We start from the raw sequence: 135,194 nt of genomic DNA on the forward strand, positions 1-135,194 counted from the left end.
TGAGTTATCTATGGATGATTCATTTATCTTGCTGTCAGCTAGTCTGTCCAATGAATTAGAAACAATCACAGCTCCATGACATCTAATTTTACTTTCCTTCTCTTTTTTCTTCATTTTAGAAGAAAGCAAGGTCTTAATCAGCAATGATGCATATAAAAATGTTTTAAATATATTTGAAGGCTTTCATTTGAGGTTTATCAGTTCAGGTTTTTTAAATTTTCTAGCCATTTTGAAGATATATGGTTCTCTACAAGGAGCTGTAATGCTCTATTGGACATCAGAGTTATAACCTAGTTATTATTTTTTTAATGGTTATTTCTGTCTCTAGCTGCAGTTTCTCCATATGTAATGATGTTTGTATTTGAGCACCACAGATTACTTCTGCTAGATAAGGATTCACTCCATACACCCGCTTTCCCCTTCATGGAGTGTGGTTTGCATGGTTCTTCCTCCACTCAGGAACTTTGAGCCCTTTCAGCTCTTGGGATCTTTAACCTGGAGTCAACCTCTGTCATACCCATTTCTGATTATTTTTAAGGTAGTGGTGCTAATGAGAGTTTCCTAAGCACAGTTCCTGAAGACAGATGGAAAGCAGGATTTGAATCTGTATTCCATAACACTTCCAACAGCAGAGAAAGACCTAAATAGCTTCTTTCATCACCAGCCATACTGGGGACAGGGGTGTGACTCCTTGTTCACGAGTATGCTTCTGTTGTGAGAACCCTTACATATTCCAGGACTACCTCTGAGAAGCAGGATTTACAAGTTTGGATCTGCAGTTTCTATATGAAGATAATCGGTTGAAGCAAGACATGTTGCTGAACTTGAGTGTGAAAGGATCTGCTCCTCACAAGCTCATACTTCACCAGGAGGTGACCCACACAGAGCAACACTCTAATTTGATGAGTACATGCTAAATGAGAAGGTTCAGATATCCCCATGAACTTTATTACTTTTACCTCCTACTACAACTTTTTGCACTGATCAAACCAATTACATATTTGCCCTCATGTAGCTGAGACCCTGGACAAGTGTCGTTTACTTTGTTCAGTTTCACATTTATCCATGTGGATTAAGTCCTACCAAATCTTACATTTGCCATCTGGAAAAAAAAAAGCCATAGAACATATTGGTTTACTGTAGCTCCAGTTTTTGGTGAACACTCTTGCTGCCACCAAGGTTGTTGCGCCCTTGCACATACCATTGTCATTTTTGCCAGCGGGGCTGATAAGCTGCAGGGTACCTGACAGCAAAGTGGTCTGATGGATCCAACTCAGAATTTTAAAGTGGAGAGGAGCAGTGGACAGACAACAATGCTGAGTCCTGCTCACTATATGTAAAGGGTGCTGAGCTTTGCAAGAGGTGTAAAACTTATTAGTGAGGCGCTCAAAAGCTCCTGTTCTTTTTCCTGTGCGCAGCTATTTTTCCCCATGTCAAATTCATGCAGAGTTCTCTGCCACTGCTTTTCATTCAGGTCACCAACACAAACATTTCACCCACCATTGGGCAAAGAACACAAACAGTACGATAATCCAGTTGAAGGAAATCAGGGGGGAAAATCAGCAGATTGTCTCAAATCTGCAAATGCTTTAAAATTAATAAAGCACCAAGTGTCAACTAAATGCCTTGTGGTTACTAACAGCTCAGAAATTGAAGACCAAGAGCCAGGAAATTATCAAGATTTACAGTTATGTTTTACACAGGCGCTAAACCTCAAAATAATTAGCATTGACTATATAGGCTAATTGATCTAAAGCAGATGTTGGCAACTAAAAGCTAGATCCTGTAATCCTGGGTGCCAAAGGTTTATCCAAAAGTCCTATTTATGGCACACCATTGTATAGTTATGTTTTTTATTTTTTTTACTTCAGCAATAATTGAAAGATGTGGTTTAGAACCATAACTAACAAAACCATATTTGCATAACTATTCTGGGTTTATCTCAATGTACATATAAGCCTGCCTGTTCAGAGGATTTCATATATAGAAGTTTCATAACTGTTGCTAACGTTGGCAAATGGCCTCTTAAAGGCAAATATAAAATTTAACTGCAAGTACCTCATAATTAGTCACATTGTAACTGACACTGTAATATGCTCTGAGAGCATGTTTGTGGAGTTATGGGATGCACTCACAGAACAAGCTCTAAAAGGGATTCAATGAGGGGAGAACAGGCCCAGCTCTGGGAAGTCATTTGCTCACTTGCTTCAGTCTGTATCTATATCCTTACATATATTCTTAGAGGATCATTTCCAAAATTTGGGCCGAATGAGTTAAAGAAAGAATTTCAGTGGCCTCGGCGGCTTTTGAAAATTAAGACAGCTTTTAAAAGCAGCTACAGCTCAATTAAATGGATTATTTCTTCAAGGTGTGAGTACACTGTCATTTAAATGTGGCTTGGAAATAGTACCTGCAAAACCGCCATCTGACACCTCTCACAGTATTAACGTGGTTAAGCCTTCACAAAACTTGGAAGAAAAAGATGGAAGCTAATTCCTACCATTAAAAATATAGAAATGCATAGAAAATTGTATTCCTTTGCAAAGTTTCATGAAGCAAAAAACAGGCTTCATTGTAACAGTGGGACAAAAAGTTCTATTGACAACCACTTATAAATATCCTTTTAAAAGTAATTCAGATTTCAAAGAGCTCATTAGCACTTATACGTAAATCCCAGCCCCTTCTGCCTGTCTATCTGTCCAACAAATCGGGAGTGCATCTGACAGGGAAATACTGACTGAAATAATTTGTTTGTGTTGAAATTCCTGGAGCCTGAAATACAGGTCCTGAACTGCTGTCAAAGCTGATCTCCACAATTTGTTCTACTTCAGCATAAATGAAAATACACAGAGGGACATATCCAGTTGCCTCCAGTGTCTTTGCTGTGCGATTCTTTTTAACAGCCCAATTAAAAACTTAGGCTGAGTTTCTCAAAGTTTCCTAGAAAAATCTCACAGACAAAATGAAACCCTGTCTTTTTACACCTCAGACATCCTGATGTCACAACTGGATAACAAAACCTTCATGTAGACAGGAGTCATGCCCTCCTTTCATCTGAATTTTTTTTGGTCTCCTCAGCCCAGGAGCCTCCCAGCTCTACCCCATCTCTGTGCCCCTGGGAAGATGTGGTGGAGTTTGTTCACTGGGAGCCTAGTATTGCTCCCTGGGGAGGCAGCAGAGCTTGGACCTTGCCACCTGATGTCCACGATGGACTGCTGCCATGCTCCAGTTGGCTGTCCAAACAAAGACTGGGAATTTACTGAGGGTGCCCATTTACCAGCATGTCATGTCAGGAAAAGTATGTGTCTTTCCTCTTAATCTCTGAATCTGACCCACCATATTCACCTAGATATTTTTATATTTGCATGATAATGAGCAGTTCTGCACAAAAAAAAACCAAGCCAAGAAAAAAATCTATGTAGAAAACTGAGAAAGGATGAGAATAACTTCTAGGTGTGAAGGCTACGGTATGAAGAATATGGCTTTTCTCCTGCAAGGCTGCATCACAGAAACAACTAAGAAACACAGGAGGCAGGGGGAAATAACAAGGATTTTCATAGAATCAAAGAATTGTAGGGGTTGGAAGGGACCTTGAGAGATCATCGGGTCCAACCCCCCTGCCAAAGCAGCTCCCTAGGACATATCACTCAGATAGGCATCCAGATGGGTCTTGAATATCTCCAGTGAAGGAGACTCCACCACCTCCCTGGGCAGCCTGTCCCAGGGCTATTTTGGTAGCTTTGAGAAATAGTTAAATGACCTCAGCACAGGTTACACATACCTACGAATTTAGTATTTTTTTCTATCCAAAAGGAGGAAACTGGTCTTCTTTTTTTTTCAGTGCATTCACTATTTTTGGTATTAAACTGTGATCCCAAACCTTTGCCAGTTGTATGCCCTAGAAAAATCAGCTCCTGAACAGCTCTGCTTGCTTAGGATTTTTTTTTTACAATGTTAATTACTTCAGAAGTGGGTTTTTTTTAACATTTGAAAAAATCAATTGAAGGTGAAACTATCAGGATTGCACTTTCACGTGAATCATTTGACTTTGCTAAATCAGCAGAGCAGCTGAAGAAGCTCTTTCGTAAGATCAACAAGGCAGCTGCGGGTTATCGTTTCTTCATGCGATTCAGATAAGATCATTTGTTGTTCTGAAATCACTCGGAGCCCAAGGGCTGATAAAACTCTTCCAAAATCTGTGCTCAAAACAAAGCCAGTGGTATTCTGTAACGCAGTCATCTACACCACACAGCAAGTAGTCCCAAATATCTCTTGGGAAATCCTTTTAAAAACAGAGTTTCCCACAAGCATATTGCTGGCTGAGTATATGGAGTCTGACTGGGCTTTCAGTTTAACTGGAAATAATTCCCCATCTTAATTCTCATTTTAGAGTCATTCTAACTTTGCAACAGATCATCTGCTCAGAGAAAATGCACAGAAAATACACAACGCTTGTCTTCTTCCCCTATGTAAACTGTGAGTTGCTCAGAGAAGATCTTTACTTTCTACCTGCTTTATAATAAAATGGGCCCCACCAGCATTTAGAGTCTTAAAGCAATATAAGGGTCTTCATGAGTAGAAATAATTAATGAACAAGTGTGCAAATGTTCTGAGGCTCCCTGAGCCAGCAGTCTCTTATGTTTCTGCAGACCTTCTGGGATGTCCATAGCAGGGTGACAGAAAATTTACAGGATGTGTTCTTTGACATTATTTTTTCCTGACATTTTCTAGACACTTCCAATAAATTCACATTACTTTAAACTGTTGTAACAGAGACTTGCCAGTGTTCAACAGTGAAAAAAATCAGCCTGCTTTTTCCAGAACTCACTCCAGAAATTTCAGTTGGGACAAATTCTGGGCTTATATGAAGTTCACACACCATGGCAGTGTACATTTGGGATCTCTTATCTTTGAGGACTACTTTAGGAACACTGAAAAGGGGGTGGGGATACAGGTAATACAGGTTAGGGATGGAATAAATACACTGGGGAAGCATTATGTATTACATGTAGACAAGTCAACAGAAAGGGACAGATCATGTCCCACCTCTTTAATGACTTCCAAATCTCTGCAAGAACACACTCAAACGTCTCCAGCTGCTGAACTCCCAAGTTTTTCCTACGTTTCTGATTTGAGCAAATCTCCCTGAGAAAGGACAAAAGGCCATGTATACCTGGTTCACCAGGTACAGGTTTCAGAGTGTGTTGTTCTCTGCTGTGTAGAGAGAGTGTCCTTAGACGGTGCTCTCCAAGGGTCATTAATTCTCCATCTGCTCAATGTGCCCATGGTGTCATCTGATTTTTTATTTTTGTACAATTTCTAACACATCTTATTATTACCTTGGCACCTGGGGACTGCAGTTTGCAGGAAGGGTTCTGTTCCAGGCCAGGCTGAATTACATTACAGTTCCAAGGCATGTTTGGTGACTGCTAATAGTGGCAGGCTATTTTTAGATATTTTTTTCTTGTTCTTCTGTCCTTTTAGATTTGTCCTATTTCAACTCTTTTTTCAAAACATAGAGATTTTAGATCAGAAATAGTTTTCACTCCATTTTTGGGGTTATATTTTTAGTTCTTACTAAAAGATTTTGCACTCAGATTGCTTCCACTTTGATTTTTCTAAAAGTGTGGTATAATTATCGTGGACTTAAATCTGTATGTTTTTCCATGGTGTGACAGTATGTCTCAGAATGAGGACTGAATTCCCATCTAAATAAATCCTCTGTTCACAGGGGGAATTTTCCATGTACCCACAAGTACCTGTTTCTGACATCTGACTAGGAGCAGTTCAACAGATAACAGTCTTTTTGAGGGCTCTACTCCTTGGTCTTTGCTATTTGTTTACATGCTTCCAGATTTGCACATGCTCCAATTCACAAAGCCAAATTCAGTGACCCCTAATATCTGAAAATGTTTGGGGCCACTTGCTGAGCTAAGAGTAGCAGAGGGAGTAGAATCTGGCAGGAAAAACCCCACCTATTTTCTTAGTATTATCTCAGCTGAACCCACACAGGGTATAGCCCTGTGTGCAGCTAATTTTGCCTGAAAGCCATGGTTTTAAAACAAAAATGGGGAAAGGGGGAAAAATATAATTGGGGGAAAATGTACAGTAGATTTTCCAAGGCAGCTGCCAAAATTGTCACACAGGCACACACACAGAGGAAAAAATAGTGCAGCAGTGATGCTACATACTCTCTCAAGCCATTTTTAGCATCTTGGTAAGCAATGACATTCCCAAATGAAGGGAGAATACTCTGTAATATACATTAAGTGTACCAGCAAAAATTGAGTTATATTAATACCAAAGGTCTTATTTACTTTCCATTTCACAGGTATCTCACGGATATTATTCAGGTTTTGGTTACTGGGGCCAGGTAGGCAGATACTTCACAGGGTGATACACAACAAAGGATCCAACTGTGACCTTCAGTGCTATCATATGCACCAGAGTAATGTCTTCACAAAATGTTTTCTCTAGAATATTTTTTAATCTCCTTGGGTTTTGACTGTAAGAAACCTTTTTTTTTCCCTACCAGATCTCTTTGGAGTGTTAACTGTGCAATGGGGCATGGCAGCTGATGAAAAATCTGACCTGCTTAATGGAGGGGTTAGATGTCTCACAGCAGAAAAAGGTTTGGGTTTTTTTTTAACTGTTAGAAGCTTCCTCACTGCTGTAAAAGCACTTGCAAAGACTAATATTGCAACTGCTGCAGGTTAATTTCCTAGAATGACAACCTTAATAAAAAGGCCTCCAGCTGGAAATGTGGGGCTTGATTTTTGTCTCTCTTGTTCTTGTATAAATCAAGGCTAACTTAAATGTTAAAAGAAAGACCTTAGCCTGTTATAAATCTGGGAGGTCAGACTGTGGCTCCTAATCTTGATCGGTATAAAAAACCCAGTCAAAAAGCACACGAGTATGTTAGTGTGAGTGTTTTTTCTTGCAATAAAATCAGAAAGTCCACACAAGAGAACAGATTTGTCATTTCAAATGTTTTCCACATCCCTGGTAACTCACGCGACTCCCTTTGCTCTTCTGTGTAAGGGTGGCCTGTAGCGGGCCTACAAGCACGTGAAGGTGACATCGAGTGTTTGGAGAGCCCAAACGCTGTCAAATCAGGAGTATTTGAGGGACAATATGAGAAGAAACCCCCATCCCAGTTCTGGCTTTACCTGTCAATCTTGCTTTCCAGCTGCGTGTCCTGCTCTTTCTTTCTTGTAAGACAGATCTCTGGCAAGACAGGGGCTGTATTTCTGCTGAGCAAGCGAGAGGCTTGTAGCCAGGTGTGCACCCAGCCCTGCTGCTTCATGTTTCGAATAGCAGACTGTACTGAGGCAGGAACTCTGCTGCTGCTGCAATTCCCTGTTTGCAGGCTGGTTCCCCACTTGGTTTGGGAAAGTTTCTGAGAAATTTCACCTCTCTAGCAGGGGTCTCAGACTTTGCCAGGAAGTGAGATGGGTTTGTGTCCTGATGGTGTTTTGCCAGTAAAAGAAAAGAAAAATGGGGAGTTTATTTACATGACTGACACATCACAGATGGTAGCAACCATTTCCCACCTATATGCTTTACTTACTTTCTACAAAATCAGCACTAATCAAAGCTCAGCCTAGTAAAAATTGCCTTAAGAGTACTGGAAGAACTGCGATCTAATAGCCCAGAGAGAAAGAGCTGAAGTGCTGGAAATTCAATGCCAAGTGCCACTCAGGGCTGTAACAGCCAGCTTCAAAGGGATTACAACTAAAAAAACATAGCTGGGCCATTAGGGAAAAAAAACCCAACATGTAAGATGTTTGTTACCATACCAAGGCCAATGCCAATGCCCCTCAAAAGATCATTGTTTTTCCATTTTTTTTCTTTTTAGTTGTACTCTATCGCCTTAGAGATCAGGGAGCCTAAACCATATTGACAGATTTATGCTGGAGCATAATCTTGCTTCCTGTTTTGCTAATTCTTCTTTTGTTAATAATTCCTGTCATTTGATTTGCCTTTTGCTTTCCACTGATATTTTCAGAGAGCTAAATGCAGAGACTGCAGGATCTCTTTCCCCATCGGTAATAGGTAATTAAAACCCCATCATTGTGCAAGTGCAGGTAGGATTCTTTTTCTCCACAGCATTAGTTTGTGTTCTTTAATTTAATCTAATCTGAACTCATTATGGGGCTTCTTTCTCAGCTCATGGCTCCTGCTTCTTATGTGCACATCTGTCTTTCTCTCCTTTTCCAGACATAACTGAATATAATAATGTTGGCTTTGACACAACTTTCTAGCAGGGGTCTTTAAAATATAGGCTTCTTTCCAGCAAGACAAGGCTTCATCTGCTACAAATTTCACTGCCAAGACTTCTGCCCCATGCCATTGACTGTAGGGACTGGAGTGGGATCTCTCTGAAGGTTGCTGTTTGGAAGAGTATCCCATTCAGTCACTGCTGCACCAGGTGATCCTGTTCAGTTGCCTTGGTCATCTTCCTTTATGGAAGAGTCCCTTAGAGCAGTATGGCTACTTGAAAAGATGATGGGACAGTAAACCCTCTCCACTTGAGGAGGAAAGCTGTGAGCTGAGCGGCAGCAAGGCAGGCAGGAGCAGGGACCTCAGCGACAGGAGTGCAGTGCCACAGCACTCAAACACAAAGAGCAGAGGAAGTTCCATGACATTAACCCAAGTCAGCTGAGAATGCAAATTAGCAGGAAGGACCATAGTGACAAGGCAGGTTTGAGGTCAAGCTGGGAAGCCAAGTGAGAGAGGCAGGATCAGCATCAGCAAGGTGCAAGTTCAGGCACAGTTGATCACATCAATCAGGGTCTGATGACACCCATCTTGCCATTTGATTCCTAAAAATGGGATCTCCTGTGCAGATCCCTTGACCTAGCTGATATATCTAGAGCATATCTCAGGCAAGGACCATGGGTAGGTCTTTGCACTTTAACTCCCAAGTGGAGGAAGGGAAGCCCTTTGACAAGGCTTCTCATAGCTTTCCCACACAGCTCTTTTCACAGCAGCCTGTTCCCAGGATATGTAGCTACAGGGCTAGCCTCCAACACACAAGTCACTGAGCCCCGGGGATGAGGGGGGGAGAAGGTGCAGAGCCTCTTAGTGCAAACCCTGACACTTTTATCTTCATCCTTTTCTTCCAAAAGATGCTCCAGATCACCTGCTCTCTAAAAAGTGGTGCTTGAGTATCAAATTGCTAATGGAAGATAGAATTCTTGAGGAGGGTCATCAGGTTAGCAGTGGAACAAGTACCGCCAAATTCCTGTGAGAACATAATCCTTGAATCCTCTGTGTCTCCTCTGAGGAACTGATGCAGATTTCTAGCTGCTTTATGCAGTCCAGACAGCTATAATGGGTTTCTCATTCCCTCCTGTAAACGTAGTATAAAAAGATTGCCAATATCTCAGTCATTACCAGAAACAATGAAAACCTGTGTTCCTCTCTGAATGATCATAAACTGGTCGTCTGAGGAGAATCTAAGGTAGAAATTCATGGTAACACTCCCAGCAATAATATTATATATTCATTCATTCTGCAATAACTTAAATAATATGCAAACTATAAGAAAGAAAAAAAAAAAAAAACTTTGATCCCTTGTTATTGAGGACCAGTTTGGCTAGTACAAATTCCTGAAGAGAAGGCTCTGAGTTGGCACCCAGACAAAAGGTGCAGAGCATTATTCTTATGAGTAAACCCTTGATTGATCCACGCAGTTCATTTGGAATGAGGTTAAATCTGTGCTTTGTGTCTGTGGGATCAGGCCATTTTGTATTAATTTGCTACATTCTCCTCATTATAGCCACAATTCCTATTTAGTGTGGTAAACAAACCCTTCAAAGCCAGTGTGACAAGGCCCTTGAAAGCAAGCTGCCCCTGTCTCAGAGGACAGGTCTCCTTGGAAGTTTAAATCATTCTTTTTGTAGTAATAGCTTAATTCTTAATAGCTTCCCTCTCAGGCAGAGTTCAGAGAGGTCTGAGTTCAGAATGTGTAGAGGTAATCTAACTACTTATTTGGAAGCAAATCTAATTAGAGCTCAATCTCTTTAAAACGGCTAAATTATGCATGGTGTTGGGATTGATTGTGCTGACTGAAAAAGCAACACTGGCATTCTAGTGGAAAATAATTATTAGTTTGTATATTTTCTTTGCCTTCGAGGTGGGAAAGGCTGCATTTGCTGCTTGTGAAAGCACATGGAAGGAATGCAGACACAAGGTGCTGTATGTCTTTCGGCCAAGCTTGTGTCATTCTATTTTAAACCCCCAAAATAAGATCACAGCAAATTTTCTGCATCGAATAGTGAGCTTCTTTTCTGCTGCTGCAGTTGCCAGAAATGTGAGCAATTCTACATTTCCACACAAACTTGAGTCCAAAAAGGACGGTGCAGATTTTCCAGAGCACCATTTGGGCAAGTAGTCACATCCACTGACTTCGACACCCGAAAACCTGTAACACCCAGTGCGTTAGTAACTGACTCTGGTAAGAACAGCAACAAGCCAAGTTTGAGAGTTTTTGACAGTCTCATCTAGAAAGGATAAAAATACTAAGAGAAGAAGAGCTATTTGGAAAGTACTTAAAAACATGCTGGGGAAGAAAGATTTAAACAGTATAGAAGAAAAAAATCATCCATTTTTATCACACAAGAATTATAAACGAACAATATGTTCTCTTAAATTGTTCAGAGTGTGGTGAAAGCTCATTGCCTGAGATGTTTAAGGTGAAATTAGGGCACCTGGGGGTACCCCATAGAGAACAACTCATGCTAGCAGCCACAAGGTCACCACAGCTTTCTCATGTAGCTTATTTGTCCCTGGACATAGACTTTAAAATAAAAAAAAAATATATTTTGATTTTAAGTGTTCCCTCCAATGAAGCTGGCTTTTAACATAGGAAAATTATGCTCGGTAGTTACCTTTTTTTTTTTTCCTTTTTATTTCCGTCTGTTGGCTCAGATTACAGCCATAACCTTTCAGTGAAATAAAGGCAGAAAAAAAGACACAATGGGTCACATTTTCTCAAGACTGCCCTCTCTCAAGTTACCTAATCTGTTTTTAATTCTCTCTTCATATGTCCCCCTCCTACCAAATGATGAGATTAACAATCCTTCTGATTTTTTTTTTAAAGGCATGATATATTTTGATGGCCATATCTTTACAGTAAGCACCTGGCTTTATTCCCAATTGGTCTAGCTAACACATGTTAAAATTTCTTTGGTATTGCTTCATTTGGCACATTTGATTTTGACCTGCTTTCAGCTGGAGGTCTCTTTTTTTAAAAAAAAAAGTCTACAGTAAAAAGGCAGTGAAAAAAATCCTGAATAAAATGTTTTATATCATCACTGCTTAAGACTTTATTATCTTCTTTTCTCTCATTTCACTTTTTGAGACAGTGTAATGCAGTTGCCAGGTATGGAAAGTAAAAGGAGCTACCTCCACAGTTTCCAACAGATCATAGATTTTGATAGAATATATGATTTAAACATATTCGGGAAATAGTAAAACAAACTAAGAAAAATTACTGGGTTTTGAGTAAGAAGTTTTGATATCTGCCTCTATCTGAAAACTATAAAGATCTTTTTATTACTCGTTCAAACACATATCTGAGTAGGGAATAAATACCAAATTTTAGAAGTAGTTGATTTCCTCAGAAGCTGATTCAAAACTCCTGGATATGTGAAGTTCAGGTTTAAGACCACCTGTGGAAATAACATCTTTATGTGGAAATCAAGCTCAAGTCAAATCAAGATCTGAGAAAAAGATATTCCCTTGGCTAAATTCCTTCAAGGGCTCGGTGCCTAAGACTCAGTGTTTGACTAACACACCTATCATGTCATGGCTGTTGAAGGAGAAGGCATAGACTACCTTAAAAAACTGATCCTAGCCTGCTATCAGCACAGAAAACTTCAGAGTGAATGGCCATCCATCACTCTTCTCTCCAGGACTTCATTAACCCCCAGTGGCCTTTTGCAATCCTGCTCCTCTTCTTACCTCACAGTGAGACAAGTTTGACCCTAAGGTTCATGTATGGTTTTTCACTGAAGCAAATGAGGTCACACAGATGAAACTGAAAGCAAGATTTCATCCATTATGCTCAGATCAACTTTTCATCATAAGCAAGGTTGTTTCTTGATGTCAGCAGGTTCAAGTGAAGTCTAGGATGCTAGGTATTTTACTTAAGCTTTAAGGGGCTCAGAAGGCGTTCTAGATACCTCTGTGTCCAGGATTCCCACTCAGATAACTTCCAAACTAACTCCTTTGCAAAGAATGCAAAAGAAGATGAAGAGGATCTGGGTGCAGCGCTGCGTTCTGTGGCAGTCCTGTGAGACTTGTGCACCACAGGTCGAAGAGAACTATTTCCAAAGCATTAAGAAAATCAAAAAAAAGTTGTGAGAGCCATGAAGGCAACTCATTTGTTCAGCCCCTTGGTCACAAAGTTATCCATGAACCCATCTTCAAGGTGAACCAGAACACACCTGTTGTAGCAGCTAAAACAACCACGCAGCAGTTCCCTCACCTCCACTCCTTCAGTGGGATGAGGGGAGACAATCAAAAAAGGAAAAAAACAAGCAAAGCTCATGGGTTGAGATCAAAACACTTTAATAGCACAGAAAAAGGAAAAAAAAAGCTATAAAAGAATATACAGAACAAGTCATGTACAATCCAATTTCTCATCAAGAAAAAGCTGATGCTCAGCTAGTTCCCAAGCCATGCCAGCTCTCGGTCAACCCCGCAAGTATATACTGAGCATGACACTGTAAGGTACTGAATAGGCCTTTGGCCAGTGTGGGTCAGCTGTCCTGGCTGTGTCCCCTCCCAGCTCCTTCAGTGCCCCCTGCCTTCTTGTTAGCAGGGTAGTACAAGAAGCTGAAGAATCCTTGACAGCTTGGCACCAGCTAAAAACATCAGTGTGTTACCAACATGATTCTCCTCTCAAATCCCAAACACAGCACTGCACCAGCTGCTAGGAGGAAAATTAACCCTATCCATGCTGAAACCAAGACAACTTCCTTTTTATTTTCCATGCTTACATCCTAAATGTTCCTCTCATATGTACTCTTACACCTGTGTCATTTGGTAGAGTATTTAACATCATGGCAGAAGAAATAGGCAGCTAATCAGGTATCTCTGTCTGAGATTAACCATAATGACCAAGGGATTAGCTGGGCATCTACCCCATGGGCTAATAACTCAAGGGGAAAGAACTATTGCTGCTCCTAGCCTTGCTTTGGGATGACACTTCAGTTCTTGCCTTGCACATTAGTCTTAATTGTCTGCGCAGAGGGAGTAATCAGTTCTTGTGTTCCTGGCATGATGGCAGCTCAAATTGTAATCTGCAGCTCGAGGGTAAAGATCTCATCTGAGTCACCTTGATTGAAGACAAGAACCTAAGGAATTTTGCTTTAAAATCTTCTAGGTGCATTCAGCTAACACCTCACAGGACAGCATGTTTATTCCATTACTTTTGGTAATTCTTCAGCTCTAACAACTACATCCAATACAGGTTCCACATTTAAAACCCCTTGGGCAGAAAAGCACTGAAGGGTTTGGGGCAGGGGAGGAGGAGAATTTGGATCCCATTTTTACCCCCAAACAAGGACAACACCCACTCTCTTCCTCCTCTACCAGGCCTCTCATTCCCGATCCTGTCTCCTGTTGTGATGATGATGTGACTGCAAGGCCATAAACTCTACACTGCAGCAGCATGTTACAGCTACATTTGCTACCCTCTCAGGGACCAGTGCTGTCCTTGTTTCAAACTGTGCAGAAGGCAGGCTTCTCTCTCTCTGGGTTGCAGATGATAGATCAAGGTGGTATGACCACCTTCTCTCAAGACAACTCAGGATATTTCTGCCTGTGCCCACATACGCTCTCACTCTGTGGGAAGCATAAAACGTCTGTGGAGTGCTGAGCTCTTGAATACAGTTTTAAAAAGGACTGGTGGCTTTCTGAAAAATAAACAAACAAACAACAGATTTAATCGATAGTTGTTATAATCAACAGTGTTATGTAGGGGCTTCAAAATGTCAATGACAGCCTAAGTAGTTACTAAAAACAACAGATTGATTTTCTACATTAGCTACTCTTCAATAGGCTCTACACTGACTTATGAAGCAAAATAAGATACTCTCCCTCCCTTTCCCCAGTTGTCAGTTATTCATCTGAATATTTCGTAGGTTATTGAAGCAGGCAGGTTAGCAGAATTTACAAAGGATTCCTCATTTATTGAGATCATTCACACTTACATGAGCTGAACAAAAATTAAAAGGGTTACTGATCTTCCTCTCCAGGCTGTCAGCCTCTCACTGTGGATTTCTTACACCTTCTAAGCTAAGCAATTATGGAGTGTGATAGTCAGATGAAAATTGTCCCCGTGCTTAAAGTCCTTACTTGACCAACCTGTAGTTCCTTACCATGAACAACTTCTCTGGCCTTCAACCAACCACACCAGGCCAGGACCTTGCAGTGTTCAGGCATCTCGTTCAGACTCACTGCAGGATGCTACCACTTCAGGAGGCAGTGGCTGCACCCAACAGCATGGTGCCTGATTCTGGGAACAGTGTACATGGGCTAAATGTGGAATTTTCCCTCTTTCTCCTTCCCCTATACATGTGTACATCCCAACCATTAAGAAATTCAGCCTGCCTCCTAGACCAGAGGAAAATGAGGGGCTGCTGGTTCTGAGACGTGACTTGGAAGAAGGAAGGCGGTGGGCTGGACAAAACCTCCACGAGGCAGGAGTTGCAAATGCGACTGAAAATTACGAATAAGATCTAGTTTAGTCAAGTGAAATAAGAAGGGGGAGAGGCTGGAGAAATGAATAAGGTGAAGAATAGCCGTTTGAGGTGGACAAGAGGAAGCCGTGGCCCTGCTGTGAGGGAGGTAAGCCAGGCTGAGCAAGAAGGTAGAGAGGAAAAGAAGGCGGCCTGAGCGCAGGTGGGAAGCGGTGAAAGCCGGCGAGGCGCCTGCTCACTGCATACGTGTAAGAAAAACACTCTGTGCGGACAGATAAGTCTATAGTCCTAATGTACATACTGCACATGATAAAGTAAAGCTGCTACAAGCTTCATTTTCTTTTTGCCAAAGCTAATTAAGTCTTCAAGAAATCTGTGCACTTCCCTCAGTTTTACCCCAAAACAAGGCAAGTGCTTGCTGTTTTTAGCCTGAATTCTTTCTCTTCAGAGGAAGCCAATACCTGCTGCTAACTCAACTGCCAGATGGTGCCTTTAGATTTATTTAGACATGACCCACTTCACAGGAGGCAGAATGCCCACACAAGATGATACCTGTACCCCATGGGTTTGCATGAAGGCCCAAGCTTCAGCAGGCAGGTAAGGCTGAACGGGAAGCCATGCTGCACCCAGCACTGTTCGCTGCAGGTGATTTGTTGTATTAGCCACTCAGCAGCTTTGCTCTGCATTAAGAACTAATGGCTCTTGCAAATTAATAAACTGCAAAAGTATCTTTCTGGACTGCATTAGGGAAGAGGAGTGCAGAGCCAGGGCAATGTTTTGCACTCCATTTTGCTCTCCAGCACATCTGCTATGACTCTTTAAAAGGAGCCTGTTGCTAATCTGCCTAAAGATGACACAGTAGAGACTGACTTTAGAACTGCTTGGAGTCATTTCTTAGTTAGCCAAAGAAGCGGTGAGCAAGCCAGTTTTCTCTTCCAAAGAAGATTAGGAGAGTATGTAATGTTTCACACACACAACAAACAAAACCAGGAATTCATCCCACGCTTCATATGTAGTTTTGTGGAAAGATGCCTTTGCAAAACTGAGCTGAGCAAGAGGCGTATATTTATTTATTCATAGCAATAAAACACAAATAATGACATGAGGGCATTCCCATTTCTTAAGCAATGCAGTTCTCTGGAGTCTGAGCACCTGTCTATGTCCACTAAGGTAACAGTGTCTTATTGCAGTTATTTTTCACTTACAACAATTAAAAGGTCTCCTTGGGAAACAATTACAGGATTAATATGTCACATTTAGATCAAAATGACTGACTACTGGGGCATAAATATCAGAGGTAAAATCTCCAACTTACACTGTCGTCGAAATCATTAATTACCTGCTTCATTTTGCAGCCACTTAATTTAGGATGTCATGAGCTAGATGGTTTCCAATGAGTGTTTCTAAATCCCTTTTGAAGCCTTTCATAGGTTGGGTTGAGTTTAGTGATATAATCACACACTCTATGAGAAGAGAACTTGGTTTTGTTTGCCCCTAAACCTGATACCAAACTGAGTATTCTGTAGCTTTCATACTGAGAGAAATAATGAACAGCCGCTCTTTAATCGCCTTCTCTGTACTTCTCCTGGTATTAGAAAACTTATCACCTCCCTGCGTTCCCTCCCAGTTTGTCTTCCAAGTTGAAGGCCTCTAAATCACTTACTTTTTTTCCATGGAAGTTGTTCCCCTTTGCAGATCAATGTTGCCATTCCTCTCAGCATCCTTCCCAGCTGAAGTACAACGCTTTCCAGATCAACAGCAAGAACTCCATGAAATGTGATGTATATTTATGAAAACAGAACTTTAACTCCTACCATGTGTTTCCTACTTTCCGACATGATATTAATCCCTGAGAGATCTTCTGTCTTAGGTCATGATAGCTTTGCATGCCTTTGCTAAGAAATCTTTTGGATAGACTTTTGAACATCGGTATGCATGAACAACAGCAATCATCTGCTCATTGACACCTTCAAAACACTGTGAATAAAAAGACATCTGAACTGATTTTTCCCCTACGTCTCATATTTATACTCCACCCGCTGACTGATTTTATTCTCTCTTATAGTTTCTACAGATTTCCTTGTCTGAAAAGTCAGATTTACTGCCCTCAGAACAAACTCTGTAGCTCTTTTAAAGACTGATGCAGCATCTGCTTTTATTTTTAATGTGTAAGGAGGCCTTCAGTTTTCTGGCTGCAACTGTTTCAACTTCCATGTTCATTTAAATAAGCATCTAGATCTAAGGATATAAATAATGAATTAACCAGTAAGATACTACATACTTCATGAAAAAAGTTTTCAAGCAATAATTTTCAGTCATCCATCAGTTCTTCTTCCACTGTCACTTCCCTCTCTTAGAACCCAGACCTTGAACTAGATAGAAGAAATATCCCCAAGGCAATAATTCAATGAAGCTTGCATATGGATATTTCTTTTCCTTTTAGCTTGAGTAACTCTAGTCTTGGAGGCAGTCTTAGCATGAACATACAGAGATGCCTATGTCTTCATCACTGCATTCCCAAAAACCTGCCAAGTCCAGTCAATGAAATTCATTACAAAAAACCCCACTAAACATTTACTAAAATCCCTTTTTAAAAGTGAAGAATCTGGTGACGTATTGACTGAGGAATTAAGAGATGCTTCCAGGCTACTCTTATGTACATACAAATTATTGATTGTTACCCTGTACACCTCCTTGCCAGTAAAACATATACACAGTCTCTAAGCTGAAGAGGTCTCACAGAATTTTCCATACATAGTTTTGATAGTCTTATCATCATGCTATGCTTTGCCTCCAGCCAAAGCTCTCCCATTTCAGACAGCATCCTGAGGTATCCCTCAGAAGTGAGGGGTTTTCATGCAGAAGGCCTCTGATTTTGTACCCAGGTGGGTACTGGAAAGCCTACAGTTTCCTAGTGGTGACTCATCCAGTCCATCAAGCAAAACAAATGCAAACCTGTTGCTGAGGTTGCAGGGAAATCAGCACAGCAAGAGAGTGACGCAGCTCCGCTGGTTTCCCTGTCCAGGGAAAGGGCAGCGCAGCAGCGCCCAGCTGCACTCTTTGAACAGAGCAGCCTTGTGTTCTGGCACTTAATGGGAAACTGAGAACCATTTTCCTGCTCATAGACCCGCGTCAGCATCTAAAAATCTCTTTTAATCTCTCTCTGTGAGTTCCCTGACTCAGAAAACAGGTTAATAGTGGGGTGATCTGGAAAGAGAGAGGGACTATTTTTCTTGGCTAACTGGCATAGGTACATTGAGGCCACGCTTTGCAGAAATATTTGAAGTGTTGGCAAGCAAGGTCCACAGGTTTAAAAGAGCTTTTAATTAACAATATCCTGCCTTAGAGGGACAGTGAGAGGACGAATACACTGAAGATGCAAGGTGCTCCTCTAGTAGTAGGACTCATGTAAGTATTGATAAAACCCAGTTCGATTCTTTTTTGATATTCTACCATCTGACTGACTGAAATAAAAATTTCATGTAGTCCTGGAGATCATCTGCTGCAGACTTATGTAACAGTAGAAACTGTTTTTTCAGGAAAAAAATATTAATTGCAGACTATTATTAGCCATGAAAGCATTCTCCAGTTTTATGAGTCATGGTTCTTGTCATCAGGCTAAATGCTGTGAAACACATTTCCTCAGAGCAACACCCTTAGCTTCACTCCAGGCAGTGGTTGTGTTAGCCTGGTTAAATGCTGGCTCTCCAAAATTTTATTAAGAAATAAACCAGGCACGTGTGGAATGACTTGAATGGGCTTCTGCGGTGGAGGGCTGGTGCTGCCATAGCAACAACATCTCTGGGCTGTTCGAATTTGAAACCACCACAGTTCAACTCCCTGTTGTGAGAGAAAACAGCTGCATCGCTCGCCCGCGGTCACTGGAATTTCTGCAACTCCAGTTGGCTGCAGTATGGCTCGTATTTGTGGTGTTAGGGGCTGTGTTTCCCTGGGATTTTACATACTGACTGATGCTCCTGTCGTCCTTCCTTCCACCTGACCAGGAATTCTAGATGATAGAGCTCCACATAAATAGAGCTTGACCTATTTACATAGGTCAATACCAAAGCTGTCACTGAAGTTTGCTCTGTCAATAATAATATTGTCTTAATGTTGATACTATTTGTAAAGTATAATCACTGGAGGTATAAATAAGCATATACATATTTTTGCATCTTATTTTATATATGGACATGCATATATCATGTCAATCCCGAACTAGGGCCAGTAAAATAAACCTGTTGCCAGACACATACTTCTGCTTTTTTCATCCTGGGCTTAGCAGAGGTTTGGTTTAGCAGACTGCCTCTCTGCTTAGAAACTGTAATGCTTGAAAGCTTATAGATGAGATATTTCACATTTCAATTTTAATGTATTGGGTAGAGCTCCTGCTTTACATCTTTTCAGTTGTCAATTGGTAGCACTTTCCTGAGTGGTACCATATTTTCTCTACCTACAACCATTGCTAAACTTGGCTCATTCTGCTCTCAGGACACTTATGTCACTCCAGTAGAGTAAAGGCTCTATTTAAAGGTAGATTATATTTTCATCTACTTTTAGGTCTTATTGTACAGTATTTGCAATTGGGAACCTTAAAATTGAAAGCAAAACAGGGGTTCCAGAGTATTTTCCAGCCCTCACTCCCCCGTAATCGTTCACGGTCAGAAATGGTGTGTTACAGAACAGCTGCTATTAAACTGTTTCTGGTAGGAATCCATTAGTGAAAATTTATGTTCCATTAGTGAAATTCCCATTAGTGGAATTAGTTATGTAGCCAACATAACTATCTACTAAGTGTTGGATCAACATTCCTCTCCCCCCTCCCTGCTTCATAACTGGCTCACCAGTCATAGCAGAACTTCTGACCACTGCTACTGCAGGGAAATAAAATGGGAGCCTTTTTGGATACAGACCTGCTGCTGCGAAGCAGAAACTAGCCTGTGAAGGGAAATTCTTTGTATAGCTATAGGAATGTAGCTTCTAAGGAGACAGTGCAGCAACTTCTGTAGGTAGTTTCTCAGGATTTGGAATGTCTCTTTTCAGTTCAACATGCGTCTGTTCAAAAGGACTTTAAGCCAAAATGAAAACAAGCTTAAAATCACACAAAGGTTCACACGGGGACTAAAATTAACATACTCTCAGTGGTGTAACTAAACCAATAGAGATGATAAACTTCCCCAGAGAAAAACACATTTAAACAAGCTCTTCAGTCCAGCATTAGAGCTTCTTTCTCTCCCATTAATAAAAAGGATGCAAAACACTAACTCACTGTCGTGTAAGCTGCTGTATTTCATGATACCCCACAAAATGAGATGGGTAGGCAGTGGGTGTTGCATCTATGTGTGTTATGATGAATACAGTTGTCTCAGAGGACCAGTTACCCCCTAGCTCACCTTACTGGGAATTTGCACTTCTGTTCTGAGAGCCTGTTGGTGTTCAGGGAGCACTGGGCATCCAGGCTGCCATGATTTCCCTGTTTTGCTCTGAAGGTTCCTTGACCTCGGTGCAATAGTGTGGAAAATAGACTGTGAAGCTCAACCCTCATCCAGATTTATAAAAATAAACACCTTTATATCTCATGACCGGAGGCTAGCACAGGCTGTTCTATTGCTCTCAATAAACTTTCCATTGCCTCTAAAGATTAACCAGCTTGGGAGCTTTTAATATATCATCATCATTACATTTGCCTTTGGTAAATTTACTTAAAATGTCTTTCCAGAGAAATAAATTGCAGCAGAGCAAGGGAGATGAGAAATTGATATTCACAAGCTACTGCCTTCTGAAGGTTAGCTTGTAAAAATGTGCGCTGACTTAGGCAGCATTCTTCATTGCCATTTTGGGGAGGAAGATTTGATTATATTAAGATTTCTTACGCATCCAGGAGCGTCCTCACACGTATATAAATAACAGGAACTGCTGAGCTCTGAAAATAAATCACTAGCTTTACTTGGGGATTTTTGGGAAAATCTAAGGGCTGTGAAGATAGAAAAAAGATATTAAAATACTTCCTTTTGTCTTAAGAAAAGTTAGTTTTCAGTCGGATGCACAGCCAGTACTTCATCAGGACTTCATCAGAGGCATATTCCAAGGATACTCAGGACACAGCACTGAAGAGATAAGTGGAGTGCCAGTTCTCCATTGACAAACTCAAGGAATTTTGGAAAAATCAGGTATTTAATATCTATGTTGAGAGCTTGGCCTTTTGATATCTGTCCTTCCTTTGAATAAGCATGACAAAGGGTTATGGTAGCAGGGAAACAGTTTCATGAGCCTGACAGGTAAAAGCAGCGCTGGAGCTCAGTACTCAACCTCTGACATTATTCACACATTTCCTTACTCACAGAAGAGGAGGGGGAAAAGCAAGCTGAGAACACCGAACGTTGAGGTCCTTGCTTGGCCAGGTTTTACAGTTTTCTGACAACACTTTAGTTTTCAAAGCATAAAAACCATGTAGGAAAGAACATTTATAAATGACTAAGTAGTCTGAAGTTCTATGGATGCATTCAGATGTTACTGGAGTCATTAACACGTTACAGTGATAAAGAAACCTTTTAGGCATTCTTCTGGTGATATGGGACTTAAAACTGACAGCAATATGCTCCTATTATTTATCTTCAAAACTTTATTATATGGAGCTGCACAACCCTAGAATTTTACATGCAAATTGGTGCCTCTTAATTCTTCCTCCCCTATGAACCAAAGCATTGACTGGGCCCCATGTGCAGCAAGTGGTGCTCCATAGGCATACAGCTGTGCTTACATGTGCAACCCCAAAGCTGTGCTTGCAGCTGAATGTTTTGATATCTGTTATTTGCATGAAGAATAACAGTCACCAAGGGCAAAAACATAAGTATGCTTTGTGTCAAATTATAGGCCTCCGTTTCCTAGAAATATCTGATATTATGACTTAATATAAATATGAATAATTTATCTATTGCTATGTTACCTCCTCGGGGGCTCACTCAAGTGGGAGAAATTTGCTCCATAGTTGGGAAACAGCTTACCATTTGGATGGTAAGACACCCAAACATCATATGCTGGCCTGAAACATGGCAGTGTCACTGTGCTCCCTGAACTGCCGAAGGCACGTTGGATTGTTTCAGGCAGCATTTGTTGCAGGGACCTTCCAGCTGAAGTGGAGTTGTTCCATACAGTCTCAGATGGCCATTCTCTTGGCAAAGCAGTGTAAAGAAGTGCATGCTCTTCTCAGAGAACTGCTGTAAATCACCTTCCTGGTCACAAGGTGGCAATGGGAAAAGCAGATGCTTTGCAAATAGGCATATATTTGAAGAACAGCTCTTCCTTAAGCGGACAAGTAAGTTTACCAGGACTGTGGCTACCCAAACCTCAGAAACCAACACTGTAGCTAAGCCAGAAAGAACCCTTACAACAGGCACTGCAGCTACTTAGATCTCAGAGGCCAACCCTGTAGTTAAATCAGAAAGTCCCTATACAAAAGAAGAAATACACTATGAGACCAGTCCACATTATGAAAGATGATGATGAACTCTTCTCCAGAGAGGGTACTTCAAAGACCCAAAAGGGTACCAGTGGGCTTTTGGAATAGCTGCCTTAGAGACAGAAGAAACTGCACAACTGTCTCTTTTGCCTGGACTGTCAGAAGACCCTTCTGTTGCGGGGCTGCTAAAGGTTGAAGAACAGCAGGTACCAATTGCTACCATGACGGTGCACAGGCAACAATACCGCACCGACAGAGACTCCCTGATTCCCATTCAGAAACTGATTCATCAACTGGGGAGTCAAGGGGGGTTTGGTAGAACCCACTCACCCTTCAACAGTCCAATCTGGCCAGCGCAGAATCCAACAGAGAATGGAGGCTGACAGTGGGCCATTGTGGCCTGCATGAAGTCACGCCACCTATGAGTGCTGCAGTGCCGGACGTGCTAGAATTCCAGTAGGAACTGGAGTCAAAAGCAGCTGAGTGGTATGCCACAACTGAGACTGCAAATGCTTTCTTTTCAATTCCCTTTGCAGCAGAGTGCAGGCCACAGTTTGCTTTCACTTGGAAGGGAATCCAGAACACCCGGAATCGACTGCCTCAGGGGTGGAAACACAGCCCCACCATCTGCCATGGACTGATCCAGTCTGCGTTAGAACAGGGTGAAGCCCCAGAGCACCTGCAGCATATAGATGACATCATTGTATGGGGCAACACAGCAGAGGAAGTTTTTGAAAAAGGAAAGAAAATAATCCAAATTCTGCTAAAAGCTGGTTTTGCCATCAAATGAAGTAACATCAAGGGACCTGCTCAGGAAATCCAGTTTTTAGGAATGGCAGGATGGATGCCATCAGATCCCCATGGATGCTTTGGAAGTGATTGGATGTTGTAGTTTTGTGTGGCCAGGTTCTGGTAGAGAAGGAGGGGACTGCAGGGGTGGCTTCTGCAAGAAGCAGCAAGAAGCTCTCTACAGGCCTGAGAGAGCAAACACCAGCCAGCTCAAGGCTGGAGTCCCTGCTGACCAAGGCCAAGCAAACAGCAACGGTCACAGTGCCTCTGGGAATCACATTTAGGAAGAAAAACCCCACAAGCAGCCTCTTTTTGCCACCAGAGAAGGGAGTGAGAACATGTAACGAGCTGTGCAGGCACGAGGGCCAGGGAAGATGGGGGGGTGGGGGAGGGAGGGCGGGATGAGGTGCTCCAGGTGCTGGAGCAGAGATTCCTCTGCAGCCCATGGAGAAGACCATGGTGAAGCAGGATGCTCCTCTGCAGCCCAGAGATGATGATGGGGAGCAGAGATCCCATCTACAGCCCGTGGAGGACCTCATGCTGGAGTGAGAGGAGACATACTTTGTAGTGCATGTATACACTAGTGCATGTATACACTAGTTCATGGATACACTAGTGCATGTATACACTAGTTCATGGATACACTAGTTCACCACTCTGCTTAGCGCATACATGTCAGAGTTCCATGCAACACATTGTGACGTACATGTGGGGCGATGCACCTCCTGTGAGTAAAGCAGCCTCTTCTCAAGTCCACGTTGGTGAACCTTCTGACGAGTGCTTCCCGCTGCTGAGCATTCCCTCACATTCCCGTGCGTGCTTGCAGAACAGACCTGGCGGCATCTGCCACCCGATCGCCAGCCCCATGAGAGCTGCCTCTGCCCAAACACCGCCGACCCAGCGTGGTTTGGTTCTGTAGGTACCTACGGAGGGCTGGTTCCTTCCCTACACCTCTGCAGTGTAAAGACTCGCGGGTACTCAGGCGGCAGCAGATGCTGGAGGCGTTCCTAGCCCACAGGTGAATAAACCCGTTGCTCGTCCCTCGCCTTCAGGGCTCAGTGAGCCCCGGTTAAAGTAATGCAGAAGACGGGTTTCAGCACCAGCTCCCGTCTCGTCACCTCTGCTCAGGTGTGGCGTCAGGTCCGGCTACGCACAGAGCTGCCAGTGGACCCAAACGCCCTCTGGGTGGCACTACACAACAAGGCTGTGACGTGCAGTGTCCCTGCGCCCGCAGCGGCCCCGCCTCTGAGCACCGCGCCGGCACAGGATGCTGCTGAGCGTCCCGGCGCGCATCCCTGCGGCTGTCCCAGCCGTAGCTGTGTGTTGGCTGCCAGACCGGCCTCTGACAGGCACACGCCCCGCTTCTCCTGATGCTCTGCGAAGGAATCACAGAGCGGTGGCAGCAGCTGGGGCACTGGGGCTCAGTGTTTACGATTTTGCTTCCTAAAAGGTGGTATCGGCGCAGGTCCCTGTTTTGCACTTGTATATTAAAGATTGTAATAAAAGAAGATGGGAATGGCAGGAAGACCCCCACAGCCCAGCAGTGGCCAGGAGTAGAGCATGGGGCACGCTGGAACAGGGCAAACAAACACTGATGGCAAATTCTTCCATTTCCAAGCAGCCCAAAGCTCAGGCATTTGCCAGCCCAGAGGTGACATTTGTGCTTAATGGCCTTTGCCGGTTTGTGGGGGGTTTATGAATGGATTTGTCTTATTTCCATGTTCTCAACATATTGATCGCTTGGTTTGGAACCTAAAGTGTGTTGCTGGGTGCACGTATGATGGTGCAGTGTTACACACCAGGGAAGAAGCTTTATGTTTTGAGATAAGATAGGAGGGTTCCCTAAATGACTTACATTGCACCATATATAATAAAACGGGCTGAAATTCTTTTTTTACGTTTTCTTTGAAGTCAGGCAGTTACAGCAGCTATAAGGCTCAGCTATAAAGGCTGTGACCTTCAGAACCAAACTAGCATAATGTTTATCCGGGTATAAAAATGCTGTGAAGATAAAACTCATTATCTCAGGTCTTTCCAGATCGGGGGAGATGTGTTATATCCCTAATGACATATGGGAGGTAGAGTGATACACAGCACCGAGGTGAGATCCTGTGCCATGCTTGAATCATCCTACGGGATCTTCAGACATTAAGACAGTTCTGCACCTCCAGTTCTGAGAGTGTCTGCTACTGAGGAGCTCTTATGCTGTTTAAATCTCCCTGGGGCACTCAGGGGTCACAATACTGCCTTGCATCACTCCCTCCTGCTAACACCTTCTCTATGACATTAAATACATGTCATATATTTAAGAACAGCAAAAGGTTCAGTCTCTTTAAACAGACTGTAGATTAAATCCATCGAGAAGTTCTGTGATTCCTCCTTTCAACCGTTTATATGTGAGTGTATCTCCTCCAGAAGTCAGACCAGAGTAATTATGGGGAAACCTGCTCTCTTCAAAGGATGGCAAAAGGAGATTTTCCTTGGAAAATAGTATGAATGTTGGTGGTTGAAAGCTTTCATACAGAAAGTAAAATACAAATTTCATGATAAGGAGATGGAAGTTTCTTACATTTATTCCTAAGTGGCATTTTTCCACAAGCTAAAAATGGGCCTTGGCATTTTCAAGTCCTAAGGTCAGCCAGAAAGCTTGGTGCAGACTTAGAGTTTAAAAGCATTTCCTAATTTTTAATAAATCTGTAAACAAAATTAACTGGACAAAATTCCTTCCAGCCAAACCTAAATGAAGCCTGTTGAATTATGTCAACAGGGAAAAAAAATGACCGGTCTTGTTTGTAAAATGTTGCGCAAATGCAACAAATAAATTGAGTAAACAGTTCCAGAAAGAATGCATCATCATCATCATCATCATCATTCAAAATCTGTTCTAGGAGACAGAAGGGTAGATAGTGAGCCGAAGATTTGCATCATGGAAAAAGCTAAATAAGGACTCAAATCTGCTCTACCACATTTAGCCTTGCTGCTCTTATTTCTTTCTCTGGTTTATTTAGGACAGAAGCAAAATCTACTTACCAATCAGAAAGGACCAAATTCACCTCCGGTGTAATTTAGCTGGATCTAAGACTGAGACTGAATCAGTACTTTGAGTGCCAGAGGATGACAGGCAGTGGGCATGGATAAAGTGAGGGTTACAATTCTATCTAGATGTGGTGAGAGTCCAAGCCAAATGACAATACAGGTGTCCAACACCTGGATTAAAAGCACTCCAGAATCTGTCTGCATAGGAGACCTGGTCCATTGGGTTCACAGAGACCCTGTTCCTGTCCTCAGCTTCTCGTTGTATTACTCCTGGCAGGAGGTTGTTTTTGGGCCCTGTAAAGCCCAGGAAATTGGTGTGGGTAGGCAGAAACCTCATTTTGCCAGCTGTTACAGCTGGGACCTGGGGACCACTGTAATGAGAGAGTTCTGAGAGGACAAGAGAGTCAATAATTCAAGCAGGCATCTATTTGTTCTCGGCTTTTAGGTAATCCATCTGTTAACAACCAAAAATCCAACATTAATTAAACATACAGAGTTAAACACGAAGCCTTAGGTCTACAGCACTGTAAGACTGCTGCTGCATTATGGTTTCTGATGGCTACCTTGTTTGACGAGTCTTGGTCTCCAAGGCTGAGGTGGCTGAGTGTGAGGGCTCTCTGGCAGGGGAAGCCACGACCAAAGAGGGCAAATGCTCCCTTTCCCAAGCTCCACTGTGTATCGCTCTTGTTTACACACAGCTTTCATGTGGATCAAGGCCAGCCTGGCCCAAGGGTTTACTTCCTCTTTTCTGAGGTCCAAACCAGCCCATTCAGGCTTGTCAGACAGATTTTACGCTCTCCTGCAAGCAGGTCCAGCCCAGGCTCTTCAGGTGGGCGCTGCCTGTTCGCAGGCAGCGTGCTGGCCATCGGATTCCTTCGAGCTTCCGCAGAGTGGGTACAGTTATCTTAGCTCCGCTGGTTTTGTGCAACTATGCCAAGCAAACAGATATTACACAATATTTCACTTCCTACCCTAAATCAAACAGTCTTGTGGTATGTCTGGGTGCAAGGCAAACAGGATGCCTCGTGTTTCTGCTTTAACTCAAGCAGGGCTGCAGTATATCTGGGTACAATGCAAACAAAACAGATATTTCACAAATAGGTCTACTACCCCTGCTGACTCCTGCTTCCTGCCATTCCAGAGACAAACTAGCTGATCCCACAACTGAGGACGACACAGTTTTAATTCTTTTGTCAAATCACCTTTTACTCAACACGGAGTTGTCAAATCACCTTTTACTCAACTCCCCCTCTATCTGAGCCACTCAAAGCTGCCTCTCACCATCAGGTAAAAGCAAAAGATAAATGTGCATTTAAACATTGGGGTTTGGGAGGGTTTTTTAATGGAACAGAACGTTCCTGTGCTTGAATGTTAAGATCATGATTGCACACTTCTTTGACTTACAACTTGGTAGCGGTAACGATTACTTGTTTAACGAGGGCTGGATCTAAATACTAGATGGAATTTATAATCTCTTGTTCTTCAACTGTGAACCACAGCAGATGGTTTCAGTCTATGCAGATTAGGAGCAAAGTAACACATTTTGTATTTCCAGAATAAATAGGAATAACTTAACATCAATTACAGTTAGATCATGTAAAATAGGAAAGACAGCGTGCTAAGCACTGAACATCTACCGAATTGAGCAGATTTTGCGAATATAAATATTACATTTGACAGTATAGAATTGTCCACACCACAAATGGATGGGAAACCGTGAGAGAGAAGAATGAATCTGCAACAGAACTGGGATTTAGGTTCCCTTTCCTTTACACCATTCTTTCACGCAAGGCTTTACTGTAATTTCCAATATTGCTCCTTTTCTGCAAGGACATACATTAGAACTAGTTTTGTCACTGGAACGGTTTCTCTGAGTAAAGCCCCTCCTATGTCCTATCCTTGTCTCCAGGAGGTTAAATCAAAGCATTAAACAGGAGAGAACAGAGTACTTATGGGACAGATGGAAAAACACGAAGAAACGACACAACACACGATACCATCAGAATTAACAGTATCAGTTCCTGCAGTCTTAACCATTGTCACGGGGTTTTTTAGGTATCAGATCAAAGAAGAACTTTAACAAGGAACTGAAAGGTTATTTTAGATATTCATACATACAAGAAATTTCTCCCCAGGACGGTGGGCAGCACAGGGAAAGAATGAAACAAGTGGGCAATGCAGACTGGTATCACAGTGTGACAGAAGAGGAGGTTTTCCATAGAACCTTGACAGCCTTGATAGCACCAGACCTGCACATGGACCTGGCCAGGAGCTCCCATGAATTTGTTTTTGGTTCATAGCTCACCATCCTGCAGCCTGTAGGGCTGCATTCATGCCATACACAAGCTGGCAATTCCAAGCCACTCAATCTCTGACCCCTCTGTACAAGGACAATGTCCACGCTTCTGTATGACTTCACCTGTGGTGGAAACAGGCATTTCTGTGGATGAGTTACTGCCAAGGTAGGTCCTTGTTTACATCTGAGGAGTGACAGCAGTGTAGTGCAGATTGGGACATGGATTTTGTCAGGCAGGGTCCGCACCGCAAGGTGATACCTGGTGTGTTTGTTGGTCCTGCTGTTCCCGCTGTCACCCAGTTTCTGACACAGAAATAGCTGTTGTGCAATTGAATTAAAATAATTATGAGGATTGAATAGAAAAAAAAAAACATGAAAATGTTTTAAATGCAGCCTTATAAGTGGTGGGGGGGGAGGCCTTGAAAGTGAAATCATGCCTTTGGAGAACAAAGGGAAGTCAGAACTTTCCTTTGTTTGTGGCCACATTTGGGGAAACAGTATTTGAAGCAATGTTCTGAATGGCTAGGAATGGGGAAGATTGAAATCACTAGGACATTTACTCAGGAAAGAGAAAAACATGTGACAGCTACTGAAATAAATAACAGACCCAGGTGTCAGCAAAGTACAAGGACATAAGCTGCATTGAAGTGTTTTTTTTTTTAATGAAACCCCAGATAGGAATTGTAAACTGTTTGTTAGGTACGCGGGGGATGAAAAGAGAAAGGATGATGAGGAATAAACAGGAAAGGCAAGTGAGTTCAAGGGTACTGTGTTGATTAAGGTGGGAGAGGTTAAACCATGCCTGGATCTGTGAAGAGGAAAAACCAAAGAAGAGTGAGAAGACTGAAGATGATTAAAGTGTGATGACTTGGCCTCCTCAGCAACTGAAAGACAGGACGAGATTAAGTCCTTAGGAACATGGTCAGAAGAGGAAAACAAATGAGAAATTTGAAACTTTAGAGTCTCTGGTGGCAGGAAGACCAAGTTACAGGCAGGTAAGGGCATATATGTTTTGGGGTCTGGTACATGGCTTCTCTGCCTCCTGTTCCAGTGACCATCATGAATCACGGTGTCAGCTTTGGTGGTGAAAGACTGTCCTAGACTCTGGCGCAGTCACACTGCTGGCACCCAGGCTTGGGGCTGGGTCCTGGGAAGGTGTGAGGGTGCAGGGGACATACCCATGAGAGGCCCTCATATTACAAGCAGGACCTGCACACTGGGATGCTGCTGTCAATCTGGCAGCGATTTGTTTCACCACAGGTATCAAAGTGTGGAAACAGCTGGATCCCAGTAAACCACAAAGATATCAAACAGGTCTGTTCCCAACAGACGTAATTGTTCTCAAAGCTTTGGATATAAGGCAAATGTGGTTCCTGTGCTTGTAATTATTATTCACAGAGCTGTGGAGGTAGCTCTGACTAGGTCTGAGTGTTTTGATTTACATTAGGTAAACCAGACTCCCTCCCTGGGGACCCACTTTGAGGCAAGGGAAAGGCTGATGTGACCTGGCGATAGCGAGAGCTGTGCCAATGGAAACATTAAGTCCTGGAAGGACCATGCAAAATGAACAGAACAAAGGTTAAAGGACATATAAAAACCAGTTCCTGATCATCCTGGGTGGTGTCCATGTAACAGTCATGGGGAAAAATAAAATTTATTAAAAAAATGTTATTGAAGTACAGTTCTAATAAACTGTTGTAATAAATAGGATAACAGACAAGGATGGCAGAATCTTATTTGTGCCCTAGGGTACCTGACAGGGGGAGAAGCATTTGCTTTCAGACAAGATACTAACACATTAGGAAGTCATTGCCCTGAAAGTCTTCCTAGGCAAAGTAAAAATACCCCTTTAAGCTACATAATAAAAACTGCATAATAATAATTTGACCAGAAGTCCAGTTCATTTCTGGTGGAATATTGTGGCCTTTAGGGAAGCAATGAAGATGCTGTCTCCTTTCACACACACATTCATTGTGTTGCTTTTTTGGTTATTATCTTTCTTGTAACCTCAACCCTGAGAGGTTTAATGCATTTTCATTTGTTTTTAAGTAGGTCAGTGGTTTTCCTCTACTGCACTGCCCTTTTTCTAAAACAACTTGTAGTCTAAACCTTTATTTATTCTCTTTAGAATAGGGAAGAAAAGAAAAAAAAAAACAGCTCTGCAGAAATTTCAAATCTACTTTAGCAATTCTACTGTTCTCCACTTTAACCTCACCCACTCAATACCCACCAGGCTGTTCTCAAGTTCTTGCCTTTCCATCTGCTAATCCTTCACAGATAAGGATTCGGGGAGGAAAGCATCCCAGAAAAATGAAAGCTGCATGAGGAAACTTGTTCTTAAAGAGTATGACAAGGCAATGCAACTTGTTACTAAAGCTGTCACCATTCTGGTCATGCATGATCTTTTATAAAAAGAGAGAAGCACACTGGAGCTTCAGGAGTTTAAAAGAAAACAACCTGAAACTCCATCCCATTATGTCCTTCCTGTGTTTATCTCCATTGAAAATCACCCTTACCTCTCCTGCCACCTTCCAGAGGACCTGCAGAACTTGGTAATACAATAACCCACAAAATGTCAAAAAACCCTAATTTACCCAGCATGAAGTGGGGACACACTGCAGCGAGGGAGTGACAACAACCAGGACACATGCCAGTAGTAACTGTGCATAGGGGGATTCATCTCTGATTGCTTGCCTGAAAGGTGGAGAGTGTGAAGTGGTAATTTTTTTGCCTGGGATGCTAGAGGCTGCAGCACCACTGGTTGCATTTGGTCAGCACCCTGAAGGTCAGTTTGCAAATCAAGGGCCATGCCACAGAGACTGCTTGCGAAAGCAGGTAGAGCAACATTCAGATGTGAGGTTCACAGGCACTGTGGGAGGAAGACATAAATAATAAATGAGCTAAATAATGAAGACTAGCTGTACCTAATTATAGTTCTAGCTGCCCTTTTGAATAAAGTTCAAAGCTGCTACAAAAAGATGCTGATCCCTTTTTTGAATGGTGTTTGAACTTCACGGGTGATTAACATGAGAAAGTCAGGAGATGCCAATGCAAGTCAGACCAGCCTTTCATAGCCTTGTTGAAGAGAGGAGCAGTGGCTCTTACAGCAGTTTATTTACACATCAAAATATTCTCAGGCTTAAATTAATATTTAGCCTGAATACAGAAGCAATGTGAGAATTCAAATTAAATTGTGTAGACTCTGTGGAAGCCGTGCTGCCTTACAGCTTTTGGTAGCTGTTTGGGAGACCAGCTTAGGAAGGCAGCTCTTCCGGCTCTGTGCGTAGTCAGGAGAGAGTCGATAACTACACAAGGAGTGCAAATTTCTACACTGGGCATTTAAGTGTCTAAAGATAAGTGTGTGAATTCATTTATCTCCTCATTCCTCTCTATTAAGAGTTCAGTTGAGAAGAATTTGTTCCTAGTGCCCTTCCTACGCTGCAAACCAGGGATTATGGATGCTTGATCACTGGGAATTGAATTTCCCTCAGACTGGGAGAAAAACATGGTCCATGGAATAGGATGTGAGGTAATAGGTCAATGAACTTGAGTAGTTTTCCAGTTCTCAGTGACTTCTTGTGACTAACTGGGGGTCAGTACACATTTTCTTCACATTTTCCTAACTGTAAAATAACTACAATAATTCCTAATCACATTCTAAACAAGTTCTTTATCCTTGGAAAATAAAGCCTTAATTAAATACCAACTATGATTATTTCATTCCCAGCACAAATATCTATCTGTATGGGCACATTTAAGTTATTTGCACGTATTTCTAAATGATGTGATTAGTAGAAATAAAGGACAGTTCAAGTTCATTCTAAACTTTATTCTTTCTAAACTTTAATTGCATTTACACTTTCATACTTAATATGAAACGTACTTCCACACAGAGGTGACATTTAAACTGCTGCAGCATATTGAGGCAACTCAATAGGAAGTACAAATCTAATCAAGGGACTTAAAAAACTGTACAGTTCCTTTGTGCAAATAGTAAACACCATAAAGCTGTTATTCAACAACCTTACTCTACCAGTGGAAGAATGTTTCATACTACCGTATGGGTTTTCTCAGTAGACTGCAGTAACACTAAAGCAACATCTAGAAACATAAACAATGTGTAGGCATGTGGAATGAAGTGTGATGTGTCATGAAGGAAGTACATGGCAAAGAAAAAACATACCATGTGATGCTAATCTGTAATGACATCTGTGTACAGAACAGACTATATCATGAAGGGATGCCAACAAATCATCTTTGAATTTAAGTACAGATTACTTTTATATTTAAAAATATATCAAACTTCACCAAAATCACTAGCTAAACCACATTATCAGTATTTTACTGAGTTCACGTCTCCACAGCTACTGCAGAACTTCCTCTTTTTCATTCAGTGGGATGCCAAGGTTACAAGCATTTTACCTGCGGTAGGTACACAACACAGCTCAAGCCTCTTTTCATTGTCATCCACCATCCTTCACTAGTACTGCTGCCATTTCCTTCAAGCAAGCTGTAGAAGAGAGATACAAATTTATGGTCTCTAGTACTCAAGCCATGGAACCAAAGTGGACAGCAACACAAGAACTGAAATGTTTGTTGTACGCAGTGGGCTGTGAAAGCTCGAATGTCTCAGGCTAGTCCTTGGACAAGGAAAATCAGTTCAGTTCTCTCTCATTCAGTGGAGCTATACACTTCCCACCAGCACAGAAGATAGGGCCTGTGGCAGCGTCATGCTCCTTCTTTACAAATGTCTTTTCAGATGCTCTAACACCTACTACGCCTCCCAGGTTTCTCCGTATAGTAAGGACTATTACCATCCCAGCCAGCCTCCTCCTGCACCAGTATTCCCTGGTGTTCACTTCCAGTTTGGCTCTTAATTTTTCTTCAGAGCTGTGGCTGTGTGATTGTGGGTTGGGTTTTCTCCACGTTCCTGTGCCTTCTCATTTTCCAGTCTCCATCCTTCTGCAGTTATTTCTCTGAAGAAAAACGTTCTGCAGAAGTGGCTCCACCTACGACCTCAACACTACCCATACAATCATCTTTTGCTAGAAGAGTTCCTTCTGTGATGCTAATAAACACCCATCCCAGTATTTACAGTTGCCAGGTGGGCGTGTTAAATGAGCAGGCAGTTCACTGCCCACTTTGCTCACAGAAATGTGCCTCAGATCATACTTTACAATAATTCTTCCCTGCGGTACATATAATTTTTTGATTAATTATACCTAATCTATCACAAAGAGAGTGATGCTTTTTCATCTGAAATGCTCCTGAGTGTACAAGCGATTTTTTTTGCACAGAGTTGCAATGTGAAAATTTTGTTTTCAAATGGTTTTTAGGTCTTAATTATTTAACATGGTCTCTTCGATTTGTCTCCTGTGTTGTCGCACTTCCTGAAATAGATCACTGTGCTGGTTAAATATGAACCGACTAATGCATAACCCTGAGGTTTTAGAAAGATCTTAATAGCCTTTTCCACGTAGCTGACAGCAGAGCTGACTGAAGGTGTTTTAATGTAACAGGAAGCCTGTGACACCATTTGATAGCATTTATGTTCTCCCCAGATGACCCGTTTTCAGAAGAATCTCTTCAAACGGTGTGTCAACATTCACAGTCCCTACCCTGCTGATTATTTACTATTTATTTACTTAATGTTAGAGCATGTATCCTAAAATAATGAAAAGTGAACGCTCTCCAGTCTGCTTGGTTAATACCACGTGTACTGCTATGGCTGGAAGTGCTACTTTGCAATGTCAGGAAAATATACAGCGACTGCCTGTGCATGAATAATGGACTGAGATTAATGAAAACTGATTTGTTTGGTTTTGTATTTCATGATGGAGAGTAAGGTAACAGTCATTAAGTATCTTAGTATATTTCCATTTAAAACGAAAGCCTGAGAGCAATTATTTGGCATAAATCCATACTAATAAGGAAATCCAATGACACAGTAGATAATTATTTGATTGCAAGAATAATTTCTAGCCTACATTTTCAGAAAACAGTAGTATTCTCCATCTCTCCCTTACTAGCCTATGCAATTAGAGCTTGCAAGGCTGCCAGGGACAGGGTGTGGGGTTACAAAATCAGAATCACACAGAACCACAGGATGTTAGAGGTTGGAAGGGACCTTTAAAGATCACCTTGTCCAACCCCCCTGCCAGAGCAGGATCACCTAGACTAAATCACACAGTAACATATCCAGGTGGGTTTTGAATGCAGAGGACCTACATTGTCTCTAGTGTCAGTTTTGTCTGCAATGTATGTGAAGAAGCCCTTTCTTGTTGTCCTTGACCTCCTTTGCAAGGTTTAACTCCAAGGAGGCCTCAGCTTTCCTAGTTGCCTCCCTAGGGGTCCTTACAAGCTGTGACTGGGTTTGCCTTGTGGCATCTTACAAGACTGAGTGGTTCACTAGGAACAAAATTATCTCTGGGAACTCTGGACCTGCCCCAGCAGACACACAAGGAGACACAGTCTTCCAATCCGAAGAGAAGATGGAGAGCACTAATCTCAGCTGGAGGAAGAAGGGAGGGCCGTAGAGAAGGTCGTCTGCCCATTTATTGCCCATCCTTGCACCCCTGTCCTACTGGAGACATAGGCACAAGTGCTTCATCTGCTGCACCTCCTTGTCAAAAAAGCCACAGGAAGCTTTGTTCTCCTTAACGCAGCTTCCCTTATTGATGGGTCACAAAGGTAAAGGAGTTGTCCGAAATCACTGTGGTCCATAGGAGACCCTCTTAGGTACCACTGGCGGTTTGTGCAGCTGTGTGCTCGTGCTTCGTGGTGCAGATGCAGCACCAGGCCCTGTGTGGGCAGGCCTTTGGCACGTCAGTTCAGCACCTGCAGAAGGCAGAATGCACAAAGCACTGGTCAAGTCTGCAAAACGCTGCAGGTACTGGGCTCCTGTTCAAGTCCCAGCTGTTTTTTCAGTCTTGTCTTTCGATAAATAGACCAAGTTTAAATTAAAATGCTTCAAAACATGTTTTTTTCCTCATGTAGTAAGACATTCACGAAGTCCAACTGAAAAATGCATATCGAGGTAGCTTCTAGAGTTAATAAATTCCGGTGATTATGCATTTTATAGTATAAAACCAGCCCATGAATCTAATCATACATGGCCTTTGCTATTATTAGACTGTATGCCTAGGGAAGATTCTCAACAGGATATAAAAATTTGGCTTAGCAACAGAAACTGTAATTTGTGCCTGAACATTGCTGCCCCTTTATGCTTGCTCTGCTATAGGCAGTCTTTTAAGTGTTTTAAGAATTCATCTCAGGTTAACATACAAGTACAGAAGTGACGTTTATCAGCGACTAAATAATTAGTGGAAACAAATCAATGAGAATATCAATTACTAGCAGGAGCACTTAAAGTACAAATGCTGACAGAGCTCTCAGCATTGAGGAAATGAAGAATGAGGAGCAGGAAGACAACCCCTGACTACAGTAAACCCACATGCAAAAGGCAATAATCTAACCAGAGAGCCAGTACCACATCCTACCAGGTCTGTGCAAATGACAAGTATTCTGCTAAAAGGACGTTAATTACAGTAAAGGTTGCCAAATATGTACATGAACGTACATACATATACGTCTGTATCTGTGAGCATGTATACTTGCTGTTAGCTGAAAGAGTAATAAATTAGGTAGCTTTTATAGTTTGAATATGTGCATTGCCTAGTGGTTTTGGCCTTTGTCTAGAGCTATCTGTTAGGGTGCATGGGGGCTCCTGTCTCACTGTACACACAGGTTTCTCTACAGGAGCCCTCTATGTAGGCACAGCCAATGGAGTTCTGTCTGACCTGGCCTTTCGTCCCAACAAGTGCCCTGATGGACGACTGTATCAGCGCAAATCCATAAGGCAGTCATGAAACCTTTGAAATAAAATTCAGTTTGCTCTAGTGTATTAAGTCCTTCCATTTTGAACGTTTATATGAAGCAAAACAGGCTCTTTCAACATAAATCAGCAGGTGAAAACTAAGTTAACGTTTTTGGATGGAGGTAAACAGGAAAGGTGAAATTTTGTTTTATTGTTACTTACTCAAAGTATTTGATGCTCGTTGTGTCAACTGGCAAATCACCACAATTTTTGCAAAACCAAAATATATGCAGATAGATTTTCAGTGTACACTTCATGAATTCAATTAAGGCTGCATCACTTGTAGACAAAGAGGGTGAGCAGAGCAGGGGAGGTACTTCTCAGAGGGAAGGATATGGTAAAAGGTGTTGGAACATCAGCTGATGTTTTACAGACCTGCAATGCTGAGTACTGATTGTTATAAAAGACTTCCTTTTTAGTTGTTATTTGAAAAACGTGACTTTATTTTACAGTGAAGAAAACCCCATACATTTGCGTTTCTCATCACAAGACCTGAACAGTGAGGGATCTGCACAAGGATGGGTCTGTCACTGCTGTTTCTAACAACTGGTTGCATCCAGGGGGGAGCCTGTTACTTAGATCTTCTTTGGTTCCAACACTTGTACTGTTATTAACTGAATTATACTGTAAAATGAGAACATATATCAAAGGCCAAGAAGATAAACAAATTTTTATTCTTGTTTTTTTTCTGATCAAGAGAGGTCAAACCATGCTCTAAACACCCCAATCAACAAAACCGGGTAGAAAGGAGGAAAACGGAGGCCCAAAAAGCCCTCAGCAGTTTCTGCAATCCCCCCCTTTTTATTACAGATGCTTGTCGCCAGAAGAAAACTGGGGGGAGTGTGGGAGGGAGGGTGTCACTCGGGTGTAAGCCACAAAAGGTGAACGTTCACTGACGATCCCCATACACGCCTTCTGGCGTGCCTCAACCGCCAGGTCTGGCAAAGGCAGGAACTCTACATCTGCGGGAGGGACAAGCTGGATCCCTGCTCCTTCCACAGCAGGCCGCCGCCATACCCGCCGGCGGAGAAAAGCGAGCACAGCTCCCGCCGCCCGGCCGCGCTCCCGCCCGAGCTCACGGCTTGCCGGGAGCGCGCACGCAGCCGGGCGTCGCCGGCGCATGCGCGGGGCGGGTCTCCTTGCCGCTGCGCGGAGGGCGAGCGCGGAGGCCTCAAGGAGAGGGAAGGAGGGGGAACTTGGGGGTCGTCGTTTCTGACGCCGGCGCCATGTTCCTCTGCGCTCCCCTGCGCGCCGCGGCCGCACGCTCGGTAAGGGGGGGTGGGAGGGGTTGCTGTGCTGCCTTGTCTGCCCCCGCTGGGCGCCCGCTCGGTTAGAGGAGGGCCGGGGCCGCCGCTGAGGCGGGAGGCCGCGGCGGGGAGGGAGGTGGGTGCTGCCGCCGCAGTAGGCAGGCGGCGGCGGCATCCCGCGGCGGGGCACAGCCTCGGGCAGGAGAGGCCAGGTGCAGGCGGTGGAAGGGTGTTGTTGCTGGGTGTCTCTTTCGCCGTCGGGGCCTGCCCGAGTTACCTGACCGGCTGTGGAATTGCCCTGCCTGCATCAAGAGAAAAGGGCTCCAGCAGCAGCTGCCTGGCGCTGCTGTAGGTTGGTGGGGCGCTTCCCAAGTGCAAAGGCTGTTTCTGGCTCGCCCGTGTAGGCGAGGCTGACCGTCGGAAGGAAAGCCCTGGGTTTATTTTGTGATCCTGAGTCGACCCTTAATGCTAATTGAAATATTTTAGGCCAGTGCAAAAAAAAAAAAGGGCTCTAGTCCTATTCCTTAAAGTCTGAAATTTATAGGTTTTGGTTCTTGGAAACAGCACAATAACATTGGATAAAGACATTTCATCTTTAAGTGCTTTTTGTAGGGCTCTGCAGTTAAAAACATGAAGTTTACAACGTGGTAGTGGTCTCTTCAGAACCAAAACTGCATATACACTGTATTTACTTGGCATTTAGTAGGATTTATAACAGAACATCAAATCCTCATTTACACGCGTTGTCTGCAGAATTTCAGTTGTATTTGCTTGCTGTGCTTATACTTTTTGTTTGAATTTTACTTGTTGTTTGGCTCCCAGAGGGCACACAAGTTGGCAGTAGTTCAGTTTGATGTGCTTCACCCTCCGTGGATAACGGCAATAGACTCTTGGAAAAGGTGGCACTCGGGAATGATCTGCAGTCTGCAGAATTATCTGTGTATCCAAGAGTTCATTTTTGCCTCTGACACAGAGTGGCAGGAAATGAATTTCTTTCCTGGCTGCTGCTTTCAGATGAACCAGAAGCAGACAGCAAAGAGGAAACTGATCCATTGTACATAATACACACGGCTGCTTAGTAAACCTGTACTTCCTGGAAGGACTGATCATATGACAGGGAAAGACTGCAGCCATTGTGTGAAACTACATTGCAGGTGAAACCAGACGATCTGCTGCTGAAAAAAAATTGAGCTGACTAGGTTGCACTTAGAGAAGAAAAAGAACTTTAGTTTCCTGCTATGTAGACTTGGTTTTCAGACCTGACCTGGTGCCTGTATTTTTTGCTAGTTTTATACTGATCTACTTGGAATCCCACAGATTCTATACACTAACAGAATTTAGGTTGCAGGGGGTGGGGAGTTATGGGGGGGGGGTTTAATATGCTGTACTTCTCTTTAAGCAAAATTGGACTAGAGTTCAATACAAAAATTAATGTAAGACTGTTAGAGTGTTTGCTTATGACAAGACAGTGTAAACAAATTGCTTTAGTAAAGCTGCCCACAATCTCAGAAGCTTGAGCTGTTCAGGCGTGAAAAATCCAGAGACTACAGGGAAGAGCTGAATACAGCTTGCACTGGGCCTCGTCCTGTTGATATTTTGAGTTCTCTTATGCCTGGTCTCACAGTTTAGTTAGATGAAAACTGAAGAAGCATGTAAATACTTACTGAGAAGAACCTCAACAGGGGTCGTTTCTGCAAACTCTTTAAAGTAACAAACAGGGAAATTATTAATAAAATGTTTGATGGCAGTTTATGTATTAAGGCAGTTGTATTAAGCTGTGGCAGAGTATTATGGTTTGAAGTTAAATCCTTTAGCTACTGGATTGCCTGAGAAGGTTAAGATGAACTATGAAGTGTGTTCTCCAAACAGCACAGGAGAGCTCTTAATATTCTTCTGTTGACTTAATTGAAAATTAGCGATGACATTAGAGTTTCAGGCTGGTTCTGACAGCAGCCCCTGGCAGCTATGTAAATTATTAACTGTAAATACTTTATCTTGTTTGTAGATAAGACAGATTCGATACATACATAGAACAGCAGTGCGCAACGCCAGTGGAGGAGCCTTATTCGTGGTAAGTCATTTTCTGCCGTACTTGAAGGGGGGTGTGAAAGAAGAATTTGGAATGCGCTCATTTTAATCTGCTGGGCGAGATCTGATGGGTAGATCTTGCAATAGAAGCCTGCTGGAATTTACAAGGTAGTGGTCCTTTTTAATAAAACTTTTTGTTAGAGTGGCAGTGGAGTATCAAAAGGGTTTATTTAGGTTTTGGCCTTGTGTTTCTTACATAAGGAGAATTCTGATTTATGAATAGTAATGGTGATATTAACAGCATTTGTGTGTGACTGCAGTTGAGATTTTTGTTGAAACTTATTATATAACAGTTCTCTTTTTTTTAGCTGAAGTTAAAATTGAGTTTGCAAAAACTTTCAGGAGTTTCAAGAAATTGTGCCTGTAATTGATTTTGGAAATTTGCTACAGAATTAACTCTTAGTTCCAGGTCTAGCCCTGTTCACTAGCAGTTGGAAAGTGCAGTTCTTCATCATATTATGTCCTATGGCACATTGCATAATGATTCATAATTGAGGCCGTTATGCCATTATATGTACACGTAGTGATGGGGGAAGAAAAACTAGAATTTAAATGTGTAAAGCAGATGTATTTTCTATCTACCTCTGAAGAGAACCTGAAGCATCTGAGAGATGCATTCTGTCCCATTGTATTCCATTCAGAGCTTTATCTAGCCTGCAGTTCAACAGCTGATGATTTGGCATTTTCCCAACGTTCAGCAACAATCAGCTCTTTACTAGAGAAATGACCACTTTGCTGAAAGCAGGTGCTCAGCATTTTTGGAGAGATGTTTTTCTTGTTGTTGCCTTTCTGCAGCTGTCTCTACGGCTTTTCCCATAAGATGAAGTTAATGAGATTACAGTACGTGCTTTGTATACTTTTCCAGAAACCTGAGCAATCATTGATGATTAATGGAGTGTGAGCTGGTATTCAAGGAATAGAGGAAACGGCGTAGGATGACAACATAGGAAACTTCAAGTGTAGTTTGAGGTTGGTGAACACAGGCGAAAGGTGTCTTTAGCACCCTAGTGGGTGTTGGTATCTGGCATATGAAGCTAGATAACCTTGTAAATTATCCAGGTATTTTTCAAGATTTAAGTAACTGGTGATCTTGAAAACAGAGAGAAGTGTGTGTTTTAGCTAGCTATTGGTGATACCCAGCTGTTTTACTTAACAGCATCATTCACTCCTTTTAATCTTATACCACAATGGAATTATTGCTAGCAGAGTGTAGGAAATTCTTTGTGGGTGGGGTTTTTTATGGGTGGGGTTTGGTTTTGGTGCTTTTTTTAAATAGGGTAATATTTCTTCAATGAAGTCAAAGGCCTATGGGAAGAAGACAGTTGGATGTCCTTGTGTGTGTGTAATTGTTTGCCCTAACTACAAGTGAAACCCTTTAGAGCAAATTTCAGGTATTATTTAGCACAGCAAATTTCAAAGGAAAATTCTGCTGAGCTAAGTTGAAAGTTTTACTTTAATCGCTGCTACACGTTTGTATAACATAGTCAGAAAATTGGACTTTTTTTTCCCCAGGTTCCTGTAGGGAGGGTAGTGGGGGACCCCAAAAATAAGTCTTATGTTTCTGGAATATTAGAAGTGGATAAAGTGTCAAAGGCTGTTAACTGCTTGTGGATGAATAGTAGGCTTACCTGGGAGTAACTCTAGCCTGTTGTTGTGGTCTTCTTTGTGTGTCAGTTTACACACGGTGTCTTGGTTTTGTTTTGCAAAGCACATTGGTGCCTCTTGTTGTGCTTTCCTTGTAGGAAATCAGTAGGACAGCAGGGGACACACTCACAGGGGGCCTGGTCGTATTAAATCTATTGTTACAGGCAGTGTGGATTTGCATGCCCTTGTATCCCTCTGCAAAGTTTTTTCATGCTTTTTCCTTACTTGTTGTTAGAAACATAACAGAAATAAGAAGACTTATACTGAAACTCTTTTTTATTCTGAAACAGCCAAGAGGAGACTTTCTCAAACAGTAAATTCAATCTTATGCCTTCACAGGCACCGAGATCATGCTTCCAGAAAGAGTATTACCAAGTTTAGGACTATATAGATTGTTTGCTGGTAGTAACACAAGAGAGCTGCTCCAAATCTGTCTTATTTCTGATAGCTAGGGAACGTGTGATTGACAAATTCCTAACAGCTCAGCAGACCTAGAAGCTTGTGAGGTCTCAAAGAAGACTATCAAACTCTCCACAGCACAGTTACATGAAGCCCATTTAGGAAAATGGGAAACAAAACAAGGTGATGTGATCTTACTTAGTATTCACCTGTGTGTTTACAGAATGATCATGGGGTGTATCAAGGAGTCTTGCTGTATGCAACTGTGTGGCAAGCTGATAAAACGGCCTCATTATTCCTGTTCACATCTCGGGTGTTTACGGATATCAGTTTAGAGATGCTACACTGAAAAGAGCAGCTGTTCTAGACAAAGAAGGAGATTTTAATAATTCAAATATACTTACTTGCAAAAGAAATTGAGATCAAGTACAATTGTAACTGTCGAATATCAAGGGAAGGCAAAATAGCAGCCAGAAGTAAAACAGGGATGCAAATTTTGGAGGAAAAGGGAAGTTATGGAAATACTTATCATGAATCATGGATTTGATCTGTGCAGCTAAGACGCAGAACAGGTCTGTGAGTGAAAAAAAGGTTGTGTGTGGTGTTTCCAGTTAGTTTTTCTCTATTGGCCTCTTTTTGATTGCTGGGTTGCCATTAAAATTGCTAGAAAACCCTCACCAACACTATGTATGAGGAGCCAAATCCTTTAACTAGAAGGATCATTCTAAAATAGAGGCAGTCATGTTCCTTTAAGCTGTTTCATGTTATCTTGTAGATCACACAGCAATAAATTCATACTTAAAAACTGATTCCCTTTGAACACACTAATACTTAACCTTTCTGCAGTTCTTGTTATTAAGGGGAGGTCATCCTTGGTGGAGAGGTATATATTGGCTGTAGTTTTAGATTTGACTTGGAACTGCGGTAGGCCTTGCTTGATGGCCGCAGTAGAACTGGCTGCCTCAGCATTTGGACAGGATAAGCAAAGGGAATCTCTTGTGAGATTATCAAGGCAAGATGCAATTGGAAGTTAAGTATTTGGCCTTCTGATACTTCCATCTTGGAATTTCTAAATCCAGCAACAGCTGTGGACTTGTAAGTTCTGCACTGGTGACAGTCTTGCAGGATGTAAATATCTTGCAATGTTAAGTTTTTTGGTTTTTTTTTATTAAATCCTGCATTGGTTAATAAGAGCACAGCATGGAAACTGCAATATCGCCCTAGACTACCAGAGGAAACAATCAAAGTGAAAGTCAGTGGAGTGGGCTGCTTTCTCCTAAACACACTTCTCAAGCTTTTATTGTTAGCTGGTTGTGGATTACTTTTAACATCAAGCCTCAAGTATAGCGTGTGTTTTCCCCCAGACTTTCGATTTAATTTGAAGTTTTCTTGATTTAGTAATTGTATATTTGGAATTAAATTCAGCTATGGGTATTTCAGGGGTACCATAATAAGCTGCTTAGAGAGAACTGAAAATTTTGTGCAGGAAGTTTTCCTAGTGGAAAAGATTTTTGTCAGAACAAAGATGTTACTGCAGGAAGTTCTCACTTTCTCCAAGGCATCCAAATTTTTATTTTCTGAAAGTAGAAGGACTAATTTCAATTTGATAATTCCCTAGAAGGTCACCTCAGAAATAATGACCGAATACCTTATTTTGGAAATACTAATTAAAAAATTTGGTTCTTCATTCTGATTGAGGATTGTATCTAAAATTAAATTGTTGAAATCCATTACAAATCAAAAGAATGTTAAAATGGGTTCGTGTGTTTGAATGTGCAGACGTTTTAGTTATGTAGCAAGCTTCTTGATGAACTTTAGAATTTTTATAGTTAAAGATCTCATGGGCAAAAAAAAACCGGGCGGCTGTTTTAGTTCCTTGTAGTTTATTAAGGTATTAACCAGAAGACCTGTGATAAGTTTGAACATAACTATCAAAATAATAACAGTGTAAAAAAAGTACATTTTGATAACAAAGCTGTATTCATCAAATAATAATAATTTATTGAATGGGAAATAACAGGAATGTAATAGTTAAGAGTGATGAAATAATATTTTTGATAACTTTCCCAGAGATGTTTAATCATTTATGATTGAGTACTATTAAATTTTTAGTTGGAATATATCAGTTTTATTCAAGCAGCTCAACTGTACCTGTTTAATGAGAAGACATTTTACAACAATAAATCTTAATTTCCTGACAACCTTCTTACATGTTTTATTTTTCTTTTCCTGAAGCACAGAGACAGTCCTGAAAATAATCCGGATACTCCATTTGAGTTCACACCTGAAAACCAAAAGGTATGCAGGCAAAGAAAAGAAGTGAAATTTGCAGACTTTGTCTTTAGGTCAATACTGATTTATTTTTTCCCTTCTTTTCCTTGTAAAAAGCGAATAGAAGCAATCATAAACAACTACCCAGGGGGACACAAGTCTGCAGCTGTCATGGCAGTACTAGATTTGGCCCAAAGACAACATGGATGGCTGCCCATATCAGCTATGAACAAGGTATTTAGTACTTAATTATGTTTCAAGCATAATTTTACTTTTTTCTTTAAATGTCTTAATAGAATATTAGCACTTATATATCAAAGCATACTAATGTGAGAATTAGAAGTGGCACAGAATGGTGAGAATTCCCTGTGAAACTACATTTAAAAAAACTGTAAAACTAATGCAGAAAACTCCAGGCTCTGGTCTTTACACAGTGTCAGCCCAGCACTAGGAACTGCAGGCGGAACAAAATAAAAACTACATGAGCCGTATTTAGGTAGGGTCTTTTCACAGAATCATCCTGGAAGTAGGGACAGAAACTTGAAAGGTTTTGTTTGTTGGTGATTTTTGGGAAAGATAAAAAGATAAGTGGTGGACTTTTCCTGACTTAGTGGCACTATATGCATCGCCAGGGTTGTGCTTTATCTCTGGGCCCATGAAGGCTTCTGCAAAGCAGCAGTCGGGTAGTATGTGTCATGAGTGCTTTATAACACCTCACAGCAAGTGCACAGAATTAAAAGTGTGCCAAAATAAGCAAGCAAGCACCTATACTGCTCCAAAGTGATAGGTTGCACGGCAGTAATCAAAATACCAAGAAATAAAATGTTCTTGTTTATATGGATAAGTCATATTTTGTGTAAGTCTGGCATATCAGTTTTTAAATGGAAAATGACACATTTAATCAAGATATGTTAGGTGAGGATTCTGAGTATTACAGGAATTACTGAAGGAGTTATGTGCATGTTTAGAGAAGGGTAAATTTCATCTGCCACTGTTCCCACAGCATAGCATAAAGCCTCAGTTTCACAGTAATACTGAATGGGAAAAGTATTTTTATATAAGTTTTGGATTGATACTATGTTTAAAATGATCTTAAGGTTTTTAAGTGAACAAATACTTCCTGTGGTTTGTTATTTGCCCACTATAGCAACCAGAACATAAAATAGTTAGAGCTTTGAAAACAGTCGTTCTCAACCTGAGCAGTTTGCCAGGCTTCCAGGTTAATGAGATCAGGGATGCTTGCACCAGAACTGGCTCCATGGAGATCCTGCTTTGCTCCCAGTTTATTAGCTCTGACGTCAATCTGCAGATGCAGCTTGGTGTTTCTAAAGCCAGACCTGGTGTGTCACAGAACCTGAGACAGAGCTGCTGCATCTAAATTAGGCGAGCATGGTGCCATCCGTAAGTGTTCCCTTACGGCGGCTTACGTGGGTCAGAGTGCGCAGATGTGAGCAAGCTCTTCATTCACACAGGAAAAGAGCCCAAGTGCAGGATGAGCTGGAGCTGCCAGTGAAAGCCGGAACCCAGCTGGCTCCTTCCATCTGCTTGTGTGTGATGCTAGATGCTGGGGGGGAACTGACCTGAGCTCCTTCCTGTGCTAATCTGTGGCTTAATGGAGTTTGTGCTTGAGCAGGGTGACTCCAATCACAGTAACTCAGGTGTCTTTTCTTGGTGCTTCAGTACAGTTGTGCTTCGATACCCATCCCATCTCCCTTATTTATGACTTAGTTGCAGACAGAGGACAGGTGACTCTACTGAAATGGTTTGTCAGTGCCTTTGCTGATGCCCTGTGAGAATTCAATATAGTTAGTGTCTGTTTTCCCCTTGTTCCAGGTTGCTGAAATTTTAGAAATGCCTCCCATGAGAGTGTATGAAGTAGCAACCTTCTATACAATGTATAACCGCAAACCTGTTGGGAAATACCACATTCAGGTCTGCACCACCACGCCTTGCATGCTGCGGGACTCCGATAGTATTTTAGAAGCCATAAAGAAGAAGCTTGGTATGACACAAGTTTGTACTACGCTTTCTGTAATTTGTTTTACCTTTACTTAATGGTACTGAAATAAAACTTTTCATATTGTGGGGGCAGAGCAATAATATTGAAAATATACAGGGAAAACATTGGAGAATAGGCACTGAACACTTAAAAATTCAGATTTGGCTTTTTATTCTTTATTTTAAAAGATTTCAGTACATTATAGCAGAAAAAAGCACCCTTGTCTAGAGTACCGTTTAGTGGCCTTAGAGTAGTTTTAAAGGCAATTTGCCAGGAAATGCATTATTCTAGTATGACCCTTGGACTGAGAAAGTAAGCCTTATCTCGTATACAGGAGGGGACTCTGCTATAGAGCTTTTTTTATATGCCAAAAATTTTTAAGGTCTATGTGGTATGGAGACCTATTTGTGATTTTATTTGTTTTTACATAAGGTGGTAGATTCATGGAATCACTGACTGGTTTGTGTTGGAATGGACCTTAAAGCTCATCTAGTTCCAACCCCTTACCATAGGTAGGGATACCATTCACAAGACCAGGTTGCCCAAAGCCCCATCGAACCTGGCCATGAACACTGCCAGGGAGGGGGCAGCCACTGGTTCCCTGGAAACCTGTTCCAGTGCCTCACCTTAATAGTAAATAACTTCTTCCTAGTATTTAAACTACATCTCCCCTCCTTTACCTTAAACCCACTACCCCTTGTCTTATCACTACACAGCCTTGTATACAGCCCCTCTCCAGATTTCCTGTAGACCCCTTCAGGTACTGGCAAACTGCTTCTAAAGTCCCTCTTGTTCAGCTCTTCTCCAGGCTGAACAATCCCAATTCTCTCAGCCTGTCTTCCTAAGAAAGGTGCTCCAGCCCTCTGATCATCTCTGTGGTCCTCCTCTGGACTTACTCCAACAGCTCCATGTCTGTCCTGTACCCCAAAGCTGGACACAGCACTCCAAGCAGGGTCTCAGGAGAATAGAGTAGATGGGAGAATCACCTCCCTTTGCTGGTCATGCTCCTTTTGATGCAGCCCAGGATAGGATTGGCTTTCTGGGCTGCAAGCACACAATGCCAGCTCATGTTGAGCATCTCATCAATCAACACCCCCAAATCCTTCTCAGGGCTTCTCTCAATCCATTCTCTGCCCAGCCTGTAGCTGTGCTTGGGATTGCCCCGAACCATGTGCAGAACCTTGCGCTTGACCTTGTTGAACTTCATGAGGTTCACATGGGTTCAACTTTCTAGCCTGTCAGGGTCCCTCTGAATGGCAAACATGATACTGTCAAATTATGAATTCTCCATAGAAAAAAATCACTTGTGTGCTGCATCGTATGAGATGTAAGGAGAACTTGCAAGTTTCTCTGTTGGTTGTTTTGTTGGTTGTTTTTTTTCTCCTTCCTGGGTGGTTAAGGGGGGAAGAGGGTGTGACACAGTGACTCTTCCCCTTCTATGGAGTTGCAGGCTGTGCTAATGTTTCCTAAGCAGCTCTGTGATGAGCTGCAGAGCAGCTGCTTCTTAGTTTGCATTTCATATATTCTGTTGTCTGGAAAAGGCGTGTTTGGATGAGATTGGCCTTAGCTTAGTACTATGAAGACTGCTTAAATTTAACTATAACTTTTTTTGCTTGAGAAATCAAAGCATTTAAGGATTATTGTGCAGCTCCTGCCCAGACACCAGCCTCACTTAAGACTTTTAATGAGGGTTTTTCCCCCCTTCTAAAAACTGTGAAAGAAAATTGCTTTTTAGTATTCTTTCCAGCCATGGAGTATTTTGTAGAGAACTGAGAGATGTTATTTTGGCTAACTTGCCCTCTGGGAAAGGTCTGTGTCTATTGCTAGAACAGTGATGTGTCTGTCATTGAAGCTAAGTACACGTACAGAGTTGTTCAGGAAATAAGGCTTTGTGTATAAATTTGACGTTGTTTATGAATTTGCAGCTAGCGGTGTTAATGCTTAATTTGTGAAGTCGGTACTCAACACTGTATATTAACTGATTTCCTATCAGCACAGGAAAGCTGTTTTCCTTATTTTCCTACTCTATATATTGATTACTGAAAGTGTTCCTGAGTGGAGTCGTTCTGTTTCTTAGAATTGCCATTTCATGGTTATTTTTCAACAAATCATACCTGTAAATGAGGTCTCTAAAGTTTATCTGAAGCCTGACTTCACAGTTAATTAAAATCTTCTGTTTGATGGAAGTATTTTGGACTCATTTGCATCGTTAAATTCTCCTAAATGTATTCTGGCTTTAGTACAAGTAGTGAGAAGACTATGGAGTGCTTAGACTCATGCTTTATTAATCTTGTTCACTAATCATTCCTGCAGCTAATATTCTTCATTGGTTTAGGTATAAAAGTTGGGGAAACAACACCTGATAAACTCTTCACACTGATAGAAGTGGAATGTTTAGGTGCCTGTGTAAATGCACCGATGGTACAGATAAATGACAATTATTATGTAAGTATTACATTCCCTTCTAAAATATTAAACTTCTCTGTAGGGTTACCTGTAGTTTCACTTGTTTGAGATTCTGCAATTTTGGTCAGTTACTTCAGATTCCAGTTGGCAGGAAAAGCATCTTGGCCTCTTCAGGAATGCTTCACTTGTATTTCAATGTGTCCACATTTTTTTCCTTTCAGTTACTGTTTTGATTTAGACAAGTATGGAGATATGTTTTTGTGAGTGTGGTCTGCCCATAAATCCGGAGTATTTAAATAGGTATCTGATAAGCTTTTAAAACCATTTAAAAGTAGTCTGGGTAGTACAGGCTGGTTTAATGCTATTTTTTTATGTTTAGGCTTCTTAATTGTGGCTTATGCAGCTGCCTGTCAGATCAAAGGAATTAATGTAATGACGAAATACAGCTTTTTAAAAAAATCTGACTTCTAAAATAATCAAAATGTGGTAACAAAATATTTTAAGACCTGTACTGTTTTATTTTTTTAAGTGTAGCCACAATTTTTTTTTGTCACAGCTGACACCATTTGGCAGCATGTGCAATGGCATGTGTATTGTGGGCAGGCAAAGAATCCAGCTAACTTATATACTAAGGAAGCTGAAAGCACAAACCCATGTTATAGATAACCTGTGTGAGCATTTAGTTTTAGCAATTTCTACAACTGTATGTAAAACAAATGGTAGTATTAATGACAGCAGACTTTCAAATTTTCCCTGTTTATTAAATGTGTGTTAACTGACGGGATCAAAATGACCACTGCTAGGACTACACCTAAGAGAGCCACTAATCAGATTAATTTTGAATGCTGAAGTTGGCACAATTGTTGACTCTTTCTGTCAATGATTTTATTGTTCACAGGAAGATTTGACACCTAAAGATATTGAAGACATCATTGATGAGCTAAAGGCTGGCAAAGTTCCCAAACCTGGCCCAAGGTATGTTGTTTTGCATAATAATAGCCACCTACTTGAATACTAATTGTGTTGAGAAACTAAATTCCTTCCAGTGATTTTTATTCACAACCTACAGTTAAAATATTAATTTACTGATCGGAACGGCATGCATTTGGTGCCTTTCTGTACATGCAAAGCCAAAAGAAAACACCCTGGAAAGAACTGAGAAGAGAATTTTCATGTTCTTGATGAGTGACTAGAGGAACATAAAATGTGGAAACGTGAATTCTGATTTGGCCTAGTACCTAATTTTGGAATGATAGCACGTGGATTTTTTTTTTGTCTAGGTCATGTAAATCAACAAATGCCTGTTGGTTGTGGGTTTTCTTGTTTCTGACAAAAAACAAATATTGCAAGTTTGTGAAGGTGTTGTTATTATTTCTGAACTTTTCTACCTGTTACTTCCTATTGTTCTTTGTTAGCCCAACTACACATATATTTGCAGGTATGGAGGAATTCGTTTGACTTGGGTGTGCCACCTATTCCTGTTGTTTCTTTAATTACTTTTTAAATGCAAGAACAATAATCTTAAACAGTTACAGTTTCCAAACACAGGCAAGTCTCTTCAACAGAAATATGACTGATACAATTGGATACTACTTTTGGTATTCCTGGGATCAACATGGCCTTTGGCTGACCAACCTACAAATTAAAAGAAGAAAACTTGTGCTCCTGTCTTGCATTTCAGTTTGAAATGATTTGTCCCTTCCTGAGCTTGGAATCCTTTTAAGAGTAGCACCACATGTTTTTGAAGGATGAATAGAAAGGATGAAAGAAAAGGTGGCTTCAGCCTTGAGTCAGATCTTAAACTGTGTTCTGTCTAGTGATTAAACAGTATTTAAGGTTATAACGATACCACCAGTGAATAAAACTTTCTTTTTCAGGAGTGGGCGTTTTTCTTGTGAGCCAGCTGGTGGGCTTACTTCCCTGACTGAACCACCCAAAGGACCAGGCTTTGGAGTTCGAGCTGACCTCTAAGGAGGCTTGTAATATAAGATGAACTGTCTGAAAATAATAAAGTAACTTTTAATCTCAGAGAAATTATGTATGTTCTAGTACTTTTTTTAAAAAAAAAAAGAAAAGCAACAACAGTTAGTATCTAGCTTATGGTTTTAACTGCTGCAAAGCATAACCATAATTCTAGATCATAAGAGAAGTGCTTCTGTATACTGTAAAGTGGTTCACTGAAAGAATACACTTATCAGAGATATGAAACTTGCATCTTCTGATCGGTCACTGAAAAATTCTTTCAACTTTTTCTAAGGTTCTTTGAAGCAACAAAACTGGATAAATTACAAGTCTGGCAAATGCACAAGGAAACAACCTGAAAGGCAGATTATCTGAAAAAGCTTCATTGCATCTTACTTTAATTGCAAATTAAAAATACCAAACCAGGAAAAGCGATCACAATCACAGACTGATCAGGGTTGGAGGGGACATCTGGAGATCATCTAGACATTTCAGTGTAAACCAGGAAATGTGAATATCAGTCACTTGAGACCATATTGTGTCTGTCTCTTCTAAAGTATGCCTTTAAACTTACATCCTTATTACAATTAACATTATAGATGGATCTTACTGTGTTGGGATTGGTTTTTTTTTTTCCTGTATTTAGGTTTTGATATTCTGTTGTACTTCCCTAAACTATTCTTCCTCCGAGTCAAACTTTGGATCTCCGGATTTCCTTGCATCATGGTTACTTCCCCTATAGTCTGTGCTCCACTGTTATTTCAGTAAGCTCTGTGAAGCTTCTTGGTGTAATGCTGTTTGTTTAACAATAATGTTGGTAGTTCTAAGAACGAAACATACATGTATGTAATTTCTATGTAAAACTTGGTATTGCTTCTACATTACTAAATTGCATACAAATGGGAAGTAAATCTTACTATAAATACAAGTCATGAGCAAAGCAGTCATGGAATAAGCATGTGACAAGAAAATCTTACATACAAGTGATACAGAGCACTGTGCATATGAGAAAGTACAGGGATTGAAATACTATCTGTAATTCAAAGGTGCTGAATGCTCTTCTGAAAGGTCACTCCTGTGTTAGCAATAGCCCTGCGCCTGCAGCAGGCCAGGCATCTGGTACGTTAACAGCTTAAACATTTTAATGCAGGCTTTATTGTTTTAATACACCAGTCTAAGCAAGTTGTTTGTGTGACACTAACGACAAGGCTATATTCTAGCTCAGGTAGGGTTATGCTATCCTAACCTAGTGTGAAAGCAGGCTACTATGTTGTTTAAGCCTGTGTTGAGTATGAGGACTCCGTGTGCATTAGGGAACTACCATGCTGCAATTAGTCATGATTTTGTATGTAACTCTGAAACTCGAGGTATTGCATAATTAAGTTGAAGGGGAATGTAGTTTTAAATCTGTCAAGTTTGAAGCTTTCAGGTACATAAACCAAAGCTCCAGACTCCTCCCCTAAGTAAAGCTGGACAGGGGAATTTCTTGCCTTCTCCCACCTCACTCTTCTGTATGTAAGAATCTTGATATGGGTCTCACGAGCAGAACAGAGATTTCAACAGTTTCTGCTTTGCTGGAGATCAGACAAATGTGTCTGTTGTGATGTCTGCCTGACTACAACAGGATAACCGACAGTAGCCTTGCAGCACTGGACAAATCTGATATGCTAACATTTAATGTCAATTGAATATAGTAGGGCAGCTTGAAGGGGAATGAGCAAGTAACTTACTCTTTTCTCACCTAACCCACTTCAGTTATGAGAGGCTCTACAGCCCTGGCCTCTACATCAAGAAAGTGTTCAGCAATTACTATACTGAGATAAGTGATCACAAAAAAATAAATTCACATCTTGTGTTATTTCAGGTTTTGTTGAAATACCAACATTTCAAATATCTTAACTAGAGATGTAGTTTCCTTGGGCAAGAAAGTAAGATTTAAAACATGGGAACACAAGACATGCAAAGAATCCATTGGATTGAGTGTGTGGTGGTTCTTTCCTTTGGTAAAGATGCAAGTTTGGAGTAACAGGAAACTATTAATACCCAATGATGTGTTTGAGGTTGAATAATGGAAAGGGTTTACATGAACTCCACACACTGCTAGGGAATTGTTATCAGGAGCCAGGTTGTGTCATCAAACAGGAAGGAGCCATGAAGTTGTTTTATCTGTGCAGTATGTTTCCTGGCCTCCCTGGCTGACATATTAGTTACCTACTCAAGGCACATGCATGTTCTTTCACCAGTGTGACACTCTGCAAAGTCTCATGATTAAGTCCTTATTTTCAGATTTTTGTCCTGCAGCCTCTGGAGACTTCCAGTCATTCAGTTACCAGACTGAATTCAGCAATGACACAGATCAGCCAGATGCCATGCATGTTGGTCTTGATTAAGCTGATGACACACAATGTTTCACTGGGGAAGGCAGATCACAGGAAGTATGCTGAATGCCAGCACAGTGCAGCTACAAAGGCATATTGCAGCTGTGCTACGTAAAAGGGATGTTCTTCTGAAGACAAAGGGGAGAAGCGCACATTGGGGTACCAATTAGCAATTAATTGGCTGATGCTTTTTGTAGTTCTCATAAAAAGGTTTAAGGAACTGTATATTTTAGTTACTGTCAGATACTATTACTAAGAAACCTTAATATCTGCTGCAGGAGGTGCTGCTCATAAGACTCCTTCCCCATTATCTCAGCTGCTGGTTGTGAACATCTCCCAACACACACTGAAATCCTGGCACTGCATGCTGCCAGTGCACAAGGTTCATCAGAATGTGGTATTAGGCTGCTGCACTATACCTGCAGACTGTCATTTTTTAGAAGGTGGATCATGAGTATAGTTCCTATGTACTACTGCAAAAAGAAAAAGTACTCTGCCTTGGGAAATAGTTCTTACTCCACTTAATGCTAGCAGTCAGTAGCCAGGCTACTACTCTTCAATCTGCTTGCCACCTCAAGACAAGGTGATGGGCTCATGTCATCAACCTGACATAGAAGAATACAAAGTGAATGCAACTCCCTTTGTTATGTGGTCACAATGCCGCCAAACCTGCTCCTGGTGAGCTGACAATACACAAGGTATGGTAACAAAATCAAATGGAGGCAGATACTTTACAATACAAATAACCTGTACTGGCATTTGTGCAGGATGGTTTTGGAAGTAAAACTGCCTGAACAGTGAGACATTATGCAGAAGCAGCATGGGGACGTTTGAGATCCATGCTGCCATTCTCTACCCATGCTAGAACATGATAGGAAAGTCCATGCACTTTGGTAGCCTTAATCAAAACGATCTTTTAATACTGAAAATTTCACATTTCTGACTCAAGAACTCCTTAATATTTACACTTTCTACATAGCAACAGATGAAAGTAACCCAGTAGCAGGCTGTGCACATCAACTAAGTCTACATAAAAAGCAAAGGGCTTTGTTCCGTTGGCTTCTCAAACTACTACACCTGTCAGCCCACGTCTCCTTAGCATGTCCCAGAAGCAGTCTGCAGAGCATTAAGAACCCACGAGTACAAAAGCACACAGATTCTTTAAGTCTCATCACAAAATACTATTTTAATGAGTAGATGCAAAACCTTTCACAAGTGCAAATGAACGACCGGCTCTTACAGTTGCAACGAGGACTAGCGTCCGTCTACTACTGCAGCCCCTTTTGATGCAGCGGCGTGACACGTCTGGCTTACTGGCACAAGCAAGACACCTTAAAAAACCCTGGGGTTTTTCTGGAAGCGGGCCCAGCGCCAGCCAGCAGGCTGTGACCACCTACGGGGTGCGGGCCGCCGGTCCCACAGGCGGTCCGGAAGCTCTGCGCCAGCACCCGCCGGGACATTTAAGCGCTGTGAGGGAGCGGCGGCCGGTCGCGGATGGAGGGTTGGACGGGACGGGACGGACAGAAGACGGGACTCTACCTAAGCGAGGCGCGGGAGGAAGGACGGAGCAGCCTGCCCGGCGGGCTCCTCCTCCCGCAGCCTCTATACGCGGGTGCCCCAAATGCGAACAGGCGCCCCCCCCCCCCCCCCCCCCCCCAGGCTCTCCAGGCCCGCGCCACACGCACCTGCGTCCAGAGGCTTCTCCCAAAAAGCCGCGGGACCTTTAACTGCGGCCTGCGGGTAGGCAGCGTTCCTCCCGGCCCCTGCCCGGCGGGAGCAGCAATCCCCTCTCAGCAGCAGCTGTGCCGCTCCCGCCTCATTTGGAAGCGCAGCCGCTGCCGGGTTGCGCCCACCGCGCACGCGCACTGCGCCGGCTGTTAAAACTCACTGCGCCATCGCCGAAGGAAAACCCCTCCCCGGGGAGGGAGCGGCCGCGCCGGCGGAACGGAGGCCAGGGTGGTCGCGCCGGCGGCTCTAGGTGCGCTCCAGTCCGCGCGGGGACCGGGAAGCTATCGTTCATTCTCGCCCCGTCCCTACCCCGTCAGCAGGTGCGCCAGCAGCCGGGCCGCCGCCATTTCCAGAAAGTTCCAGCGGCCGCGGCCAAGCGGAGCGCGGCGCGTGCGCGCTGCTCTTGCCTTCCCGTCACCACCCCCTCGCCTCACGCCCCCCCCCCCCCCCCCCCCCCCGGCAGCTCTGCGAGCCCGTTATTCTCCGTCGCTCTGCGTGAGCGGGGAGGGGACGGGGCGTTCTGGCCGCGTAGCGGGGAGCCCGGCAGCGGGGCGGGCGCCCGTCGCCCTCGGGACGGGGAGCAGCAGCGGTAGCGCTACCCACTCGCCTTTCCCTCTTCCACCGCCGCCCGGGCGGTGTAACGCTCGCGGCGGCGCCCGCCCGCCCGCGTCCCGTGCCCCGTGTGAGGGCCACGTGGGCGGGGCGCGGCCAATGGCAGCTCCGCGGAGCGCTACTCCGGCAGCGACGTTGGGGAAGGGGGGGGTGGCGGAAGGGGGAGGGTAGCGGCAGCGCAGGGTGAGGGCGGGGGGAAGGGTGTTTTCAAACCCGGCAGCCACAGCGGCCAGGGCTCAGCCTGAGCCCCTGGGCACCGCCGGTGGCGGCGGGCGGCACCCGCTCGTCTGTTGGCTCCCCGCGGCCGCGTCGCCACGGAGAGAGGAGGGGAGAAGCGGCGGGAGGAGGACGCGTCCCACCGCCGGCTCCCGGGAGAAGGTAAGGACCGGAGCGCACCTATGCACACCTTCCCGGTGCGCGGCGGGGACCCCTGGTCCCGTTCGCGGCCGCGCTGCCCGCTCCCGCGGGGTGCCGCCCCCCTGTCTCTGAACGGCGGGCGGCGGGGCGTCCGGGGAGCTCACCCAGTGCCTGCCTGGGGGGTGTAACCGCCGCCCTGCCCTCCTGGGCGGCGGGCACCGCGTCTTCCCCGCCCAGCCCTGCGGGGCGGCGGGCCCGTCCCCTCTCTGCCCTGGGCGCGGGGCACGGCGGCGGCGGGCAGCGGCTCTCCGCTGTCAGCCTGTCAGCGCCGCGGCGGGAGCCATGGCCGCCGCTGTCACCGTCTGGCGGCCGCGCCTCTCGCCCGCCGAGCCCAGCCCCTGCCCCGTCGTCAGGCGGGGAGCCCGCTTGCGGACGGTGAACGGCGGCGGGTGCAGGGGGCCGGGGCGGAGGTTCCCGCGGGAGGCAGGGCCGGGGCTGCGGGCGGGGGGGAGGCGGCGGCAGAGGCTGTCCGGGCGGCCAGGGCACGGGTGCTGTGCGCGGCATGGCGGTGTACACACACACACACACACACGGACACACATCTACATACATACACACGCCCCGCCTCCGTATCGGGAATTTCGGCAGCTCCCTGCAGCTTCGGAGTTGCTCCGCCGATTCCGGCCGTGCCGCCGCGCCCCGCCCCAGCGGGATAACCTGCCCTGGCCAAACCCAGAGCCGGGGCGAGCCGGTGAGGCGTTTCTGGCGTCCTCCGTTAAATAAATGCCGGAGGGCGGCCGGTTGTTGGGCCGGAGGGCGCGCTGAGCCGGCAGGTTTGCCGCGAAGGTGGAGCGCGGCAACTCGGGCGGCACAGGTGACACCAGGCAACAAAGGAAGGGCGAGGAACGAGGCTGCCGGGCTCAGCTGCAGGCATCTTCCCGCTACTTCCAGCCTGGCACCCTTGCTGCGCTTCAGGGTGGGGCTTGGGGCGGTGGGGGGTGAAGGGCTTGAGGAGCCGATATGAAATTAAAACATTTATTTATTTATTTAAACTCCCGAGTGAAGCGAGGGGTTTAAAATCGGCGTTGTCAGCTAGAGGGCTTGTGGGAACTGCCTTGGGTGCTGGTGCCGTGTTCTCCGCCTTTCTTCTGCGGGCTGGTGTGATGGGGGGGGGGGTGTGAAATCTGAACGTTGTGCTTCTGAATTGCGCGGTAGTTTACGGGATAAAGCAGCTCTTTAATGAAGACAAGTGAGTAAGTAGTGATGCTTGTAGGGACAAAAAGCTATCAGACAGATGCGGAACAGTCCGAATATACGTGGGTTCCAGGAAAAAAATGTTTAAGCTTGGAACTCTAGGAAAGGGTGAGGTCATCGTGTCTATAACAAATCATTAACTCTTATTAAAATAATTCACTGTTATTGACATGTCATGGGGGGGTGCTTCTGCTCTCCAGTTGTGGAGCAGCAAGGGTTTGGGTGTTTCTCAGGATGCAAGTTGATGGCTGCTTGGTTGTCCTCATCTCTTAGTAACTCTAGGTAGGGACAGGTGATGCTGTGCAGCTGCAATGAGTTAAGCATCCTGTGCTTTCATTCCTTCTTCCACTGTAATTCTCTGCTATAGTTCAGTGGGTAATAGTCCCCAGAGTAATGGATCTTCACAACGATGTGAGATGTCAGAGCATTTTACCCGTTCTTATTATTGGAGGCTTGTGTGGATATTGAGTGTCACCAGCATTACTTCAGTTTTAGATGGAAACTCAGACTCTCAGCTAACCTTGTGTCCTGATCATCTGGGGACCTTAATCTCACCCTGTGTGAATTCAGTAGGGTTTTGTGCAAGCTTGAGAAACTGTCTTTTCAAATAAAATTGAAAGGTTTGAGGTATTGTGGAATATGTCATTGGGAAGGTCATGGTAAACCCATGGACTGTCAGTGTCTCCCCCCTGCCCCCCCTTTAGTATTTCTACTGTCCTGTATGCGTCTTGTCAGCTAAAATGTCAAGGAGTGCCAGTATTTTTCTTGGCGCCCAGAGGACTATAGTGGCATTCTTGTGATGATGTCATTTTTTTGGTGTACAGTACATGAGTCCCTCTTCTGTAGTCATCAATGAGTGCAGACACTTGGTCAGAGAGCTTTTGGTGGTTTTGCAAAGATGACAGCTTAGCCTTTAACATATAAGGACTTCTGCCTTCCCCTGGCCATCTCTTCCTGTGTTTTTCTCACACCAAGAGGATTATTCAAAATTATTTGTGAACTCTGAATGCTATAGAGAGCAAACCTTAGGACAGATGTTGTGTAAGAAAGCAAGTTCTGTGCAATAAACTTAAGTTCATTTACAGTTTCTTCCAGAAGGCTTGCACAATAGGTAACTTCTTTGAGGAAAAGGTCTTTTAATAAGCAGGCTGAATGAGTTCTTGTATAAAGCTTCAATGATTGTTTGGCATTAGTTGCAGGGAATACTTCACTATGTTAGCACTTAATTTAGGATTAAAAGCACAAACTGAAAACTTAATACCCGTGTTTTATTAAGTTAGAGGTCATCAATTATAGTCTCTAGCAGCAGCCTCTTTGCACCATCAGGTGTCTATTTAAAATTGCTGCAAACCCCATAAAATATTGCAGCTTTAACTTACCTAGATGGAAAAGTCCTGGATGTCCTTTTAATGGAAATACTGGCACCAAGAAATGGCTGAGCTAGAACAGCTTCCTCAGTGTTTGGTATACAGATATATGTAAAGCAATTCTATTCACTGAACTGCTGTACTGTGTTTAGATGATCTCAAGCCAATGAAGTTGTGTGGAAGACTAATGCAGTTGGTCCTCTTTAAAACTGGAAAAACCTATTGATCACAAAATATGTAATGATTAACCTGCTACCACACTGTTAATATGCCCGCTCAGACCAGCTAACTTTTGACAGATTTGATCTTATGAACAGGTGGGCTGGACATGAATGTCTGGTGTTTCTTCTCTCTTCCAGGTTATATTGCAGATGGAGCAGTATAAATGTTGATTGGTCATTTAGTCTCCAGATCAGGCCATATTTTTAACTACATCATTAGACTCTACCGACAGATGGTATGAAATAAATATTAGCACGAACTCTTATCTTGCATTTTGTGTTATGACGCTGAATAGTTTATTAACAGAATAACAGAAGTCAGAGCCCTGCTAACGTCTTCAGTTTTTTTCTTACCAGTTCATTATTATTCTTCCAAAACCTAGAGAAGTCTTAGAGAGTTCTTCCATAAGCTTATGGAGCCATGCTTTGTATTTTGCCTATGCAGTGGCAGTCCTTTATTGCTACCTTGAGTAAAACTTAAATATTCCTTTAAAAAGAGACTTGAAGCCCTTGAGAGTACGACTTTGCCTTGGCTTATTTTGAGTTATCTTCCTGGATCTGACAAAGCATTCTTATATTTGCTTTTATCTTCAGCAAGCAACAAATGAACAAACTCCTCAGTTTCATGGCTGCTACTTAGGGTGCTCTAGGGTAGTGATAATGTCACAGGAGGATTGGTTTCACAGTGGTTTATGCTAAGAAATACTGTTAGCAACATTAGAGACACAGTTATGATCTGTATTAGAGGCAAAAAGTGAAAATGCAAGTTGACAAGGAGGACTTCAGAGATTATCTTCCCTGCCTCTGTCATGTGCTTCCTACTTGCCAGAAGCCTGATGGGAGATGAAGAGTATTGGACCCAATTTCTTTGTGTTCTTTGTCTTGTATTCGTGATGCTGGGAAACATCAGAGGAAGAAAGCACTTTTTTCCCCCTTTCCGAGCTTCAAAATACATTAAGTGCAACAGAAACCAAATAACTTTGCATTTCCAGGAGTATTGTTGTGGTAGAAATCTTAGAATGTTCTGTTACTTCATGGGAGCAGAAATGAGCTTACTTACATGAAGACATTTCCTATAGTTTCCCTTCTCTTTCAAAGCCTTTTGTGTTAGTCCTATTTAATAGGTGTCTGGCTCTTCTAACCTTTCAAGCTCAGATAGATAGACAGATAGATAGCTTCCTTAGGTCGGTTTGTGGAAATACTTTCCTCTTGTTTATGCTCGCTTCAAGATTGGGTGCCATAAAGAATGCTGACAGAGTAGTAATCAGCTTTCTGTGCTGCTCTACACTGTTCATCAGCCTACTAACCTGAGTCCTTACTACTATTTTATAGATATGGAAAAAACAGAAAGATCATGAAGTGATACTCTCAGTCCAGACTGAGCAGTGCTAATTGCCAACTATATCCTGGGCCCCATCCAAAAGAGTGTGACCAGCAGGTCAAGGGAGGTGATTCTGTCCTCCTACTCAGCTCTGGTGAGGCTCCATCTGGAGTAGTGCATCCAGCTCTGGGGTCCCCAGTACAAGACAGACATGGAGCTGTTGGAGTGAGTCCAGAGGAGGGCCACAGAGGTGATCAGAGGGCTGGAGCATCTCTCCTATGAAGATAGGGTGAGAGAGTTGGGCTTGCTCAGCCTGGAGAAGAGAAGGCTCCGGGGAGACCCTACAGCAGCCTGTTGGTGCTTGAAGGGGCCTACAGGAAAGCTGGAGAGGGGCTGTTTACAAGTGTGTGTAGTGATAGGACAAGGGGCAGTGGCTTTAAGCTGAAGGAGGAGAGATTTAGATCAAATACTAGGAAAAAAACTATTTTCTGTGAGGGTAATAAGGCGCTGGCACAGGCCCCCAGAGAAGCTGTGGCTGCCCCCTCCCTGGGAGTGTTCAAGGCCAGGTTGGATGGGGCTTTGGGAAATCTGGTTTTGTTGAGGGGGTCCTGGCCCTTGGCAGGGGGTCGGAAGTACATGATCTTTGATCTTTCTAACGCAAACCATTCTGTGATTCATCTTCTGACTTCAAGAAAGGACAGATCTCTTGACAATTCTGTTACCTTTATTAAATAAATTTTAAAAATACTGTCTTCTCTCTTGAAAATAACTGGGCCTTTGCTTTCCAGTCCCTTTGATTCTCTAGATGACATGGTAAAACATTAATGAAGGTTAATTGCACTACTCACTGTAGTTTTACAGCTTTAAATAGTTATACTTGTATGCAAACAGTATTCTGGTTATTTCCAGTTGCACTCCATCTGTTACCTCACTACCTGTTTTTCCCCAAAGCAAAATTATTTCTGTAAAGGAACCAGCATAAGACTTTGTTCTGTTACTTTTGTGATAATTTGGTGCTGCCCAAAAGGTGGCACAAAAATCATTGAATATTTTGTGTCTCCACATTTTAGCCAGGATGAAAATGTCAGTTATCCAGGTGGAGACCTGTAAGACAGACTAGAAGTCAGAAGCTTGCTTTTCCCCCCCCCTGCATCTACAGTTTTATGTTGTGCTTGTGAACAGCAGCACTTGAGCACACTGTTTTACTTGTGGTGAATCCTGCTGAAGTTGAAGGACTGTGAGTAGGTGTTGGCAGTTCATCCGTTTTTAGCCTGTGAAGGGCCTTTGCGTGTTTTTAGGTTATATTCCTTCTGGCAGTGCTTGTAGCTAGGTTGTGGGTTTTCTTGCTTTTGAGGTCAACAAATTAGCATTAGCTTACGAAGATTTAAATAGAAAATAATGAATTTTCAGTAATAATTTATAGAGTACATTTGAAATGTCTTGATCTTCAGAAGGTTTTTAGGGAGGAAAGGTTTCCTCTGGTAGGCACTGTGCTAATGGAATAGTCTTTCTTAGTTACATCTTCAAGGAATCACCAGTAGATCAAAACTGAAGCTTATGACTCCACTTCTCCATTTAGCTTAATGGGAGTATCATATTATGCTAAATGTCTGCGCAGGTGCTTCCTTTGAACCCATAGCCCATCCTAAAAAAGACTCAAGAGGAAGCACCTGTGAACATACAAGTGTGTTAGACTTGCAGATTAAAAGGGAGGACTATTGGATTTTGTAATAAGTGTCTTTGATGACTGAGAGCCAGAGTTTTTGGGCAAGTGTGACTCTTCTTCCTATAAAGAGGAAACATATCCTGTGGTTAGTGGACAGTGCTGGGAAGAAAATGCTCTCCTTTCTTCTGAGAGACTACCCAGGAGAAAGGATACTCTGGCACCTTAGAAGTTTATGTATGTGTGATCCTAAGAGTAAAGAGGTGAGCTTGTTTTTCCATCTAAATGTTTATTTCGATGGCGAGGTATGTCCCTCAGTAGGAGTGTGATGTTTGTATTTTATGCGGCGCTCTTGATAGGATGTAACTTGAGTATGGCATCAGTACTTACAAGCCACACAGGTTCTTTTAGCCACCTGTGTAAGTCTTTGTTGGAATAGTTGCTGTCCTGACTGCACACCGTAAATTGCTGGAGAATACAGAAGACTCACATTTTTCGTATGCCGAATGTGTCAGCGGGTGGACGTGCTGCCACTGAGGTAAAGAACATCTGCGCTTCTAATTCATGGCACAGAATTGTAGATTAGTTGAGCTTAGAAGGAACTTCTGGATGTATCTAGTTCACCCTCCTGCTCAGAGCAGGGTGAGCTAGAGCAGAATGCTTATATACATGGCCAGCTGAACCTGGAATTCACCCCAGTAGTGAGTAAAATCTCAGCGAGCTCTAGTTTTAATTAGTCAGTTGGGATTCCATGCTGAACCCATTGCTGAAGGCTGGGTAAACCCAACACTGGTGGTGTGGTGGGGGATTTTTTCTTCTTTCAAAGAAGAAAATGTGGAATAGAAATGTTTTTCACTTGTCCTAGGTATTGTGTCTTTATGGACTAATTTAATTTGTAATAGTCAAAGCATGCATTCTTCTTGTACTGCCTGTGTGTGGTAGTCTTGTAAAGCTGTGGTGTCTTCTAAGAAGTTCTGTTACACAGATCCTTAACGAAGTGGTTTTGTTAATTTTTTTTGTACTTAAATGATTAACTAACTGCTTATATAAGTAAGGCTTTTTTGCACTAATTAAAAATCCATTTTCTGGTACTTTTTTAAGAAAGAAATGACAAATGGATAAATGTCAGTTCTACGTTCTTTGTTCTGGAGCTTAGTTGAAGACAGGATCTTCCAGTGCCTGCAACTCCGTAAACTTAGAGTGAGAAACTGAAAGTGAAACGATCTTGTTTTCTACTGCCAAAGGAAGAATATGAATAGTAGCTAGAGCTCAGCAAGGGTGTTTATTCAGAAATTATTGTTTGAATATTGGTAACGTTTGAGAAGGTTGATCTTGCAGAATTCCTTTCAAGTATAAAACAATTATTTATTCAACCAGTTGTATTTGCACTTGAGGCATTCTGTTTGTTTCTTTCCAGTGCTGCCTTGAAGAGCAGCCAGACATATGTAAAAGCAATAACACTAGTATTTCTGTGACAAGATGAGGGGTTAACCTGAAAGTAGAGGAATGCACTTGAGAATAAGACAGTGCTGACAAACAACCTTCATACTCATCTTGAATTCTGGCACCGGTTGCAGTTCTTTACTGGCCCACACGAGGAATACCTTAGAAATGGGCGTTGTAGTTCAGAGGGAACCATGTCCCTCCTCACTATGGGAGCCATTGCTGCCTGGCTGAAGTGGGAGTGAGTGTCTGACCTCTCAAAGGCAGGTTTATCACCACTTTGGGGAGAGGGAATCCCTTTTTTGTTTGCTTCTGTTTGTTAATAACAGAAGCTAACCCTATGCTTCATGTTTCTTAGATCTTGTCACTCCAGTTTGAGGGCAGGGGATGTGTACCTGTAAGCATCAAAAGAAGCTTCAACACTGATCTTCCATAATGAGGGAGGATTTTCTGCTGTGATAAAAATGTCATCTGGTTTATGTTATGCCAGTTCCACAAACTTTCAGCTTTGGTATTTTAAGCTTTTTCTTTTTAGATCAGTTTTGTCATAAAATATTAATTAAAATGCTTTGAATGCAGCACTTTTCTTGGGTAATAAGAGGAAATTAGAAGAGAGAGAAATAGTGGTGATAAAATGATCTGCTGCTTTTTTTAACAGCAAGATAGTACTGGCTTATTGATGAAGATTCTGCCATTCTTGAACAATCTGATATGCCATTATGACATCAAATGTCCTACTGTTTTATGCTTCTATAGAAAAACTAGCCTCTTTCCAATAATGTTAAAAATATTAATTGCTTAGGACTATGGTTTGGCAAATTAATTTGTAACATAGGTATCCAATCCACAATCTTTGTTATTAAGCAAGCCCAAAGCCCTTCAGATGCTTCTCTGAAATAATGGGTAACACTGTAATCTGTTCTGAAAGTTTATTCTGAATATAAATATCTGTATGATTGTGCTGTAAATCACGCAGTACCTACCTACTGTAAAGACAGTCACTTGGCCATTCAACTAAACAAACAGCATTTTGGATTTCAGACTTGTGAAACTAGTTCTGCTCAAAAGTGAAAGTGAAGACATTTGATCTTTTCGTTCCTTCAGGTACCTTTTCAGTCACTGTTTTCCTGTTTCAGCTGTTTGTATGAAGTCTGCTTTTGGGATCCCTCTTGCAAAGCACCATCTTCCCCACTCACCTGTTTTCAGGGTTCTACCACCCTGGCAGTTTTTTTATTTTTTACCCTAGATGGCATTATGTGAAGAAATTCGTAGCATTTTCCATAGCATTTTCTTCTTTTAAAGTCATGAAGGAGTTGAAGAGTAACTTTTTCTGGACATGAGAAAAGATATGACAGTCTCCTCCTTTTGGATGGGGCTTAATGTAGGTGGGTTCACCCAGGTTTTGGGTCTATGACTATAATTGATTCTTTGAGGGTGTCTCATCCTTTGACAATGACTCCTTTTTGGATTCTTGGACTTTAGTATACTGTTGTGAGACATAGAAGCAGAGCCTAGCACACTCTCTTTAAATTCTTCCATGTTCAGTTGTTTGGCCATTTATAGATAGCTGGAATCCTTTTGTTTCTTTTCCTCTGTCATGTTGTAATACTTTTAGCTCTTATATGCCAAGAAAGACTAGTTTGTTTGGCATAGCACCTGCAAGGATATTTTGACAAAATGTTAGATTTTATGGTTTTTCAGTGCCTTGGCAAGACATAAACAGTAATTCTGTGTGAGTTTAGAAGTCTGATATTAACAAGCTCCTTTTATTTATTTATTTTTTTTCTGGAGTGACATTTGCATTGGAAGGATCTCTGAGTCTATTAGAGATTGGAAACTTTAGAGAAAGTAAAGCAAGGCAGTGGGCCCATGTTGAAGAGGAAGTGACAAGTTCTTCTTGTCTGCGTTTGAACACCTTGCTGTTGTATACTGCAATGTCACTAACCTTTATATCCTGCTGTGTCAGAAACTGTCTGCCATATCTTAGAGGAGCACTGCTCATTTGTCCTTCTGCAGATAGAGTGGGATCACAAGTTGATGGGGTTTGGTTGGCACTGCACTTTGAATAATGAACAAGATGGATCTCTGGGGATAAACCTTACAATTGTGCAGGCCAGGATACTGCTCCAAGAAGAGTCCTATCGAAGATGTTGAAATAAATCCTTTAAATTAGGAGGAGGTTGCAAGAAGAGAAGAGAGGGTCTTGTGTTGAAGAAAGTTGAGTACTAGCCCTGAAAGTTACCAATTTTTAGTCTGTTTTGGAATCTGGGTGAGGTAACAGGCCTTCTATGAGCATTTGCTAAGGGTTTTCCTCACTTGTGGGGCGCTGCTGAGACTCTTCTACCTTTTTGCTTCTACAGTGGTAGGGAAGAGGAGTTGCTTGCAGAAATTGAAACTGAAGCCACTAGTAGCTATGGTCTAGGCAAGTATGAAGTACTATCTAATGTGAAGTAATCTTGAAATTTAAGTCCATAACATGTTATGGGTATGGTAGATTAGTCAACCTCTGGACTTCATTATTTCTGTGAACTTAATTCATCATCTAAAATAAAGGAACTTATTGCTGGAAGATGAAACTGCATTTTGTGAAAATAAATTAGTATATATGAAAGGAGCGGGGAGCTTTACTCTTCTTATTCCCAGTTTTGATTTAAGGATTATAAGTTCTATGATGATGTCTAGGTTAGGTCCTCCTTTTAGTTGAAGGTTTTGGTTTTTTTTTTAATTTAAAAAAGTGGTGTAGACATTTCTCTTTAAGAAGGTGGAAATCGAGTCAAACTGAAGTAGCAGGGGATTGTGGTATGAGTGACAAATAGTCTTTCTCTGGAAGGGAGTGAAGCCGCTTGCTACTTGTGTTTCTAGTCTGTGGCTCCTCAGAACTTCACCAGGTTGTCAAAAATTTGTAAAGAACAAAAGAAGCAAGTTGTTTTGAATTCCTGTGAGAATTTACCTTTGCAGTAGTAAGAATGATAGCAAAAATATGAAGCCCACTTTTTATCTTGAGTACTACTTTAAACATTTCAGCAGGAGCATTAAGGGCTAAACTAGCTTAAAAGGATAGTTCAGCAAAGGAATATATTGCTTGATCATGTCCAAGGAAGTATAAATAATGTCAGAGTTGTAAGCTACTCTAAAATCTGATGTGTTTTGTTTTTACTTTCAGAAGCAAATCAGTGCCAGCATGTTGGTTTCATTCTGACAGGTAGATTTTTTTAGAGTTTTAGCTAAATGTACGTGAGCGAAGAGTTGTCCAATGCTACTCCAGCAGGAGTTTGTCTGTGCCTGGTTGGCATTTATCGTAACTGTAGTTGCCAGAAAACATTACAGAAAGAAGTGCAGGTGTATTTCTGATGATGAGCTATGACATGAAAGAGGAGACATCTCTTGCTGAGATACAGCTGTTGGTGAAGCATGATCTAGCAGTAATTTATAAACGAGTAGTATTCAAGTCAATGCACACAACAGGTTTCAAAGGCATACTGGTGTGTGGCATTTTCAATCAGTGAATAAGATTTTGGAAATTAAATTTTGGGCCAAAGTCTTTTCTTATTCCAGTGTGCTGCTTGTAAAACTCTGCTGCATAATATATAGGTTACTACAGGAATTCTTAGTCAAGAATAGGAGGGTTTGTGTTTTCTATGTTTTTGGGGGTATTTTTTCTAACCATTTATTCCTGCTCAAGTAGCAAACTGAACCTGGTCTATGTAAGGTACAAGGATAGCTAAAAAAATCTGAGGGACTTCGATGACCTTCAGATGTCCCTCAGTCTCAACTATTCTTTAATTCTCTAAGCAGTGAAGTCCCTGTGTTCTAGGGTAAGCTTGTGTTTAGTATAAAAAGAGGAGGAAGAAAAAAAGCTTTACTAAAACTCAATCCAAATTCAGTCGTGTTCTTTAATAGCATATTTGTTAGAAAGAGGTCGATGAGTCTAGGTGCTCCTATTAGCACTGAAAATAAATTGAAGAGTATTGTGAAATCTGTGGAACTCAATTGACACTTGAAACCAAGCACAGGTAAACTCAGGCCGTTAAAATAATGGATTTGAAGATACTCTGGCTGGGAGCCCAAGGCTCTATATAGGCAAGTGCTGCAAAACCCCTGCAGAGAGTTTTGTTTTCTGCATAGGAAAGAGTTGTACGTCCTCTCAATTTTTTGTTCTTCCTAGTAGAAATTCCTAGACTATGAGATACGTTCTTTATTTTGGTAGGAAGTAGTGGTAAGTTCCAGCTGAAGTGTTGGAAAATCTTTCTTGCTGCCTGCGTTGGCTGTTGTTTAGGGACTTCATTCTAGCCCTGTGTAGTGTAGCCTGGCAGGTGATGAGTAGATACTTCAGAGTGTATTAAAAGTTGTTCTGGAGATAATGAGTAGTCACTGCCCATTCCTATTTTGCTGTTCAAGGACACCTTTTTAAAATGAGGTTCAAATATTTTATTTTTCTTATTACAGAAAGATTTGTGCAATCCTTACAGGTTTGGATCTGAAGTGTCTAAATATTTCAAAATAAATGTAGAAATAATCTCTGAAAGGACTGTGAGTCTAATAGCCATTCCATATATTTGCTAGGATCTGAAGAGTTTCCAAAATACACGTATCCAAGGTATCTCACAACATATATTTCTGTTAGGCTGTTGGTTTACCTTTTTTAGTGTATAATCTGGTTTACCAGTATAATCTGGTAGGGAGGATTGCTGCAGAGGAGGGATAAGGCGCTTTTTCTGAGGTTGCACAATAGGTATACCCAAGAAAGGAGTAGAACTGATCTCAGCATTGCGTGTTCTAGCCACAAAGTCATCCCAAGTATTGTGCAAATCTTAAAGGAAAATAGCCATTAAAAAAAAAGGCTCACTTCTGGACCAAAAGTGTGTTGTCATATTTTATCATCAAATGCTGTAAAGTCTGCCAGATTTGTGACTCATGTCCATGCTGGGTACTGCATTTGCACTTAATACTGCACCAGACTGTTGCCTTAGGCACCATTAGTTTGAGACTGTGTTTGAGCTTAGTTCTAGTTCTTTCATCATACTCTTGACACTGGAGTCTGTGTGGACTGAACTGTTGCAATCGTGTGAAAAGAGCTTGTGAATATTTTTCCAAATAAAAATATCCTTTTCACCTTTCATCTGTAAAAGCCACTGCATGTATCATTCAGGCACTGTTCTCTCCAACATAACTCAATTGGTGTGCTACCTAAAGCTAGTAGTATTTAGTGATCTGATTGCAGGTTACTGCTAGAGAACTGAATTGCAAGTACAGTGGGACACTGTGGAATGTAGGGCAGAAAGCGCCTGGTAAATTGTTCTGTTCATCGTTACTTGATGGTATTTCAGTGCACACCACATACAGGAAGTGGTAATGGTAAAACTTGAGACTTAAATAGTATAGCATACACAAATAGCCTCTTATTTAATCTTTTCTTATGCAAAATGTATTTTCCTTTCAGCTTGTAAAGAACAATGTGCTTCTAGCCTGCAGCAGGAGGCAGGCTTGCCAGTAGGGATGTACTGCAGTGTATGTTTAGTCCATTATAGCTACATATGTCTAATGTATTATCAGCTTCTGGAAAAAAGAAGTTTTGCTGTGCAGATCTTATACCTACTTAACTTTGACTTTAGCACCCTGGGAGCTAAGTTGTTCAGTACTCCTGCTAGCAGGAACATGGAAGCTGGACTCCAGCAGTTGGGTTTTTTTTAGTGTGTGTGTGGAAATCCACGTAACATGGTTTTCATAGGACTCTGCACAAGAAACCTGAAACTACCTGTGTTCAAATGAAGCCTTAAATAGCCCTTTTATTGTCTTAATTGTAAAGGTCAAGTAAACTTATTATAGAATAGCTGTGTTTCTATAGTCCTCTGCAATGAAAACCTTGGTACAAATACTTGTATTTTTTAAGTCAGTCTGAAATTTTGAAATACCAGAACAGTGTTTTGTGTAATGTTCTAATGAGATTTTTGAGAGCATGCCCTGGGCAGTGTCTCATCATTTACTATAATTTTGACATTCTCATGAGACATCAGCAGTGCTTAAGTCTTTGTTTCTACAAGTATGTCTGTCCAAGGAAGTAATGGAAAACTGACCACAGTAGTAACTGTGCCATTCTCCATTAAAACCAAAGGGAAGTGGAATGCTTGTGCTTTTTTTTGTTCTTTTTTTCTTTTTACAGGGCCACAGGAGTGGCCACACTAAAGAATTTTAGTTTGTGTTCCACATGCAGGGGAAATATTCTTGTGTGTTGATCATGGAGTTCTCCTGTGCTTTCCTCCCAAGGCACAACCACTTCTTTCTTCTGTTAAGTTTTTCTCTCTGCTGCCTCCTCATCACAGTTCCATTCTCTTCTAGCTAACATGAGGCTTTACTCCTCACAGGCATAATTCTGTGTGGGAATATCAGGTAAAAATATAGATGTTCTTTTCATACATGTGTGTTTTAAATTCCTGAGCCAGAAAAGCCACGCTCTATACTACTGAACTTCACTACCCTCCTACTCTGTGTTGTACCTGAAAGATTTCTTTCCCCATAGTCCCAGAGTCCTGGTCTCATGTCTGTTAGTATGTCCCCAACCTGTAACCAAAATATCCAAAATAATCTCTCGTTATGTCTTGGGCCCTGTTTTCATACTGGATGCTGTAGGTGACAAGGTAGATGCTGATCTGATAACATGTGTTGGAGTCTGACTAGGACTTGTTTTGTTGTATAGCAATAGGTTATGGTTGAGTAACTGTCTATATAGAAGCACTGAGTTCTCTAAGAAGAAAAAAGTTGACAGTCCTCCTACATCTCCTGTCAGGTTTAATGTAACAGTAGTAATGTTGGAGCTTGTTAACTTTTTTTTTAAAGAAATCACTTCTCAAGTTTGTTTGCTGAAGGATGGGTTTATTGTCAAATAGAATAACTTGCCTTTTCCTGATAAGAAGAAAAAGGAAACCAGAGTGTTAACTTCAGCTAAATGAACAACTTTTTGTTAATGTCTTTTTCTTAAACTCTGTTTCTTACAGTCATAAAAGCTCCTAATTTTCTGTGGAGTTTGGTCGTTTGTGCTATACCTGTTCCCTGTCTCCTAGTGCCTTAACCTCAGCTGCTTTTGCCACGCCCACCAGAATACAGATAACATTTGGCATGGCTGGGCGGCAGCCACCTGCATACCTCTGAATTAGCCAGTATGTACATACACAGTGGCCAGCTGGCTGTCTCCAAACAGAGTATGTAATGTTGGCTTTTGCCTGCCTTTCCCTCAGTTCAGTTCTTCTTAGGTCTCTTTTATACTCATCCACCAATTTTTTATTTCTTTTTTTCTTCCTTGTAATAGATTTAATAGCTTTGACATCTAGATTGAACCAATTATTTCTATTACTTCAAATTGGAAGAGACAAAGTCTTGGGGGTGAGAAGGACGAGATTGCTAAGGGGAAACTATGTCAGTGCCGTAGTTTGAATCAGGAATACACCTTTAGATTGACCTCCTCCCTGTAGTTTAGTTTGCCATATGCAGTGGCTTCAGAGCTCAATTCCTCCTGTTCTAAGCCAAGGGATGTGTTCAGGAATGTGCTGAATGTGCTGCAGCCTTTAATGTGCCTTCAGTGCATTGGACTGCACTAGAACTAGTCCAGAGCAAAACTGCTAAGCGTGACGAGTGTAACTCCTGAATTTTTGTTACCAGCTGTTCCACTGTACAGATCCCCTCTTGAGAAGTCTGTACTTCTTGCTAATGTAGATGTAGCCATAGCTGTCATTTTCATAAGTTTAATTTTAGCAAAACATTCTGAAACACTCCTGTCAAATATTTATAGCAGAAATTTTGTACAGTTGATTCACTGTTCCCTAGTCTGGAGTACAGCCCTATTGGAAGAGAAGGATATTTTTCTTCCCTTTTCCCCCTCTGCAGATGAAATAAGATACAGGAAATATAGAAGAATAGAAGTAGTTGAAAAGATTGCCTTACGCTAGGTTCCCTGCTTTTTAAATGCAAATGCATTCTAGAGCTCAAGGATAAGTGCAGTATCTTGGAGATTAACCCATGTACTACTAATGTTCTCATAGAATTTCAGTCTTGTGCCCCACCAATTTGCTATCATAATAGTCAGCTAACCTTCCAAGATCCAGGGTGACCAAAGAAAACCTTCTGTTGGCATCGTGTAAGTCTTTGCTGTGTGTGTTGTGGGGAAGACATGTAGAAGTAAGAAAGTAAGCATGTGTTGTAATCTTGAACCCTTTGAGCCCCGTGTTGGGTGCCAAAAATGGCTGTCATGGTTTTGTCTCAGCCAACAGCTGGGCACCGTGCAACCATTCACTCAGTCCCCCACCAGCAGGATGGGGGAGAGCAACGGAAGAGTAAGAGTGAGAAAACTCGTGGGTTGCTACAAAGACATGTTAGTGAGTAAAGCAAGGCATGTACGCAAGCACAGCAAACCAAGGAGTTCATTCCCCACTTTGCAGGGGCAGGCAGGAGTTCAGTCATCCCCAGGAAAGCAGGGATCCATCACATGTAACGATTACTTGGGAAGACAAATCTTTTGACTTGGAATGTATGTGGCCATCCCTTCTTCTTCCCCTGGCTTTATATGTTGAGCATGACACCATATGGCATGGGATATCCCTTAGGGCAGTTGGGGTCAGCTGTCCTGGCTGTGTCCCCTCCAAGGCTCTTCTCACCCCCCTGCCCTCCCGCCCCCCTCCCCCCCCAGCCTACTTGCTGATGGGGTGGGGTAAGAAGCAGCAAGAGTGTTGGCTCTACAGTAACAAAAAAAATCCCTGTTTTATCAACACTGTTTTCAGCACAAATTCGGAACACAGCCCCACACTAGCTACTAAGAAATAAAAAATATTCCAGCTGAACCCAACACAACCAGAAAGGAAACAAATAGTTCTGTGAGCACCAGAGCAAGAGATGCTTAATTTCTTACAGATTTATCTTATGCTTGTCTGACTGGTAATAGGCAGGTTGCAACTGAAACTTCCCCTGTGACTAGAGGAAAAGAAGGAAAATAGTTTATGAAGGCAATCTTACCTCAAGTTTTCTTGTATGTGATATGACATGAAGCTTGTATTGAAACTTTCCCTGGGGGAAAACAGTGACTTGTTATCCACTACCCACCTTTTTTCCATGAAATTTGTGTGTGCTTAGTGTATTTGAAAACCTTTATCTGCTGACAGATTTAAAGAAAATCCATCTGCAGGCTTGAAAATCATTGGGCCTCAATTTCTCAGAAAACTGGGCTGAAAGCAAAATGTAAAGGGGTTAAACGACAGTGGTGCTGTTGGAGTACTGTGTGAATTCTGGAGGGTTTTGAGGTGAGGCCATACCTTTAATTAGTGCTAGGTATAAGCTTATGTGGAGTAATACAGTCACTTGTTGGTATTAAACATGAATGATATGTATAATTTTCTGTAGCTAGTTATAGCTGAAAGTCTGGTGCTTGGTGGGTTATTTTGTTAGTGTTTTGGGGGTGGAGTTTTTAGGAAATAAACCTAACTTTTTGTATCAGTGCCTATAGATCTGTCAAAATGTTTACCTTTATTACTTTGAGAAACCAGAATTTTTTTAGTTCCTTTTGATGAAAACTGGGGAAAAAATTAACAACATTTTAAATAATAGGACATTGATAACTGATAATGGTGGTGCTGGAAAGCTGTCCAAATGAACGTAAAATCAGAATATCTGATTTTTTGTTACATGCAGAGAAGTTTCTTTAGTAGGAAGCCAATTCAATGTTTTATTGAAAAGCATGAAATAGATCAGTGTGTTAGAGAGAAAGAACAGCTGTGCCTGTTTGTCAGATGAAAAGTGATGCCACTGCTTGTTGTGACAGAGGAGAATAATTTGAATGTAAAGACTTTAACTTTTAATTTAGGGTTCTGGTGATTTGAAATATGCCATCAAGACTGCCTGATAAACTAGTAATTGCGTTAAGAAACAGCCCTGAAGGAAAGTCAGTGCAGACAAATCGAGGTTTCCCTGGAGGAACCTGCTGATGTTCTACATTTTCACTTTGAATGCAAATGTTTGTTGACTGTGTTCAGAACATGAATTGAAATGGCACTGAACTGCAGGCAACCGGAAATCAAGTTTAAATGTCAGTAAAATCACATATTCAGAATTTTATTGTAAGCTGCACTGTAGGATTGAATCTGTACTGTAAGGTTGAATAGTTTGCTTACATTTCTGGACCATGGTGATATCTTCAGAAATAAAAAAAAATCTACCCTTTATGAAAAGTTGGGGTTTTTTCTTAAATATTTGAAGCACTTCTGTTTGAAAAGTATTTCGCACAGGGATTGTGAACAGCAACCTGGTACACAAGACATGGAATAGAGTTACCACCAAGTGCCAGTTGGGATGATTCTGCTTTAATAGTCCAGTGTAATACTCGGCTTTAGTGAAATTCCAAAGCAATTTTCTCTTCAAAATGTAATTGTTTTGGGACCAAGAATTTAATTAATTCACATTTAGTTTTGATCGTGTGGTAAAGAAAATGGCAACATCATATGAATTTTGTTTTCCTTTGCTTATATTTGTGTATCATTTGTGTTTATGGTATTATTTTAAAATACCTTTACATTTATTTTGAAAATGTTTTCATCATTCTTTAGCCCCTCCACAATACCTGCGGCTTCACTATTTTAAAAAATAAACTATTTCTCTTCAGCAAGGCTTGAAAGAAGCATGCAGGGAGTCTAGGCCTTTTCTGAAGGAGAAATTCTTGTTCTGTTCACATGCTTAGTCCCTATGGGGAAGGCAAATAAGAGAAAAGTAGCCAAGCCAAAGCTAATAAATTATACTAAGATTATTAAATTGGGCTCCTTACTGTCAGTATCAGACAGGTAAAGGGAATGGCATACTGAACTAGGAAAGGAAGAGAAGCAAAGCAAGAAAGGGGACAGTTTGAAGGAATTAAGTAGTGTGTGTGTGATGGAGGGTGAGGGGAGAGAGGGAAAGAAAACAGCATATGCAGTGATAAATATTTTTATTAAGATTGTGAAGATAACTTCCACATGTTGATCTGTTTTAATGTAGTTGTAATCACAATGATAGATACAAGGGAATTGTAGCAGATGAAACTTAGAAGAAAGGCTGAGCAAAAGCAGATTTATGGCTTGTTTTCTTTTTAAGCCGGAGATGTGCTGCTATGGTAATACTCTATGTATAGTCTAATCAGCACAGTAGTTGTCTGAAGATACTAAGTCACTGTTTCTTTTAGGATTAAGAAATGTTTTTCTGAATTGCAGGAAACTCATTCTAGAATACTCTCCATTGCACCAATAACCTTTTTCTTCCTGCAGTTGTTAAGAAAAACAAATAAATGTGTGCTTTGGTGCTCATTAAAAGTTAACAGTCTCCGTATCAGTAAGGCTCCATAAATCCTATTGGCACTGCATAAATGAAGGGAATACACCAAAGGTCTTTTGTCTTGAGTAAGAGTAGAACAGTAGGAATATTACAATATTGTATGTTTTATCTTAGTGGAGACAAGATTCAGGTGATTATATGTGAGGGTTTTTAAGCACTTCCTTGTGGTTAATTAAGGACAACAAAAGAAGTTTCTATAAGTACATTCATAATAAAGAAGACTAAGGACATCTGATGTACCCTAGTAGACAGGACCAGTAACATAGCGACAAAGGATGAGGAAAAGGCTGAGGTGCTGAATGCTGCATTTCATAGAATCATAGAATTGTAGGGGTTGGAAGGGACCTCAAGAGATCATCGGGTCCAACCCCCCTGCCAAAGCAGCTCCCTAGGACATATCACTCAGATAGGTGTCCAGACGGGTCTTGAATATCTCCAGAGATGGAGACTCCACCACCTCCCTGGGCAGCCTGTCCCAGGGCTCTGTCACCCGCACTGTGAAAAAGTTCTTCCGCATGTTGGTGCGGAACTTCTTGTGCTCCAACTTGCAGCCATTGCCCCTTGTCCTGTCTCCACAGACCACTGAAAAGGGGCTGGTTGATTCCCCCTGCATCCCCTGCTTCAGATAATTATAAACTTTAATTAGGTCCCCCCCTTAGTCTTCTCTTCTCAAGGCTGAAGAGTCCCAGCTTACTCAGCCTATCCTTATAGGGGAGATGTTCCAGGCCCCTAATCATCTTCGTGGCCCTTCTTTGGACTCTCTCCAGGAGATCCCTGTCCTTTTTAAACCAAGGAGCCCAGAACTGGACACAATACTCCAGGTGGGGCCTGACCAGGGCAGAGTAGAGGGGGAGGATCACCTCCTTTGACCTGCTGGCTACACTCCTCCGGATGCACCCCAGGATCCCATTGGCTCTCTTAGCCACCAGGGCACACTGCTGGCTCAGTCTTTAACAGCAAGTCCAGTTGTTCCAGTCTTCTGCCCCGCAGAGTCAGAAGACAGGGATGGGGTGCATAACTCAGCCCCTGTAATCCAAGGGGAAATGGGGAGGGATCTGCTTCAGCATCTAGATACATGCAAGTCTGTGAGGCCAGATGAGATCCACCTGAAGGTACTGAGTGATGGTGCTCACCAGGCCAGTTTCCATCATCTGAGCAGTCTTGACTGACTGGGGAGGTCCCAGTTGACTGGGGACTAGTGAATGTGAGGCCTATCCACAAGAATGGTGGAAGGAACTATAGGCCTGTCAGTCTGACCTTGGTGCCTGAGAAGATTATGGAGCAAATAATCCTCAGTGTCATTACGAGGCACGTGCAGGAAAAATACGTGATTGGGCCCAGTCAGCACAGGTTCATGAAAGGCAGGTCCTGCTTGACCGACTTGATCTCCTATGATAAGATGACCTGCTTAGTGGATGACAATAAAGCTGTGGATGTTGTCTTTCTGGATTTCAGCAAAGCTTTTGAGACTGTTTCCCAGAGCGTTCTTCTAGAGAAACAGGCTGCTCTTGGCATGGACGAGTGTATTCTTTGCTGGGTAAAAAAACTGACCAGGCCCAGAGAGGGGTGGTGAATGGAGTTATATCCAGTGGGCAGCCGGTGACCAGTGGTGTTCCTCAGGGCTCTGTGCTGGGCCCAGTCCTCTTTAATGTCTTTATTAATGACATGGAGGAGGGGATTGAGTACACCTCAGTAGGTTCACAGATGACCCTAGGCTACCCTCTGCTTGAGGGTAGGAAGGCCCTACAGAGGGATCTGGACAGGCTGGGTCAATGGGCCAACGCCAGTGGTGTGAGGTTCAATAAAGCAGGGTGCTGGGTTTTGCATTTGGGTCATCATAACCCCATGCAGCACTACAGGCTTGGGGAAGAGTGGCTGGAAAGCTGCCTGGCAGAGAAGGACCTGGGAGTGTTGAATAACAGCCGCCTGAATGTGAACTAGCAGCGAGCCCAGGTGCCCAAGAAGGCCAACATGATCCTGGCCTGTATTAATAGCAGTGTGGTGAGTAGGACTAGGGAAGTAATTGTCCCCCTGTACTCAGTGCTGGTGAGGCCCCACCTTGAAGTACTGTGTTCAGTTTTGGGCCACTTCCTGCAGCAAAGACATTGAGGTGCTGGAGTGTGTCCAGAGAAGGGCAACGAGGCTGGTGAGGGGACTGGAGAATAAATGCTGTGAGAAGCAGCTGAGGGAACTGAGATTCTTTAGTCTGGAGAAGAGGAGGCTGAGGGGGGAGACATTATCTTTCTCTACAACTACCTGAAAGGAGGTTATAGAGAGGTGGTAACAGACCTTTTCTCCCTAGTGACAAGTGATAGGACAAGAGGAAATGACATCAAGTTACACCAGGGAACGGTTAGATTGAGTGTTAGGAAAAACTGCTTCCCAGAGAGGGTTGTTAGGTATTGGAATGGGCTGCCCAGGGAAATGGTGGAGTCTCCATCCCTGGAAGTATTTAAAATATGGTTAGAAGTGGTGCTGAGGGACATTGGCAGGTTAGTGATGGTTGGACTTGATCTAAAGGGTCCCTTCCAACCAAGACAATTCTATGGTTCTATAATGCTAGAAAATAAAATAATCAGGTGTGGGGGAAAGGAAGAGCAGCAGCCTTTAGTGCAGTATTTCTTAATTTTCTGACTTTAGGATTGAACTTTCCTTCCTCTCATGTTCTTCTCCTTATGTTCTGGAATAATAAGAAATTCAGGTTGTTTTCTACAGTGGCATTAATCTTAGCCAAGCATTCTGTAAGGGAGTTTCCCATAGTTTAGGTCTTGTGGGAGCTGGTGGTATGTAGAAATTAGTTTGAATATGAAAGTTTTGTGTGTTGGGTCTGGTATGCAAGCAGCTTTCTCAGTCATCTGCTAAAACAAAAATACTGGTCCCTGTTGTTAGTTACCCGTGTTAAACCAAAATAGTTGTCCTGATCACATAACAGCAACAAATTCTCTATGTGATGATCTTAACTGTAAAGCAACAATCAATGGCATCTAGCTGACACATAAAATTACTACAAGAATTACTAAGACTGTGATTGCATCAGTTCAGAAAGACCCTAAAACGTCACCAGCTTTGAAGTGATGTCAAATGCAGTTTTACTTTTCATGGGACCTCTCATCTCAGGCACTCTTCCAAAAGTGGCTCTTTGTTCTGTGAAAGAGGCAAGTCAGGCAAACAAGTGAGTTCAGTGAATGACTTTGTTGGGATTTTTGGTTGTGGCACTGTTGCTGCTCTAAGCCATGTTTCTGTTAGACTCTTTTTGGTTTTCACCCTCTGCTGGAACTGGCTTCTGAGTCTTGGCTAAGCCACAAATTTCTTAATGTATTTTATGAGGATTTATGAGGAGTAAGTGAATTTAGGAACAAAAGACAGCAAACTATCAGTTCTGAATAGCAGGGAACAGAGAACTAAGGCTTCTCACTGTATTCTATGCTTCAGGCAACTGCCAAGCCAGGAGCTAAAATGAGATGGGAATCAGCAGGACAAACTTGGCTCTCTACAGTGTATAATGAAAAGACTATAGAAGATAATTTCTTTAAGGTAGCTTTCTAATATTTGTACCGAGAGCTCTAATTTGACTTGGAAAAGCTTGTGAGCCCACATCACCAAAGGTGCACTGGAGATTCTCATTCACTCTGTTGGGCATTTTAACAGACAAATGTCTCTTGTTCTAACAAATAGGCTAGCTCATCACCAAGATTTACCTTCTCTATGTAATATTTGGGGTAGACAATATTTCAGTTTCCCAGGTTAGAAAGTTTAATTTCTCTTCACACTGTTGCTAGGAATGATCCTTTGTTCATTCTACTGGTCTTACTACCTATAAAATGAAGTAAGATATTGAACCAATAAGCCATCAAATACCCAGAAGTGTTAAGTCTGCCAAAGAGTTAAGTTAGAGGGATGAGGCAGGTCAGCAGCTGAGTGGTTTTCTGATGACACGCCCCCAGTAGTAGCTGTGTAAGACCTTTCAGGTTTTCAATCCAAGGTTTGAGTTGCAGATGAGTGGTATGCTTGAAGTCAGGTGTCATTGTTAGCTGTCTTTTTTGGGGTACTATGCAGCTCTGCTACCATCTGCAGTAACAACAATTATCCTGAAATGACACTGTGTTTATATAATGTCGGTTGGTTGTTTTTCAGGCACATGATGAACCCACTGATACAAGATACAGCTAGCTAAACAGCTATAAAATGCCCAAATTTGGGTCTACAAAAACAGTTCAAGTGGAAAATTCTGACAGTGATAGCACCATGGTCGAAAAAACAACTTCAAAAAAGGTAACAAAATTATATTCATGTCCATTTAATTTCAGTAAAATAAAGAGCATGTGTTCTGTCATGGTTCTTGTTATAGATTCAGATTTATGTCTTCCCATTGGAGTATTCTGGTATCTCAAATGTGTAAGTTTTTATAGGGCTCTAACTGTAAATTACACCAAGGTCAGAATTTATGCCTTTTATTGTAACCTGCAACTTAATTCAAAAGGGAGCTGGAGGCATTGGGTTTATTTGATGTTAGTGCATAGTTTCCATATCTTACATGATAGGAAGCCTTTAAACACTCAAGAACAATGATTCATATTTTATTTAATTTTACAATACCTTACTGTCTGCAACAAACATGTGAAGCATTTCAGAAGGCCTGTGACAGAGCACAGATGAACATGAATGAACATGTTTCTTACATTTCTTTGTAACGTGGGGACTTTCTCCCTCTTTTAGGACTTGAAAGCTAAATGCTGCAGAGGGGTTAAGAGTAACTCCTGTATACAAGGGAGTCCACTGTAAAAGCTGTACAGTCCGTTTTGTTGGAGAATGGAGTATGCAAGCTCTAGTAATACTGCAGGGTGGCTGGTTGTTTATAAATGTGAAGTATCCTGTAATTTTCAAACTTCTGGAGCCAAGTTGCAAATAACCTAGTTCTGTTTTGTCTGCTGAGTGCACTTGTACAACGGAGGTGTTTATCTGTGGTACTAATGAGTAACAAAAGATAGGATACTATTCTGTACTGTGAATGATGAGTTGTATATTGCCCTAAGGAGAGAAAATAAATCTCTCTCTCATCATACTTATTATTTTGCTGGTCTGTATTCTCTGTAAGTCCACTTAATGAATGGATACAAGGCAAGGAGAGATGAAAAAAATGGGGAAAAGATGAGAAGAGCCAGCAGCTGCTTCAAACTTTACTGAAAACTCTCATAGAAAACAGCAGTTTTAGTCTCTTCCTAGTTTGTTTTCTTGGTCCCTGTACAGTGAAGGAAAGGTAGTTGTTTCTGCTGGTCACGTTGAACTACTTGAATAAGGGGCGGAAGAGAACAGACTACGATGGGGAAAAGAAATTACTTGTTAGTAAAGGGATGAAAAAACGCTGGGATTTTTTGTTGTTGTGTTGTTTTGGCCCTTGTTTGGGATATGGTCAAGTTAATTGAAGTGTCCTTCAGCACTGGAAATATGGGAAGAAACTCTGAGGCCTGAAACAGCAAGAATAGGATGGCTATTGCAATGAAATGCAATGACACTTGTAAATAAGGCATATTTTACAAAGGTTTTAGGGTATTGACTACAATATTTCCTGGCTTTCTAAATTCTTGTTATCTTGACACTTCAGTATTTCTGAAAGGAGCTTTTGACACAGGAGGAAAGCCTTGAAGACATAATCAGCATCTGCTCATGCTTGAAAAACTGACATGTCTTTTTTTTCCCCAAGCTTTATTTGTGTGTTAAATTTTTAAAAAACCCTGTAACACAGAGATTAAAAATGAATTTTCACCTTTTGTTCCCTTTCATCAAAGCAAAAATAGTGGTTTTGCTGCAATGTGTCAGTGTTGAAGTTTTCCTTTTCTGTTTCCATGCTAAAGGTATGGCTTGAAATGCTTGGAGTACATGCCTAGGTTTGAATGTATAGAAATAGATTATCGTATTTTTATAGTGCAGATTACTTTCTTCCGTTTGAATTTTACAAACAAATTGTTCTGCAGTCTGAGTTTAATAAAAAATAAAATCAAAAGAGTTTACTTCTGAGGCCCTTCTTCCTCCTCCACTCTCCAGCTCTGACTCCGCCTCTCCGCCCCTCCCCGCTGCTTGCTGCAGTAGCAGAAAAACGCTGCTGGTTTCCAGAGCGCTGTTGAATCTGCAGCCACTGCCAAAAGAGCTGCTGTAGCACTCAGTGAGTGATCCTTGTGCCCATTTCAGTATTAGCTGCTTGTCCTGACGTCTTCCTCTCCAGTAATCCCTTGCCTCTGATCTGCTAGTAACAGTAGCCCTTATGTCTGCTCAGTCATTTAGCCCCCAGACCCTGCAATCTCTGCAAAGTTAGGTGATCTTGTGGAACACGTATGTGTAGCTCTTTCACCGGAGAAAGGTATGAATCCATATCAAATATGAATAACTTTTTCCAGGGAACAGAACATTGAACATGCTGTCATTTAGTTAACTGCCAGAAAATGCAGCAAATTTACTCCTTTATAAATGAAATCAAAATTAGCATTCTGTTTTTAATAGTTACATAAACCCCTTGCATTGTCATATTGGTTTGGGTGAAAATTTGTCCTTACCTGGCTACTCTAACAAGGAAACGCTTCTTACTGACACTGGTCACCAGTATAGGAATCAAAATATGTGCATATGCATTACTCAGATCCTACCTTGCCTGGCATTTGAGATTAAGTTGCCAGTAAAGGCAGGATTACTTAGAGAATTAAAGTCCAGGTGGAAGTTTGATCTAGGACATACTTACAGAAACAAAATGGTGGAGGACTTCTATTGAGACCAAACAGTAAACTGATAAAATGCTTGCATTGTTATGTTCAGTCTTGCTTGTTGTCTGCCTTGGCACAATATATTATTTGAAGTTAAAGTAATGTAGGATTTGATTTGGGGACTGTGTTGTATAAACTGATAGATGTAATACTGAAAATATCAGATCCTAAATAAAACAACAGAATTATTTAAATGTCACGGTTGAATATTCCTGTATTCAGGTTTCTAGCATAGTAAATACAGCTTGGTTGCTTTTGTCATAATTTGAAAAAACTGTTTACCTAGTTAAGTTCCTAAGCTTTAACAGTCAACTAAGCTCTTCTGGAATACCCAGCCAAGTAACTGTCAGCGGTGTTTAGCTGGCCCTTGAGCAATCTGCATTTTTCTCCTATGCATTAGAATAAATAGCCAAAATATTGCCGAAATATAATCATTTTAACTCAGCCTAGAAAATTATTTACATGTCAGCAGACAGTATGGTAAGAGTAAAATTTTAGTCTGAGTAGCAAAATGACGAAAGCAAATCTCTGTTATAAACATAAAACTCTGAAGATTGACCAAACCAAATCAACAGTAATTATTTTAAACAAAGTGTCTTCAGGAAACAGTGGAAATTTCTGTAAAGCAAATATTTATCTCAATATCTAAATATTTGCAATCATGGATTTAAAAACAATAGTCTTTGATGCATATGGATTCATTAACCTGATGTTGTTGATGGGAGGAAGTACTGAATGATGCTGCAGGTGAAAGGCTGTTGAAGTAAGATTCTTGCTTTAGTGGCATTTTGATGTGGAAGTGCCTTGATTAATCTGGAAAATACGTCTTGTCCACACACTTTTCTCAGTGTTGTGTGACCAGTGAGTGAGCATTCACTGTGCCATTATAGATGCACGTGTCTTTTAGTAGCATGAAAAGACCCTGAGGTTGTCAATGCTGAGATAATTGGAGAAGCCCTTGGTTAAAGCAAACAAAAATAAAAGCCTTCTACTTGTGTTTTTCATGTAGCTTTGGCTTTTTATTTTATCTCTAGATTAATAGAGTCAAGACACTTCTGCTCTTTCTTACTTCTGTGTCCACTTTGTTGTCGAAGCAGAAGTGTTTTTGAACTACTTGTGGACCTTAATCTCTATGACTGTAAATGAACAGAAGATAGGTAATTTAATCATTGGTGTTCCCATACATGCTTGTTCATAGATGCATCATAGGCAGAGGAGGCCTAATGTGAAATAGCATTCACATTAAACTGGGCATTTACAGATTAACAGCAACGTTAACACCACTCTCTAAAAGTTTCTTCATTCTTCTCCTCAAAATAAAAACTGTAATGGCCTAAACAGATAACATAAGATTATTCCAATATGATAGGGAAAAACACTTGCAGGATTTATTTTTCCCAGTTGATGCAATGTTCAGGTTTTAATGGTTGTGCGCCCTCAGCTGTTGAATGACGAATGTAGTAAAGTTACTGTTGTTATGACACTTAATCTTTCATATTTGTCCAGTGGAAGTTAATGCTTATTATGCTGTTCTAGCAACCAGTAAATAGCTATGTGATTGGGCTGTGTGTTCAGGTCTTCTGAGAGCTTAACAAAAGATCATTAAGAATAACGTTCCTGTTAATAAGCTGAGTTTATGTCATACATGCTTTAGGGTATGTGTAGTTTTATTTCGTTTGCTCATCTTGGGAGCATAAAATAAATTAAAAAAAGTAAGAGTGTGTACAGCAGACAGACCATTTAGTGTTTGCATGAAATGATAAGAACATAATGACATTTTAATTTGTCTGAATTTATAGTTTAGAGCATACGTGGCTAAAATTTAGGGAGTAAATGATAGATATATGATCCAAAGGAGGAACAGATTTGGGGTTTGTAAGGAGCAACTCTCCTCTTCAGAAGAGTCCAAAATAGTGCCCAAAGTCATTTTAATACCATGCAGAACACGCTTCAGTATGTAATTATCTTTGATAGGCAGAAAAAGAATGCTTATTCTCCCAGGGCTTAGTACATCTGCTAGATTATATGGCACTCTGTTGTCTCCTTTTGTGTCTTGTCATTGATTGTAGCAGCACCAGACAATAGAGCTGGAATGGGACATCAAGAGATTGTCCAGACTGCAGTTTGTTAGTCTTCTGAGACAGTTTCTGTTGAACACATTTTTAATGTGTTCCTCATCATAGCACACTGGTATTGTTTTGTTGACAGAGAGAATTCTTCCCTGTTACTACATCCTCCAGTGTGGCATGCATTAAATATTGAGACGCACAGATCTAGTTCATGTATTTGCCCCAGAGTAGAATATGCTTGACTGTTCTTGACAGATGTTTGCCAGACCTCTTCTTTGAAGCCTCGACTGATGGAAATTCCAATCTCCTTGGGCAGTTTATTCTGATACTTAATTAGGCTGACTGGCATAGTTAGATACTTAGTAGAAGGATAAATAACTTTTGCTTGACTTCTATTGCAGTCTTGAGCCATTAAATGTTCTGTAACTGTAGTGGACATGGAGAGCATGTAATGCCTTTCTCCTTGCAGCAATAGTTTATGTATCTGAACATTATCGTGTCCTCTGTGTTTTATTTGATTAGCAATTGTCACTTTAGATAATGACCCTCTTTAGAAAGCACACAGATATTCTAACACAGGTTACTTTATGAAAGATGTTGACTTTGTTTTGGGTTACTTCCATGAATCACATAAAACGAATACGTGTGCCTATTCGTGCTGAATTTTGAACCTTGCTTTGGAGCCTGAAACATCCCCATGCTGTTGCAGTGACCAGTAGTATTTGGAACAGTGAATGCTCTTCTTTAAATTGAAATGCCTGTTCTAACCTGCAGGGCTTGCTACCTCCTCTTGCCTTGCTTTACTTGAAGCTGAATTGAGGAGACTTAAGAGTTCTGTGGCTTTTAATGCAGTGTCTTGTGATTGTACAGTTAATTATTTTTATCAATTCATAGAACCTTGGCTTTATCCTGGCTTTTCTTGTTCTGTTTTGTATTTAGGAAGCCTTTCAAATTTGCTAGTCGTTTTATTTTCACTGCGCCAGTGATCTTTCCTTCTCCCTCTCTGCTGGTTGTGATGGTGCCTGCATGTCTAATGGCATCTCTATTTCATCACTGTCACTGGAAAGATTAACTAGCATTGACTTCGTACAGAATTCTAAACCACCCTGTTCATTGCATCTTTTGGTTTAAAAAGTCCACCACTGGTTGGGGCTAAAAGTTTATTTCCCTAGTAGCTAAGCAACAAAATAATCTCATTTTTTTATTTTTATATGTTCGGCATATACCCTCTTCTTTCATTTTTAGTGTATCTTTTCTTTATATAAAAGTGTGTGATTTGAACTGTCACTCCTCCTAACTAGATCATCAGAAAATCGATATTCAGTGATTATCATAAAAGTTGTGTGTTGGTCATAATATTTAACATAATGCATATATACGTTTTAAGAATAAGCATAAGCATAAAGCTATGAATTTATTTAAGCAGCTTCTGTCTCCTTGTGAGCACCTACCTATGTATTTTACTGATTAATACCCAAAAAAGGGATTCTTTTTAAGGGTTACCAACTGCAAAAACTTTGTCTTCAACAGAACAAGTTGAAAACACTATTTTCTGCTTACAAATTTTAAATGATTTTTAATTGATCCTTTCTATTGCATATGGTAATATTCTAGAGAAAAAAATTACAATTTTAATACCATTTTATTCTATTGTGGGGAAATATACATATATACATATGAATAATAATTGGAATTTTTGGAACAAAGGAAGAGAGAGCTCTTGGTGAGATTGGGCTGAATTGGGAAACTCGCACGTGCAGTGGAAGAGATTGCTGTGGGATTTATGGAGTTTGCAACTGCTCTTACTAACTTGTAGGTGCATTTGCAGATGATAATTGTGTTTGATAACAGTAACAGCAGAGACACTTTATCTGTCAAGAGCTATGAGGAGTTTTAAGGGGGGGCGGTTTTTTAGATTTTCTTGTTCTGACATATAAGTAAAAGGCTGGGGGGATGTTTCTTCTGAGGCTTTGGAGGAGAGCTGGTTTTTATTAATTTTGTTGTGTGTTTGGAGTTTGTTTCTTATTTTTTGGTTTTGAGTTGGTTGGGGTTTTTTTCAGGTTTCCAAACTTAGAGTGAAGGTAGGTTTTCTCTGGGGACATGAACCTTTTGCTTCAGGAATTATCCTGCACAGACTGATCCCGTCTTTGTGATTTCCCTAGTATAGGCATTTGTTGTTTGAGAATTGTAGAGTTTCCAGGTTCTTTTTGTAGTCATTTCTGTCTACCCCTTTGGCAACAGTTTAAACCCAGAGTGTCAACTGATACAATCAAACTGTTCTTCTTACCTGTTATGTTTTTAAATAAAGGTGCTCTTGAGAGTAATACCTTTACTTGGAGTTATTTTCTAGTTTTCATCCAATAATAATAATAAATATTTTAACTTCTTGCTTCAGAAGTACCAAGGAACAGCCTTTTGTTTTTCTGATTGGCAAAGTAACTGTATGTACGCCTCTTCTGCCTTTAGAAAATGAATGTTAGAGGTTTCATCCAGTCATCTTTTAAGAATGATACAAAACTGTGGAGTTGTAATAGCTGATAACTGGGTAATTTGTTTTTTGCAACACGTAATGAACAGAAGATGTTAGTTATGTCTCTGTATTGCATCTTGATTGGTGTGCCAAAATGTTGGGCTTTGCAGAGGGTTCTGTCAGGAAGTCTTCTCAGTAACCTACTATCTTTTACCTCCTACATTATCAAAAGTAATAAAGGATGAGTTGATACTGTGCCCATCTGGGTTTTTCTCTGTTTATCTTGAAATACATTTCATAAGCCCAAAATCCCAGATTTATGCAACTAAAAATTCCAAAGAGCTTGTACCTATTTTTTCTAAATTTGATACCAGTTTAAAAAGTTTCTTGATTTTTTTTCCTATGTTTTTAGTAAATTCTGCTTTAGAAAATGAATCTCTACACTATTATTCTTGTTGAAATAGAAGTTTTGTATGAATGAATTACAAGGTGAGGGTGGAGGCAGGGGATGGTTGTTAAAGAGTTTTTTTTGTTGTTATTATGTTAGTATTTACAGTCTGGATTGCAGTGTGGGCTTTTAATGTGCTTGTAATGTGATTATTATGTTACGGTCAGGAAAGGAAATTGGGATGGTCATTAAGATGTAGCATACTATTGTCCAGCTCATGTTGTTTCTATTCTTGTTATTAATCAAGGCTCTAGTATTGAACAGCAGTTCTACAGGGATGTATCTGGAAGTAGAAACAACACAGAAGATGCTATTTTTTTTTTTAAAAAAGAAATGCTATTTATTATTTTTAGTAAGATTATGTTAAAAGTTCTTTTAATAAACTGTAATACACACATACACGTATGCACATACATTCTCGCATAGCAGCCGTTTCAGTCTGTGTACGTTATAAGACTATTCTGCTTTATGCAAAAATTACTTAGTATACTTTTTATATTTATATTAGAGCAAGGACAAGATTGCATCCTACAACAAAACTCCAAAAGTGGATAGGAGTGATGTGGGGAAGGAGATGAAAGAAAAGTCTTCTATGAAACGTAAACTTCCTTTTACTATTAGTCCATCCAGAAATGAAGATCGCAATTCAGACACAGGTAGAACCTTTTTATTTACTTAACTAATTATTTGTTGGTAAAATATGTCCTAATTTAATTAATTGTATGTTATGTTTTTATACTGACTTTTTTCCCCCTATAAAAAAAGAATACTAAGTATAAAAGTGCTTGCTTGCTTCTGATTGTTGCAGCTCAGTCTGATAGGTTTCCATCCTGTCATTAGCATGAGCTGGCATGCCAGCATAGTTTATCTGCATTTTCCAGCTGTTTCCTATCCTCATTCATTTGCTTATATTTTAGTAATAAACCTATCTTTTCATTTTCATCTCTAGAGGTCCATTTGCTTAAACAAGTAAACTGGTGAAAAGACATTTAAGTGCCTTGATTTGAGAGACAGCTGTCATCACTTCATAGCTTCTTTTGGGGAGAGAGAGTGGGAAAGATCGGTAGATGTACTGACCTCCCTATAAGAGAACGGGTTGCTAAGGGTGTGGAACTAACTAGCCATGGAGAACAAACTCGTTACTTTTCTTGTAGTCTGAGCTTCTGTGATCAGTTCAGGATACCTTCTCTGCACAGGCTGGTAGTTCTTCCTAAATTAAGCATATTCTGATAGAACTGATTTCAAGACTTCAATATACCATTCTTAATGTGGCTCTTTTCAAATCAAGATGGAGGGGTCTGGATGTATTCCAAGAGTACAGTTATGTGAAGTTACCTGTGTCAGTAGTTCAGTAATAGTTCTGTTGGTAGCAAGACAGTATCTGTGACCTCTGGAAGGCCACCAGGAAGCATGTTCCCCAAATTTGTCAGATTTGTCAGAGGCTTAGTACTGCAGTTTCTCACACAGCACTCATTGTGCACACTAATTTTTTTCATGAACAGGTAATTCCCTTAATATGCTTAGGTTGAAATGTAAGATGAAAGTATGTACCTCAGCACGTATTTAATTTTTGTCTGGGGTTGATATAATGCAGAAGATTTGGCTCCTGGTCATTACATACATACTTTTAGTACTATAAAGAGAATACGGTAAGAAATCCAAATTTGAAGTAGTTTTACTGCAGAACAGTACTCTTGGCTTTAGATCTCTGTTTTCAGTGGGTTTACTTCTAGAGTTTTACACTATTCATGATACCACTTGATTCTGAAAAGACCGTGTAGAAATTAGAAGTAACCTGCCAGCATCTGCTTTATTAAAGTTATTGCTTGGGTTTAGACCATGACTGTTTTTCATAATGGAAATAAAGATATTTAGAATTATATATCTAGCACTTAACTACTGTTTTCTGTGTTGGAAATCTTTTGTTGTCTTTTCACAGCTCCATCAACTTTGAATGATTCATTGTCACAGCATTTTGTAACGTAATTTTTTGTGTTTCTCTTGCTATAGCATCTGTTGTCACAGTTGCCACAAACAAGATGGATTACTCTAGGCACCTATAAAACGTGCACAAAAAGGCAATGTGCAGACTGCAAAATCTTTTTTGTTATGAGTTGCAGCAGGGAGATGAAATAAACAATTGAAGCAGGGGTGAGAAAGCCTTAATAGACAATAGCTTTTCACTGCTGTGTAGTAAACATCATAGCTGCTTGTCCATTTCATTACTGCTGAGGTAAGTAGGTTAAGAGCAGCTACCCCCAGTTACACAGATGAGGAACTTGGGACATAAGCTTTCCAGAAACTTTAGAGGCAGGATGAAAAAACAGTTCTGATCACGTTGATTCTGTACCTAACCACTTAGATTAGACCAGTGGGAATTAACCACTTACATCGGTGCCAAGTTTGGACTGACATGGATTAGGACAGACATCAGTGATCATGAAATGCAGTGTTGCTTCTGACACAAGCTTGGCATTAGGCATTGGAAAAGTTTGCCATCACTGGACTCAACTGTTAGGTCTGACAGAAGTGTCACCCTCCTAACTATGTATAGAGAATGGCAAATGTTATTTGAGAAGGAAGACAGTACGTTTTTGGAGATGAGTGGAACTGGAGACAGAGGGAAGAGGTGAGGTGATAAAAGGCTTCTTATCAGCTAGTAGTGCTAGCCTTTAAAATGATTTTTAAAAGCATCCCAGTTTTCTTCTGATACTTGGTGAAAATCTGTGGTGGTATTCTAGGGAAATGGTCAAAGGTTGTGTACACAACTGCTAATTGGAAAGATGCTGAAAAAATGTGTGGTACGTTCTTCTCACTATCCATTACAGTTCCAGGATGTATTTTAGTCTCTCCCTGTAGTTTTATTATTAACAGTCTTCCGACATGTTGTTTGTTGGTGTTGTGGGTTTGGGTTTTCCCAGAGTTCAGAATAGCAAAAATGTTCTTAGTGCTTTGCTAAATAACTTCTCTGTAATAGATAAAACCATTGACTTTGATTTTCAAATGCTTTTAAAGATTTATGGTCTCCTAAAAATGTGTCTGGGTGAACTGAAATCAAGGATTATAAAACAAGGTTGAATTAAATTAATGGTTTATCTCCAAGATAGAGATAGCTAGAAACCTCATGGTAATTGAGTCTCACCCTGTTTAGGCAGCCAAAGAATGGGAAGGCATGTTAAAGCTTTACATCATTAGAGTGGTTTCAATTATATCTACAAAGTATTCATTCATGAATTAAGATTCTTTTTTGTTTGTTTGGGGGTTTTTTTTGTTTGTTTTTGAAAGTGCCCCCTGCAATTCTTCCACTTGCACCTTCTTGTGGTGGTTTTGTTTGTTGGTCGTTTGGGGTTTTTTTAATTCATTAATTGTCTAGAAACTGATAATGAGCATGGGCAGCCAAGCTGAATGTTAACTTAATTTGAAAATAATTTTAAAATTTTGATTTCTACACAACTATGCATAAAGTAAATTTTACACCTCGTCACTTTTGGCAAGGCTGGAATCAAACTGCATTTGTAGTGTCCTGTAAGAGTCTAGAATAATTCTAGTCCCCCTGTTATATAAATATAGGTTTAAATCAGTGTTTTTGCCTAAGAAACTGCTGCAATAAATTAGAATAGAAATAATTTAGGTTGGAAGAGACGCTTAAGATCATTGAGTCCAACTGTAAGCCTAACATTGCCAAGTCTGCCTCTAAACCATGTCCCTTAGTGCCATATCTGCATTTGTTTTAGATACCTCCAGGGAGGGTGACTCAACCACTTCCCTGGGCAGCCTGTTCCAGTGCTTGATAACCCAGCTATTTAATTAGTATTAGATATTTTCAGATTTAGCCTGTAGGTTGCTTTCTTAATAATTTCATACTGGTTAGGACTGAGTTCAGTTGCCTAAATATAGTCATGCAGTGCTACTTGAGATGCTCTAAGTAGCTGAGAAATCTGCACAGGGTTGAAAGATAAGGTGAGTCACAAGAGACCTGTGGCCTTCTGAAGACACCAGTGAGACAAAGACAGCACCTAAAATCTCACTATGTACCTGTCTTTAAGCAACAGCATCCTATTCTCAGTTTCTTTTACTGTGCAGAGGTGTGCCTGTTAAACTGTCCTGGTTTGGACAGTCCTCCAACAGAGGGCTGTCATCACATCTGCACTTTTCATCAGAGCAACAGCAAAAATCTATTTAGTATATTTGTAGGTGACATGGACAGGGGGATCAAGTGCACCCTCAGCAAGCTTTCTGGTGAGACCAAGTTTTGTGGTGCGTTTGATGTGCTGGAGGGAAGGGATGTCATACCGAGGCACCTTGAGAGGTGGGCCTGTGTGAACATCAGCAAGTTCAGCAAAGCCAAGCGCAAGGTTCTGCACATGGTTCAGGGCAATCCCAAGCACAGCTACAGGCTGGGGGGAGAATGGATTGAGAGCAGCCCTGAGGAGAAGGACTTGGGGATATTGGTTGATGAGAAGCTCAGTATGACCCAGCAATGTGTGCTTGCAGCCCAGAAAGCCAATCCTATCCTGGGCTGCATCAAAAGGAGCGTGACCAGCAGGTCAAGTGCCACTCCACTCTTGTGAGTACTGCATCCAACTTTGGGGTCCCAAACATAGGTAGGACACGGAACTGTTGGGGCAAGCCCAGAGAGGGCCATGACAGTGATCAGAGGGCTGGAGCAGCTCTCCTATGAATACAGGCTGAGTTGAGGTTGTTCAGGCTGGAGAAGAGAAGGCTCTGGGGAGACCTTCAAGCAGCCTGCTGGTACTTGAAAGGGGCCTACAGGAAAGCTGGAGAGGGATGGTTTACAAAGGTGTGTAGTGATAAGACTAAGGTAATGGGTTTAAGCTGAAGGAGGGGAGATTTACCTTAAATATTAGGAAAAAATTCTTTACAGTGAGGGTGATGAGGCACTGGAAGAGGTTCCCCAGAGAAGCTGTGGCTGCCCCCTCCCTGTCAGTGTTCAAGGCCAGGTTGGATGGGGCAACTGTGTCTAGTAGGAGGGTGTCCCTGCCCATGGCAGGGTGTTGGAAGTAGATGGTCTTTGAGTTCCCTTCCAGCGAAAACCGTTCTGTGATTCTATGATAGATACATACTACGTGTGTTGGTTTGGTTAAATGCATGTGCCATAAACTTAATTAATTAGATACCTTGGTATCTCTACAGCACGGTATACTGTGAGGTCTTTTCATAACACTCTAATCTTTCTCTTTCACTGAGGATAGGAAGCAGCAGTCAATGATGATGTGTTTCTCTATAGAATAACTTCAGTCAGACTACTACAGTCGCACAGATCTCAGTAACTCTGTCTCTTAAATTTGTCATGTGCAGAATTGATCAGCTTCATCTGTCTTCTGCAGTTGTTGATAATAATGTTGGTGTATTAGTCTTTAGTTGTATATCACTTGGTCTTACAACTCCTTTAGAAACGTTACTTCAAGCAGTTTGCATTTTGTCTTTGCATGGTCCTACTCCTTAATCCAGTTATTCCTTACAATTTGTACTATGATAGTTTTCCATGAAACCAGACTATCATGAGCCCTGAAGGTTGAATTTGGTCTTTTTGCTTTATTTCCTTTGTCCACTGTGGTGGTTATTTTGCCAAATTGAATATTCTGTTAGTTTGGCATGATTTGTTTAGAGAAATCCACATGGTACATTATTTAATAATTGATTTTTCCTAAAACATTTAGAAATTATGACTGAGAATTTGTAATTTATTCAAATTATTTAAAATAAAAAAACACAGATATGTTATTCATTGCCTTGGGACATAATCTGTCAAGCATAAGTTCTCCTAAAATAATTGCTGGTGATTCTAATGTTCCTTGTGCCAGTACTGTGAGTGAATTTCATGAAGCCCTTCTAGAAGTGCTCAAATGCACCTAAACCACTGTTTCACATAACTTGAGTATTTAAAAGTTGTTCTTTTTTTAATTTTAAGTGAAAAGCCTACATTGCAAAAGGAATATTGTCCAGATAGATTGGGCTTTATATTATGAAGGTTGTTTAGCTATAAAATTCTATGGAGTAATTCAGAATTAAAATTAATGTGTTTTTCAATAAAGGAATCCTGAGCAGTAAATACCATAAATTCAGGCACAGCAGAACACACCAGACAAACATAAACGTGTTCCTTTGACAGAAGTAGTAAATTAGTCCATGAAGGGTATGTCATACCTTGTCCTTGGAGAGAGGAAGTATTCTTTATTTAGATTTTCCTATGCAGAGACTCTTCCAGTGCATCAGTACAGCTGATTTGGATATTGAGTGAATTTCTAGATACTCACAAGTATGAGATTCATCCAGTTTAGAAAAATCTCATCAGTTAGTTCCATAAAAGTGATCTCATTTCCTTTTTAAACAAGATGGGTATGTTTGTAGGGTTGTTGTTTTTGTTTGGGTTTTTTAAATTATGGACATAGGTAAATAGCTTTCCATTCTTCAAGTAGTCTTGTTCTTAAGTGTTTAGTCTGTATAAGTCCTGCATTTCATATTGGTCACTGTGGAATCCAAGATGTGTGCTGTTCAGAAGCCTTCCTGTGCTTCGAGCAGGGCCTGCCTCTGTCATCAAGCCCAGAGGATGAGATTGAGAGAAGGCTGGGAAGGCAGAAAATGAGTTGAGAGGAAACAGATGAAGTGAGGACAGCCACAGAGAGGGCCTAAGGCAGAAGTGGAGAACTGCATGATCGGTTCATCAGATGGTAGCTGGTTGTAGATGAAATAACTTCTAACACAAAGAGCTAAAGAGATCAGTGTGGCAGCCAGGCTTATTTAACTAATAGTAACAATACTCAAGCAAGCCTCAACCAATTCCCAGCCAAATTCTAGCATTCTCATGTGGCTGAGTCTGGTTAATCAGTCCAACATCTTTTCACCCTGCCCCCTCTTTCATTTGTTATATATTCCCTGTTGTAATTTTTAGATCTGAGCTTTGTTTCCTGTTGTTTCTGCTGAAAGAGCCTGTTAGAATATTCCTGAGACCATTTCTTCCTGACAGCGGTGGTTAGAATTATCCTTAACTCTTTCATTAGTTCCAAATCCTCTCATTTGGGATGAAAGTTTCTTGAGCCATTTTTTACATTCAGTGAATTTATGTTCAAGTAGTAATCTTAGGGGGTCTGAAGAAAAAGGTAGACATTATAGATCTAACAAGTAATATAAGGCACTTACAAGCTGTGAAATGTTGAATTAGATATTAAGTTGTTAAGACAGAAAAAAAGAGCAGTTGCCTGGAAAGATGAGAGAATTACAGAAAACAAATTGTCTTCACTATGCATAAATGGAAACTAATGTCTCTAGAAAATACAGCTGAACAAAAATGACCAGGTAGGAAGATCTATGCAGAATAGTTGTACCAAAAGGATTTTCATACATCAAGAGTTTGTACTTGTTTGATGGTAAGTTCATTGAGTAGTGCTCTGGTTGAAAAATTATTTAGTCAGTCACTTAGTCACAAATCAGTTGGTTTTAATCATGTTTAAACCTAAATGCCCATGTTTGGTTTAAGAGACCTTCATATAGAAAAATGAAGGAAAAACTTCTTGAAGAGGATAGAAGACATAGACCTAAGTTTCCAAATTACCCAAGTAAAATGCTTGGGTTTTAATTCATTAGGTATTAAAAAGTTGTTGATTTCAGAGCATATTTAACCAATCTGAAGATCTGTGAGAGTTTGTAGATCCTGAATAGCTTTAGAAATGATCTGTTTATTCAGATGTGTAATTTTAGCTCCTGGTTTAAAACTTGGACATGAAATATTAAACAACTTCCATAAATATTGATAAAAGGAAAGAAGCTATGTATATAAAATAGCTGTATGTTTTTGAAGGATATTAATTTTTGGAGGAGAAGTTGCTGTAAAATGCAGTAACAGGATGAGTTCCAGTGAGACAACCTTTTATCCAATTATCTTAACAAATACCAGTATTAAAAAGTCTTTTCCTAATTTTTAACATGAAGTAGAATAGAGCAGTGTCTCGGGTCTGTATCCAAGGCTGAAAGTTGACAAGCTGATCTTACAGCGCCTGGCTTCATTCTCTGAAAATTAAAGTTGTGACATACACAGTCTTCCTGCTGTGAAACAGGCTTTTGACCTTCTAGATTTTTTTTTACTAATTGTCCTTACAGCTTTAAGTATTAATTCAGTAGCTTCTTATCCTGATATGATTTGATTAGAACAGGTAACCAAAAGTGTAACGCAAAGATGCGATTTCTGGTTTTCATCACCTGCCACCATTCACCAGCTCACAAACCTTAAAAGGATGGGTTTATTTCTAGAGAAATGTTTTAATAGAACAGCAGTTTGAGTTTTTAAATGTTAATATTTCCAGAAAAAGAAGGTCCGGAGAAAAAGAAAATGAAGAAGGATGCTGCAAATAAGAAATCAACCCCAGTTAGCATTCTCTTTGGTTATCCTCTGTCAGAGCGCAAACAGATGGCCCTTCTCATGCAGATGACAGCAAGAGACAACAGTCCAGGTGATATTAAGAAGTTAAAAGTTTTCTTCACCCTGCCTGTGTAATTCTATTGTGATCAGAATGTTCTGAACCCTGATATTTTTCAACAGTTCTTACTGATTTATTTTTTTAATTACTCCTAGTTCTGTTAAAATTGTTTTGCATTGACAAGGAATTTGATGAAAAATTCTTGACCTTCTTGATTTATGTGCAAAGCTGGTACTTGTAAAACCTGAAAATATCTTTTCTTCTTCTGATTATTTTTGCTTTTCAAACACTGTTCCACAAGTATTATTTTAAAATGGATTTTTTTGTTAATAAATTTTAACTTCTGTCTTGTCTCAATTTGGAGCAGGATTTAATTTATAAGGAAACCAGATCGTTTCCTTAGGGTGTAATGGGAGAGGGGAGGCTCCTAGTTTTTAATTCAGAACTTCAAACTCCCCTCGGTCCAGTTGTTTTTAAAAAGTCTTTATGTATATGTTCTACAGGTGTAACATTTTTTACAGAATTGGCATTTAAATGGAATTGCTGCATTTCCTCAAGAAATTATCCAGTAAAACATTTGTGTTTTACACAGCTGAAGAAGTGCAGAGGGCAATACACAGACAGCACTCCTTAAAACTGGCATTCCTACTACATAAAAATTATGCTGGAGGAAGGGGAAGCAGGGTAGATACGAATCTGCATGGTCATGCTTTGTCTTGTTTCAACAGAATTTATACTGGGTTATCTGAACCTGGTAGTTTGGGTAGGCTTCATCTGTCCTTGAAACCTACTTCAAAATAGTGAGATTTTGCAAAATACCCTTTTGCACATTGGAAATAGGCATTGTGTTGATACATGTATCAACATGTACCATGTATACATGTACATGTTGTACATGATGTACATGATACATCTTTATTCAAAGATAATTATTCACTGATTATTGTCATCTTTGAATGCAAGTGTTAAAATGAGGCAAAATAAAAAGTGTTAAATAACTTACAGTGACCATTAAAAACTTCTTTTATAGATTCCACCTTAAATCATCCCTTACAAACACCAGCACAAAAGAAAACTCCAAGCACTTCATCAAGGCAAAAAGACAAAGTTAACAAGAGAAATGAACGAGGGGAAACTCCTCTGCATATGGCAGCAATCCGAGGGGATGTTAAACAGGTCAAGGAGCTGATCAGTTTAGGTGCAAACGTGAATGTAAAAGATTTTGCAGGTAAGTTGATACCTGTTCTCTTAACTGTACAAATTCAAAATGAATGCTGGAGTTGTTATCAGAGGCTTGATTTCATTTCATGCTACATGCAAATGAAAAATACAACTTTAAAGTATTCAAAATTCTCAAATCCTGGGACCTCGCATACTACATATTTACAAAAGTACGTGTGCATGTGTCCTGGGTCCCCTAACTCTGTCCTGGCTGGAACCAGGACTACATGCTTGCTGACCTTTGTAGAATTATACTTGGCAATTGATAATGGGATTGTAGGCTATGTGAGGAGATGCAGAGTTTAGTAACAGTGAAGATGGTAGCACTGTAACATATGATGTTGTCTAACTGGGACAGCTAATCTGCACCAAAGCAGATGCGTGGTATAAGTTGAGCTTGTTGTCTAGCCCTGCTGAATTTATGATAGTTTTGATGTCAGTATTGGCTGTGATATCAGCACTGATTGATGGGCTTTAAGGTAAGTTGTAATTCACACCATATTTTTAGTATCCTGCATGTGTTATCTTTCTTTAAGGTGTGTTTGTCTGTTAGACATCCTAAACAAATTTTTGGAACCTGATGGCAAACTTCTGCCTGTTTTGCTTTTGATACCCAGAAACTTAACTACTGTGAGAGTTTTTTACTAAAAAATACCCAACAGAGTAAATACAAGATCACCAAATCTTCACAAAAGATAGAACCTGTAGTTTTGAGTTCAGTAGTTGCCAGTTGTTGGTTGGCCAGGCACCAAATTAAATGCACATACATACTGAGATAAGTACTTGCTGTGTTTTCCTCAACCAGGGTAAAAGGGCTTAAGACTTAGGAGCTGGTATTGGGTAGAGATTAAGGTTTTGGACGTTAGGGTACAGAGAAGAGGTGGAACTGAGTGAAAGGAATGGTAAATTGGAGGATAAAGGTTTGGGTGACGTGCAGAGGTGGTTGTAGGGTGTGAGTCTGAGAGACATCTGTAAAAAGATAAGATGCAGTTGATGATTCTCTCTTAAATGCAAAGCCAGCTCTAAAAATAATGCAAGTATGAAGTGCACTTTATATAACCAGCATAACTGCTCCTAATACTCTACCTCTCAACGTTGGCTTTTTTGCACCTGCGGAAGTGGATCATGGCAAAGTAAGGAAGTAGATATAAGAAAAGGCCATCTTGCTTTTGGTTTGGTTCAGAAAGACTCTGCTCCCAGTGAGAAGGATAATGCTGAAGAAAAGGTGACAAAACTTGTGGAGAGCTGCTGGTATCCCAAGGCAATAAGGATAATATTGAGATTTCTCAGTAGCATAATCAGGCAGCAATAGCAGTTCCAGGTTTGTGGGAGCCTTGCACAACAGAAGCAAAAATACAGTGAAGGTCTGAATGAGAATTTTAGCCTGACCTACAGCAAGGCCTGCTAAAGCTGCTCGGTTGCTGGGTCTGAATGGTGATTGTGAGAATTACATGAGATGAGCTGAGGTTGCAAGACCCAGCTGTTTAGTACAATTACTGTTCAGCTCAAACTTGACATCAAGAGAAAGTATTAATGAGAGGGGCAAGCATCTTGATTTTGGGTAAGAAACAGACCAGTAATTTCTTGCTTTAAAGAAGGTAGCTGAATTTGTGTTTGAAGATGAGGCTGGCCAGGACTACAATGTAGAGGAAGAAAAGAAAGGAAGCAGAAGTAGAAACTGAGATGGAAGATGAGAAGTACTTCTTGACAAGAGCAATTTTAGAAAAGGAGGGGGAGGTTCAGGAGAAGGCAGACCCATAGAAATCACAGGGAGGATAGAAAAGCTTCAAGAAGGGATGTGGTAGTGGCTTAGCCTTGGCTGACTGCCCGGCGCCCACCCAGCTGCTCTCTGACTTCCTCTCCTCAGCAGGGCAGAGGAAGAAAATAAGATGGAAGAAAGCCCCCATGTGTTGAGTTAAAGGCCGTTTAATAAGAAAATCGAATGCTGCACGTGCAAGAAAAAGAAGAAGAGGAATTAATTTGCTACTTCCCACCTGCAGGCAAACATCCAGCCACTTCCTGGGAAGCAGGGCCTCAGCAGGTGTAACGGTTGCTTGGGAAGACAAACACCGTAACTCCGAACATCCCTCCTCCCTTCTTTCCCCGAGCAGTTATTGCTGACCATGACATCATATGGCATAGAATATCCCTTTGGTCAGTTTGGGTCAGCTGTCCTGGCTGTCCCTCCTCCCAACCTCTTCCCTGAGGCAGGGAGAGGGTGGGGGGGTAGAGAAAGCCTTGACAGCATACAAGCGCTGTTCAGCATAGCCAAAAGACTGGCATATTAAAAACGCAGTTTTAGCCCCAAATGCAATGCACAGCACTCTGTGGGCTACCAGGAAGGAGGTTGACTTTGTAGCTTTATCCCAGCCTGACCCAGTACAGATATTTAATTAATTTGAAAGGCAGATGAAAGGATGAGGAGAACAGCTGAGAGCTGGTTCTGAGGATCAGTTGGGAGCGAGCGGTTAGAGACTTCATTCAGAACTCTGGAGGAGGTGTTTGGGATCAAGAGAGATACTTTTACGTTGGTAATTCAAAGCGAGAGGCAGAGGTGGCTGAGCTTCAAAATGCTGTGCTGAGGAAGAAGTCAAGAAGAGGGGGGAGGATTTGAGCAGTGAGTCATGAGTGGAGAAAAATAAGAATTAAGGATGCGGTGAAATTTAGAGAATTAGAGTTTTTAGCTAAGAATTTGGCAGAACTAAAGGAGCAGAAAATGAATTAGTAATGGAGGAAGTAACCCTGTTCATGGGGTATCTGCCAGAATGATTCCGCTGCGTGAGAACAGGAGTAAAGGGATCAGATGTTGAGAGCAAGCCAGAACTGGAGTTGGCAGGCTGGACATTGTGATAGGAGAAAAAAGCAAAGCAGTAAAATATGGAGAAGAATTAATTACAAAGATAATTAATAAGGAGAAAGAAGACAGGGATCAGAGGGCTGAGAGCAGAAGAGTTGTCATTGTGGGTGAGTGGGGGAGAGGGCAAATGACAAGAAAATAGAAAGGAGGTGGTAGCCAGGAAGTTTTGGAAGTGAGTGACCCAAGTGATGACAGGAGAGAAAATTCAGTACATGAAGACCTGGAAGAAGTGTTTTGCTGTAGAATAAGAAATAAGGTAGCAGGGTTTTTTTTAATTAAAGCTTTTTTTAAAATTTAAATGAGTGGCGGTTGGGAAATTGAGTGAGAGATGAGGATGTGAAATTACCTTACTGAGGGATTAGATAAATTAGGGGTTTCTTGCACCTCCTCTTCAGACCATTACTGATTAGATGCAGAGTTAAAGTGAATAAACTCTTCCAGACTTGCACTGGTTATGTTGGAACCAGCAGTTGAATGCCTACCCAGAACTGGGCTGTGAGGAGGCATCAACAGCAGGCTAGAAGTTCAGGGCAGCTGCAAAGTAGAGGGCATCAAGTTTGAGAGAGGAAATTGAGGTAAGGATTATTGTCTTCAATTGAGGATCTGCTACAAAAAATGAGCACTGAATTTCAGATTATCATTGTAGAAATCAGTATTACTAAAAATTACTAATATTGTAGGAAATAGCAGGAATAAGTTCTGTGCCAATATCAGTAGTTTGCTATCTAGACTAATATCTGGTGAATGTTATTGGTGATTCCTGATACGCGTTCAGTAGCTCTGAAGGAGCACTGGTTATGATCATTTCTTTCCAATAGTGTGGCTTTCAAACTGTTTCCATATAGAATAATGCTATTTATGTTTTCCCAACACTGGAGGTTTTGAAACCGATTTCATCTTCTACTGTTTGATTAGTGATTTCTGTGTTCAATTTCATCATGCTAAAATTTAGAATGTGGCATCAGGCTTAAAGTTTATAAAGTGTACACATTGTTCATCAGATGGGTGGCATTACCTTCCTGCCAGCTGCTGCGTGGTAGCGTATTTTGAAATGTTGGAAGGCAGTAGAGACCTGTAGTACAGGAGAAGAAATCCCCAAGCTTAAACCTTTCACCTTTCAAACTTGCATTTAATATTCTTCACTTCAGGTTGGACGCCGCTGCACGAAGCTTGTAATGTTGGTTACTACGATGTTGCTAAAGTCCTGATAGCAGCAGGAGCTGACGTGAACACACAGGGCTTGGATGATGACACGCCGCTTCATGACTCTGCTAGCAGCGGGCATAGAAACGTGAGTGCACAGGGGGAGTGGGAGGGGAATAAATAAGTAGCTTGAGAAGTTCAGTCTTTAGAACAAATCCTGACTGACCTTATTGCTGTCATATGGTTTTACAATTCTGCTTTTGCTGTTTCGGGGGCATCTTAAAGTTGGTTTGGTTCCACTACTTCAGTCTTGCTTCTTGCAATCTTGCTTCTTGCAATCTTGGTTCTGTTGTCCGCTATTTCCTACCAGTATCTGTCTTCCTAAATATTGAATTGTTTTTCCTTATTTTGAAATGAACATTTAGTGACTTTTTTTGAGACACTTCTACTGAATACATTTCTCAAAAGAAAAAATGTGTACAGACAGTACACTGTTCTGTTTGGCTTCATGTGTGTGTATATAGAAAAATATTTAAAGGTGTATATCCTACATTTATTTTTATATACTTGTTTATGGACTGATACACACATATATATTCTTAACATTAAAAAAAATTACCAGTAATGACTTAGTGGAGAAGATAACTGAAGTGCTGCAGGTATTTACATAAATTTCTGGATTTACTGTTCTTTTCTGCAAACTATATGCAGAAATTACTCTTCCTTTATATATCTCATTTCATTGCTCTGTGTGCAATCTGCTATGTAAAGCAAAAAGTTGAAAACATCACCTTATCCATATTTTGTGCGCTGGTCAAGTTCTGTGCTGTGGAAAACCTAAAAGTTCATTTATTTAATGCTGCAGATTGTGAAGCTGCTGCTTCGGCATGGTGGAAATCCTTTTCAAGCCAATAAGCATGGGGAGAGACCTGTTGATGTTGCTGAAACAGAAGAGTTGGAAATGCTGTTGAAAAGAGAGGTGCCCCTCTCTGATGATGAGGACAGTTGCTCAGGTAAAAGTAGCCATTTAATTGCATACTTCCAAGTGCATCAGTTCACCTGAAGTGGTTTTAATCTTTTGTATAGTGTTAGCTATTAAGACTTGCTGCAGGAAGCAATTCCTATTGCAAAGATCTATTTCCTCTTTTAGTTTTAGTGGTATTCAGATCTTTCAGTTGAACTGTCTGAAATGTTTATTCTGACTCTTTTCATCTCTCTCTTTAACAAGTCCTTCCCACTATCCTAATTAAGCCTACCTCAGAATGGTGGGTTTTACCTAGTAAAGAAAGATACAGGGGAAAACACCAAACTTGTGGTGATACAAAGTGGTTTCTGAGAGACCTTAGGGGAAAATATCCACAAAGTCACTTATTTCACATCCTTAGCAGATGAATTGGGAGCTAGTGTCTCACGTGGGCATACCTTGCTTACACTCAGTAAAATTAAGTCCTTGCCAGTGCGTGACTCACTGATTTCTGAAGGTGGACAGTCAGTAGCTTGGCTATGTGGAGTCAGTAATTCTTGGCCCCTACTGTATTTCTGCAGAATAAGGAGCAGGTATGACAACTTGGGGCACAAAAAGAACTACTGTCTCCTTGGAAGCAAAAGGTTTCTTGGCCATGAATAACTTTCATGAGCAATTTCCTTGAGTGTTAGACAGGAACTCTTCACTCTGCTTTCTCAGATTCTTCAGGGATTCAGATTCTTTTGAGTTGAAGAAGTAGATTGAGAACTGGCTGAGTGGCTGTGGGTGGGGGGCAGGTAATCAATGGCACAAAGTTTAGTAGGAGGCCAGTAACTAGCAGTGTACCTCAGGGGTCAGTGCTGGGCCCAGTCCTGTTTAACATCTTCAGTAATGATCGGGGTAGAGTGTGCCATCAAGAATTTGCTCATGGCACAAAACTAGGAGGAGCAGCTGATGCACCAGAGGGTTGTGCTGCCATCCAGGGAGACCTTGAAAAGCTAGGCAGATGAGGTCATGTAGTTCAACAAGGGGAAATAGGAACTCCTGCACCTAGGGAGAAACAACCCCAAGCACCTGTACATGCTGGGGTCTGCCCAGCTGGAGAGCAGCTCTGCAGAAAAGGCCTTGGGGATCCTGGTGACCACCAAGTTGACCATTAAGCAGCAATGCGTCCTTGCCGCAAAGAAAGCCAATGGTGTCCTGGGCTGTGTTAGGAAGAGTGTTGCAAGAAGGGAGGTGATCCTTCCCCTCTGATCAGCCCTGCCAAGGCCACAGCTGCAGTGCTGGGTCCAGTTCAGACTCTCTAGGACAAGAGAGATGTGGACATACTGGAGAGAGTCCAGTGGAGGGTGAAGAGGATGATCAAGGGACTGCAGTATCTCTCCTGCGAGCAAAGGCTGAGAGCTGGGACACTTCTGGCTGAAGAATAGAAGGCTCTGCGTGATTTCCTCAGCGTATACAAATACCTGAAGTGAGGGTGCAAAGAGGACAGAGCCAGCTTCTTTCCAGTAGTGCACAGTGACAGGACCACAGGCAGTGGACACAACCTGAAACACAGGAGATTCCCTCTGAATAGCAGGAAACTACTTTGAGGGTGACCAAGCACTGGCACAGGTTGTTCAGGGAGGTTGTGGAGCCTCCGTCTTTGGAGATACACAGAGGCCATCTGGACATTGTTCTGGGAGACTGGCCCTGCACGTCCCTGCTTGAGTGGTGAGGTTGAACCAGGTGACTTACAGAGGCCTCTTCCAACCTCAGCCATTCAGTGATTCTTTAAAAATTACATGAGAGAGAGCACTGTGTCACATGATTCTTAGAGTCAGTTTCTTTTTCCCTGACAATAATAATAAACCCCAAATGAACAAAAAAACCCAACTAAACAGATGAACAAAAAAACTCCAAACCCCAAACCCAAACAAAACAACTCCTGAAAACCTGCAGCCCCTTAGGACTTTTCTATTGAAGGTTTTGCTATAGTCAAGCAAAAAAAAAAAATAAGAGCTGATAAACGTTCTGATGCAGTGTTAGCTTTTTGGCATTGGAAGAATAGCCTGAAACACAGTGCCCAGTCATTCTGTTGTAAGAGATTGTCATGCCATTGCTCCACAGAATCTGCTACAGCTTTGCCAAATCATGAATCTTAAGAAAACTATTTTTACGTATGCATAACAAAAACTTGTTGCTATTTAGCAATTGATTCCTCAACAGTTGCCTGTCTGTGCAGGGTATTGCTTAGTTTCCCCGGGCCGGCCTCCAAGAAGAGCAGAGTGTTCTCTGCAGTTTTTCAAGGAGTCAGGCGTAGCACAGAGGTGATCCATCTCCTCCTGTGCTTGCATTGCTTTACCTTTGGTCAGCAAGGAGTAAGCACTCAGATGCGTTTGGAATGGGGAAAGGCTGTTAATGGCAATGCAAATAGGGACAGGCAGCGGCTGCCTTGTAGGGAAAGGGTGAAGGGGAGGCACAGACAAAGCTGCAAGGAGTGGTTAGAGTTAAGGCAGGAAAATGATGACATGTGCATATGGGTGAGGGGGGAATAGATGAAAAGCTGGTAGCACAGAACTGTTAATATGCTCTGAGTGCTGCAGATATTATAGAAGACAAGAGGAACTTCTGGAATCTATTTTATTGATACTGTGTTGTTGAGTATAAAGTAGTTGCAAAGCCTGCTGGCAAGGTGTGCGCTTAACCATTGCATACTGGCAGCTGGTCCACAGAGGATCCTACTGGAAACATGGGGGAATCTTAGCAGTAGAACAACTTTTTTTTTCTCATTCAAACTGCTTCATCCCTTTCCCCACACCATTATTTCAAACTCTTATTGTACTTTTAATTCGTCCTGTCAAATGTCTAGTGCATACTACTGAATATTACAATACTTGTTTTTTTTTAAAAAGCAAACTACTAGATTCAGTTGAAGAGGCTTGACTTGGAACCTTATTTGGAGGAAAAAAATAGAGCCAGAAATATTTTGTAAAGATATTTGTGGTTTAGGTTTTTCATTCATTCATATGATCAGATGGTGATAACATTCCATATGTTTCCTAAAATTTAATTTTAGGAACAGTTGAGAGGTTTTACATTCTGGACTTGCAAGTTCAAGGCATCCAGTACAACATACTCGTATAGCAGAGACCAGTTGCAGTAAATTATAGTATGATCTACTTTAGGCTGTCTGTATCAGGTATGTGTGGAAAATTCTTTACACAAGCAGCTCTTTGTCTCTGAAGAATAAAAGCTTATCTGCTGTTGAAACACACACAACAGATAAGACTTTCAAAATTTCAAGTGCACTGCTTTTATTAGGTTGGGGTATAAATGCTAATTAATATTTCCGCATACCTGAGTGACAGCTGTAAAGTGTGGAGAGCACTTTGTTTTGTGACCTTTTGTTTATTCTTAAAAAACTTAATTCTAGTGAGGTTTATTCTGTGCTTTGAGTGTTCTTTTTCTTCTTTCATTTGTGTAGCCATGTGAAAGCTGAACTAAACTATTTTGTCCTGAGTCAAAGTGTGAAGAATGTCCCATCAGTGTTCAACTGATTTTTTTTTTTTTTTTGTTTTCTTACTCTAGACTCTGAAGAAGCTCCATCTGTAAATCCTTCCAGTGTAGAGGGCAATGTTGATTCAGAAGCAGAAAAGGACCCTGTAGCAAATAGCAACAAACAAACGGTCCCTAGTAAGGCACCGCTTCCATCTGCTCTTGATGAGTATGAGTTTAAAGATGATGATGAAGATGAGATGAAGAAAATGATCGACGACAGACATATTCTTCGAAAAGACCTAAGGAAAGAGGAGGAGACTGAAGTTGAAAAGAATACCTTATTTGTGAAACAAGAAAAAGTGGTCTTAAAATCATTTAAAAGCAAAAAACAGAAACCATCTAGAGTGCTGTATTCAAGTTCTGAGAGTTCAGATGAAGAAATACTTCAGGACAAGAAGATAGTCTCTCCTTGCTCTATTTCAGAGACATCGAATGCCGATGTCAGAGTGAAGAAAGACTATATGGTTACAAATGAACACAAGCAAAAGGGCAAAGTTAAAAGGAAAGTAAAAAATCAGAGCAAAAATAAAGAGAATCAAGAGCTAAAGCAAGAAAAAGAAAATGCTAGAGTAACAAATGTAGCACCTTCTGGGTTAGATTCTTTAGATAAAACTAGAGAGGAAGAAACCTTTAAGAAGTCTTTCACCCCAAAAGAAGATTCTTCTTTGCACCTGTTTCATATCACTGCGGGCAAATCTCCGAAGCATCCCTGTGGACTAAGTGAAAAGCAGTCAACACCTTTAAAGCAAGAAAACACCAAAACTTGCCTGTCACCAGGAGGTTCTGAAATAACATTGCAGTCTGAATTAGTTCGGTATGAGCACAGTGTAGATTCTGAGTATCTAGTAGAAAGTTCTAGTGGCAAATCCTCCAAGCACAAAGAAAAAAGCAAGCATCATCAGAAAGATTTTCACTTAGAATTTGGTGAAAAATCTAGCCCAAAAATTAAGGAGGAAGATAATAGCTCAACATTTGAGAGCTCAGAGTATACTTTGAGAAAGATTGACAAGGAAGGTAAAACACTTAAAAAGCATAAATTAAGGCACAAAGAAAGAGAAAAGGACAAGCACAAAAAGGAACAGGATGGGGAGAAGGAGAAACATAAACATAAAGACACTGTTAAGGAGGTTCAAAGAAGCATCGAGTTTGACAGAGAATTTTGGAAAGAGAACTTTTTCAAAAGTGATGAAAATGAAGATATGTTGTTAAATACAGAACACGAATCTCTTTCTTCAGACAGAAAATCAAAGCTAGAAAAAGCTATGGCAAAAGAAGATAAGTTAGTTAAGGAGAAACAGTTCCAGAAAGACAGAAATGCTAAAGAGGAGAAAGAGAAGAACAAAAAGGAAAATGAGAAGTTTTTCAGGGATGAAAAAATAAAAGATACAAAAGAAGAAAAAGAAATGAGGCTTGCAGATAAAGAAATGGAATTCTGCAGCTTTGGTCTTAAGGACGAGGCAGCCAGCATGCATTTAATAGAAAAGGAAGCAGATACCGAAAAGCAGGAAAAAAATTCAAAGGAAAATAAAGAAAAGACTGAAAAGAGAACCTCCACCAAAGAAAAAGATGTTGAAAAGATGGAAAGAAAAAGTGGAGAAAAAGAGAAAAAGGTAAAACATGAATACAAGACAGAGAAAGAAAAAGCAGAAGTAAATGAAAATACAGAGAAGGGAAAGGAGAAGCCCAGTTTCCAGCTAGCAGAAAGAAGCCATAAGGAAAATGACAAAATAAAAAGCATAGGTACTCTTAGAAAAAGTGAGGACAAAGAAAGAAATAAAGAAAAAACTGATAAGAAGCATGATAAAGAGAAGGCTGATAAAGACAGGCATTGGGCGGAAAGCAAAGAAAAACACTGCACTGAAAGAAAAGTCAAACAGTCTGAAAAAGAATCTGAATATGCTAAACCAGAAAAAAATAGAACTAAAGACAAAGAAAAGGAGCTTGAAAAAAAAGACAAATCCAAAGATAAGGAGATCTCAACAGTAGCAAACTCAAAACACTTGCAAGAGGAAAGGAGATGCAGTACTGCAGAAAGTAATAAAACCGCGCATGACAAGCCATCATCTTTGAAAGAAAAGCCAAGAGATGATTTGTTGAAAACTCCAGATGGTAGAGAGAAAGATAAGAGAGATAAAGATACAGACCGATACAAAGACAGAGACAAGCATAAAGATAAACTGCATCAAAGTAGTTTACTTAAACTAAAACTCGAACATGAGAAACTTAAGCCTAAACCAGCTCCTGCAGCAAAGGATGCTCGACCTAAAGAAAAAAGATTAGTCAATGATGATTTAATGCAAACTAGTTTCGAAAGAATGCTCAGCCTTAAAGATCTGGAAATAGAGCAGTGGCATAGAAAACATAAAGAAAAAATAAAACAGAAGGAGAAGGAACGTTTAAGAAACCGCACTTGCTTAGAACTCAACAAGATGAAAGAAAAACCAAAACACTCATTAACTGAAGTAAAAAGCAAAGAACTGACTCGTTCCAAAAGCTCGGAGCTGCCAGATGCTTGTGTGAAGGAAAAACAGCAGAAAGATGCTACAAGTACTAGATCACAATCAGTAGATACGAGAAGTGTCCATGTTATAAAGCCTTCCTCAGTTTTAGATCATTTAAATAGATCCCCTAAAGCAGAAAATGAAAAGACAGGTCTGAGCTCAAGATCGGTGTCCATGGTGTCAGTTGCAAGCTCTGAGGATTCTTGCCACACCACAGTAACGACACCGAGGCCCGTAATCGAATATGACTCGGACTTTACACTGGAAGGTTCTGATTCCCAAATGTCTGTTTCACAATCACTATTTTTGGCAAGTGCCAAATCACCAGCCCTTCTTGAAAGAGAGACCGATGGTCTTGCCGAGTTGCCAGATCGCATTAAGCCACCGTTTGCAACCAGGCTTCCACCAGCGTACATCAGATCAGCATCTGTAGAAGATGTTAAACTGGTTTTAAATGAGTGTAGACCTGTTGTAGAGGTTCGAAGGTGCAGCATGCCTGCTGCTGTTTCTGAACACAGCAAACTGCCTCGAGTGTCAGAAGATAACAACCAGAACGCTCTGCCATCAGTTCAGACTCACAGCACTTCTCCTAAACCAGAACTACCGTGTAGTGTGCTTGAAAAAGATTTTCAAAGTAGTATGTCTGGTTTGCAGTCAAATGTTACATCATCTGGAGCAGCTAGCAACAAGCAGGCTACAACAGGTACAAGTGCCGTTAAAAGTACTGCTCAGATGAGCCCTTCAGAAGACTGTCACACACACGTAGAGCCATGTAGTCAAAGCGGTGTGACTCAGCCAGTCAGACCGTGGGATGTGCCTTCTGACAGACTTCATTCATTAAACAATGAGTTGAACAACTCGGGTTATGGTGTATCAGAGCAAGATGCTAACAGTGCTACAGCAGTGCATAATTCTGAAAACAGGACGTTAAAAGAGCAACAGGTAGCTGATTTTTTGCCTCAGCATGCTGAAATTAAGAGAAGTTCCAGTTTTCAAGAATCTGCATTGGTTTTGCCTTCACAGTCGCCTTGTTCTTTACCTGTCCCACCACTTCCAGATGTGTCTAAACACATCTCTGTACCAGGCGTTAGCAGTCAAGATTCATCATTTGTGCAACAACAAAATCTAGTTCAAACTACAACAACTTCTTTGAATACAGATGCTACTAGTACCAGAGAGCTGGAGAATGCTTTCTTCTCTTCAAACCTTAAGAAGGCTGATGCACCCGCTGCTGTATATTCTGAGAAGTCTGCAAAGGATATTTCACAGAGCTATGAAAGGGTGACTGATGTACCTACAGGGCAGTTAGAAAAAGATGTCCCTGAAAGTGATAGTGGTTCCCAGTTAAATGTAAATTCCTACACGTTCAGTAAACTTGTTTGTAAGACTGCTCAGAGTGAAGTGGAGAGCAACACAGCGGATACTTCAGACATTAGAAATGGAAAAGCCCAACAAGAAAAGTTGTTTTCAGTGCACGTTGTTGATAATAAAGCCGATGTTGATACCTGTGAACTGAGTTCAGGAACGTCAAAGGGAATCACGAATGAATCTGCTAATAAAAAACCCTGCACTGCAGAGAGAGAAAATGTGTTGGCAGATGATCCACCACAGTACTCTTCTTTATCTAATTTGGAAAATAGTTCACAACAGATTACACAGGAAGAGGTGCACAAATACAGCCAAATAGTTAAACCAGATGAAGAAATTGCTGAGGATCAGAAGGTGGAACAGCAGGAAGTACCTCAAAGAATTACAAGGAACAGAGCAAATATGCTTGCTAACCAGGGCAAGCAGAACCCTGTAGGCTGCATGCAGACATCAGAAAAAGAGTCTGACTCTGCATCTATGAAAGCCAGGATTAGATTAACTGAAGAGGATGATGCTCAGGTACATCATCCACGTAAAAGAAAGGTGTCACGTGTGCCTCAGCCTGTGCAAGTGAACCCTTCTTTACTGCAAGCTAAGGAGAAAACCCAGCAGTCGCTGGCAGCTATTGTTGACTCTTTGAAACTTGAAGAGATTCAGCCATACAGCTCTGAGAGAGCGAACCCCTACTTTGAATACTTGCACATAAGAAAGAAAATAGAAGAGAAGCGTAAATTGCTGTGCAGCGTTATTCCTCAGGCGCCTCAGTACTATGATGAGTATGTGACCTTCAATGGCTCGTACCTACTGGATGGCAATCCCTTGAGCAAGATATGCATCCCAACTGTAAGTATCATGGTCTTTAAATGTACCATACAATGAAAGGCTTGCTTTGGGTTTGTTGTTGAAACTTTCATCTTCTGCCTTGTTTTTGAATAGTTCTGCTGAAAACACTAAGTTTCACAGTCCTCGTGAGATGAGACAAACCGTTGTGGGTGACACCTGTAAAAGGCACACAGACAAACTGTATTTCCAAGTATTTACTACTGTAAAGCCCAGCCTTTCAGAAGTTAAGTCGGTTGTTGTGAGCTTCTCTGAATCTCTGCTGGCAATAAATTGGTTAAAACTAATTATTCAAAGTTGTTTCATTGGAAGAGGGGGTGGATGTACAGTGCTTCCAAATATTAAGTCCATTGCCAAAAGTTTAAGTAGAAGAGTGCCTGCTAGCTGTCTCAGTTTCTTCCCAATATTCTCAAGAACAGCAGATGAACTCTTTTATGTCCCAGCTTCTGTAAACCCTCAATTTAAAATCTTCTGAATTCAGTTACGTGAAGTTTCCTTTTCACTGAAGAACAACCATAGTTCAGGGACAGTTGTTGAGTTCTAAGCTCTTCATAGTTCTGATGCTGGCGTTTTCCCAATGACAGCTGTGAAGGAGCTCTGTGCAATACAGAACAGAACTGGCTCCGGTGCAGTTAGTGTTACTGTCTGCTGTGGAGGTGTCTCTCCAGGTGTCTCACAATAGCATGGTCTCTGCTGGTCTCTATTTTAGTGTCAGTGTAATCACAGTAGCACCTCAATCGTACTTCCTTTCTTTGCTCCTCAGCACACCTGATTTTGTGGTTACTGTGTTCTACGTGGGGGGACAGGGGAGACACAGAAAATTGTGCATTGAGGGCTTTCTAGCAGCATTTGAAGTACTGGTACTCGTGGGAGTAGAAGGAAGTTTTATATTCTTCCACTTACTATATGATCCACTTAAATTGCTTTAGCGCTGAGGTAAAACATACTGGCTTAAAGCCATCTGAATGGCTCAAGTTAACCCGTGTAATAGCTGGAGTGGGCTGAGGCTACACATTTGTCTCCAGTTGTTTGGCTGACATAAAATAACTCGTCAGTGTCAGAATTCAGTGGTATTTGACTGTATGCCTGTTACTTAAGGTGTGTCAAGTTAAGGAAGAGTGAGTTTAATCCTCGAGCAGCAGAAATGCCTACTGAGCTGAACTGCTTGTGTATACCAAGTGTCTCATGCACAAGCCAAACATCCAGGCTTCACCCTCCGTACTTCCGAATGGGCGAGTTGCTCTGGTGACTCATTGAAGATAACCCACCACTACTTGGGACGCCGCCTCTGCTCTTTCCCAGTAGAGTTTGAAGATTCTTTTGGTTAAGCAATGAACACAAATTTAATAGAGAAAAGTAGATTTTGAAATTTGTCTTCATTGCAGAGGTAGTTTTAATCCCCGTATAAGCCATTTCCTCTCATTTTTTCGCTATGTCCCCACATCTGCCTGAGAGAATTAAAACGTGGATCCTCTAAAGTTAAGTTCTGTCTTGTGTGACAGTGACCACAGTTCTTTGAAATGATTCAGTTACAGTCCAAGGAAGGATGTGGGTAAGATGACCCTGTGCTTTGTCAACAATGTACGAGGCTGTCAGCCTTCCCAAGTCTAGAAATCTTTCTCAGTAGCTGTTGCAGCATCTATAATTCATCTGCATCACCGGAAGCAGAGAGATTTTTATTTTTTATAGCAGCTGCTAGCCGAGTACATACTGTTTCCAAGCTACAACTTAACTGATTTGGCATCACGCTTCAGTGCTTAATTTGGGGTAAGTGGCAAGTGGAAAAGCACAATATATATTTTTCCCTAGTATTTCTCCTACCTGGGCAATAGAATTCATGTCCCTGTCATAAATGGCAACGTGTGTAGGCACTGTAAGAAAGGGAGGGTTATTGACTTGGTATTAAAGCGTTGCCCCATACTGCCTCTCTGTTTCTTTTGCTGTGCAGTTCATGAGAATAAATATAGGTAGTTGGGTAGTGCAAATCCTTGGGTAACGTATGTTCAGTATATATCGAGATGAATGCGTACTCCCTGTTCTCGTGGCTTTTAATTACTTTTGGGGAGGAGGGGGGAGAAACCAACACAACCTCAAAAACCTCTGAAAATGTGATTATGTGCTTGAAGGATTCCAGTTACTGATTTTCATCTCCTTTAGATGTGGATTCCTTCCCTACACATACATGTTCTGGTGATACTGATGCTTTAAACTGTTAACTTGTTTTACCGTTAATCTTCTGCAGTCATAGAACAGGTGAAGCTTTTTATTCCATGCTAGTAAGAGCAAAAGGGAAGGAAAACAAATGCTGAGAAGCTAAAATAAAAAATTAGTGAATTGGTGTTTATTTCCATTAGAAGTAAAAGTGTTAAGAAAGCAGTGTGATTTGTAAACTGGAGAGGGAGATATAATAAGCATTTTTGGTTTGTTTGGCTGAAAAAAATGATCTATGACACAGCTAAATGTTTTCTATATGGTAATTTGCACGAATACAAATTTTGATAAAATTCTCAGGTTTCTTTCCTGAAAAAGATACCATAAAAAATTACTAATAGCTCCAATGTAACCTCTTTGTAGAGCTTGCTTATGTGTGCAGTTTAATTTCAGTGTCACGGTTGAAAGTCCCATTCATAATCATTCCCATTACACATCCCTCCAAAAGGAGCATTGCTAAATCAGAGGTCAGGAATGACCGCTTGCTTATATACGTGGAATGTAAGGCCTATGCCGAGTCTCCCTACAGTTGTGGAATGTTAGTAACACACACATGTTTTTATGTATAGAATGTGTCATTTAATACACAACTGTAAAATGACCTCTTGGCTGGGATTGCTTGTTGTTGGGTTTTTTTATTTTTCCTTAGGTGGATCTTTAACCATGCTCTGTTAACCTGATTTTTGCCTCATTAATTTCTATAGGCGAGGTGAAAGTAGATACTCTTTCTTTAAATTATTCCTGCATTTTCGATATCACTGCGTGAAGGGCTCCCTGAAGACAATGTATTATTTAGCTCTGACACTCTGGGACTCAGAATAGTTTGTATAACATACTGTTCTCTGCATTGGAATTTTAATGATGCGCTATAGTTTATCTGATGAACTTCAAACATCCTGTAGGTGGGAACCAGGAGATGGTGTGTGTGCTTAAGTTTGATTTCCACAGCCTTGTTTATATACTGTAATTTATGACCCGTATCACCTCAGGCTGTAAGGATAGTCACATAGGAATTGTTGCTTCCCTCCCACCAATGCAAATACAAAACATAAGATAGGAGACGTCAGGTATATGCAAAAAAAGAAGGAAACAAATCTGAATCTTCTAAAAGAGAACATTTAAATTGTACTTAGCTACGTTGCCTTTCAGATGGCTACATCAGTCTGTTCTGCGGGGTTCAGTCATCTCTATCAGAACTGTCTCCTCAGAATAGATACCAAGATGATTCATTTCCAGCTTCTGATGGCTATCTAGCAGGCATGTTTCTAGTAAAAAGGATTCTGTCCAGTCTCTCTGGCATTGCTGTAGAAACTTAAGTGGTAAAAGCTTATTTTAGTGGTGTCACCAGAAACTTGCTTCTTAAATGCATGAAGTACTACAGCAACAGAGCAGGCCAGTCAATTTGGGTGTCATGGGAGAGGGCAAATAACCAGGAATGTGTGAAAGCAATCGCAGAAATTTTGTGTATGTGTAAGTCAGAGTTAGCTGAAGTGTTGCTGTTTTCTAATGGGCATAAATGAGGATCAAAGGTTTGCAGACTGAGGAGTTGCTGTTCTTGTTATAGTTGTTATGAGGGATGCAAGACATGGAAGAAGCTTTCTTAACTGATTTTCATGTATTCGAGATGATGAGGGTATGTCTTGAATCTTCCCCATTATCGAACAAACCTGGTGTGATGGCTGCATTCTAGTGAAGCAGAGCAAGGCTGAAGCCTGCCTAGCTTCTCTGGGTAGTTTCTAAGTCTGGGATTAGAGAACACTGAAGAAGGTAGTGCCCCTTTGTTTCCCTCTCTTCTTTGTGGAATCTGGACCCTTAAGAAGCTAGTTATCAAACTTAGTTAGGTTTGATACTGAGGTCACCTTGTGACATTTGTTTTCATGCTCTTGCAAGTCCAACATGCATGGTTGTATTTTCCTTGCATACCTTTTGTGGTTTCTTTACCAACCATGTCTTTGACTAGAAGATACAAGAGGCTCCTCTGGCTGTTCCTGCCTCGAAACCTTTGACTTCATTTTTCTTGGACATCAGAAAGTTTATTTCCTTTGTCAAAATCTAGTGCTGTTTCCTAAGTTGGAACTTCCTAATGTTGGGGATCGTGTGTATTAAGAGGAGTGTGGCCAGCAGGCTGAGGGAGGTTATCCTCCACCTCTGCGCTGCCCTGGTGAGGCAGCGTCTGAAGTACCATGTCCAGTTCTGGGCTCTCCGGTTGAAGAAAGTCAGGGAACTACTGGAGAGAGTCCGGAGGAGGGCTGCAGAAGTGATGAGGATACTGGAGCATCTCTGGTATGAGGAAAGGCTGAGAGAGCTGAGGCTGTTTGGTCTGGAGAAGGCTGAGAGGGGATCTATCTCATTGATGCTTAAAAATACCTGAAAGGTGGATGTCAAGAGGGTGGGGCCAGACATTTCTCAGTGGTGCCCAGGGACAAAACAAGGGGCAACAGACACAAACTGGAACACAGCAAGTTCTAGCCTAACATGAGGAGAACATTCTTTACTTTGACTGGGACAGAGCACTGGGACAGGCTGCCAGAGAGGCTGTGGAGCCTCCTCTGGAGATACTCAAGACCCACCTGGATGCTGTCCTGTGCAGCCTGCCGTAGGTGATGCTGCTCTGGCAGGGGGGTTGGACTAGATGATCTCCAGGGGTCACTTCCAACCCCGGCTGTTCTGTGGTTCTGTAATAGTTTGCATTATTTTGAATGGATCCTTTAATGAGAAGGGTTAGGGAACACTGCCGTAAGGAGCAAGGGCGATCCACAGGGATTAAATTTAGCCAGGGAAAGGAACCTCCTTCTGCTTACCCTGTGCCCAGTGGGGTGAGGGAACTTCTGCTATCTTCTGCGACCCCGAACAGATCAGCGTTGTGCGCAGGAACTGACTCTGGGCAGGCAGTGCCCTGGGAAGGAGCTGCGAATGCCCCTGCCTATTACGACTGAGCTTCGTAGCTGTGAAGAAGCCCCTGTCTGTGCCCGTCGCGCCTTACCCCGCCGTGGGGATGCAGGGGGAACCCGCCGGCCCGGGCGCAGCGCTGGGGCGCCCCCTGCTGCCTGGGATGCCCTCGTCCCTTTCACAGACGGGCTGGGAAACGCACGGCCGGGCGGGCGGGCGGGCGGCCCCAGCGCTCAGCCGGCCGAACCCCTCTGTGAGCGGGTGTGAATGAAGGCTGCGGCGGGGGGCACTTAGGCCTTCAAATGGAAGTCCACACGAGTTGGCTGCGGAGCTGATGAAGCCCTCCCCGGCTGTCTCCTGCCGTGTTGATTCCTGCTCCTGCCGCAAAGTGACACGGCCCGTGAATTCGGAGGAATAACCTTTCATAAGGCGGTTTAAATGGCTCTGGTGATATGTGTGCCCACTAGCTCTGAGGTTTTTATTGCTGAACGACTTAACTGCATAAGCTCAAAGGCTGTATATAGACAGGTTGTTCATCTTGCTTCTCGAGCTGTGCGCTCCTCTGTTAACAAAAGCCCCGCAACGTTTGAGAGATCTTTTGGGGGTTAGTAAAATTAATGAAATAAAAGCTCAGTGTTAGTACAAGCACGTCCTCCAGTTCTATTGGAAGACGACAACAGCGCGGTTGTACTGTGTTCTGAGAGCGAAGTATCCAGGCAAAACTAGGCTGCAGTGTGTCTCAGGCTGAGCTTCCACATGCTGAAATCCATAGTGACTGAGACACAGTATTTTGTGGGTTGTTTGTTCTGGTTTATCGCTTTTTTGTTGGTTGGGTTTTTTTGGTTGGGTTGGTTGGTTGTTAATGCTGATGACTTAGACAAAATGGTGTGTGTCATAACTGCTACTCACTGCTTTGGGAGCCAAACTGTTGTCACTAAGAAAAGTTAGGGTTAGGTTATGGTTGGACTCAATGATCTGAAGGGTCTCTTCCAACCCAAGTGATTTTGTGATTCTATAAGTGTATCTTGGTGAGTAGTTTAAACATGAAGGAGTTGAATGTCATTTTATACCAAATAATAACTTCAGGAATGCACTGCAACCAGTTATTCTATATGTTCTTTGAACCCAAAGACTAGTACTGCTAGCTTCCAGTTGGGGAAGGAATTGTCCTGAAATAATTTTCCAAGATAACAGTAATTGAATAATTTTGGGTAGATAAATCACTCTGTTATTGGAGAGTATAGGTGCAAGATTGATAATAGTAACACAGTGTGTCCGTATTTGCATAATGGATTTGTTATTTCTTGAGAGTTGTAGGATCCATATTATGGAATACAATTAGTTATGTCTGTGGTTTGTGTCAGGTACAAGGCAGAGTATAGAGTACAATACCTGTAGGTATTTCAGCTGTGGTTTCTGAGTATCTGCGGTAGTAAGCAGTACTTAATTCAGTTTTGATGAGTCTTTCCCAAGTGATATCACTGATATCACTCCTCAGATCTAGGAGTTGTTAAAAGCCACACTGAGCTGTCAGGCAGAACTTGTATAGAGGAAAAGTAAACTTTAGGTGGAGGCTTAAAACTCCCAAGATGTTTACGAGTTGCTTCTCAAGAACCATCTGGTTTCTGCAGTTGCCATGAAGGCTCCAAGTGCCTTTTCAGTTTTTGTCATACAGCCCAGTCAGGACAGTAATATCAGCTGTTTACTAAAAATGGAAAGTGTGTAACCAATTAATAACTCTGGTGATACCCCACTCAAGTCTGGGTTTTTTGAAAAAATTTTTTAAGGTAAAATCATTAAAAAATACATATTATCTGGGTAACTGACAGGAGGAAACAGTTTTCCAAGCCACTGTCTGGGGCTCTAGTGTACTTTTGTGCTTCCCTGTGTTCTGCTTGATTATAAGATTAGGAATATGGATGGTTATCTTTTATGCCATATAAAATGCCAGTGATGCTGTATAGATCTATCAAGTGACTTAATTTTTCAGCAATATTTTTCTTTGTCTCACTTTGCTCTTGTATTTGGCTAGGTAATTGCTGACTTCTCAGAATGAATAGGTGTGCTTTAACGAGTCGTAAAAATTTAATGCCAGTTTTATTTTTACTATCTTCTAATGTACAGCCCTTTTAAAGAATAGCTATGGTATGCTGACAGCAACTGGCTAAAATCACTAAACTGGAATTAAACATTTTGGTTGGCTTTATTAACTGTATGGTAAAGAATCCTTAAAACCTGTTATTGCAGATGGATCAGAGTAGCAAAATTAATGTAATGTGTAAAAAACCTTGCATTTTCCCAGGAAAGAAAAGAAAAAAAAAAAAAAGACTTGCCTCCTTTTTTTTTGGTTAATAAATGCTCAAATCATACAGGCAATGTTAAACTTACATTAAATACAAAATACTATTTAAAACTTTTTCCACAGATTACACCACCTCCCTCACTGTCAGACCCACTTAAGGAACTGTTCAAACAACAGGAGGTTGTAAGGATGAAGCTACGTTTGCAGCACAGTATTGAAAGGGTAAGACTAAAATAATTTCCATTTTTTATTTCCTAACTTTAAGCTTTAGGGGGTTGGCTTTTGGGGGAAGGGCTTGTTTGGGTTTTGTTGGGTTTGTTTTGTTTTAATGGACAGACTAAATTTTGCTCAATTTATCAATGCTTTAGAAGTAATCTGCCTTCCATCCAAATTTATGAATAGGAGAAAAATGTAATTAAAGAAAAGTGATTTGGACAACTGTTGGCAGAGTGCTTAAATCAGTAATAAAGCAGCTTTTTCTGCTCTAAGATGTGGCTCACATTTTTCCCAGGGGCAGTGGGGAGTGGGAAGAAAGCTGTGGACTCTGGTTTTGAAAGCTCATCATGGATGTAGACTTCAGAACCACATTGACTGAGTTAAAATAATTGAAGAGAAAGTAAATTCTATATTGGTAGAAGACACACATGGCTCTAAGACAAACATTTTTTGCAATATTCCGCTTGAAAAAGCTGCCAAAAAATTATGTTAGAACTACATCTGTAGGATTCACTGCATTTGAACACAGAAATACAGGAAATACTCCTGGTTTAAGAATATTCGTTATTTTTAGGTTGCCCAACCCTTTTTCCTTGGCAGCCTAGCTTTAGATGTCTTGTCAGCGTTGTGAGCCAGACTGCTTGTAGTCACAGGCAGGACCCCTTTTGCTCACAGGATATAACTTAGGGTTTCCTCTCAGTTACACAGGCAGCTGGCTCATTAAAACCCACTGTAGTTTTTTATTAAGTTGTTTTTAATGTGGCTTAACAAACCAGATGAGGGAGGGGCTTTATTTAATTTCAGTATTTCAGTGTAAGGCTGGTTATAAAGTAACAAGCATAAAAATTGTAAAGGTGGCTCAAGTTCTACCTGAAAAGAAATCAATTGTAACCAAAGGATAGATGCTGCATTTTCAGTTTTCCAAGCTTTTTATAATCTAACTTCTTTTCTTTTATAAAAAGTAGAGCCATTATGTTGCCAAGCAGTGCACACGCACATACGTTCTTTCATGTCTTATAAAATTCTGTTTATTTTCAGTTATTTTTGCTTAAACAGTCTGTTCTTCAAATCAAATCCTCTTTATACAAGTCAAGCTTGGCCAAGTGAGCTACATTTTCTTGCCTCAGTTCAGTAGAGAATCCTCGCCCAGATGTGTATTTGTGGAGTTTCTGTATGTTGCTTAAAGAAAGAAAAAAATATTGTCCTGCCAATTATGTTCAGTTTTCTTGGCCAGTGTGCCTGCTGTGCCAAGCATGTGGCAAAAATCTTAATACAGTCAAGACCCTGTGGTGGTTTGGCCCTGGCTGGAGGCCAGACGCCCACCAAAGTCACTCTATGACTCCCCTTTTGAGCTGGACAGGGGAGAAAATATCTGTTGAGAGGCTTAGGAGTAGAGGTAAGGACATACATACGCAAACCTATATCCCAAGGCTCTGCTCCTCACACCTGTCATCTTTCACCTTCTTCATTAACTTGGAACTTGCCTCAGTAGCACTAAGTGGAAAATCTGAGCATGACGGTCAGCCAACAGCGATGGGGGGAGAGGGGGAGAAGGTGGTTTCGGTTCTGACATACAGGGAACACACTCTGCATCGTTAAATTGAAATTGTGGATTTGATGAGATGAACGGTCGCTCCTCCCTCTGCCAGCCCATTTCTCCTGCTGCTCAAAAGTGTAAGCAAGCCTTGAAAAGAACAGTTTAAATGAATGGACATTTTTATGAATGAAACTGAAATGCTTAATTTACCAAATGTATATTTATATCTTACCCATTTAGGAAAAGCTTATTGTTTCTAATGAACAAGAAGTTCTACGTGTTCATTATCGAGCGGCAAGAACGCTAGCTAATCAAACACTACCCTTCAGTGCCTGCACCGTTCTGCTGGATGCTGAGGTTTATAATGTGCCTCTGGATGCTCAGGTAATGTAGATGAACTTCAGAATTTTAGACAAAAAGGTCTTTCTAGCCTGGCTCAGAAAGAGTGGTTGGAGCCATCTCTATTCCCATACTGAAATTGTTATGTCTGGAATTAAGATTTTGCACATTAAAGATTGTTACTTTGATTTGGGCAAACAGAAACAAGAGGTTATGGGTATATGTACACTGATTGTTTTGTACCGTGTCTGGTTTTCTTTCACCTTTCACCTCCAGAAATTATGAGAAGGATAAAATGAGAACATTACTCTGCTGTTTGTTATTAAATCCATTTTCAATCAGAGTGTATTTTGGAAGCTTACAAGTAAAGCTGAAACAACAACAAAAAAATTATCCAGATGTAAAACCCTTTTCTTCAGTAGCCCAGAGAAATGGACTGCAGGGGGGTGTGAAGTGATGAGGTTGGTTTGTGACATTTGGAAACATTTTGTGGGAGGTACTCAAATAATACTTTTCTCCTCTCTCTAAGACAGTCGTTAAAACTGTTCCATAAAAAGTAGATGACCAACACAGAAATGTTGAACACTAACAGATAAATTAGTTGTTTTTTTCCAAATCACCTGAGCTCTGTATTATTTACGTGGCCAGTGTTGGTATTTAGCTTGTGATTAAACCCCAAAACGAGCAGTAGATTTTATAATCTGCATCTCTTTATGAACCACCACTCCGAGCTCTGTTGCAGCCGTGTGTCTTAAGAGAATACAAGTTCATGTGCTGGCGTTCTGTGAGCAGATCTGCAGACTAACAAAAAAGGAAACAGGATTCAGAACCCGTCTCAGTGGCTGCAAAGAGCATCTACTACCAGGGAGAAATGTGGTGTTATGGATGTAATAAAAGTGTTGATGTGTTGGATGCTGGGCATTTAAAATGAAACACGTTTTGGACATATGTGGAAGGCTGCTTTAGTCCTGGAGGCACTTACAGACTTATTACAGCTCCCAGTGTTTCCTCAGTCTGTTATTACATTTTTTGCCTGTCTTCAAGGTCCTAGAGCTGTGTGCAACAAGGTGATTCAGAGGGAGATAGCAGTTTTATGGGGACTGTGGTGTTCTCCCATTTTAAGCTTTATACTGACAAATCCTTAGGAAATGTAACTGAAAGGGCAAAAATGAGATGTTTCTCTTCTGTTAACAGTCCAGATGTCATCTTTGTTAGATCTGAAGTTCAGAATGCCCTTTGCTATTTTTTTGCCCCATTTTAGAGGCCCTGAGCTTTTTAGAAATTTGAGATACACCTGTGTTATGCATGTAACTGTATTTTTATAGCTAACATTTTACAAATTATTTTAAGTAAGCTGATTCTGTGTTTGAATTCTGTGAAACAGAAGGAATCTTTTTAGGGGGAGAAGTTGCTGTGGGGTTTACCCTCCCACCCCATATTGCAGCTTTTTTTGACTGTATAACATCTGGAGGAGGGGTAAAACGCTTCTCCTTCCCTCTTACTTACTCTTACTACCTCAGCAGCTTCGTATTTCAGTCTGGTAATTTTTCTTAGAGATTATAATAGTGGCAATAATATTCAGCACAGGATTAAGTATTTTTTTTTTAATTACAATTGAAATCAGTGTTTTAAACTACCTGCTCGATGCTGTGGTTTGTATTTGTTTTGTGGGAAGAATGTAGATGCATAAGAAACCATTCTCTTGTAAGGCCACTTAACCTGCCACTTAACCCGCCCTCCCGCTAGCGACTCTTCACATCATTCTCCAGTGAAGAAACAGTTCTGATGAAATAGGGGCAAATAGCTGGGAAAGATTTGTGAGCAAAGATCTGGTTTGTTTTGCAGGAAAATGACCACCTCAGAACTGGGTTTATGGGGTTTCTGAAGTGGGGTTATGGGGCCAAGGCAAAGATGCGGGGGAGGAAAAAGGCCCCGTTTCTGGGACTGGTCACAGCTCATCTAAATACCTGCAGTTCAGGGCTACGGGATTGGTGGTGGTGACGGCTCTTTCTAGAACCAACCTGTACAGGTGTCCTTGAGATCTGAAATCTCAGCTGTTCTCTTGAGATACCAGTCTTTGCAGGCTTTTTTCCTGTTCTTGCCCATTGCTACAGTGTTCAAATTCCAAAAGTGTTGGAGGGTTTTTTTTTAATTTGTGGGTTCATTTGTTGGTTTGGTTTTGTTTTGGTTTTTTTTTGGGGGGGGTGGTGTTGGGTTTGGGGTTGTTGGTTTTTTTCCTAAAAATGTACTAGCAGCTTGTTCAATGTAGTTACTGTTATTTAAATGTTAAATTGGCATAGTTGGGCTTTAGGACTCTGCCTCATTACTCGCATTGGGCAGATGTGACTTTACAAATTGTTACTAAATAGCTTTTTTTTAAAAAAAATAATTACTTCATTGAGTAGGATGTCTGCTTTTTTTTTTTTTTTTAATATCTTCTAGGGGATTTTGATTCTAGTTTTATTATTATTATTGCTGCTTTCCAGTACTTGTGTAGCCAGTAAAGTCCGGCTGCTTACGCCGTCCTGTAGTATTTGCTTTTCCCAGGGGAATATTCGTTTAATTTGTTACTGAATTTTAGAGAGACCAAAGAGAGCAATTTTGTGGAAGGATCTGCCTTGTACTGTGATTAAGACTTTAAGGCATAAATCTTTAAGCCTCCTACTCTATATTTCAAAAATAGAATACAGTAAAGGGCTCGAGGGAATCTGAAAATACCCGTTTTAGTGAGCAGCTGGCTCAGTGAAAGTGGTGGTCAGCATATATGCTCATCATAGACCTCGATATGTTGACTGAGAGTTTATTTTTCCACCTGAAGCATTGTTTACAAAGGTCCCACTAAGTGGGTTTCATGTTTCAAAATAAGGTTTTAAGACTGAGTGATTAAATAACTTACAGCTTGAATTTATTTTTCTTTCTTTTTTTTTTTTTTCAGACTGATGACAGCAAAACATCAGTGAGGGATCGATTTAATGCAAGGCAGTTTATGTCATGGTTACAGGATGTGGATGATAAGTTTGACAAATTAAAGGTATACTTTGTCTTTCTATTTAAAAAAAAAAAACCCAAACTTTTAATGTCACTATGGAGATGAGATAAATAAATAGATTAATAAATGTTAGTCATATGCAGTGTGCATATGCTATTGCAGAGGTTGTAAGGGCAACACAAAGGAGGGTCTAGCAGTATGAAAAATAATTAATCTTTATTGCTATATAGTTTAATGGAATGATCTGTAAATTTCTGAAGACATAGTGGGGAAATCACTTACTGTCACCAGAGGGGCCCCCAGATACTCTTTCTATTTTCAAACTGGTTGTGGTATTTCTTTAAATACTGAAGTAACTTCTTAACTTCTTTCCCAATTTTCAAACAGACGTGCCTTCTGATGAGGCAGCAGCACGAAGCAGCGGCTTTAAATGCGGTACAGAGACTGGAGTGGCAGCTTAAACTGCAAGAACTTGATCCTGCTACATACAAATCCATCAGCATTTACGAAATTCAGGAGTTTTACGTTCCTCTTGTTGATGTTAATGATGACTTTGAATTGACGCCAATATGACAACTACCATCTCCTGGCTCCCCCTTTCCCCTGGACTACAAGAGACTGAGGTGCAGTGACACGCAAAGGTATTTTTTGGTTGTTTTTCTTTAAGACAGAGCACTTAATTCTGCGGAATGCTACCTTTCTTGGTAATCCAGGTGTTCCTTCAGAGAAGTGCGGCACGGGCTCTCGCTCACACGCAGAAGATGGATGCTAATCTTAAAGTCAGTGTCCCAGCAAATGCCATTACCTGTATCTTAAAATTGCCTGTAGCTTTAGATCTTCTTGCTGAAAAGGACGACGAAACATGGTGAGTTTTAACAGCGCTGGAAGCTGTTAATAACTAAAACAGCCACCAGAAAAAAACAAATGATACTTCAAATCTGCTATAAAACTTTGTATTATGAAACTTCTGTAACAGTTGAACTCCCACAGAATAACAATGAAAAGCCTGTGGAAGAAAATATAAGACTTGGAGGGAAAAAAAGTCTATTAATCTTATTATATCTTGTAAATTACTGTACAGCTTTCTTTTTTGGAAGAAAAGATGTAATATTGTCTTCATTTTTAAATAATTTATTTTATACTTATTGTGCAAATGTAAATAGTCTTGTAATTAATGTTCAAACCTGTATAAAATAGATATTTTAACTGTAAAACTGTTTTTGTCTAATGTTTTATTGGACCAAAGTTGTAGTTTTTATTAAGTGTATTGTGTTCCTCCTGGATGGCAGTTCTTTTTTTTTTTTTTGTATGGCATGTGTTTGATTTAGCTGCTTGTTTCATCACCATAACTGTAAAAGAATTGAAACTGAACTGTATTGCATGCTTCACAGAACTCTTAACTCCTTTACTTCAGTAACTAAACAATTGTAATATTTACAAACCCATATTTCATATTAGTCTGCTGTTGTAATGCCAGACCTATGACTTACTATACGGAAAATATTTTTGTGTAAAACAAAAAATACCCCTTTTGCTCTTATATGGTGGTCTCGTAATAGAGCCTATTTTTTCCAACAAAATGCCTTTGAATGAAAATTCTTAAATTGTATATTGTCTATTTTAATATTAATCTATGGAAGGATATGTACATAGTTGTAAATACAATGTTTAATAAATTTTATTGGTCATGTTATGGGTTGGAATTGTTTCATTTTGTAACACTTGCTCTATCCAGTCTTAGCATTCCAGAGACATGTAAGGAGGCTCAGTGAAAGCCTCAGTGTTGTGAAATGTAACCCTCTTTTATTCTTAGTCCTGTTAATGAGCAGAGAGTTAATTATTTATTAGTAGGAGGTTACAGATATTCATGAAAAAGATTTGTTACCCTCTAGTCCATAAATTAATCAGGAATGCTTGGGATCTGATGTCTGTGAGATTACGTTGGAAAGGGATGCGGCTTGGGCAAGAGAGACCTGCTTACCTGAAAAAGAGATCTGAAGTACTTGGGGTGAACTGATTTTTAATTACTAGGAGAACTACTACAGAGTAGTTACTCCTGCGTGTATGAACGCCCAGGGTACCTTTTTTACGATGGAGAGCAAACAGGCACTGAACAAGAGACTGCAGACAGTAGTAGGCTCTGTCCTGTGTGCACATCACTCCTAGTTCCAACCAAGAATAAAGTGATAGTAACTTGAGACTAGTAACTTCTTTTCCTGCTTTTAGCTTGTTAGGTAGGTACCTGTGGAAGGAGTTGTTGTTCCTGCTTTTCTATAGGAACGTTGTCCTGACTTCACTCGGGATTGAAGGTGTGCTGAGGAAAATGCGAATATGATCCTCTTCTGAAAGCTGGGGTAAAATTCTAAAATCATACAGAAACCTGTATTATCTGGTTAAAAAGACGGGGGGAATGGATAAAGCTTGAATGTATTAACTAGTAAGGGGGTATGAGTTTACTACCATCACAGGAATAAAAAGTAACATACAAACCTGGAAGCAGAACCTAATCTAGACCTCTGTCTGTATCAGGGCTATGAATAATTCAGTATTTCCTGAAGAACAGGGAAGATAAACTGGCTTACAGGAGTGTTGGCTGCGATAGGCAAGAAGCGGGTGACAAATACTTGGGATGGAGGTGACAACTGGGCGGATTTACAGCTGGACCTAGGTGCGGCTGTACAGCAGTACCCCAGTGGCACTCGGAGGGCGCAGGGGAGCAATGGCTGTAGCGCAGGTCAGGGAGCAGGATGGCGCTGGGGTGCTGCGGCAGTTTTTCACCCCGTGTGGCCCTGGGGACAGCCCCAAGGGACTGGCAGGAGGGTCACGGGATTGAGGGTGTTTACTGGAAAAGACACTTCATCCTCTGGATGTACCAGCAGAAACATTTCTGTGAGGAATTCAATGTTTTGGTAGTGTCCTGTCTTACAAGGAGATCTGAGGACAGATGTTTCTTAGGTTTAGGCTGCAGTTTCTTTACAAGGAGTGATGATTTCCTGCTTTCTGGGTCTGTGAAAGAGATTTTTGCTTTTTCAATTGCAACTGCTTGGTAAAAATGTAGTTGCTCAAAGGAAGGGGACTGGCCAAATGTTTGTCCCTTGGACTGTGATCTCCGGGTTTCTCCCATTTGAATGCCGGGCTTTTTCCAGTCCTGTATTATTTTTCTTCCCCACGTTTGGTCTGTGTGATGACACCGGGTGTGGTTAAGGACACCCTGGTGTGTGTTTCTCTCACCGAGGTCGTGTGAGTTGAGGAGGGAGGGAGTAAACGCAGGAGCGACTTGGGGAGGTGGCCACGCTTCCCTCTCGAGGGTCCGACCGGCCCCTGGGGAGCCCGAGGGCTACTCCGGCATTCTGGGCTCCTAGCCAGGTTCCTCCTCGGCTTTCCTTCCAGGGACCAAACTCATCACCTTGGTCCCTCGGCTCTCGGCACGGAGGGGAGGGCAAAGCGCCCGAAGCGCGATGTTTCGGCGCTCCCGAGCGAGGCTGCCGGAAAGCCCGGGGTCCCTTCCTCGCCAGAGGCTGCCGCTGCCCTCCCCCAGCTGGCGGTGGGGCTTTCCGAGCCCCCTGCTCGGCGGGGCGCAGCTCCGCCGCCGCCGGCTCTGGATCGGGAGAGCGTCGCTCATGCATCCCAAGGCAAGTTCCCCGCGAGCGCTCCGGCGGGCCGCCTCCCGACAGAGCGGTTCCCCCCGCTGCCCTCTCTTCTCTCTGGTGCGGGGCTGCTTCCCCCGGCGCCCTGCCCTGCCCGCAGCAGGGGGGCCTTGCTCTGCTCCTCCCTTCCCGGCGCCCCCCGGATGACTTTCTCCCCCCGCTAGACCCCCACGTTTTCCCCCCGCTGGCGCACGGGTGGGCAGGGGGGCGTTCAGCCGCTCACCCCGGAAGAAGCGCCCTTGCCCCCCTACCTGCCCCCCGTCCCTCCAGAGCCGGGCTCCTCCGCCTTGCCCGTCCCGCTCGGCAGGCCCCCATCTCCCCCCCCCAACTCTGTCCCGCTCCGCGCAGCCGCCGCCACCGGGGCGGAGGGTCCCGGGGCGCGCTGCCGGCGGCGGGGGGAGGGTCCTGGCGCCTGACGGTGCCCCGAGGCGGGGCGATGCGAGGCCGCGCCGCCGCCTCCGCGCTGCCTGCGGCCGAGGGGGGAGCAGCGGGCCGAGGCGCGCGGTTGCTGCTGCCGCTGCCGCCTCCGGAGCAGCGAGAGCCGCCGGCGGAGCGGGAGGTGCCCGGCCCGCAGCGCCGTCCGGTGAGCCAGACGCCGGCGGAGAAGGGGGAGCGCGCAGGGAGAGGTGCGGGTGGCGGCGCCGGCGGGATGGAGCCGGTGGCCGGGGAAGAGGAGGTGGTGGTGGGGCCGCGGCTGCTTCTTTGTGGCAGGAAAGTTTCGGTGCGGCTCGGCGCGGCCGTCCCGCTGCCTGCCCGACCGCCTGAGGAGGAGGAGGCCGAGCCCCCCGCAGCCGGGAGGGGCGGCTTTTGGCAGCGATCCCCGTGCGGGGCCCCCGCCTGCCCCGGGCCGCTTCGGCAGGGGGGTGCGCGCCCTGTCACCGGCCTCTCGGGCCCCTGCCAGTGCCATCTTTGGGGCCCGGCCTCCCGGGTGGCGGCAGGGAGGGGGAGCCGCGGGCGGGTTGATCGGGCGGGAGGGGTTCTGAGGGTCTTTGCTGCCCTGGGTGCGAACCCGCCGGCGAAGGAGAGCGATGCGGAGCCGGGGGCTGGGGGCACCCGGTGCCGGCGGGGCGGGCCGCAGGAGCCGAGGTGCGGCGGGCAGGGGTGGTAGTAAAAGTCTCGGGGTGAAAGTCTCGGGAAGCAGCGGGCGGTGAATCGAAAATAGAGCGATGGGGGAGCCGGGGTGGGGGAAAGGGGGTACGTGCGCGGTCAGCCCGGGGCGCCAGCGCATCCGAGCAGGGCGCTCCTGGGAATGGCATCGCTCCCGCTCCGCTCCTCGGGAGCCTTTTATGCAACAACCGGGCACGGCCCGCGGTGGAAACGGTGCGGTGTTAAAACACGCCTGGATCGCCCGTCTGGCCAAGCATCGCGCTTGCCTTGGCTTCTGCGCCCTGGCCCGCGGCGTGCAACACCCGGTGGGTTTGGGGTTTGCACCGCTTCTGGCTTTAAGGGAAACTTTCTTGGGCAGCAGGGAGAGTAACGCAGCGAGCCCCTGCCGTGGGGGAAGGACCCCTGCTCTTCGTCCGTGCGCCCGGGTGTTGCGGGGGAGGGGGGGTGGTGGGGGCACTCCCAGTCCTGCCTGGGTGTAGGTGGCCGGGCGCCCAATACGGACAGAGGCAGGAGCATTTAATCTGACACAGGCTTCAAATGTCCGGATCGTGCCCGATTTACACGTTGGGTTGGTTTTTATGCCTATTTTATTGGTTTGTTTCAGCGGTTGGATGTTGCTCATTGAAAGCGTTGGGGTTTGTGGGGTTTTGTTAGCTCGTAAAGCAGAAAAACATTTTCTAGATACTGAAAGAAAAGAAAGAAATCCAGTGCCCCATTAGCATTTTTTTCCCCTCTCACGAGAACAATACGGGCTCACTGTGAGCTTGCCCAAACATGGGCTGCCTTTTATTATGTGTTGGTACGGTGCCTAGTGCAGTAGGGTCCTCTCTTGGCTGGGTTCACATGCTCAGTGGGAGAAGGAACCCGCTGGCACATCCATCGGCATTCGTAACTGCTCCCACCTGCCGAGGCGCGGGGGCTTCACAAGGGGAGGAAGGTGGAAACCCAGCTCCTCTGTCTGTTTGAAGTAGCAGATGCTCCTCTCCCGGCGACTGCAGTCACTTGCCTGGCACTTAAAAGTTACGGCGTTCAAAGGCTCTGGTACTTTTTTGTGGTTTGTTTTTTAAACACTGGTTTTTCTACCAAAAAATAAAAGTTAAGAACTTTGTGAGCACTGGAAGCCTGTGTGACACCTAACAGCCAGTATGAAAACAGCTCTGTCTGCATTAAAGAAGACATGGCAGCTTACTTCACACGCTGTAAAAGCCTGCTGTGTAGCTTGGGTCCTAGGCACCTGTGTGTACCTTTGGGTGCCCTGTAGCATCTCCTCCGGCTACCTGCTGTGTGCATTTAGAAGAGAAGACCCACCGATGAAGACCTAATTCTGTAGGGGCAGACCTAATTCTGTAGGTCTTCATTGGTGGGTCTTCTCTTCTGAGGCTTTTCTTTTTTATCCTGACTGCTTATAGGGTGTTGCATTTCATACTCGAGATTGTTCACCTGAAGTTTATTGTAGTTTAAATCCAAAGGTGTGAGAGTAGAAAGCTTCTGCTATATGTAACCAGGGAGAGAAAGGGTTGGGTTTGTCATTAAATGCCCCAGTTTTACTTTTTTTTTCTCCCAAACTATTAAATCTGTGTTGAAGGAGGCACAAAGGGGGGAGGGAAGAAAGATTTAACTTGTGCTGCAGTAGCCTTTTCAGCTGCTGGCTTTTATTTCAGCGGTGATTGAAGCACTTGTGAAAATTGCTCGCCCGCAGGAAACATGAGGTCTCAGTACGTCACGGCGCCTGCAGTCGCTGTCCTCCTGTTCCTGCTCTGGATCCAGTCCTCAACAGGCTGCAATAAGGCTCTCTGCGCTAGCGATGTCAGTAAATGCCTGATACAGGTACGAGCCGCGTTTCCTTTGTTTGCTTTTAAGTGTTTAAGATCTGAAGCTGCGTCTTGAAAGGTCCAGTGATACAAATAACCAGCATTTTATGTTAAAGAGAATATATTTAAAGAAGCTAATTTGGTCTCCTGCACATATGAATGCAGATTAACAGCCGTTTTACAGATGATATTAAGCGCCTGTGTACGTGGGCATGTTTCTTTTTTTAATGGAAACATTTTTAAGTTGAGGATTGTGACAGCTGGGTTATTGTTGGAAGCCACTACTGGTCACGCTGTTAGTTTTCAGCCTCTTCTTTATTAGTGATGTTATGAACAGGCAGCAACTTAAACCAGACATTTTATTTGGAAGGTTTACGTGGGCAACAATTGTGTTTTTTTTAAAGGGTATCTGCAGTACCAGAAGTTCCCGTGTGCCTACAGTGTTCCCTTATGTCTGAGATGTTCCCTTTAATTTACAGTCTTTCCACTTCCTTAAAGCTCCTGGCCCAGGCAGAGGGTCAGTAGTTGATGCTCAATGCTCTCCATAACACCAGCTTTATACAGGCAATTCAAAAATGCCTAAAAGCTCACATGAGAGAACTAACACGAGTAGGGACCTAACTTGTCTTAGAGCCCTGAGGTGCATTTAGAAAAGCCTTTTGATCAGGAGAAACCCATGGCTACTAATGGTAATGAGCAAACTCTGAAAGAATGTGGGACTACCTAAAAAAAAAACCAACCCAAAAAACCCCAAGCCAAATAGTTACGAGTTGAACTGGTAGGAAATGGATGTTCAACTTCACTCCAGATGCTGCTCTTGACTCGGTGTGTGTGTGTCTGCAGTGAAAGAAAGAGATGGAGTGAGGCTGCTTGTCTTGCAGCGTGAGTGAAGAGGTGCGGCGCGCAGCAGAACAAAAGCGCCTTTTCTAGCAAAGCTGCAAGCAGTTCTGGTCACCACCAAGTATTTATTTATCAGTGGTGTATTGAGCATGCTTCTCAACTCCATCTTGAGAAAAGGAGCCTCTTTGTAGAGGGGAGATGCAGTAGCAGAGAGCACCGACACCATATGCCAGTAGCGTGCCGGAATGCTTACTGTACGTGTGTGATCACAGTCTGAGACATGACACAGAAGTGGCATGAAGTGGCATTTTTACTTCATGTCATTGATTTCCATATTAAACGTGTCTGGTTTACAAATAAAGATTACTTGCCAGGCTGATGCAAAAATCCATCCAGTGGAATGATGACTGGCTGTAGGCTGAACTGGCGTCTCTCTGGCTTCTGTGCTGCCATCGCTCTAAAAATAAGAGGAGGGGGGGGAAAAAAAGAGCCCACTGCTTCTCCTTGCCCCACCATGGCCTGAAGAGGTGTTCAACACTGGAGCCAGAAAGGCAATTCTGACTTTTGCCTTTTCCAAGACACCACCAATGGTTTTGCAGGTACGCCGAGCAGTGTGCGCCCTGGCAAACCGAGGCACTTAAAAGGGGCGTAGCTTCAAAGCATTGCTGGGCTCAAAACCTTGACAGAGAAAGGTGCTGCTTGTGGCATTGGATGTACAAGGAACTTCAGTAGCAAGTGCCGTGGCGCAGATTTGTGGGTTCAGGGGAAAGCTGTTGGCCCAGATGAAGGGGAAAACGGGGAAGTTAACTCGTCTCCTCCGGTGCCACTGATGGAATCCACCATCCATCAAAGCACAGACATCTCCTTCCCCAGTAACCCCTCCCTTTTTATCCAGTCAAGCTCGAGGCACCCAGAGTTTAGAATTTATTTTCATGATCTGGTCTGAATACAGTACAGCCCAGGAGAAGTGGAGCTAATGCTACTGGAGTCCTTCCTTGGCGGGCAAGAAGATGGCTGAGGTCCAGTGCTGCATGGAGGTGGCTCACATGGCTACACCTTACTCAGATCACGTTGGCATCTCTGCATCAGCGCAGCTAGATTTGTATGCAGAGGTACCCCCTGTGCTGCTTTCCTTCTTGCAGTTGCGTCCTCCCTGACTTTGTACGGGTGATGTGGAATCCCTTATTAAAACATTCCCCTCACATCAAAATCTTGTGCAATTCTCTGAAACTCTGGAGCATCCCAGGCTGTGCGAATTGCGTGCGGTGAGGGGGAATGCCACTGCTCCTTTCTGCTGCCTGGCTGCTCCCTTCCTGCAAAGGGGCCTGACGCACCAGTCAGCACTCATTCTTTGTAGAAGAGCAGATCAGGTCAGACTAGTCGGATTGTGGATAGGAAGACTTGCAAAGCTTTGACTTAAAGCAGTTGTTACCTTTCTTCTTGGTTTTTTTGTTGGTTTTTTTTTTCCCTATTTGCTTGTTTGTTTTAAATCTTGAGCGCTGTTGTGACAGAAGTGCTGTGCTGGCATGTGACATGCATGTTGTTTCTTGGGTAGGTATATAAGCTGAGCATATATGTGTGGGGTTCCCCCCCCCCTCCCCAAACACCTCTGGAGAAATCCAAGCTTAAAATAGTGTTGAGTGAGTTTGCTAGATGATTGCATGACATTTTTCCCTAACCCCTTTTTATAACTGGTCTAGTTTGGCAAAATCTGTGGTGTGAAACTGAGATAATGTCACTCAGAGACAACTGGGGGAGCAAGGAGAATGTGAATGTTTGTCATCCACATCTGCCTGCGGAAAGTGAGGCTGCCTGTCTTGCAGCCATAATGAGACAAAAGACCTGCTCTCTCTCAAAAACCATACGGCTAACATAAATATTTTTGCCAGCGTGGCTAGAAGTCAGTACAGTCATTGCTGCCACTCCTTGGGAGCTGCTCTGCATAAGGGTGGTCCCTACATAAATATTTATTTTGTTAGATCCAGAACTGATCAACAACTCGCATGCATTCAGCTTTCCCTTTACATCCTGGGGCTCTGGCTTAATTGGTGCTCTCATAGTCTACTTCTTGTTTTCCTGTAAATGAGGACCTATAAGAAAACAGCATGAGGCATCTCTGTGTATAAGCTCAGCCTTCTCAAAAAAAAAACCCTTGTGGGTTCATGTAGTTGTTGAAGGAGCTGTGGATAGGGCTTGGGAGCATGAGGCAGAGTGGGACCGCAAAATCAGTTCTCTTGAAGGCTTTGGACATCACTCCTTCCCACGTCTCTGGGATTGGGGCTTTGAAGTCAATACCTTGACTTGTTACCTTGCTTTTCAGGTAGGCCACCGAGCCCTGGTTGCACAGGACGTGCGCACTGCAGTGTTTATTCTAGCACATCTGTTGTTGTCTTGGATGCATGGGTTGTTTTGATGTTTCCATGTGTGGAGGAGATGAGAAGGCCAGTTACGCTCGCTGGGCGGAGCGGAGGCGTATATTGTGTCATTGCAACATGGAGGAAATCCTTGAAGGCAGAAAGCTCTAGGATGGGATGTTCCCACAATTGTTCATGGCAAAAAGGTCTGGCTCTCACGGAGCAGAGCTACCTGCAGCAGTCAGGCTTGGCTGGAAGCTGTGCTGGAAGCTGAGCTTTGCCATCTCATCCACGGCAGCTCTCTAAGGCAGCGCTGCACGTAGGAAACAAACGGTGCTGTAGTTCAGGTGTGGATTTTGGATCTTTCTGAAGAGAGGTTGTTTTCTGGAGATGACAGGGTTTTCTCCCCCAAATGGTACATGCATGCAGTCACCTTGGCCAGTGCGGTATCATTCCAATTAAAATCTCTCTTCATCTCTGTCTTCACCTCCTGCTAATCTTGTGTACAAACTTGTCGGCTTGAAAGGATTTTGAAGACTTTTTAGCCTTCCGGTATGAAATAAACACCACTCCTTAACTTCAGGGCTTAGCCATCTAAAAATTACTTCCAGTGTGTATGTAGCGCTGTAGTACGTAAGGCAGTTGGGTTAACAAAACAGTTCTGGCTGGTTTGCTTCCAGGAGATTTTCTGTTATTAAACTGTTCTAGGAAAAAACATTAGCTCTTTTTCTTTCACTCCCCTTTCCAGTTTGCAGAGATGTTGCCAATGCCTTCAGGTCATGTTTCTCACTGCACTGAGAAAACAGTCTCTGTCATTTCAAGGAAGCTTTGAAGAAGTGCAGATGTTAAATACCTTGTAAAAATCTTTATTTGCTCTCTGGAGCAGAAGTTATCTTCATTGTATGAACATGCCTGCTTCCTATTTAATGCTGTATTTTTAGACCGAGAGGCTTATTTCTTGCCTAGCAAGATACATTCTCTGATGCACCTTCGGTAGTTCAGCTGGGGAAGTTGCCAGGTTGCCTTATGAGTAATATTTTCTTCCACTGACGCCTCGCCACCCCCAGCTATCAAGAAGGAACGTTTCTCATTCTCCCTCGCTTCACCCACGTCTCATGTAAGCATTCTTTTAAAGAGATGTATCCTGTACAAGTATCCAGTGTGGATGAGTCAGGCAGAAGGGCCCAGGAGTGGTTGAGGAATCCATGTATGTGCAAACGCATCTATGGAAAAACATACAGTTATTGCCCTAAAGAGAAGAGACAGTGCACAAGAGTAATTAGGTTGCTCCTTCTTCTTCCCCCCTCTCCAAGTTTAAGAAAAAAAAATTAAAAAAAATATAAATTTACACTGCTTATAAGCACTTCTTACAAAAATTAAGTTGTTAAAGTACTGGTAGGGATTGTGATGCAAGTGCTCGCCCATTTCGAAGCTAAGCCGATGCATAATTTAAAGGTTACCTTTAATGATTATGCTCTTGTCCTAGGTTCACACAGTGCAATCTATAAAACTGAAATGACTCAAATTTAGTGAATTTCCTGGCTTTGATTTGTACATTACATTTAACATTTTATGGAGAATCTCCTCCTCCCACACACTGGCTTGTTGGTCTTGCGATATCTTTAATAACTATGAAGTTGTTTGCCCAGTTTTACTGTTGAAAAACAAATACATGGGATATTTTTAACGCTAACGTTCTCTAGCCAAGGTACCAGTACTCTACTCATGGTTGTTTTTAAAGTTGCTTTATTCAGGCTTTTCATTCTCAAGACTGACACAATCTGTTTATCAGATGGTAAGATAAATATTTTAGAAATGCGTCACTCATTCATTCACATAAGTCATCTTTCTAAGTCTGTGGTGTCTCCTCTTGTGGAAAAAACTGTATATTTTATTAATGAGCCTGTTTTTCATCTCTCACTTGGAAACAGCATAGTAATAGGTGACATTAATAAACTGTAGGGATGAAAAAGTAAGAAATTCCACTCTGTAAATAAGAGACTTACTAAGAGACTTACTAAAAGTGCGTGTTAGAGAAATGTGTGTGGAGGAGTTGGTGCTTGATCTCTCAGCAGGGCAAACAGTTCACATTAAATCATACGGGCCGCAGCCTTTCTCAGCGTCACGTGCGACACGCAGTTCACAAGTTTGTGAAGTTGGTGGCTTCAGGGAGGTTTGTGATCTGGGATGAAGTCAATGGAGAAATACGGCATTGATATGTTTATGCTGCGTTAATACATTGCAGCAGGTCTGCAGCATATTTTGATGTTTGTTCAGTTTTAGCCCAGAACAGGGACCCCTGAAGCTTCAGGTGCTGTGGTCTTAAGCCCTGTCCCCAGCCAGGCCTTGTGGCCTTGCCCTCTGAGATACACTTAGAGAGTCACAGAACTGTAGGAGTTGGAAGAGACCTTAAGAGATTGGTATTTTATAAATAAATATTGTTCCAACCCCCCTGCCCAAGCAGGTTCCCTAGGACAGGTCGCACAGGTAGATGTACAGATGGGTCTTGAATATCTCCAGAGAAGGAGACTCCACAACCCCCCTGGGCAGCCTGTGCCAGGGCTCTGTCACCCTCACTGTGCAAAAGTTCACAGAAAAAGTTCGCTCCTTGGCCTTCTGCAGGCCTGCCTGAGTTGGTGCAGCAGAGAGGCGATCCTGGGCAGCCCAGCAAGCTGTGGGCCTTAGCAGTTGCCAGCACAACAGAATAAAGAGAGTATGGAGGTCATAGACCAAAAAGTGCATCTTGTCTTGTCTAGCAAACGCAGTCTGGATGTTTGGTGTAAATGCCTCCTTTCTTCCCTACCTGATGTTTAACAATAGCAGGCAAAGAATTACTTAAAAAGTGGAATTCTGCCACCTTGGCTTCTTCCCAAGACACTACAGAGACACTCCGCAGGTGATGTTGGAACGAGTCCAGAGGAGGGCCACAGAGATGATCAGAGGGCTGGAGTACCTCTCCTGTGAAGACAGGCCAAGAAGTTGGGTTTGTTCAGCCTGGAGAAGAGAAGGCTCTGAGGAGACCTTACAGCAGCATGCTGGTACCTGGAGGGGCCTGCAGGAAAGGTGGAGAAGGGACTGTTTATCAGGGAGTGCAGTAATAGGATGAAAGCCTTAAGCTGAAGGAGAGTAGATTGAGACTAAAGGAGGACATTCCTCGCTGTGAGGCTAGTGATATATGGGCAGAGGTTGCCAAAGAGGTAGTGGCTGCTCCTTCCCTGTCATTGTTCAAGGCCAGCTTGGATGGGGCTTTGGGCAGCCTGGTATGGTGGAGGGTGTGTCCCTGCCCATGGCAGGGTGTTGGAACTAGATGATCTTTGTTGTCCTTTCCAACCCAAACTGTTCTGTGATTCTGTATTTTCTGTCCTAAGGAACCTGCTTTGGCAGTGGGGTTGGACTTGATGATTTCTTGAGGTCCCTGTCAACCCCCACAATTCTGTGATTTGTGTCTACCTGTAAAGTGTGGTATCCTTGACCCAGCTGTGGTAGCTAAGGTGGAGATTCAGGTGGTGACTCCAGGTTAGGAGAATTCCATGCCAAACCATCTTTCTGGCCCTTCCTTCCTGTCCATGTGTGTCTCCCAACCCCACCACAGTGTTTCTCCTGCCTCTGGAGAATAGGATTAAACAATGGGGATAAGCATCATCTTCTCCCTGGTCTGGTGCACAGCAGAGACTCGCTGATGGCTCTTCCAGTAAAGCCAGGGTGGGTCAGAGTTTCCAGTAACGGGATTTTGTTTTCTCACCAGTTGTGTGTAACATGATAGTTAGGCAGACGTCATCAAACCCAAATTCATAGGATACCCAAGCCTGGCTTCCTGACTGTCCATTTTTATGCTAAAGCATGATTCAAGCTCATATATTACCATCATGGAGCCACAGTAGTTCAGCCATACTGGAATTACCGGTATGGATTTGAGCTAGAGGGAAGGGAACTTCTGGCTTCTACATTTCCTTCATCCATGTAGGCTCTTTCTTGGCTGGGAGGTGTGTGTGCCATTAGCAGAACTGCTAAACCAGTGCCTTCGGGTTTAGGCCATTCAAAGAGAAAGGGGTCTCTTCTTGCTTCCATGCCTTTTCTATTTTTCTACCTTAATTAATGGTTAAAGAAAAATGAGTCTGCATCCCGTTTCACTTTCTGGAGGCTGCAGAAGTGTTGGAAGTATCCCAAGGTGCTGCATCGCTAAATTACAACGTACACGCACTATTTATATGTAAAGAAACATCCTTCTTCCAGTTTCCTGTTGTGATGGGAAAAACACTCCAAGAACTTGGAGGTTCAGGCATACATAGAAGCACGAACACCTTTCCCATGAATAGGGATTTTTTTTCCTCTTTTAAATGCTGATTTCAGATTTCTCTTTAGAAAGTCACCTTTGGGGAAAAACTACACCAAAAAACCACCCAAAAAAAGTTGCAAAAGATCCTTTTGTAAACAAAGGTCAGTTCTTTGGCTGGAACTGTTTTACCGTTTACTC

General features: G+C 42.0%; 3 protein-coding genes across 3 annotated transcripts in view; all 3 read left to right on the forward strand.

Annotated features, from left to right (window-relative positions):
- Positions 1–37,351: 37,351 nt before the first annotated feature.
- NDUFV2 (NADH:ubiquinone oxidoreductase core subunit V2) lies at positions 37,352–50,258 on the forward strand. Its single transcript, XM_084280412.1, has 8 exons — positions 37,352–37,438; positions 39,423–39,488; positions 43,784–43,846; positions 43,937–44,053; positions 45,653–45,821; positions 48,154–48,263; positions 49,123–49,199; positions 50,102–50,258. Exons 1-8 carry the CDS (start codon positions 37,397–37,399, stop codon positions 50,193–50,195), a joined length of 738 nt encoding a protein of 245 aa, XP_084136538.1. The 5' UTR covers positions 37,352–37,396; the 3' UTR covers positions 50,196–50,258.
- A 4,950-nt stretch (positions 50,259–55,208) lies between these two features.
- On the forward strand, positions 55,209–121,597 carry ANKRD12 (ankyrin repeat domain 12). Its single transcript, XM_084280368.1, has 12 exons — positions 55,209–55,282; positions 78,005–78,142; positions 86,118–86,265; positions 93,931–94,077; positions 95,075–95,272; positions 99,271–99,413; positions 100,131–100,278; positions 103,800–108,481; positions 116,004–116,102; positions 117,874–118,017; positions 120,908–121,003; positions 121,349–121,597. Exons 2-12 carry the CDS (start codon positions 78,056–78,058, stop codon positions 121,532–121,534), a joined length of 6,078 nt encoding a protein of 2,025 aa, XP_084136494.1. The 5' UTR covers positions 55,209–55,282; positions 78,005–78,055; the 3' UTR covers positions 121,535–121,597.
- A 5,822-nt stretch (positions 121,598–127,419) lies between these two features.
- TWSG1 (twisted gastrulation BMP signaling modulator 1) overlaps positions 127,420–135,194 on the forward strand; it is a gene marked incomplete at both ends in the record, with an annotated part of 21,706 nt that continues 13,931 nt past the window's right edge. Inside the window, one exon of the mRNA XM_084280450.1 lies at positions 127,420–127,542. Within this exon, the coding sequence (XP_084136576.1) occupies positions 127,420–127,542 (123 nt within the window). The remainder of the gene's footprint in view (positions 127,543–135,194) is intronic.

This window comes from Gallinula chloropus (genome assembly GCF_964237585.1).
Source record: "Gallinula chloropus genome assembly, chromosome: 2".
NCBI lineage: Eukaryota > Metazoa > Chordata > Aves > Gruiformes > Rallidae > Gallinula > Gallinula chloropus.

Coding starts and splice junctions, on each gene's coding strand:
- NDUFV2 (XM_084280412.1), top strand. CDS start 37,397: ATGTTCCTCTGCGCTCCCCTGCGCGCCGCGGCCGCACGCTCG. Junction 37,439..39,422: donor GCGCCGCGGCCGCACGCTCG/GTAAGGGGGGGT, acceptor TCTTGTTTGTAG/ATAAGACAGATTCGATACAT. Junction 48,264..49,122: donor AGATAAATGACAATTATTAT/GTAAGTATTACA, acceptor TATTGTTCACAG/GAAGATTTGACACCTAAAGA.
- ANKRD12 (XM_084280368.1), top strand. CDS start 78,056: ATGCCCAAATTTGGGTCTACAAAAACAGTTCAAGTGGAAAATTCTGAC. Junction 78,143..86,117: donor AAAAAACAACTTCAAAAAAG/GTAACAAAATTA, acceptor TATTTATATTAG/AGCAAGGACAAGATTGCATC. Junction 121,004..121,348: donor ATAAGTTTGACAAATTAAAG/GTATACTTTGTC, acceptor ATTTTCAAACAG/ACGTGCCTTCTGATGAGGCA.